Source organism: Bactrocera neohumeralis, chromosome 3 (assembly GCF_024586455.1).
Source record: "Bactrocera neohumeralis isolate Rockhampton chromosome 3, APGP_CSIRO_Bneo_wtdbg2-racon-allhic-juicebox.fasta_v2, whole genome shotgun sequence".
Classification (NCBI taxonomy): domain Eukaryota; kingdom Metazoa; phylum Arthropoda; class Insecta; order Diptera; family Tephritidae; genus Bactrocera; species Bactrocera neohumeralis.
The window spans coordinates 45,643,946-45,788,124 of NC_065920.1; the positions used below are offsets into that span (position 1 = coordinate 45,643,946).

The 144,179-nt window shown below is 36.7% G+C and overlaps 1 protein-coding gene across 2 annotated transcripts; it reads right to left on the bottom strand.

Moving 5' to 3' along the window:
- Positions 1–67,913: 67,913 nt before the first annotated feature.
- On the bottom strand, positions 67,914–114,647 carry LOC126752521 (cell adhesion molecule Dscam2-like). 2 transcript variants are annotated; one of them, XM_050463384.1, is made up of 12 exons: positions 114,516–114,647; positions 99,995–100,399; positions 84,613–84,732; positions 82,263–82,454; positions 81,746–82,210; positions 80,332–81,684; positions 79,069–79,347; positions 77,660–77,838; positions 77,348–77,606; positions 76,684–77,268; positions 74,383–74,470; positions 67,914–70,316 (listed from the first exon to the last, which is right to left on the bottom strand). In XM_050463384.1, the coding sequence occupies exons 2-12, from the start codon at positions 100,347–100,349 to the stop codon at positions 69,335–69,337; spliced, it is 4,857 nt and encodes a 1,618-aa protein (XP_050319341.1). In that variant the 5' UTR covers positions 100,350–100,399; positions 114,516–114,647; the 3' UTR covers positions 67,914–69,334. The 2 variants fall into 2 exon arrangements, with proteins under 2 accessions (XP_050319341.1, XP_050319340.1); XM_050463383.1 differs by lacking the exon at positions 99,995–100,399 and adding an exon at positions 104,697–105,281.
- Positions 114,648–144,179: the final 29,532 nt, after the last annotated feature.

Consider the following 144,179-nt stretch of genomic DNA (forward strand, 5'->3'; position numbering starts at 1 on the left):
TCATACTAATTACCAAAGTTAAACCAAGTTAAATTAATAAGATAAAACTTAATATTTATAGAACAGCATATATACTATTAAATATAATATGTATCACAATATATTTACTACTTATGATATTTTTCTATTAGGTTTGATGATAAATTAGAAAGAGTTAAAGGAAATGGAGTCTGATAATTTTTAATTTAAAATTCATTGTGCGAAGTCATCAACTCTAAACACATAACCTAGTTACCATACTCTAATGTCCATAGTTACAATAAATCAATTTATATAAAAACAAACAAGAGAATTTAAAGACTGAAATAATTGTATCAAAAAAGTTTTAATAAAAAAATAATTTGTATTAGTATTAAAAAAAATATTTAAAAAATTATAACTTTACGCTAAATTTTGAGATCTTTGACTATCTAATTTGTATATTTGACCAATGGCGGCAGCAGGACCTATTTATCAGATTACCGGTGAGTTGAAATGTATTCATTTTATTTATTTATTTTATTTATTTATTAATTTATATGAAGTTCAATTGAATAATCATTAACAAGTTAGTAAATAAAAGTAATATCACCCTGGAAATGTCATATCAATAATTTTAAATCATAAATCAATGTTCATTATTTCTAGTATTTAAAACAGAGTTGCTGGCGTAATTTCAAACATCATTGGCTTGAGAACATATGAAAGTACAAAATATTTTATGTTTACTGTCGAACGAGATCATGTTGACAATTTGATGATGTTGAGAGATTACTCTGAATTGTTCATTTTAAAATTTCATGAACATCAGGTCATTATAATTATTCCTTATTTGTAATTAACATTAATAGTTTAAAAATACCTATTGTTTCATAAGTATTTATTAATGTCCTTAATTCACAGATAATTAACATTTACCATGCCCAAGCCATGCGTCGTACTTTTAATTCTGGCATTAGCTTGAGCCCGATATGCTTCTGTATCAATGATAAGAAGGATATTCTATTTACTAACATGTATATGGGTGTAGGCAATAATCTTCACCCGCTTGAAAAGAGAATAGAAGAAAATGAATATGAAGATAATTGAATAATTTAATATAATTAAGAGATAAATTAAATATTTAATGTTGTAATTTTATTGTAAAATAAAGCAAAATCTAGTTTTGAATAAAATTAATTGATTTTGCCGAAAAACCCATTTGTTCCGCTTCTTTTTAAGTCCATTTTACTTTGGAAAGCATCTTCTGTGTAAAATATGTGTTTTTGTTAAAAAATTACGGTTTGGTGCGGTTTATCAGCCGACGGGGTCATTGGGCCGTACTTCTTCTGTGATGATCAAGACAAGCACGTTACTGTGCCAGAGTTTTATACATAAAGGCATCGAATGTACTCGCACAGGAATAAAGAATTTCATAGATATCCCAAACCGGTTTTGTTTCATTAAAAAAAATGTGTAGCGGTGTTATTGGAAATCCTGTTATTCAACCCGAATTGCAATGCCAGACCTCAAAGATTAACCGATATGTTTGGTAAAAGAGTAGACAAATGCATATATTTGGTATGTGGGTCCATGAAAAATTAGAGTGCGATGTCGCCAATTTTTGGACGTGAGATGATATACCTTAAGGGCTATTTTTGTGTAAATATTTATTCTGATAACTTCACTGATGTTTAATTTGTATACTTTAAATGTAAAGAATCTGCTGGAATTTAAAGTTGTGTTATAATGAGAGTAGGCCTTGTCGCCCAGTTTGATAGTGTTTATTGTAAATGGTAAAAATTTGGTTGGAACTGATCGCATAGTTCCTGAAAAATAGAGGCGGTGCCGTGGACATTGTTTGATTTTCTCACCAGCTCTTATATATTATAGCATTTCTCCTCCATTTTCATTGTGAAATTTATTCAGTGACTTATCGCACTTTTACCAATTTTCAACTTAACCGTTATAAGGGAAGAGAGTGGGCGTGGTTATTATCTGATCTTATCGCTTCTTTTCAGTAAGTTCGGTTAATTCAGCTTCTGAGTTTTGATCGATATGTACATAAAACCATTTAGGGACGGCCACGCCTACTTTTGAACGGCTTTTATCCCAAAATGTTGCTACTGCAATCCCCTGTAGCAAAGTATAACTTTGTATCTGAACTTAATGCTTAATTTTTACACTTTATAGGTTATCGATTAATGACGTTTTGTGGTCGTGGCAATGGTCGGATATCGCATATCTGCAATACCAACCATACTTTGGTGCCAATAACCACCTGCGCGCAGTTTTATCCAGATATCTCAATTTGAACTCAAGTTATCGTTTGCAACTCGTCTCGTTATTCTGATAAATTCCTGTATAAAACCATATATATATCTATCTCGCTTAGTTTTAGGTGTTTCAAACAATCATTAGGTGAATGATTTTACTCTGTAGCAACATGCTGCAAGAGTGTAGAAATTAAAAACGCGAAAGTCGAAAGTTTTTGCGTATTTCAGGTGCTTGGGGAGAAAAGGAAGTATGCAAAATATCAGATCAATATCACAAAAATTCGGCGACAAGTCACATATAGTCTCATATATTCAGATGAACCGAGCGTAGCTAAGTCGCCTCACGTCGTCACGCTGTTCATTTATATACACTAGTAATAACCCCCGATAATCGGGGGACTCCGTTATTTAAAATGAAAAAAGTAAAAAAAAATTTTTATAAAAACTCAATTTATTCAAGTACTTCATGGAAAACTACATTCGTAGTGGTAACTTTGATATCTTGAGAAATTAAATGTCATTTTCCTTGAAAAACACCAACTCTTGAAATTTGTTTATTGTTACAAAAATTCATTTTGTGTTGATTATCATTTATTTGAGATTTTTTTCCCTTGTCATTCACCGGTTTTTTCCAAACAATTACAATGTAACTATCAAGCAGTCCCATTGACCAACCCTTCATATGTATTAAGATTGCGGATTAACATCACAACTGTTCCAACCTTGGAAACTCATGAAAACTGAAATGGTTTAGAAATTCAGGGAATCCGACATGCTCTTGAGGATCTTCAGAAACGACAGTATCCACGCTATAATATACCCTTTCTTCACCGGGCTACATATTTACTATTTCGCTATTTATTATCGTACAGTGATCATTTTTTGGACACAAAATTGCCCGATCCTTCAAATGGTTTTGACTAATAACACCAGACTGAGACTGAAATACCCAATCCACTAAATTTTCATTTAGCAAAATTATCTCTTCTGGTATATTGATTTTCGACTCTGGAGAGAGCTCTCGACCTTCTCCAACACGCAAAAGAAAACTGTTGTATAAGGATTCGATTTCGTCATTTGAGACACAAAAAATTTCAAAGTGAGCACCGTTTCAAACAATTACCAACTAAAGCGGAATAGTTTGAACTGGAAAACTGCAAAATCACCACATAATAAAATAACCTCAAAAAGGTATTTCATTTTGGTGAATATCAGAACTAATTCGCATTGCGATTTTCTTCTCTGCCCCTCTGCCCCTCTGTTCCTTATGCTTATCCTCATTTGCCAAAGGGTTAATATTTGAAAGCATTTCTAAAAATGATTTGAACTGAAATGGCAAATCGTTAGAACTCAAAAGAAATCCGTAGAATCAAGCATTCTGCCCCATGTACATATTTGATAGGTGCGTACCAATCATATTTCGAAACATAATAACAAAAGATCCAACTTTGAGACGCAAATGATGCGTTGGCATACCAAGCCTCTCCAAAGAATTTATTTAGAAATACCACTGGATAATTCACGGTGTTGTCTTCATTGTCAAGACGATCGATCGATTTGTATGACCGCAAGTCTCCCGGAATTTGACTTTGAATCTTCCAGTTTAAGTCAACAACATCGGTATTTTTGCCAGCTAACATTGCGCATGCATTTAAGGAATCGTACTAACGATAATTTGTCCAATGTTCGTATAAACATTCCTGATGAGTCCATCTTTCGTGAATTGATAAACGGCATATGGAATTGATATCAAACCACCGGAAGTATCAACCGGTATTGACCCATTTCCAATTCTTAGCGTATACGATGTAAAATGTCTTCGGCAATGTAATTTTTGGTCGTATCCCATAACTGACGCGAATTTGAAGGCTGATCATCGCGAAAAGTGTGCGAACTTCATTCCAGTGATTATCATGTTCCAGCAATTGTAATTGTAATTGCATGAATAATATCAAGGTATTTCCGAATAGAGCAAGTTCTCGCAAACGGTCCACTGACGAAAGTTGAGAAAAAACTTGTAAATGTTAATTTTGTTCCTGGGGTGTTTCTCCTGCAGTGGCGTAGCTAGGGGGGCGAAGGGGCCGTCGCCCCGGGCGCAACGTCTTGGGGGCGGCAAAACGATCTTCGCTGTTTTTTAATATTCAGAAAAATACTTCAACAATTTTTTTTACAAAATTTATTATAAAAGATAAAGAGTTGTACACTCACAATGTAATAATCTGAATAACAATGAAAAATATTAATTTTTACTCGAATACTCTTCAGTCTTTGAATTTGTCTTATATTTGTTGGCTTATATCGTTCTTAAAAATAGTGATAGAACTTAAAAATGCACTTTTCTAGCTTTGATCGCTGCAAAATCACATATCATATCATTGTAATTTAAAGTTGAAGCAGTTTCACATTCTATTGAGAGATTCGCAAGATTGGACAGTCTACTCTGACTCACTATGCTTTGAATGTAACAAATACTTTTATTTCTCCAAATTTTCAAACATGGTATTTAAAAACTCCAATTCGGGCAAAAATTCCTGCAAATTGTGTCAAAAGTGTACAAATATAGGGCGAAAATGGTTTTTTTCTATGACTTTTAATAAGATGTCTTGTAAATTTTCTATCAATTTCTCAAAAACCGTATTGTGAGAATTTTTTAACTTCAGAATTTGCGTGGCTTCTAGTTCCTAAATTTTATATACTTAACATCGAAGATATTTTGTAAAAATTAACTTTTGTTCGAACCACCTCATGAAACTTGTTGGTAGGTAGATAAAAGGGGGCGGCAGAACATCATTGGCCCCGGGCGCCCGAAGTTGTAGCTACGCCACTGTTCCCCTGTCTGTACTGTATTCTCTGTGTTGAAATAGACTATTTGGTCATTCTCCAAATTAACTGCGAGACGAACAACAGTCGGAAAACGTTCATGAATCGCAAAAGTAAATATCATACAAAGCGCTTTATTGCAGTTCACGTATCGACCGTATCGTTCAAGACCAGTAACCATCATGTTGCTTCCTTTGGTGACGTATTTACAAACGTATTTTATCGATTACACCAAACTGCAATACGCAACATTGACGCTACTTTTGAATGTGAATTAGACAACAGTGGCGAATATGGTACGATCCATATGTTGTCGACTTCGATGTGTTGTTAACTTCAATATTCACGCCTCTAAATTGAATGCTAAAATGTTCTGCCATTGTCATCTGGTGAGCGACGCTGATACATTGGATATCCACCATTTCTAGTTTGTGTTTCCGAATGAAAAGCACGTGGATAGTGTTTCGTGCATTTATTGCCAGACATACAAACCGAAATGGGATTGTGGAGTCCGCAAGGTCCATGTACCATATTGATTTTTATCACTTCTTATAATACTGAATCTTTCTCTGCGTCAGGAATTTCCGCAGAAATGATTTCTTCAATTTGATCTGGTGTAACCACCATCCACCGTCCAAAGAAGAATGTGTACGTGCGACAAACCTCTCTGTTGTCACAAAACATAGTACATCTAGCATCTAACAGCACCACATATACCTACATTACTCCAAGATAAAGTCCATGAAACATCGCAACTGTTGTTTGAAAAGTCGTGCTGTGATATCGTGACGATCGCTTGCTGAATGACCGCGATCCATAATTCCGCACGTATGTCATCGCATTTTGGGAGTACTTCTTGCCTTGCCTTGCTTGGGCTGCCATACGTTGATGGCAAAAAGAACGCCGACCGATATTACGGCGACCTCTTCGTGGCTTCGTAACAAATTTCAATCTGCAACACACATAAAGTTTTCACTGAATAATTTTCAAAAGTTTTTCTTTTAAATAGCCGGAATAAAAAAGCAAGCGACCGAAATTGAAAGATTCAAATAATTTAAAAATCAAAATATTAAAAAAAAAAAAACAAAAATTGAAAAAAATTTGTATGAAAAAGCAAGCGACCGAAATCGAAAGATTCAAATAATTTAAAAATCAAAATATTAAAGAACAAAAGAAACAAAAATTGAAAAAAAAATTTGTATGAAAAATAGTATATACATACATACATATAAGAGGATTAAGTATTGATAACACATATCGAGTTTTCATTGTTTTTAATATGTATTCTGCTATTCGGGGCGGAGACAAATCCAACGAATCAATAACCATGAAAATTGGTTGAGCAGATCTCGAGTTATAAGTGTCCGAACAAACCCGTCCTTGCACACTTTATATGTTTTCTTCAGTAATCGAAAACTGATAAGTCTTAAACGTTTTAAAACGAACCCAAGCGTTTGGTTTAATAGTATGATTTCAAGGTCGAAGTCACAGTGCCTGATTTGGTAATAAATGTATTAAATGTGATCAGTGTTAATAAATTTTTTTTTTGTAAAATTTAATTAAACAAGGCTGCTTAGGAATATTTAAATTGCCAGTAGCTTTCATTTTACATTTTACTTGGCATTTTTTCCCATAAAACTTTTTTTGCATGCAATCAGTTCACCATGAATTACATAAAAATTACATATACCGTACATAAATACATTCGCAGTTAAACTCATAAATTTTATGTTATCACAAATGGCATTCCTGTTGTTGATGCTGCGTTGCATGCAACATTCGATACTCAACAAAAACCCTGAGCCATACACCCCGGAATAAACATATGTACATATGTATATATATTTATTGTATATGTAATACACCTACGCAAACCCTGTACCGCATATTCGAAGTTTAAGGTGATGCCAGAAACGAAAATATACTAATATATTGCTTTTATAAAAATTACAGATATACGCTGCACACAACTAGAATGCAGAAGTGAGTGATGAATAAAATCTATTGAAATGGAAGGTGACTTACAGTTTTTTGGATATTAGGTTAGGTTATTTTCACAACTAAAAACTATTTTAAGAACAGATAGTTTCGATCCCATTTCTATTAGATAAGGTTTTTGTAACCTTCAACTGTAATTTGCAGTTAAGAAGGTACTTTCCTGGTGTCAGGGCCTTTTTCAACCGAGAGAAATTATACAGCTAAATTCGTAAGGTCGTGTTCTTCCTTTGATCAGATGAAATTTTCTTGTGAACTAAGTTGGTACAGTTACCGACTGAGCAGTTGCAGACCACATCAAAAGTTTTTGTTCGTAGCTGTTCAAAAAATATGATCCAAATAATGGGTTGTCAAAAAAGTCTTGCGGTATTTTTTTGTTGAATTTTTTTTTATTGAAATTGAAATGAATTTTTGATGACTCAATAAACTGCACAAATTTTATTGGCGTCTTGAGATGCATTTTTGCCTTTATCGTAGTAGTACTGTAAAATATGCCGTATTTTCTCTTATTTTGCTCCATGTTTGCGACGCTATAACTCACGAACGACTTAAAAGAAACGCGCGTGAAATGAGCTTTCCAAAAAGGTATAGCATGACCCGATGCGACGAATAAAACTAGAACTACGCGCATTCAGCGCCAACTAGCGAAAATACCGCAAGACTTTTTTGACAACCTATTATTATTAAGGATGCTGGCGACTTGATATCATTTACTGAATAAAAATCCGGGGTCACTCCGTGTAAGTAAACCCCACTTCTCTAATGACCTCAAAAGACTTCATATACCAAGTGATATATCATTTATTGTTATACTATTAGCAGTGTTAATTTTGCTAAGAGGCATTGACTATGTCTCAAAATCGATGCGAACTGGCAATAAATTTTTTTTAACTTTTCATCATTAGCTTAATAAGAGCTACATTCGTTTAGTCTAGCTGTAGTTGATTTTTTAACATTGCTAAAAACATGATTAGCTCACATGTCAAATTGGGCTAATGGATAGCATTTTGAAAATTTAGGCTTTTAAATCTATTGATACTGGTATCAAAACAGGTTTTACATAGGGTTCTTCAATTCAAAGAAATCTTATATTTATTTAGTATAGTTGCTACTCTAAAGCTAATGAGTTCGCAAGAGAGCGCACTCTTACCCAAATCCCATTGGGTTGGGAACGAACAGGTTTTCCCCTGCGTTAGCCTTCTGGCTGGAGTGGAACATAAAAGGTCTATGAAACTACTAGTTTTTAGCAAAGTTCACATGACCTGAATGATATACATAGTATGTTCTAACTGGACACAGTTCCCTTGGCACTCACGAAGTGCAGGAAGGAGAATGAGGTGGAATCATATAGACACTTTCACCTCCTCTGTCCACTTTTCGACTGACTAAGGTTGAAGCACCTTGGTTGCCATACTATATACGAAATGGCTGGTATAGATATAAGCCAGCACACTAAATATGTACATATGTGATGGTCTTTTTGAACAAATCTGAGCAGGCTGATTTTTCGTGAGATCTAACCTAAACCATAGAATGTTTTTACTAAAAGAAGTGCTGTGTGTTATTGAGTGGGAGCGTTAAGTAAAATGTAAATTCAACTTATTGAAAGTAGCTGTGATCTTTTGCAGACATTTCTACAAAAAAAATTAAATGTCGCGAATTTTTTTTTTCAAATAGTTGTAATCGAAAAAAAATACTTCGTCCAAGTCTTTGTATCTCAAAGGCCTGTATAAATTTTGATGAAGTTCGGTTGCGTAAATCTTGAGAAATCTTGCCAACCGACTTAAAAAACACAGTTTCAAGAAAATGGTGTTTAAAGATGGCGCACTTAGCCTAGCTAGCCTCGAGCGCACAAGTTCTCAAAGCTGTATGTCCAAAACTATTACTCGGACCAACATGAAAATTTATAACAATGTTGTAGAGATGTAGAAGTATTTAATAAGACAATAAAAATATTCGATTTTTTGAAACCCGTCACCCCTTAAGTCGTAGTATTTAACCTCGCACCAAAGGTAACACAGGATACCGGTTGATGAGCTGTGATGGCTGGTTGTTTATAATACTCAAGACTCCTAGATATGGACACGAGAATAAGACAAATTACTTAATTGATTCTTACTAGGCCTTTACTGCCTTTGTTTATAGTAAGTAAGCAGGTTATTGAGAGTCCTTTAAGTATATACATACAAACAACAGTCACAAAATACATATATAGTGTGTATTATTATATGTATGTATATACATACATATTTATATGCCAAACGTAAGCTTACTATTAATTGCATAATTTTTTGCTGCTGCAATTCCATATTTTAATAAACATATGTGTATATATATCTCTAGGTATGTATTATATATCAACATACATACATACATATACATCAGAACAGAAGTGTTAATGAATATATGTAATTTTGCGCGTGTTCTTTGCTGTTTCCTGGAAGCGATGAACGCATTACAAAGTATTGGAAATTTTAATTTACATACCTACACTCACATTTGTTGGGTATATGTGTGCAATTTCATATAAGGATCGCCATGGCTCGTTGCTTGTTTGTGCCTTCACGGTCGATTTCACATTGTCGTTTCTTGTTTTTTCGCTGCCAACATCATTACACTGAAGGCAACAGCTGCTGCTTGTGAATTAAAAAGCATATTGCCTGCAATTATATACATTTTGTTACCGTTAGTATGTATTTCTGAATAAATATTATATATGCAACTTTTGTGTATGTGTGTGCTGGATATTACATATTTAAATGCAAAAATAGTATTTATTTTAATTTAATTTAGATTTAAACTATTTCAATTGAAATTGTGAAAATAATTTGGAAATTATAAGTTGATAACTGCTGCACAGTGGGTCTAATGGCAAATGAATGAAAGTATATCCCAAATTCATTTATTTTAGATAGCAGGATACACGGTTGATACAGTGATTATTTCGGTAAAAAAGAGATTATTTCTGAATTTCAGGGTTTTTATAAATTGACCGTTAGATGGGGTACAAAATCAGCCGGAAATTCGAAAATATTTAAATTAGTTTCATTTTTGGCACAAGTGCATGCTGTCATCATAAAAATATTACACCCGAATTTCAATTCGACAACTCACAACCGATATATTCGGTAAAAGGTCAGCGACATGGATTGGTGTCCAATTATTTAGTAGCTGTGTCCTTGAAAAGATATTTCGATTTCGATAATTTTTGGGCAAAGATGTAATACCTTGAAGGTATTTTTTGTGTAAGGATTTATTTTGTTAACTTCATCAAAGTTTGATTTGTATACTGAAAGAATCTGATGGGCTTTAAATATTGCCATTTTCACAGTGTTTGATTTGAAGGTTTGGGCTACCTTACACACAAAATTGCGTTGAAATTCTTTAAGTAATTCCTGAGAAAAAGGATTTTACCTAAGGGTGGTTGGTGTTATGCCCATTGTCCGATGTTTACACCTGCTTTTAAAAAACTTGACTTTTGTCATTCATTTACTCAGTGAATTATTGCACTTTTAGGTGTATTCAACATAACCTTTATATGGGGAGTGGGACTTGAAAAAACATATTTTAAAGATTACATTAATTTGTTAATCGCATTCACACTAGTTGAACGTTATATTTCTCTCTTCTCTTTTCAATGAACACCAAAAATTAGTGGATAGCCAAGGTTAAAGGACTGACAATGTCGTAAGGGTAAAACTGGAGCTTCTAGAGCTTGATGAAACCAAAAATGAGGGACGCTATCTAAAACTATTCATCGAGCCGCACTTCGCGACTAGGCACGATTCAATAATTTTCCACAACGGCGTCATGTTGCAAAATCGGTTAAATTTATTTGGAAAACAGCGCCTTGAAATTATTACTTCGACCATCTTTTAGTTCAGATATTGTCTATAATGACTACCATTTGTTCGGTCGATGCAGAATGCCCTTGCTGGTATACGGTTCATATCAAAGGGGTATCAATAATTGTATATATTTGTTCTTGATCTCCAAGTCGGAGCAAAATGTATATCTTCAGATGGGCAATACTATGAATAATACTACATAATATTTTCTCGTTGAGGTTTGAAAAATTATATGCTATAAGAACTTCTACCAACAGAGTGAAAATGCATGAAATCCTATTGCAACTTCGCTCACTCTCCATATAACGATAAACGCGCGAAAAATCAATAACTATGTAAATATCAGATATCAGATTTTACCCCCAGATGGTATGACAGGGCTCTAATAATGTCGTGAACAATATTACACGACGGGCGTGGCATCGCCCACTTTTAGGTGAAAACGTACATATGTATATCTCGAGATCTGTCTGACCGATTTCAACCAAATTCAGTATATGACATTCTATTGACGCTCCCATGTCACAATTTGAAAATGAAAATAAATGAAAGTGAAATCGGAAAATAGCTACGACTACTAGCCATATAAAAAAAGATTTATATTTGAATATTTCACTTTCCTTTGTAGAAATCAAGAAGCACTAAATAAAACTGGATAAATGTTTGCACGATTAGTGCCTTTTTAAAATACCACTTTATGACTTAAAATTGGATAATTGGAACCAAAACTGTTCAAGCCTCTGGGCACCGAATATGTATACCCCAGAACCTTTTGTTGACTTTTCACCAAAAATATCGGTCACTGTGTGAGATATATTATTGAGATTTAGAGAAAATCCTGTCCTGGTAATAGTATCGTGGACAGGGATCACATCATATCAATCGCGCCCGGCAACCCCTGGAATTTTTCAGAGTACTGGATCTTTGTCACCATATTTGATAGAGACGAGAGCATAACAGACCATAGGTCGCAGTGCAAAAACATCTATTCATTTCTATCTGTCTATTTACGTATTATCTCTGTGTTTTAAAAATGGTTTGAAGCGAATTGCAGGTGACTTTATATCGCATATATCGGCCAATATGGGAGTTATCGTAATAGAATTGAGCGAACGTATTTTTGTAATAACGGTGCATAGAATAATAATAATAGAATAAATAAAATCGATTGAAAACTTGCCCTAGTACCCATAAAAGTAACTAACAAGCCTTATGTACCTGAAAGTATTACACCGGCTTTAATTCTTGCAAGCTGCAAGAGTATGAAATGTTCGATTATAACCGACTAGCTCATCTTTATTAGTTAAATTTAAATTTTTACAAATTTTCAATTTGATATTTAATAAAATGAATTGAAATTTAAATATAAGTACATATTTTTTAAGTTGGGAAAAACCCCGTAATTGCCGCCAGATGACCAGAAACAGTGTAAAAAATTTCATTTTCTTTTTAATGAACAAATAATAATTTTTCATTCTTCACTTATTTACACTATTTAATTACTTGTCTACTATTTACTGTTGTTTATGTAAATAACGCATATCGAGTAAAAATCATAAACGAGCGCTGGTTCTAAAACCGTTACTGTGAAAAGTTAATGGACTTTCACATAAGGTTTGTTTAACTGTATGCTATATATATATACATATATATATATATATATAATATGTATCTATATAAACATACATATATATGTAGATATACAAAAATATTAATTTTATGCACACATACTTATTTAAATGTACAGCAATTCACACGAAAAACATTCCGGACCTTCGTCCAAAAAAAATTCTGCCAAATGGAAATGAATACTTTTGAGTAGGTTGGTATGCCGGCAAATGAACACGACCGTAAAATTGCTTAAATAAATTGTCAATTTGAATTTAAACGATTGTTTGCCTATCACTTTCGAATTATCGCCATGTGCGAACCGCTGCCGCTGCCGACCATTTGCCATATCGAAACACATACAAACAAAAAGAAATTAACTTGAACAAAAACAAAAGATATCAATGGACAAAAATCGCACGCAATAATACAACGCTATACATACGTACATAGTGCACTATAAAAAAAAGGTGAAGTGTGCAAAACAAATGCAGCGGCGCATGAAAAATCGCTATACTGGCAGCAAAATCATTGAATAACATCAAGGCCACACGAATATTCAAGCATGAGCACGACTATATCGCTCCGATGCAGCAGTTGTCCACCACCAAAGTGGTTAGGGGTTTGGCGCGCAGCTCAGATGAACTGTGTAAGCTGCAAATTTAAACGGTTACTCGTCTGACATTGCCAGGCAAAATCATTGTGACAGCAAAAATCCTAAAAACTCACTGGACCCAACAAGTCATCAGTCGGCTAACTGGACAACTAGCGTAACATGCATATTTGCCGGTAGGCTCCTCGTACACACTTGGCCAACTTTGTAGGGCGGCAACAAGCACATACGCTTAGTGGAGAGTCAAGAGATCAACCGTGAAATGTTGCATGTGTTGGCGTTTTGCCTTTTTATGGTCACTTTTCGTTTGGCGCATTTCTGTGGTGCTTTTGATTTGGTTTTATATATATTTTTCTGTTTCTGTTTTGTAGCTTGTAGAGAAATTTATGGTTTTCAAGAGGGGCAATGGTTTATTAGATTATTTAACACTTTTGCTAACTAGACCAGAGAAAGTTTACGTTTATTAATGCAAATATGGTATCTTTTTCTACCTTTCAGATATTTTCACTGAATGGTCTCTGTTGATCTTATCGCCTCAACTATAGCTTCCGCTTAGTGAGTTTAGAGCCGTCATTTTACTAAACAGTCGTTATTTTTTTAACTATAAAGTTCGAGCTTTTTAGAAGAAGGTACAATTTTGTCTGATTACTATTGCACCGGTAACGGGCAGCGGATGCCTTATCCTTGCAGATACTATATGACAACGGAAGTTCACGTGAGCTCGTAAGATGTCTTTGGTCGTTCGAAGATTCTCGATACCAATATATTAGGTTGTCAAATATCTCCCTTCCGCCTTTTTATTTTTTGAATTTCGCGGCTATGTATGCAGAGTTCGTATATAGCAATACTATACATCTTTGAGAGGATTTGACATAACCTACAAAACGACGCTATGCATGATTAGTTTGGATATTGCGTTCAACAGTTATAGACGTGTAAACATGGAGTTCACTAATGCCGAAATTAGCGCTATTTTAAAGTTTTCCTTCGTTTCAAGCAAATCCGCTAGAGAAACTTTCCGTGAGATTAATGATGTTTTGGGGGATGGTACTCTATGATTTCGAACTGCGCAGGAATGGCTTCGACGATTAAGAGCGAGTCAAAACGACACCATGGATAAGCCACCCGGCGGAAGACCTGTGACGACGAATACCGATCAAATCATGTAAAACATCGAGTTAGACCGGCATGTGGCATCTCGTGACATCTCCCAGAAGACGGGAATTAGTCACCAAACCATTTTAAACTATCTACAGAGGTTGGATACACAAAAAGGCTTGATGTCTGGGTGCCGTATGATTTGACGGAAAAAACCTCTTGGACCGAATAAACGCCTGCGATACGCTGCTGAAACGAAACGAACTCGACCCATTTTTGAAGCGGATGGTGACAGACGACGAAAAATTGATCATAAGACAATATCAAGCGAAAACGGTCGTGGTCGAAGGCCGGTGAATCGTTTCAAACAATGGTCAAGTCGGGATTGACGGGCAGGAAGGTTTTGCTGTGTGTTTGATGGAATTGGAAGAAAATCATCCACTATGAGCTGCTCCCATTTGGTCAGACGCTTAATTCAACCAGAATTGGTTAACAAGAAGGGTGTAGTGTTCCACCAGGACAACGCCAGACCACACACGTCGTTAATGACTCGTCAGAAGCTACGGGAACTCGGATGGGAGGGTTTATCGCATCCACCGTATAGCCCGGACATAGCGCTAAGCCTGCTCCTGCCCATGGCGAACGCCCTTTTTGGGGTAAAGTTGAACTCAAAAGAGACAAGGCTGATGAATTTATTCCAACATAAAAACATGAAATGGTATCAACGGCTGATTTTAACCTTTAATTAAATGATTTTTACTAACTTCGACGTCTCTCATTTTACGACCTCAGTTGTTTTAAAGTATTTTATTGTGCGAGCCAGAAATCAAATTTGATGAACAGGATTTTTGCTTATAGGCAACAGTTCAGGTCCGTAGCTCTTTAGATGCAAATGCTTGCTGCTTTTCTTATGTGACTTAAATGATTCTCTGAGATTATAAGTTGGCTAAACAATTGTCTAGCTTACCAAACCTTTAGCCTGTTGACGATAACTGACCGGAATTTCGTAAAATGAAAATTTTTCCTCATAAATTAAAGTACCCTCTTCAACGCAATTAATTTTGACTTGTCCGGCTGTCTGCATATAAGCGAACTAAATCCGGACAAATATCTCCACAAAATTTGGTATGGATTTCAACATAAGATAGCGATACAATATCCGAAGAAGTTGTTTAAATTGGACTTCTATAGCATATAACTGCCTTACAAACTGAACAATCAAAATCAAGTTCTTATGTAGAACGATTTTTGATTTGACGAAATATCTTCACGAAATTTGCTATCAATTATTTTGCATGATACGAAATTTTGAAAAATTTTTCTAGATTAGACCATTATATCATATGGCTATTTACTATACAAACTGAATGAACAAAATTTAGTTCTTTGGGAACTTCTTTATTGTGAAGCTTTGGTGAAACCGGTGCTAATTTTTTACTTATCTCTGGTTTCCTTCACACTATGTATCTCATCTATGAAGTAAGCTAACGATACAATTTACTGCTTTCTTCTTCCTACTGGGTTTTCGTATTTACCCATATGTGTGTGCATTTTCAAACATTCGCACACATTTAATATGGTGGTAAACATACGAATGAACAGTTGAAATGGACTTTGAACTTGCCAGTGGATAAAAACCATGGGCATAAAATAAAAATGTGTCTCTTCATATATACATACACATATACACGTTAACACATATGAATGTCGGTATGTAGACACATACACATGTATGTGTGCACTTGTATGAACTAGTTAGCACGCTGGCATATGGAAAATAGCGCTACCATCTGTTACGCCTAGTTAGAAAATGCTAAAACCAGTTTTCCAACTGTTCACAGGCACATGACATATGCAGATGAACGAGATCCTACTCAGTCACCCACTAAAATTTAGGTTAATATTTTTTACACACATCGCTAGAAGAATATTTATTTATTGATTTGTGCTTACGTATGCAAGTATTTTGCTTCTTCAGTTAGTTTACAGTATCGAACTTGATTGAAATTAATCGGGAATTTTTTGCGTAAGTAACAAAATTTCTTCAAGTGAGTTTTAATGATAAAGTTTGCTATATACTTAGATACAGAGAGATAATTACAAAAACTTATAATGGTATTCACAATGGGTTGGATTTTCTAAAGCTGTTTTAGTAGAAAAGTTTTGGAACTTTTCAATACTCACAAAAGCCATTATGAGTGAGTATAATAACAAGAATTCGAAAATTTTTGCTGCACCGAAGTTATAAGACAACAAGTAAGGAAGGGCTAAGTACGGGTGTCACCGAACATTTTATACTCTCGCATGATAAACTGATAATCGAGATTTCATTATCCGTCATTAACATATTTTTCAAATACCGTATTTGTGTAAAGTTTTATACCGCTATCATCATTAGTTCCTAATGTATACATTATACAGAGAAGGCATCAGATGGAATTCAAAATAGCTAATATAAGAAGGCGTGGTTGTGAACCGATTTCAGATACAGTTAGAGATTTCATTGATCGGTGTAGTAGTTCAAAATATGGCTTTTGGTCCACTTACACCCATTTTCAAGTTTTAAAAAAAGCCTGGGTGCAGCTTCCTTCTGCCATTTCTTCCGTAAAATTTTTACGCACTTTTAGTGATTTTCAACATAACCTTTGTATGGGAGGTGGGCGTGGTTACTTCCGATTTCTTCCATTTTTGAACTGTATATGGAAATGGCTGTTTTTTGGTTGACATAGCTATAGTAGTTTCCGAGATTGTACAAAAAACTTAGTAGGGGGCGGGGCCAACTTTTCCAAAAACATTACGTCCAAGTATGCCACTCTCTAATGCGATCCTTTGTGCCAAATTTCACTTTAATATCTTTATTTATGGTTTAGTTATGACACTTTATAGGTTTTCGATTTTCGCCATTTTGTGGGCGTGGCAGTGGCCGATTTTGCCCATCTTCGAACTTAACTTTCTTATGGAGCCAAGAAATATGTGTACCAAGTTTCATCATGATATCTCAATTTTTACTCAAGTTACAGCTTGCACGGACGGACGACGGACGGACGGACGGACGGACAGACATCCGGATTTCAACTCTGCTCACTTGGTATCTATAACCCTATATCTGACTCTTTTAGTTTTAGGACTTACAAACAACCGTTATGTGAACAAAACTATAATACTCTCCTTAGCAACTTTGTTGCGAAGTATAAAAATTCACTGGTGCATTTCGTTTAGCTACTATATAGTATGTATAAATAAATCTAGAAACCTAATCTGCCATCGACTCATATGCGATGGAAAACGTTAACTACTTAGTTCTTTCTAACCGGATTGTTTGACATAAATAATCTGTAAGTTGATTTAAGGTTCTTAATAAGGAAAGAATATCTTTTATAAATATCCTCATTTTGATTTAGATTAGTCGGTTTGCAAGTAAGCTACATCCTTTACTGGTCCGATATCGGCGGTTTTGGGGTGGCGTTCAGCTCCTGTTGCGAATTTTGTTTTACCTCTTCGATCGACTGAAAACTGGCTCCACAGTGCGGGAATTTCAGTTTGAGAAACAAGAAAAAATCACACGGAGCCAAATCTGGTGAATACGGTGGTTGATCAATGGTATTCATTGGGTTTTGGGTTTTAAATTCGGACAGAATCGTGGCCCGATGTGATAGTGTATTCTCATACAAATGTCTCAATACAGCCAAATTGAACTCCATATTGGTCGTCTGTCCTTCTGAAAGAATTCAGGAAGACTTTGTACCACTCCTAGGTTTGTGTATTTGATAAAACTGAATCACCGTAACGATCTTTGGACGATATTTTTATCCATTTTAAAAAGCTTTAAGCACTACTGACGTGTACCGACCTAAACACCTGCTGTAAACCGACTGGTTAACAGATCGCGCTCATATTAGGTATAGTAATTAGGGACAGTCCTACCAACTTAGCAAATTACATTTTTTTAAATATCATTTACCCGAAAAATTTAGTTACAATTTCCGGGTGATTGTTTGTCATAATGGGTATTTAAGCTATTATTGGATGTGTTAAACTACAACATTTTAGTATCTTACAACAATAAAACTAATGTGAACTTCTTAAAAGCTACAATAAAGCTAATATTTATAGTATTTACTTCAATATGATTTAAGATTTTTTACCAAGTCGATTGCTATGTACCAGAAGAATTTTTTGTATGTATATGACGCAAGAAATTTAATGTTATATTAGAAGTTTTATTAGCCTCAAAAAGTGTTTGTTTATTCAAATTGAGGTTATGGGCTGTGAATTCAACAGGGCGTATACGTAACTTTTGCCTTTTTTTGTCTCAACTTTATATTAATACTACTAATGCTAGAAACATGTAAGGCCAAAAGATAACGGGTTTTTTATGGAGGGTTGTTTTTAATGAGACATACTTTTACAGAGGTGATCCTTTCGACAGCTGTTACTACTTCATACTCAGTTTGGCTTGCCATTTCAGAACGAAAAGACTTACTCCGGAACAATATTCGGAAATCTGCAAATTTAATACAAAAACAATGGGTATTAATGGACTATATGCTATCAAATTACTAACATGACTTTGTTGTTCTTATAAAATTTCCTAAATTTCTAGTTTTACTTTAAAAATATATTTTTTTTATATCGAACGGTTCCTTTCCAAGTCTTTTCTAAGTTGGGAAAAAACATAACTCCCCCTTCGTCTAATATTCGGCCGATATAATTACAGAGCAGAGTCGGTAGTTCGAGCCATTGATAGCTTTTTCACCACTCTCATACTAGTGGATATTGTGCCGCACACTCCGCTATGCTAAGAGCTCAACCGACATTGCACGTAATAATTGGAAGTTTGTTCATCCACTTTATGGAATATTTTTGGAAAGATCTTGGTTCTTACAAAATAAAAATCAAGCAAGAATTGAAGCAGAATAAAATCACTGGGTCATATTACTATAAAAATGACCCCGGCCTTAATGTAACAGTCAATGCGTAACGCTATAGAACCATAATTAATCGTGCCTGAATTGGTGGATGTTGACTTCGATGACCTTTGGTTCCTACAAGACCGCGCTACATATCGTACAGTCAACGATTCAATCAATTTATTGAGGGAAACTTATGGTGAGTACATTATCTCGTGTGGTAGGCCTCTGGCGCGGTCTTCAAGATGGTGCAATTTAACCTCGCTAGGCTATTTTTTGGGTTTTGACGCCTTGAAAAAGAATATTTAGCAAGTTATCGCTGACATACGGCTCCAATTTCTACAAAAGTGGTCTAAAATTGAGCTTTTCGTCTAGAATTTATTTAAGTCAGACGCGGCGGTCACTCGCTCAAAATCCTTTTTAAAACATAATGGCATACCCCCATCTTAAAAACCGCATTAGAGAAGAATTATTACAGCAAAACCAAATATTTTTAATTATGTACTTCCATTACATAATATGTACTTTAATTTATTTTAGTTCCTGATTTCAATTTAGATTCTTTATTACAACTTTTTTGTTTATAGTGGTTTCTGTAACAGTGCACAGCAAATACTTTTCACTTTCGGAACTCGACATTCTCTAAATTATTATTATTGTACAAAAAAAATATATTCCCAAGCTCTCTTAAAAGCAGAATAAACGATTGCTTAAAAAATTTCTGGTCTCAGATACCTAAAGGTCGTTGAATAGCTTCCTAATTAATTTGTCGGCTCATTGTCGGCTTTGTCACTTAATCAAAGTCCCAAGATTGGGTCATAACCGGTTTCAAAGAAAGATGCTGTTGATCCTCTTTAAGCGCTCATGGTTCAAAAGTTAAGTGAAGTCGTAAGAAGTGGCCTATCCGACTGTAGCTTGGTATTATAATTTCTTTATTTTTATAGCTCATATTTATTGCAGACCTCACTGCTGAAAAATGTTAATAAAGCTAACCGATGGAGTTTTATTTTTTCACGTGGACTAACTGTGGGGTCTTCCAAACTGATTGAATATCAAAAGTAATTACATCATTTTACCTCTCCATATTCTGCGTCTCTTCTTCTATTTCTACCTTTTCTCACGATCATCTAATTATGTCTAAGTGCCGCAGATTGTTAGTGTAGTGCACCAAATCTAAAATAACGTCAAATTACAATACAACACCAAAAATGTTAGTTAATACATTCTCAAACTCTCATTAATCCTTCTTCAAACCTTGCCACGTGCGTCTAATGCACTAAAATCTCTTATCGTGTAATAAAAAGCAGCTGAATTAGAGACAGAAAAATATTTTTTCGTTCGAAAGTAATTTTCTAAACGCCTAAAGCCACATTTACTACTAAACCACTTAAATTTGAACAAATGAATTTTCAACAAAATTTCATACAAAGCACATCCCTGGCAAATTACTTTATTGCGTAAACAATTAAACTTTCAAAACTTTGACGATAATAAAATTTCTGCACGTTTTGATATCCCGTCATGCTATTGTTTGATATGCTCAATCTAGCAATCGACTCCGTAGTACTAACACAAACAAACTCTCACTCATACACACACACATACGAATGCACTGGTTTTCAAACACTAGAAGCCATAAATGGTAATTGACAAAATTGTTGCAGGCAATTATCAAATTTGCGAAATTGATATTCAACCAACAGTTTTTTTGTTGGTTTTGTTGGCAAATCAAAAGGAGAGTAAATTCTCTTCTGTGTAAACGGCATAAGGGGTTAAGCGAACGAGAAGGTCGGAAATATACGTAGTGGTGAAAGTGGTCAGTTTGTCAATATTCAGCTGGCGAAGAGCAAATAATAGCAAAGTAAATGGAAATTATAAAATATATATGCATGTATGGGTGGATGAGTGTAGTTTAGACTGTAATCTGTTTGGAGAGCCCTCTTGGCGTTAACGCGCTGAGTGTTACTTTCGTCTAAAATTTGGTTAAATCGTATAAATTAAAATATATAAACTTTATGGAAATTAAATCATAAAATTGCTACTGGAGTGTAGGTACAGATATCTGAGCATTTGTTACATATCTTGAGGATAGTGCGTTAATTAAGAAATCTGGAAAAAATTCTATTTGACTACGTACTTATATATTCTATGCACTTTGCGAGGCGTAATATATATTTTCTGATCAGTTAAAAAAAATAAATATTTATCTGCATACTATATGTGAATATGCATTCCTGCATATTATGGAGAGGAAACTTTGATTGGGCTACTGTGGTTATGAACTCTCTAGGAATTTTAGTTATAGATTTTCACATCACTGGTAGTATCAAATAAAAAAGTGTTTTGAAGTAAGTAATAATAATAACAATACCCAACGATTACCCTCCTCTCGCCCAAACGATGCGAGGGGCGCAATACGCAAAATCAAAAATTTCAACAGCCAAAATTAGGAATTAGATTTAAAAGTGAAGGTCTAAACTGCCTGGTAGAGCAAGCGGAACGTTAAAGTTAATATCAGATAAGAAAGATGAACTGCAGACTGACTCAATCCTGAGTTTTACAAGAAATATTATACCATGCATTTCCTTACGACTAGCAAGTGTAGGGAGATTTATAAGTTTTAAACGGTTAGTGTAAGGGGGAAGACTTAACCTGGAATCCCAAGGCAAATGATTTACGGCAAAAAGTAAAAATTGTTTATGAACCGACTCTAACTACTCCAAATGGACTTGATAACTAAGGTTTCAAACCACAGAAGCATCCTATTCCCGAGAGGTAAGTATTCGTTTAATAGATTTCCATCGATATTGGTCCAGAGAGTACTAACCGCTTAATCTCACTATAGATTTCATCGAGTTATTTATTAATTACACGATGTAGGGCTAATGGTTTTTATCTGGAAAAGGGGATACATTGTCAGCCTTAAAATCTTCGAAACTTTAAGTTTTGATAAAGTTTTGTAAGATTGAAAATATTTTCATCGGTTGTTCTCGACAGCTTTATAATATTAGGAAGTTCTTCAAACTTCCTTATTTTTTCTCGATGATGTCAGGGAAGTAAGAATTGGCTCACATGTTACAACGGGTGATCCAAGTAGATGAAGTTTTTTTATCAGCCTTTTTTTGAGAGATCACGTGTGGGCCGCGTCAAGTTGTCATGCCATTTTTTTGTTCGGTATTGTTTGGTTTTTCATCATGTAACGACTTACCGCTGAACAAAGCTTACGCTCGCAACGCTCAACTTATGGTCAATATAATCGGCTTACTGAGCGTACTATTCGCAACACCGTCAACCATCTGGAGACCCGGCATTAATTATAATATCAAATTCTACCGAAAAGATCACGTCCAGCGGTTCGTAGCAACTCAGACTGATGACTTTACGCATTTTACGTCAAGAAGAATTGAGAGTGTACAAGATATAGCTAGTGCAAAAGCTGAAAAGTTCCAAGAAGATCCGACGTTTTCGAGTTAATCGCTATGAGGCCTATTTCTGGCTCAATGAGTATGTAAAAAAGAAAAATTGTCGGAAATGGGGCGAAGAGCAAACTGGAGAGATTCAAGAGCTGCCATTTCATCTAGAAAAAGCAATGGTTTGGTCTTGGTTTGGAACTGGGACTCTCTGGGATTTTTTAGACATTGCTTACCTAACCCAAATTGAAAGGAAAAATGGATTTTAGTCGGGTTTTCGCTCTAAAAAAGGTGCATATGAAAATCTCTCAAACAACATTCCTTTGTTTTACAGAAGACACTTGTCCAAAGGCAGATTTTTTTTTCCGAATCAAAATATCTGTCACCAAAATCAAATGAGATCATTTTGAATACAGCCCTGAAATCCCCTCTTTTCGTGAAAATTTTGTATATTTGACTTCTAAAATCAATTAAAAATCAACGGGCCAACATAAAAATAAGCTTTATGTGTTTTTACTTTTACTTGGAATGTCTGTGACAAAATTGCATCATTAAGAACACTAAAGAAAATTATCGGAGAAAAGTTACTTTTCCACTAGCCGCAACACAGTGGGCCGATGGAACCATCTGTCCAAATTTCATCAAAAATGATGACACTGCGAACGTAACCGTCAATCGCGACCGTTATCGCATCATGATAACTATGTTGCCACTTCCAACACAGCGCATCAATAGATTTATTGAGAGAACACTTGTGCAGATGATTTCAAGTCTTGGGTCGGTCGATTATGCCAAGTGTAAAGCCTATGCCTTCGAAAAGAACAATCCCAATTCGATATCTATACCTTTATACAGTCATCGAAAATTGTGACTCATCGGATGGACCATCCGCCTTCAAAAGATTATTCTTTCGAATGATAAGAGAAATACACAGTTCCAGATAACGAACGCCGATATAACGAATGTTCAATATAACGAACGCTTTTTTCATCATTGATCAAATTTTAATATTACGAATGTATGGGGTTTGTTTCTATATTTTTCTAGCATTTTTTACTCGTTTTATAAGAAATTTATATTTGTTTGAAGAGAGTGTTGTGCTATCAATATTTTATTTTTCTTGCTGAAAGCTGTTACGAAAACTGACAGAAAATGACCACAGACTAAATCACAATACTTGAAGTTGAAACTTTAGCGTTGTAGTGATTTATAAGCCATAGAGGAAATTATCCTGTAAGATATAGATCACCAATATTTTTCGAATGATATTACGTTACAAATTTTATAAATTCGCTATATGCCAACCAAAATTTTTCATTTACCACCTGACCATTCATATGGAAATAAATGTTTATAAACAATGTAATATTTATTTTATTTTCATTTGTGGTTTTGCGCGCCAATAACACTCAATGGGTTAAAAATTCAACTTTTATTAATTTTGTTGAGAAACACATTATTTCAATAAATAGTTATTTTTAAACGTATACATATGTACCAATATTAATTTAATTTTCGTTTCCGATATAACGAATATCATTCGTTATATTGGAGTACCACTGTATTTCAATTCTGAAAGTCTTTACAACAATATAAGATATGCCTAGTAAATATATACACTCGACCCTTCATATGCATATGTAGCTATTTAAGAACAGTTATATACAGATATGTTTAAATAACTGTATACACATGAGAAATCTATATATGTGCATATATATATATATATTAAGTATATAGTGTAATCATACGTATGCCGATTTCGGAATCATTTCATATTCATGTGCGTATTTATCTGAAATTCACTTGTTGATTGGAATGTTTTAATCGCAAAGAAGTTCCCTCTGCCCGAAAATATGCAGCAATTTGTTAATTGAAATCAATAACTGTTGGTCCATCGAATTCACCAATTGCAAGCCGCAAACTAGGCAATAGCTTAATAATTTAATTCCAATGTTCTTATGAAATGCCAACAATGTCAGCCTGCTATTCAATTTAACGAAATTAGTATTGCCTTTATGAGTACAAATGATGATATATTTAAATTAAATAAGTGATTACGAGAGTAGGCTGAATGAATAAGAATACTGATTACAATTTTGCCGGTAATTAGTTGAGAAAATTATTATGTGAGTTCCTCTGCTAAGGGGTATATTCAGAACTACCAAAGTATTACTGTTCTCGTGGAGTTAAGGTTTCGAGCTTAAATGTGAAAACAGGTTAGATGCCACAACGACGTCACAGAGATCGCTTGAGAACGACGTGTGAGTTACTGATTTGGGCTCTTTCTCAATTGATGCGCTAGCGGTAGCAATATTCTCGACACTACGGGCACTTCTTTGCCTCCCTGGCATGGGAACATTTTGTACTGGACCTGTGTATAAAAATTTTTCCACTAGACGCTCAATTGTTGATCTGACAGGACGATTAAGACGACCATAAATTGGACGTAGCGCTTTTGAAGTTGAGGCCACTGTCTACGAATTTCGGTAGTAAATTTTAGTAATTTCAAGTCTTTTTGGATCGTATATCTTTTTGTGATGGAAAAATATGGCTTCGTTTGCTGTGTTCATCGGTCTACTATTGTAGCGCCCCTATTGAAAACCCGTTAGAAATAATATACAGAACCTTGGTATCCACGTAAGATATACTTTGATTATTTTGGTGAAAGGATAACTCAATGCGACCTGAGGAAATAGAGATGCAACGCAAAATATCTGGTGCGAGTCATAGAATAGCGATGAGATGAGGTACCTTCGATATTTAAACTAAACTCTAAAATGCTGTTTGGTAAAAACTTAGCCACAAGTTAAAAAAATGGTATCGAACAAAACTAACTGGTCATATCGTAACGCAAGATTGTTTATGTAATTAACGTATGGATCCAAAGCGGCGGTACAATAGTTTACTTAGCATTGACAATGGGCATATTTACTTTTTTCTGAACTTGTCCACCCGCTTTGATTTCAATACGGACTCTATTTTGCTGCAATATTAGGTAAATAAGTTCATTGAAATCCTTATACAGAGTAATATTCAACTTGTTAGTTGATAAAGGTCTAACGGGTTATTGTCTAATAGACATCGATGCGATGAAGCTAGAATTTCTACTAGACGCTTATTTTAATTAGATAATTATCTGACTTATCAAGAGGAAAGAAATGTACAATTATATCGGAAATTTCTTCTGCAATGGCCTTTGCAAGACTAAATTTTAAATGCCTTAGATCTCATGACTTCAGTAATTTGGGGAAGAAAGTGGAATAAGCCGCATTAACAAGTTTTTAAAGAGATTAAGACACATCTTTAAGCGTCGAGGTTTTGGCGTTCGGCATACTAGTAACAACTATACTTCGATTTTGTATGGAAGTGTGACTTTTAGCTATTATCAACAATTTTAAAGGAAATAATATCTCCTTTGTTAATTGAATTCAATCATTAGTATCTCACAAAATCAAGACGCTCTTATTTCTTATAGAGAAAGTTTGCAAAACCAAATTGAAAATAAATTTAATATAACAGCTAAATCAAGAAATACAATGGCATTTTTATTACATTTATATCGTATGGACTGCGGGACAATGTTGAGCACTCACAGCGAAAAAGTGGTGTAATATATTTAATAATACTCTTGGTTAGGTATAATACGACTATAAACAGATACGTACATATATAGGTGTCTTTACTTTCATAGCATGTTATGTACATACATATATGGATAAAGCTGAATGCGAATGCAAAGAATACAAACACTGGCGGGTTTTAAGGCCTTTAAAGGGGGATTGTATTTATAGCAATTAATAATTAGATTAACATTTAAAGGGATAAAAAAATTTGCAACGCAAGTAGAAGAAGGCTACAAAAGGAGAAGTTCAAGTAAAGGTTGATTATGACACTTGTGACAGAAGTTTAGCCGAGCTATATTTTGTCTTAGGAGATGTCAATATCCAAAAGAGTCAGATAACAAAGCTTATCAAAACTGGAAGGAATGATGTTTTAAAACAAATATTGAGTTTTCTTGAAGAAACCTCAGTATTTTAGGAGTTCAATTTTCACTAATATGGTTACCATAGCCAGAGGTGTTGAAAATTTGCGACTAAGTTGAACTTAGAGATATTCCAATATTGTGGATTTCGTTCCAACGAGCGTTGGGTCAGCGTAATGAGAACGAAACTGTATATTTATACGGCTATTATTTTTTTTGAGGATGTTTACATCCTTTTAAGTCGCAATAATTTTTAAGGCAGTTTTTTCAAATCTTCTTCACAAGACCCTCTAATCTTGAAAGCTCCACCGTCCTTGTAAAATGTATGTATTCAAGCAGCACATACACCCTTAAACACGGACGTACTCATATGGTAGCGCTGGTAGGATTCGAGTAAATGTGCTAAAATGCTAAAATAAACCCACATTACACTCAAATTGAATTTACGGTCACTATATGTGGCTTGAATAACATTATTTCGAGAGTGCAGATGTAAGCAAAAGCAAGTTGGCTGGGAAAGCAGTACTGCTTGCTTGTCCACCGTCAAGTGAGTCACTAGCACGTCTGAGGTAGTTATTGTTTTTATCGCCTCATTTTAGCTGCATTGTTCCATTCGTTTCTTTTTTTCGCATCGGGTGTATGCACTAGTTGGCACTTGCAAGTCGATTATGCCAACACTTTGCCGGCAAGGGTAGACTGCATTAATGCACTAAGCACTCAGGCCACATATTTTTGCTTGCCTATGTGTGCTTCCTGCGTCTTGTCCACCGAATGCTGAGTATACTTGCGTTGCGTGTAAATCAAATTGACTCAGACAGCCATCGAACGCCTCCTTTACGGTAATAGTTAGGATCTACGTGTGTTGTTGTTGTAAATCTTTCTGTGGCTTGCTTGCTACTGGATTTTGGTTATGCAGGCTCTTGGAAGCCTCTGTAGGTTGCTCCATTTAATTGACGTGCCACTAGAGGCAAGTAATTTAATTTGGATTTAAACTTCGAATGGATTCTCTTCATTCCTCTTTCATTAATTAGCATTATAAATTAATTTTATGTTAAATATTTTTTATAATATATGTATGTCAGAGTTTTTCGAATCTTTGTTAATATTTAATTTTCTTAAGTTTATTTTAGTACAAACGGGGAGAGGGAAACTCTTGTTCCATTTACCTCCCATTAGGAACGAGCTGAGTTTCCGTCTTGCTCTTGCATTCGAGCGCCGAACTTATCGCGTGCGAGTGCTAGATTGTTTTGACTTAGTTTAGGACGCCGGATATACACTGGACTAATTGCTCTTAGCAGGGTTCATCTTGTCGCAATCGTAGGAGTTCTTATTGGACATCTTCCAATAAGCGGTCATGCGGTAAGACCAATATCAAAGTTATATGAAGGAAAATAGGTGCTAATATTCAGGATCAAAGCCTTTTGTCATAAGATAAATGATGATCTTTTAAGCATGGCTATTAATTATTTGTAACATGTCGGGAGATGCATTTGCGAAACGAGACGGTTAGTTTTGGCCATATTCTCTACATAACCTAAGCCTTATCATCCAAACAAAGAACTTAGGGTGTATCTGCAAAAATTTGGAATTATGACTATTTGAAAGTTATCCTTGGAACTTATTAACTTCAAACACAATCTACCCTTTCCGATCGTTAGATATCCTTTTCCGCTGTGTTTGTTTACCTTTAGGTGAAAGAAAGAAAGAAAAACATAAAACTATCGTGATATTCCCATGTTACACTGTGAAAAAAAGCGCAAATGGGCTACAACCAAGCCTACTTCCCAAATTCAAATTCCATCTGACTATTTCACTTTTCAGCAGACTAATCAAATCAATGTGAAGAGATCGGACGAAAACTGTTCAAGCCCCCAAATGCCGATTGGTCATTTTATGAGATGTACTACATATTGAAATTCAGGGAGATTGTTTCTTTGATAATAACTTCTGTCAAAAATGGGTTGAATCGTGCCAATGCTTTCTACCTCTCGACTTTATACCACCAATATGTGAGTTATTTAAAAAAAATTGAGAGAGTGTGTTTTTCTAATAATATTTTATCTTTCCGCCTAAAATTAATAATATCGGAGAAAACTTGCCCTAGCCAACTGATAACTGCCTTTAATATATATATAAATATGTTAGTGATAAAAGTACCTTAATGAAACTCAGAAAGCATTTTATGTATATTATTAGTGTACAGCATTGCCAAAACTTGATAAGATCAAGTCAATACTGATCTTATTTCCCATATACCTAATGAAATATGTTTAAGTTTCCGTTGCCTTTATACCGCATATATCAGTAAATAGTATATAAGATATCTACAAAATTAACTGGCCATATTGGATATACTATCGTCTCATGCCGAAATTGTGTGAAATTCATCTACGAATTACCGGGTCTGCAATATATGTGCATATGTACTATTCGACATACTATAACGATGTTCCTTATTCTAACAAACTATTTATAAGCCGAATAGGTCGGTCAGTGTATGTAACACAGTATATCTATAAATTACCTGAAAATGTATTCATGAGTACACCTGAGAAATGTAAAACCTTTGTGCAATTAGTTCCGATCTTTCTGATCCTAACAAAATATATATAGTGATTTCCCACTTTCTGCCTAACTTTAAACCATTCACGTAGGCCAAATATGTGCTAATTTACTGAAATTAAGTGGAAAAGTTTTATTCTTCAAATCTACTCAAGAGCGGTAAAATATAGTTATAAAACTAATAAGTCTATGACCAATAGTGCAAGTTATTAGATAAAAATTTGATTGTAAAAAATTCACGATTTCGTTGAACAATGAATGTTGAACTCTTTCGGAACATTTTGATACTCTTGCAACATGTTGCTACAGAGTGAAATCTAACGACTGTTCGTAATCCCTAAAACTAAGCGAGGTGGATATAGACTTATATAATATATACCTTAATGATCATGATGAAGAAACGGGCTCAAATTAGGGTGACTGTCTGTCTGTTGGTCCGTCCGTCTATTGAGTAAAAATTAAGATTTATGAAACTTGGTACACTTGTTCGTTGGCAAGATACGCAGTTCATAGTTGGCCGTAACCGGATCAACACCGATTTATCGCATTTTGACCGAAAATTTGGGCTTACGAAAGGTGTGTGCACGGTTTGTTCCGCACAAATTGACTGACAACCAAAAATTGCTCAGAATCCATCGACGCTTGTGACCGATTATTTGACAAAAAATGGCATTTTAACCATTTACCACTCGCCGTATTCACCTGATATGGCACCGTGCGACTTCTTTCTCTTCGGAAAAATGCATTTGCCCATGAAAGGAAAGCATTATGCAGACGTAGAGGCCTTTCAAAAGGCTTGCACCAGCATACTGGCGGCCATACCGGCCTACGAGCTAAAACACTCGTTCGACATGCTTTTGAACCGTGCAAATTGTTGTATTGAAGCAGACGGAGACTATTTTGAAAAAAAATAAATTGATTTTGCCGAAAAAACCATTTGTTCTGTTTTTTTTACAAAGTCTTGTTTACTTTGGAAAGCACCTTGTAAGTTGGCTCTGAATTTTCATTAGATTCTGTTGGATTTCATAATTTCTCAGTTCTTCTCGGAAGTGGGGTTTGAAAACTCAAAGTCAAAAGGACTTTTAGTCCACCTCATATAGCGCGGAAATACAGACAAGCAGTCATATGTAGGTAATTGATACCTTTATCAGTTTCTGAAAAATTTTCCTGTTTTTATCCTTTGAAAAGTCGTCTTGGTATTAGCTTAATTTCATTGTAAATTTATGAAGCCGTTCCGTCTGATTCTTGGTCTACAACGCTGTTTACTGCGGTTCAAAGAAATCCTTTGGTTTCGTTTTCAATGCAGTTCGGCGTACATATGTATATCACTTACTATATGATCAAAAGGGCTTTCTCTGCTTTTGTATTCACTTTGTGACATTGAAGAATATCCATGCCGCACATTCTCTTTTAGGAAAGCGCAAGTTCAGCCGAACTTCCGCCGCTTGTTATGGGGAAATCATACAAACTAAATTGAGTAAGTTCACTTCGAGTTGCGGCAAAGTGATTGAGTGAGCGACATCAACAGCAGAAATAGCTGCTCTACCAATCAACTCGGATAGACAATACACTGCTACCAACTTCAAATACACTCTTGAAAACGGTGGCGATGTGGTGCTTTAAATATGTCACAATGACATTCAAACAATTTCTTCGGAACACGCCTTTCATTACCAGCTCTTCGTGCTGGTTGCAGGCGAAGGGACTTTCTCCTCAAGCAGTGTTGCAACATTCTTGCAGCCATTGAAGCCACTAATGTTGGCGCTGCACTGAAGTGTGTGGGCGAAATGAAAACGCTTGTATAGCGTGTATTTTTCAAGTGTTCTACTAAGTTCGAAGAGTAGAAACGACGTGTTGTTGTTGTTTATTTTAACCATTGCAAGTATCTTGGTGTGCGACAATTGTCGGAGTAAATAGAAAATGTTGCAGCTAACAAAACTTTCCATGCACATGTGGGTGTGTGCGTGTCTGGTTGATAGCGAGTGTCGCCATGTCTTTGGTCCTTTGACCTACCCGCCAAAATAGTGTACACTCTAAGAAGTTTGTAAAACAATCCAAATTACATTTTAATTTGATTCACTTTAATGGAACTACAACTTCCACTGTCGCAGGCAATAAACAAAAACGGGCAACAATACTGCATATAAGTACATATGCGTGACTGTGTATGTGTGTGCATAGTAAATAGAAATAAGCAGGAAACGGAAGAGAAAACAAGCAAAGATACTAGCTCGTCCGAAAGCAGTGCCATAAGGATGTTCGTATGCGTTTGTATGTGTCCTATTTGTGACTCGTTGCATACTCTTATTTCGGAATTTTAGTTGCTCAGAATTAGAAATACTTGCAGAGATTTACATGTTGTTGCTCACAAGTTTACACAATAACCATTTCATTAAAGGACATAGCGTAAAGCCCGCAGTAACGATTTGGTTTTTAAGCTCTACCAACCTTCTGTAAATGTGATATTTATGCGATTAGCGCAATAAAATTTTATTTCCAAGTTTTAATTAGTTTAAATCTTAATAGATACATAAATATTCAGATTTGAAAAAGTGCTAATGCTTACACAAAAGGTCCTTAGGACTTCAATTAATCTTCGGCCTTAAGGGTTTATTGAGAACACAAGAAATCGGTGGCACCAGGCTATTTTGGACGGCCGGGAAGAGGTCGCTTATGAATTGGCAAATCCAAAGTGAAAACGATGCTCATTGTCTTTTTTGACATCAAAGGCATCGTCCACCATGAATTTGTTCATCCTGATAAACCGTCAACGCCAAGTTTTACGTGGAAGTCCTCAAGAGACTCAAACGAAGAGTCAATCGGGTCCGACAAGACATCACAGCCGATTGGAAGATGCACCACGACAACGCTCCGGCTCACACCGCCTTTCTTGTGAAGAGCTACCTAACCAAGGCCGGCATTCCAAAGCTTTCGCAGCCGCCCTACAAGCCCATATGTGGCCCTAGGGGCTTTTTTGTTTCCTTGCCTGAAAAGGCCTATGAAAGGGAATCGATCCAAGCAGCATGAACCTCGGCCCTTAAGGCTATCTCGGAGAATGCCTTCCGTTACGCCTTCAATGCTTGGAAATCCCGCTGACAGCGCTGCATCGACGCAGAAGGAGTCTATTTTGAAATTTTTTAAAGAATTGTAATGATTGGTTCAATAAATTATTTTAAATCGACTCAGTCCTATTACTTTCCGGATAAACTCTGTAATTGTCCAAGAACTTTTGCCACTCAGATTGAGGTATCTCCATAACATGCGGTCTAAATGCATCAACCGACTCTTGCGATGTCGAAAAACGATGACCTCTAAGTTTATTTCTTACAAACGGGAATTAAATGGGCGCCTGTATGCTGGTGTAAGCCTTTTGAATGGCCCCTACGCCTGCATATCGCTTCTCTTTCATGGCCAAATGCATTTTTCCGAAGAGGAAGAAGTCGCATGGTGCCATATCAGGTGAATAGGGGGAGTGGTTAATGGTTAAAATGTGATTTGAGGTCAAATAATCGGTCACAAGCGTCGATGGATTCTGAGCAATTTTTGGTCGTCAGTCAATTTGTGTGCAATAAACCGTGCACACACCTTTCGTAAGCCCAAATGTTCGGTTAAATTGCGATAAATCGATGTTTTGGAGATGTTCAATTCCAGTTCCATGAATTTCAATAATGATTTCGGCTGATTTTTTATGAATTCACGCACTGTTTCGATGGAATTTTCGGTGATCGCGGATTTTGATTGGCACACATGTTGATCGTCATTTATGTCCTCACGTCCACTTTGAAAACGTTGAAACCACTTGTGCACTCTGCTACGGGATAGGCAATCATCGCCATAAATTTGTTACATCAATTGAAATGTTTTGGAAAAAGTTTACCAATTTGAAAAAAAAAAATTTAATGCTAGCTCTTCGTTTGAAGCTCATTTTCGCACCGATAACAGAAACATACTGACACTTTAAACGCAATAAATTCACTTCAAATCAATGAAATGTCATGAAATTCTCACTGGACAATCGATAAGAATAGCTGGTTCAAACGCACAAGTCGACATATGGATGGCGTTGTAAACCGTCGACTACTGTCTTTTTCGGGCACATATGTAAAAATTCACAATTCATCATCTGTCACATTGTCATAGGCATGTCTTCAAACACCGTCATTGTATTTTTTAACATTTCTCTCCCCCAATCGACACGAGCTTTGTGTGAGCGATGGAGAAATTGTGTGGGATCCAACGAGAAGAATTTTTTTCGAAAATCAAATATTTATGCAATATTGTTTGTATGATCTTGCAATATAAGTTTGAGGACAACATTAATAGCTTCCAAAACAATAACTGATTATGGACGACCTGCACGCAATAAGTCTTGAAATGATCTAGAACCTCGACTAAATTCACCATACCTTTATCACATAAAACATTAATTATATAAAGAATATGCAGACCAAATATCTTTGAAGTCGGATCATTTGTCTTCGAAGAATCACTGCTGCAAATGCTGTTTCGAGATATATGCTTTTAAGGATAAACATTTAAGATTTTAGTATTTTTAAAGGAAAAACAAAATACGCAAGAAACAATTTTTTTCAAAAATTCCCACTAGTCGCGCACATAAAAAATGTGAAACGAAAATTTAGTGTTAATAACCATTTTTCCCCATTTTCAGTAAGTAATTACTCACATATGTATGTATATTCATTCAACTGAGGGCGCAGTTCGCAGCCACTTTACGGAGGCGCAACTTATTCGCCTCATTACATTACCAACTAAAACGTTTCTCTATGTACATACTTTTTGAAAATGTATTTACTTAAGTAAACTTGTGTTTAAGTAGTGCGTTGGCACAAATTTTTGAAGCCCTTCGTAAGCTCGTAGTTACGTACTTATAGGGCATTTAGAAAATTGTTGTTGATGCGACACGAAAAAGTTGTTTGCAAGCTTGTAACTATGAAATGAGAAATTAGCATCTGCCATTTCCGTATTATAATGAATTATGTAATTATTTCCGCAGTTTTCGGCGCCTTTCTGTGTTTTTTATACCATTACTGGAAGTAGCCTCTACATTTTTTAACCATTAGATTTGTTTGTCGGTCTTTTTCTATTTAGAATGTAATTAGCTTAACACATTGCAATGTATTATATTACAAGGGAGCTTTAAGGGTTTATTTGTGCATATTTGGAAGATAATTTACTTAACATGCTTTATTAGTCCATACTACAACAATAAAACAACAACTCAGTTGATAAGATCACAATAAGGTTTCGGTCCGATGTAATCGAACACATATAAAACAGAAGTTAATTCGTATATCGACAAAGTTCCTATAGCCTACAAAAAAAATTTTTTATTAGGTGGCTAATATCAAGTCCAACCAATTCACCGAGTTCATAGAAAGTATGACAACCGAATTTTTTCATCCTTAGTCTGGCTAATGTTGGACAGTGGGGAAAATGTATAGATGTTTCAAGCTCATCTTCTTCCTTGGAATTTTGACAAATTGCATCTTCCAAAATCTGTAGCTTCACAGCCTGAGTGCCAATGTCACTGTGTCCAGTGAGGACGGCGATGTGAACCCTACTTAGAACCAACAGTTATGCATTTTTAACGTTCGTTACTGCACAAGTTCTGGTAGCTGTCCAACGCTTGCTGACCCACGAAAACAGGGAAAAATTTTACGCGTTCCAATCTGGTTGGTATTTAGGTAGGGTCATCCTTACCCTTATTAAAAACTCATCGGCTTTACAATTTCGACGATTCCGCTGTTGTCGTCAGATAATGATATGTCGAAATGACCTACTCATTTTTGTTCTCAAATGATTAAAAATAATAAATAAATGATTTTAGTCAAAAAACGAATAATTTAAAAAAAATGTTTAAAATAAGATACTTAATTTCGACGCATCGTTATCTTTCCAATGGTATACAGTATCGTTGTCTTTTTACTGTTAATATGGAAGCTTGATGCTATTGCTAGTGAGATTAAGAGTTGATTAAGAGCTTCCGGCAGAAAATTCTCTTCAATCTTCTCATTGTGATTCGATACAATATCCCCCAGATGTACGCGGAGAAGATGGTACTAGGAGTAGGCTCCGCGACGCAGTGCTCCAAGTTGTCAGGGATGCAATAGAAGTGGGTGAGGATTACGGAATGTCCCCCTTTGAGATTCTGAGATCTGCTCGTTGAATACATTTTAGACGGTTAGCGAACGTACTCCACAAAACAAATATACAATAGAACAATATTGGCTTGACAACGGATCCGTAAAGCCAAACACAACTTCTGGTTAGAAACCTCACCCAATAGCTCCTTTACAACAATATAAGGCAACCAATACCTTCCTCACTCTTTTTAACATTAAGCTTCCATAATAGGTGTCTATTAAGGACGAGGCTCAAGTACTTAACCTTTTCGACATTGTGAAGTCGTGAGTCACCAAGTGAGGAAAGAAGTACATCCGGGATTTTATTCCGCTTGGTAAATATCTGATACCTCAGCATTATATGGATTGACAGCAAAGCTGCTTCTCTCTGATCAGCTTGGGTTAACTCGTTAAGGGTAACTAGGAATTTTCTTTAATTATGACAGAAACTTCATCTTCTTAGGCTATCACCCGACAGGCTCGTCCTCCGTGTTATTTTAATAGGTCATTTACCACCAAGATACGGAGTTAGAATCTAAAGGTCTCTCGAATGAACTCCAAACCCCTTCAGAACACTAATGCGGCCGAAAGCGGCACATTGTTGAATGCGCCGTCATTATCGGAAAAAGTCCTACCCCATATATCTTGTGGCATAAGGAAGTTTAAAACCGATATTATCCATTCCTTGATCTTATCTTCATTCATATTGATTATAATAGTGATATATATATTATATATATATATATATTTATATATACATCTCACTTACCGATGTACCGCAAGACAAGAAATATGAGTTTTTATTTTGTTATCACTTGGTTATATGGACACTTGGACGAACAGAGCAATATCAGCTCACCACCCGAGTTTGCTTATATGTATTAATATATGTAACCAATATCTATATCGATTTGTTTAACTTGTTCTACATAGGTTGTTAGGTAAAAAAAGTATTAGTCTCTACATAACATTTTGCATTTAAAAAAGCAACAGTAGTTGCATTAACGAGAAGCTTACGTTTTAGGAACAGGGCCGTGAACGCAAGAATACCGTGTATATCTTCTACCGCAATATTAAGGGAATCTAAGAAATCTTTACCTCAAATCACCCTATTTGAAAGCAAAATTTTGGCTCTCATAGAGATTCAAAATCTAAAAGTCGTAAAGACTTTACACAAACTGAAGAATTACAATGAAATTTCGACGGCAAACTTTATTTTGAATGCAACTCTGAAAAATACTGATAGAAACGCTTAAAAGAGTGTTTGTCAATGGGTTCGCTTTCTTATCTCACTCTCCTCAAAATAAATGAAACTCTGACAGTTACTTAAAATTTATGTCTAAATGAAAATCTATTCAGACGCTTATTCCTTACACTTTTCAAAATTACTTACATCTGAAAAGTAAGAAGTTACAATATGTAAGTTTGGAGAACTCGTCAGTTTTTTCCCATATTTCCACAATCTCTGTTCTTTATCAATGTTCAGTTCCTCTTTCTTTGGGAGTTAGCAGGGCTCAAACAATCAAAGGAACCCGCATCCAATAAATTTGAAAGACGCGAAAGAACGTAATTGAAGTCCAACGCAGTACCACTTCACTAAATTTATGTGTATCGAAATATGACCGCCACCAATCACTTGTACAAGTATGAATGTTACCAGACCTTTTTGAACCGAAATCCGTAAATGAACTTAAGTTTTGATTCAGTTAGATTGGGCGAATGGCGTTCATATGCTTCACTGAAGTTGCATTTTTATGGCAGAAAAATTAACGATTTGATTTCAGTGGCTTGCAAATGGTAGCTGTTAGTATTTGCATATAGCCAGAGGCTTTCATCTCTCGCGCCATTTCTTTATCATTTCCCTTTAGCTGTTGTAACGAAGTTGAAACCGTGTTAATAAATTTGTGTATACGTCTGTAGTCAACGCAGTGCCAGTGACAGACATTGGAATGAAACTTATAGTGGACTACAGAAATTCTCACTAGGAGCATTAGTCTAAAATTGTGTTCAATGCAGCAAACGAAGTAATTGTTCCAGTAAGTAATTCCCAATATTGCGAACGTTCAAATGTATTTCAGTGGCAAGGTTAAAATACTAGTTTCCCCGAATAACTGACGTAACCGTCGTCAACACATGCCAAGAACAGAGCTCTTAGAGAAGAAGAATAGCGATTCGGTTTGATTTCAAGTTCAAAGAAGATCGGAGTATTAAATGCATCCAACAAGTTACAATAGCAAGGACCTTGTCGTACCAGATGAGCTGTTTGTAGTAAGACACAAATACAATATACAAGGAAGTTCACGACAGCAAAAATTTAAGTTTCTATAAGGTCTATGTTTGTGGCCATTCAATGAGTTAAGTTATCTAATTCACTTCGTAATAAAACTCATTAGAATTTAAATAGTACAGCACCAGATTCATCAATGACGAAGGCGCAGGACTCTCGGAAGCTAAAGAAATGCAGATGCATATATAGTAAACAATGTATGTATATATGTGGGTGAGTTTGAGTTTTAATGTACAGGTTTATGACGACCTGATCAGTTCTCATCCGCGTGTCGACTGACTGTCGTTTTAAAAGTATTAGTTACTCGTTGTCTCTTCGCCGCTACTCGCTGTCTATTTGCAGTCAGTATTGCATGTCACTGTCCGTACGTGTGCCCACTTCTAGTGTGTTCTTTCTTCGTTCCCACATGTATACTTTCAATGTGTTCCATGATATACCAGTACTTTATATATAATATATACCATATGTCGGTATACGAGTATCCAAGTAGATCCAAGTAGAGGTACGTTTTTCAATAGCCTTTTTTGACAGATCCCGCATGAGTCGTGTCAAGCGGTTATGTTATTTTTGCACAGTATGTTAGACAATTCATTATGGAAAGACTTACGCCTGAACAACACGTACAAATCGTTCAACTTTATTACGAAAATTCACGTTGTGTTTCGCGCACTTAACTCAACTTATGGTAAACAAAATCGACCTACTGAGCATGCTATTCGTAACACCATCACCCATCTTGAACCCCAGCAATAATTATTAAATAACACTCGACCGAATAGATCACGTCCGTCCGCAGTGAAGAAACTATAGCAGCCGAAGCTGAGACTCGAAGTCCGTGGAGAGTCGACTCGCCGCCGTTCGTGGCAACTCGAACTCACGTATGGAACGACTTGTCGCACAAAGTACAGCTTGTACAAAAACTGAAGCCGCTCCACGTTCCTAAGCGACATCGCTTCACTCTATGAGCTCTTGAAAAGTTTCAAGAAGTTCCATCGTTCTAGAGTTTTGTAAACAAGCAAAGCTTCCGCATTTGGGACGAGGAGTAACCTGAAGAAATTCAAAAGCTGTCATTTCATTTGAAAAAAAAAAAACAAAGTTTGGTGTGGTTTTGTGGGCCGGTAGAATCATCAGTCCATATTTCTGCAAAAATGATGCCGGTGAGAACATAACCATCAATGGCGACCGTTATCGCGCCATTATAACCGCCATTATAATCGACTGAAGCCTGAAATTGATGCTCCTGATTTCGGCAACATTTGGTTTTAACAAGAAGCCGCCATTCCCACATATTGCATCAATCAATGGATTTATTACGAGAACAATTCGCTGTGCAGATAATTTCACGTTTTGAGCCGGTCGATTGGCTACCAAGATCGTGTGATATCACACCGTTATTTTTTTTCTTGTGAGAACATGTAAAGTCTAAAGTCTGTACGGACAACCCCGCTTCGATTCCGTCCTTTAAGCAAAATATAACGCGTGTCCTTTGCCAGTTACCAGTCGAAATGCTAGAACGAGTAATCGAAAATTGGACTCAACGGATGGATCATCTGAGACATAGTCGCGGCCAAAATTTTAAAGAGATAATCTTCAAAAAATGAATGCGAAAGAATGTTCTTTCGAATGATAATAATTATTCCCCATTAAGTTAGAAATTTTTGTACTTTTTCTTTAAACGAGTATGTAAAGTTTCTTAAAACATTCGAACAATGGTACTAAACCGATTTTACATTATGTAGAGGCCGAATAGCACAAGTGGAATCACTAATATCTCGCGGTAGAAGGTAGTATGGATATTTGACAATCTCCTAACAGATCTACTGGTGAACATTGTCCCCATATTTTTAACAGACCAGTTATATACCAATTTTATTTCCCAAACAGCCCCATAATTTCTGACCAAAATCTTCAGATCGGACTATAGCTGGATGCTCCAATAAAAACTGGCCGATTCAAATAAAGATAAAGATCCGTTTATGTCTTTTTAAGTTATAAGAAATGCACCTGCGGAGGGTATTATACCATCGATACAGCCGAAGTTAACGTTTTTTTTTTTTTGTATTGCTTGGTTTTTTGGCTCCCACCGAAACACTTTGTTTCCTGATCTAATCCAATTTTAATCGGTTCCACCACTGCGCTCTTTAGAAATTATTTATTATCACAAGCAAATTTTTGCTACACAAACATACACATGTATGTATTTGCAGTTAGCAACCCACACACGCGCCGGCTGGCAAGTGAATCTGTGCCACAGCTGAGGTTATGCCGATTTATAACTAGATTGAAACTAATTACCACAGATTTATCAAAATTGTTATCCAGTGTCAGTGGCAGGCTATCGGCACTGCCAGCCAACACGACTGTCTGAAATGCCGCACGCCAACGCTGTGTGGCTATTTGTGCGGCTTCGCCAACGAGACACGAGCGGAATTTTGTGATTGTATGCGCTTTGCGGTCGCTAATGCTCTCTAAATTGGCGAAATTTCGTTAGTTTATGCGCTGCTAAGCTTCTGGGCAGCAGCGTTCTGAATGTTGGTATGTCTTTGTTTGTCGGAATATTTATTGGCGTGAATGGAGGCTACAACTTTGTAGTCTACACCGATATGAGTGCGTATATATAACCAATTATATACTTGCACGTATGTAAATATGTATACAAAGATTTGTGCTTATGATTATGCTTATATTCCACTTTCGCGTGTTTTCGTGTATTACAATTCGTTGGCTCCAATATCGTGCGCCTTAAGATGTATAGCTCGGTTGACCACGATGGCCATTGAAGGCGGCTGCAGTCAATGTCATTCATTAAATGGGATTATGCTTCATTTGAGTGTGTTCGGTAGCTGTATATACTACATGTAATTGTTTAAGGGCACTTAGCTATGAACCACTATGCTTTGATACATATATACTACTAGACTAATATGTATTAATGCTTGTGTAGTATACTTACATTATGAACTTAACCGGAAGTCGATTAAACCTCCAGCTGCACTAACTACAACATACATAATTATTAACAATGAAGCCATACTCATATTAAAATTAAATTATGTGTCTAAGATATATAATATAAATAGTGAATACATATTTTATAACCAAAATAAGTTTTTTATTATAACGGTATTATTGTGACATCCTTTGGTTTGGCAGCACAAATATGCTGCCTTTGTCAAAGAAAGTTTTATTACAAACGCAAGACAAGAAGCTTTCAAAGTAGCAAACAATATTAGGGTGACACTTAAGTTTAAAAATTGCGACTAGCAAATATAAGCGGGAATTAGTGGTTGCCAAACCTTTTAAATACGCTTGCTTTATAAAGATAGGCTTGAACAAAAACTTATCTAAAGTTTGAATTACAAGAGATCACCGTATTCTTCTTCTTTACTGTCATAGAAACCATTTACGCAGTTGTAGCCGAGTTAACAAAAAGCGCCCCAGTTGTTTTTCCTTTTCGTAAGGAGTTATTTCGACTTGCCCTCGTTCACTACTGAACCCATTTGCTTTGCTTCCTTCTGCTTCTGGAGAAAGCAGAATTAACGACGTGGTTGTTAAGGCCAATGATGTCAATATTATCGGCGTACGCCAGATCCCGTATTGGTTTCGTTTGAGTACTTCAGAATAATATTTAAAATCTTTTATTTAATATTTACGTTTTTCCTAGGTGCTTAGTCTAAAATTTCAGTTCATATTTTATTTTATGTTACAAACAGAGAACAAAGGTCATTACTAGCTTAAAATGACCTCTAAACTTTAAATATATCTCTATGTAGATTTGTGATCGTATGGAAGCAGAAACTAGGTTGCTATTACATACATACATTGTAGTTCAAATCATCATAACGTTCCTTAATTCTACCATAATTTTAAACATTTTCGCGAACTCGGAGATTATTCTTGGTCTACATCAATATTTGATAAAAGCGATAGAGTCTACCAGTTTAATTAATTAATTCAATCTCTAGCACATGAAGTTAGCTACAGTTTTTAATGAACTTATCGCAAACGTAAAGGTAATCTTGCTCTCTCCTGACATCACAACATTTACAATTTAATTTCGTCCAAACTGACCTATTTTTATTTCAAACAATATCTGGCTACTTGTTCTTTATTGGAAGTACTTGCATATGTATTTTACTCAGTTCGGCATAGGTTCATTCTTCTATTATTTCAATATTACCAACAGCAAGATATGTCACAAAGCGAAACTAACATTCTTTCCACACGCATTTATATCAGAAAACCAGAAACGTTCATTTCCGTTGACCCCAAGCTATTACACCCTTCATAGGTCTGTGCTACGTTACCTTAGATAATAAACTAAGCCAAACTATCGTGAGCATATATTGTCAAATAAAAGAGTTTTCCATACAAGGACCAGATTGAGTGAACGCAAACTCTAAAACTTCAAGTCGGGCCAAATGTACCGACCTCTGTTCAAGCATCGTACTGCGGAAATTCAGTGAACTCCAAAAGGATAACAAATATTTCATTCATATGATGATCTAATACTTAGAATCTCATACCATACAGAATGTAACTATTCGACACAAAACATTCTTTCGGTATAAGAGATTGCACATATACATATGTACATAGGATCCCACGTGTGTACAGATATCTAATACTTATAGGCTAATACTAATACTAACATACATATTGTGCGGATATGTGGTGGATGGCGCTATCGAAAAATTGCCACATTAAACCCCTAGAACAGGTGCAACGGGCCTGCTTGCTAGGGAGTACACGCGAAATTAAAATCCATTAATCAAATGTCTGTACGTTATCTTCGATATCTGGCTAATAAATATTCAAGTCAGGTATGATACAATACTTACGGGCAGTCTGCTCACGAGTTTAAGCCACTGGAGCCAAACTCGGCGTTACCACGGATATGGTATTACAGTCGGCTTTGTTAAGAAACTTGGCATAAATTTGGAATTCGACGAAGAAAATGATATTCACAAGAAAATAACTTGAAACCAAATGACTATAATTCGGTCTTTCAGGTTGAAATTGTTGCCATTTTAGAGCAGCAAGCAAGTCCATAACCCTTCTGGTGAACTGCACAATTACCCTCAGCTGCTCCATATTAACCAGCTCCTTTAAGGATGGTTTTAAGCAGTGGGCTTTTGAAGAACTCCTCAGGTCTTGGAACACTAGCAGCACAGGACATACCACAAAGTACAAAATTTGTCATCACAGGGTATCTACCGTTATGATTCCGCCTGAAAAATTTGATAAAGAGGATTCGTTGGAATGCACAGCATTTAGGGAGGATAATGGCCGCTGCAACATTATTCTTGCGAATGCTCAGCCCTCAGTCAGATGAGACATGGCGAAAAAAGTTAGCTATTTTTACACATCTTTCGTTTTAAAATATTTTATCTAAAACTTACCTATAATTAGAACCACCATAATGTAAATGCATGATGTTTGCTGATCCTTGTCTCAACTTGTTTGCATATTCAAACTCAGCAAATACTTGTAAGGACAAGTAAATAAAATTGTTTCAATAGTTTCAACTCGTTCAAAGGACATTCATTGTCACACACGCACAACACATCAAATCTTACTTTGCGGCCATGATTGCTCGTCATTGAATTCATTCGTGTTTTAACACTGATGTACTTATAGAATAGTTTCTAGCATTCTTTTTCTGTTCTGTGAAGCTTTGTGCTGCACATCGACTAGTATAAACAAAAGTTCAAAAGCCATATTTCAAAGGAGCTGCTAAACAAATACGCCTGCGCTCGATGGTATGAGAACTCAAACACATTTCGTAGAAAACAACAGATTTGTTTCAGCAACAACAAATAGAATACAACGTAAGCCACTTAAATATGCCTGGTTAGATGCATATTGGCATAATAATGATAGCAATTACCAGTCTGAAGAACAACAAACACTGCGTCGAAGAACTGATAAAGAGCATGCCTGAGCTTCTTTGTAAAATGTGGTCGGACGTAAGCATGCCCAACGATTGGAATTTAAGTGTGCTCTGCCCAATCCACAAAAAGGGATATCCCACAATCATGCGCAAACTACTGTGGGATAAGGCTCCTCAACATCGCATATAAAGTTTTTTCGAGCGTAGTTTGGAAAGATTAAAGCCCGCCGTCAACAAACTGTTTGGATCTTATCAGTGTTGCTTTAGGTGTGGAAAGTCAAACAACTGACCAAATATTGACTATGCGGAAAATCTGGAAATAGACCCGTGAAAAAAGGATCGACACCCACCACCTATTCGTCGATTTCAAAGCTGCTTTTGACAGAACGAAAAGGAGCTGCTGGCGTACGCCGATGATACTGTTATCATTAGCCTGAACAACTGCGCCGTTAGTTCTGCTAATATCTGTTGGCATCAAATAAGTAGTCGTCGCACTAGCGACTTGGCTTCTTCGTCACTGTTGATAGTCATAGTTTCGAAGTCATAGACAATTTCTTGTATCGTGGAACCAGCATTAACACCAGCAACAAGGTCATCCTCGAAATATAAGGCAGAAAACTTCGGATTGAATCGGCATTCGTGGACTCGTTATTGTGCACAGTAAAATTATCGACTTGTTTTGACAAAACTTTGTCTACTGAGACCAGTCAGCTTAGATTAATTTCTATTTATTGTCTATTAAATTATATCATAATTGATTGCGTGATCAAAATTGTATGATAAAAAGTGAGCTGAATGCCATGGTGAGATTAGATATGTTCTCCGAGACATCATTTCCTTACTACCGCAAGCCTATTATGTTGACTTTTGAAAGTTCAAGGCCGGCTTATATACCGATTTGTCTCTAGCAAGACTTATCGGTTTATCGGACTAATGAAAAAAACGTATTATTTCATAAGTTGGGTAGCCCGCAGTCAGTAGAGAGATACTGACCATATCCAAGATATAACGACGTTGGCTTTAGGGAGCAAAATAATGTGAGATCCAATATTAGGCACTTAAATCAGAGATTGGACTTGTGAAAAAGTAACTACGGCTTACCTTCACTAATTCAAAACAAAAGTTCAAATTAATACTTCACAAATTAACTGGACTGTGAATGCTGAAGAAAGAGAGCTTGAAAAATATTGCATGCCAAAACTAAATACATTTGGGCGGTTTTACAAGACATGCTATATTTGCATGTTTGCTATTCCATTTTCCAATATACCAAACATGCGTTGAAAAGTTTCAGTATATTTCGTTCATTTAAAGCGATAACAACAATAACATTTTTTACTTGAACGAACGCGCTGAAAGTGTGGACGGCTTAAATTCCGTGATTTTGGCTAGAAAAGCAAAGAACATCCTGAACGACCAAACAAGTATGAAAATGAGGAACTAAAATCATTTATCGATAAATATTATTATAAAACACAGCAACAGTTCTTTGGAAGTCACTTAAGCGGCCATTTTAATAGCTTGAAAGTGATGATAAAGCAGATATATTCAAAAAAAAAGGAAATTGTGTACCTTATGAATTAAAGCTAAGAGACGTTGAAGAACGATTTTGCATATCAGAAATGGAGCTTGAACGCTACAAAACAATGGCCTTGCATCATGGCATTATGACTGGTGATGAAAATGCATACATTACGATAACCTTAAATGCAGAAATCTAGTCAATCAGCCAAATTAATGGCAACGCCAAATATTTATAACGGCAAGGTAATGGTAGGACAGAATTATTAGATTCCAAAGCCAAGTGAAACCATTCAATGAATTATAAATACATGAAAAAAAATTATGTCGAATTTCGGCGGGTAAAATCTTAATTAAAACCAAATTAAACCAGAAATTTCGGCAAAAAGTAAGCAAAACTTTTTTTTTAATTCTTTTTCAGATTGGATATTGTCTTTTTATGAAATTAGAATTTAGTTGCGTGACCTTTATTTTTTGGTATTGGGGCACGGCGTCGTTTCATTGAGTCAATGAGTTTTTGGCATCTTTCGATGGAAATAGACTTCGATAGATAGATTCGTTTGTGGGATGTCCACAATAATTTTAGATTTATTAAAATATAAAATACTGATACAAAGTTGATGATTGAAAATGAAAGCAGTCGGGATGATGCGCCAAGAAGAAGGAAAAATGGCGGTCGTCAAGTTGACAGCTTATCTAGTTTTTGGGTTGCCTTTTGCAGAGTTGCATTTGGGGTTGCCACATTACTTTGAGGCTGCCACATCACTCCCTCCCATCGGGAAGACGAAAGCGTACTCGACGACTAGATTTTGTTTGGTACTCTTTGTGTTGAACCGTTTGATTCGACGGGGTTTTGCAATCTTCGGCGACGAAAGCTGCTTTTAACCGGCCGATGGTAATGTTTACGTCCTTCCCTCGGATTTTGACTTTGAAAAATTTGTCGCCGCGTTCGACTACGGAAAATGGTCCCTCGTATGGTGGTTGAAGAGGTGGACGAATTGAGTCATTTCGCACGAATACTGATGGTGTTGAGTGTAAGTTCTTTTCTACGAATGGTACGTGCGCTGAGCTGTTTGTAGTTGGTGACGGCTTTAGTGACTGCATGCGTATGCGTAAACTTTCGACGAATTCACCTTCGTTGGCATTGTGCGTATGTTTTTCGGCAAAGAACTGGCCAGGTAATCGAAGTGTATTTCCATAAACCATCTCTGCTGGTGTCGCCTTTAAATCATCTCTCCATGAGGAACGAAAACCTAGGAGGATGAGTGGGAGAACTTCGACCCAGTTGTCTGTCATGTAGCATTTTATCGCTGCTTTTAATGATCTGTGCCATCTGTCGTTTGACGCGGGGATGCCTTTTCAAGCTTTTGCTGGAACACGTACTGCAATGGCTTGTGGTCGGTGAGGATGAAAAATTCTCTTCCTTCTAGCATATGTTGAAAATATTTGACTGTTTTGTATGCCGCTAATAGTTCACGATCAGATAGTTCAGATGCATCAACCGTCAAATTGAGTTGCGCCCTGTGTTTTGGTTAAGCGAGTAAAGTTGCTTTGCAGAAGTCGTTTTTGCATTGCTGAAATGCCTCCTCTACTTCAACTGTCCAATCAACTGGCGATGTGTCGTTTTTCTTGTTCCCTTTTATGAGGTTGAATAGTGTCATCTGCCTTTCTGCGGCGCAAGGCAAGAATCTGCGAAAAAAGTTTACCATACCGAGAAAGCGTCGCAAATCGCATACTCTCGAAGGTAGGTTGAAATTTTGAATTGCCCGTACTCGTTCTTCTGGGGGTGAAATTCCACTGCTGTTTATTTTGAAACCTAAAAATTTAACTTGCGGCTGACCGGGCGTACTCGCGCAGCTTTTCAAATACTTACTGTAGATGATGACGATGTTGATTCATATCCTTCGATGATATCAAAATATCAGGCGAAGTCGTATTCACGGAAGATGTGATCCATGAACCTTTGGAACGTTTGACTGGCATTCCTCAAACCAAAACACATGAACGGAAATTCAAACATGCCGAATGGCGTTGTAATTGCAGTCTTTGGTATGTCGTTCGGCTCCACAGGAATCTGTAATGAATGAGTGTAATCGTGCAGGTGTGGCAGGGGGTACCTGTCAGGCTCGGTGACGACGTTTAGTCGCCTGAAATCCCCACAAGGCCTCCACTTGCCGTTTTTCTTCTTTGTCATGTGCAGCTGGCTTGCCCATGGGCTGCGCGATGGACGACAGATGCCTGCGTTCAGCAAGAGTTGTATCTCGGCTGTTGCGGCTTCTAACTTCTCGGGAGATAAGCGTCTCGGTTTAGAGAAGACTGGTGGTAATTTGGTGACGATATGGTGCGTGACAAAGTGTTGTGGTTTTTTGACTGAAGACTTATCCATCGTGCTGTCTTCGAATTCCCTCAATAAATCGTGGAACGGCTGATAATCTTTTGTGTAAGATAAATTGGAACCTTTGGACCTTTTTATTTGTTGATATTGAACACAGATTGCTGGTGTTTGTGACGTCGACGATGAGTTTGCGTTGTCGTAGGTTGACTGCTAAGTTGAAATGCGATAGAAAATCAGCTCCGATGATGGCTTGTGACACATCGGCAATGATGAAATTCCAGGAATATTGGCGGCGTAGACCCAGATTGAGGAACATAGTTTTTTCGCCGTAAGTTTTTATGGTGGACTTGTTTGCTGCGTAGAGGTAGGTATTTTTGTCCGGGCATCTACGTTGTTGTTGCGTCGGTGGAATTACGCTGACTTCTGCTCCCGTGTCGATGAGGAGGTTTATTGCGGATTTTTTGTCTCGGACGATTAAGCGGCGGTTTTTGTCGTTCAGCCTGTCGTCGACCGCCATTGACGACAGACTAGTTAGTTTAACTTTTTTGCGCAAGGGCTACGACATTTTTTGGCATTTGTGATGGTACCAGCACAAACCATTCGAATTGTTGTTTTGCATACCGGAACGTGACGGAGGACGGCTTCTGCTGCGACTTCTAGACCGACGATTTATGTTCGCCTTTATTGATGCTATCTCTTTCGTGATTTCGTCTAGCTGCTGCTCGATGCTGGATTGATTGCGTGTTGCTGTATCTGGAGTTTCGACCACGTGTACGCGTGGGGTGTCACTAACCTCACATATTTTGTCCGCGAGCAGGGCAATTTTGTCGAGCGGTTCGTTGCTAATGGAAATTATTAGTCGCATGTTGGAAGGTAACCGACGTTGCTTTCGATCGCGGCCACGACGTTGTGGTACTTTGTTTTGTCGCTCGTTATACCTGCAGCGATGAATTGTGACTCGACCTGCGCCATCCACAGTTCTGGCTTTCCGTGCCAGAATGGTGGGACCTTATGGAAACTTTGGCCACATCCACGTTGCGGGTTTGGATGTCCTCTGCCAATTGGCCCCAATGCTGCAAATTTTGTATTACCTGGTTTACCGCTTCTTCTTCCGTCATTTTTCGATCACGTCGGGGTCACCAATATGTGGAATGTCCACAATAATTTTAGATTTATTAAAATATAAAATACTGATACAAAGTTGATGATTGAAAATGAAAATGAAATGGAGAGCGAAAATGATGAAGCGTGCTAGCAGTCGGGATGATGCGCCAAGAAGAAGGAAAAATGGCGGTCGTCAAGCTGACAGCTTATCCAGTTTTTGGGTTGCCTTTTGCAGAGTTGCATTTGGGGTTGCCACACATTCTTTACAGCCCCCGTTAGTTGCGTGATCGATGTCGACTTACATCGGGCTACTGACATCAGTTCACAAATTTTCTATAAGGTTGATGTCAGTGGACTGTGACGGCCATTATATTACCTTGTTATTCCTCGAATCACCTTTTAGCAACTTTACTTGTGTGTTTGGGATCGTTATTCTGCTGGAACGTCCAAACAAGCGGAATTTCTTCACTGACATACGGCAGCATGTTTTTCGGGAGTATTTCCACATACGGATCATCAGTCATGATCTAATAAATGGGTCCTACACCTTGCCAAAAAAAAGCATGCCCAAACCATAATACTCGAATCTCTATTTTGTACCGTTTTTGTGGTATATTTCGGCTGGTATTCGGTAGTGGGTGGAAGTCCTACATATTGACACTATCCTTTTCAGCCATACTTAACAATCTTCGACCCAACCATAAAATGTTCCGCCATATTGTCGAAGACCAATTAGAATTTCCTTTAGCGAATCAAAGTCTTTGTTCAACATGTGTTTTAGGCAATAAGGGCACCTTATTGATCGTGGGCGCCCAAGTCATGATCATGCAAACGCCGGCATATAATTTCAATACTTCTAGTTACGTTAAAGGCGTATTTTACCTCTGAAGCAGGCGCTAATGGAACCTGCCTTCGGTATCTGACAATGGAAATGACTTCTGCTACTGACATTCCTGGCTTGCTCTCACGTTTTACTTGATTGGTACCTGATAGCAATACGTACCATTGTGGGTGACCAACTAAGAATATTTTGAATACTTCAATTAAATAGATGAATTTCACCATTATTTTCAAATTTTCACAAAAAAATTTCAGATAATTTCAAACACTTTTTTCATGCACTACTAAGATTTTGACTGACCGAAAACGCTTTGCAAATAAAAAGTACCGCAATTGTAACAAAAACAACAAGTCAAACGAAACAAGTTGTTGCATTGTCAACATCTGAATCTAACAGATTTTGGAGTGCATCCCAACAAAGAAGTTGTAATAGAAAAGTATGATTACATACATACACATACATATATACATTTGACCGCATCTGTATGTATCCTAAGTTACGTATAGTATACATTTTCCTTAAACCTTTTAAATACTTATTACTTCATAATGATAATATGTCTATTAAACTCTCGGCCTTAATTTCGAACATTTAAATCAAAATTTCCGTTACATTATCTTTTGAACTCGATAGAGAACAGTTAACAGTTAAGTTTAAATGACTCAGCGATTCATACTCTCAAAGCATTCAACAGCACGTGGTGGAAACCATTTATTTGAAAATCCGAAGTTATTGTGAGTACACAACTGTTCCCAATATGTACCGAATATGCTCTCACAAATGTCATACTCTCATAGTATGTACGCTCGAAACAAAAACACAACGCATTTGCCGACAGTGTAAGTTTTTACAGTTATTACAACCACTAGGAAAATGCTGTACATTTCTTTACCGCTTTATGGAAGAGAAGAGAGCAATGAGCGAAAAAGCGTTATCAATGATTTCAGTTTCTAATGTGAAGAACAAGGTGGTAGTAAATACAATTGATTACACACATGAATAGAAGGTTAGCTAATAAAATACATATTCATATACATACATATGTATACAATATTTAATATGTAAACATTATACAAAATTAATGACGTGAAGGACGCGTAGCAAGGATGCGTGTATTTCATGGTCTATCAACATTGTTTTTGTTACTCTATGGAATTCAACATTTGCATTTATAATATCAAGATAATTGTAGTCATAACAGTCGGTGGCGTTGAGAGTACAATTTCATTGTCTTTACTTATTGTAGGTTTAAAATTAGTTATATACATATGTACGTAATGATACATCGGGTCTTTCAATGCGTTCTCAAATCTGATAATAAGAAAGGCCTCTGATTTTTATGCTCTTGCAACATGTTGCTATATAGTATTACAGTTTTGTTCACATAACGACAGAAATAGGGTTATACAATGTACATATGTATATGTATACATATAAAATGATCAGGATCAGGACGTCGAGACGAGTTGGAATACGGGTCTGCCTGCCCATCCGTCCGTTCGTGCAAGCTGTAGCTTGAGTAAAATTGAGATTGTCACGCCCCAAATCGCCATCAACCAAAAACCTATAAAACGCCATAACTAAATTCAGCTATATCTCTAATTTGGCACAGGGGATCGCAGTAGGGGGCAAGTGGGAAAAAATTTTTTAAAAAATAAGTTTAATGTATACGTATATCTCCTAAACCACTAAAGCTACAATAACTAAATTTGCCTACCACGAATATTACAAGAACTCCTACCGAAAGTGTGAAAGTGGATGAAAACCCCGTTCACTCCCCATTTAACGGTACTGTTCAAAACTACTAAAAGGGAAATAAATCAATAACTAAATGCGCCAGAGACGTAAAAGTTTGCCTCGGAGATGGTATGATAAGGGTTTATAGAGATCGGAGTAGAAATCTCGCTATGGGCGTGACACTACCCACATTTGGGTGAAATCCCATATCTCGGAACATCACTTTAGCTTTCGTTAGTACGTGGCATTATTTTCATATTCCTATATCACCTTGTGAAAATGAGCAAAATCAGACAATAACCACACTTACTTACTTCCCATACAGCACAATTTTAAATTCCACTTAATATAAACATAATTGAACTTTGTTCCGCATATATCGGACAATATGTGAGTTATGCCAATGAAAATGAGCTAGCGTGTTTTACTCATAACAGTGTATCTTTGTGCCAAAAATAGATAAATTTGAGCGAAAACTTGACTTACCCCCATATAACTAATATCAGGATTTTCGATCATGACTTTACTCTATATAATTAGTTTTTTAGTATGTGACATGTTAATAGTATGTGGTATTGGGAAAAATAGATAAAATCTGGTCGGTACTACCCCAAATGCCATACTATACTACATATAAGGTTTTCGTTTTTCTAACAAACCTTATGAGTCCGTCAGTATAGGATTTATATAGTATATGTATATATAACTTATTATCTGTTATTAAGTATTTAAGAGTTTTATTATATGCTGACGGTGTAAAATTTTTTAAATCATATACTTTAAATAGAAAAGGATGTCAGTTGCAAACAAACTTAAACAACCTAGTTTCTTGGTGTGTTAGAAATGATACGCTATTGAACCTTAAAACATGTAAAACAATGTGCTTTTTACGTAGATTTGCAGACCCTACTTCATACGTATTACAAAACTTAAGGTTGGAACAAGTGAACAAGTATCAAGTCCATTCGGAGAAGTTAGAGTCCGTTCAAAAACAATTTTTACTTTTTGCCTTAAATCATTTGCATTGGGATTCCAGGTTAAATCTTCCCCCTTACACCAACTGTTTAACACTTATAAATCTCCATACACTCGCTAGTCGTAGGCAGATGCTTGGTATAATATTTCTTGTAAAACTCATGAATGTGTCAGTCTGTAGTTCATTTCTCTTATCTGATATTAATTTTAACGTTCCCGCTCGCTCAACCAGGCAGTTTAGATTCTTAATTTTAAAATTTTCTAGAACAAAGTTTTGAGTTAAATGAACCATTCCGCCGTATATGTCACGATTTCAATTCTCATTCCAGCACATTTGATTTAACAGATTCATTCTTTACCATTAAAAAAATTATTTTATCTACTCTTAACAAGTAACATTTAAAAATTATAAACTTTAATCTAATTCTTAATTTCGGCTGTTGAAATTTTTGTTTCTGTACCTGAGCAGCTTAAGATCACAACGCTTAAAACTCTCTTGCCTTTTATGACTCGGCTAATTCTTCTCGTTTGCGGATTGCGCCCCTCTCGTCGGTTAGACGGGAGGAGGGTAATCGTTGGATATTATTATTATTATAAGAATGCTTAGATTTAGATCCTTGTTTTGACGTTTTACATCATAAAGTATTTCCCTGGCTTTGATTATTGTAAGTTGCAAAAGTCTAATATATTCGGTTGCACCCAAACTTAGCGTTTCCTTATTTTTTTCAACTAAAATTAAATTAAAAATATTTGTTTTTTGTAATCCAAAGTTTTGTACTTTGCAAAGGCTTAAATATACTTTATTATTTCGAAGAACATGTTATTTTTAGGCATAACTTTAGTGAATTCAACTTTTTTAAAATAGATGAAGCTCCATGTCGGCGTACTTTTAGCTAAGACAGGCTGTTTTAATTTAGGTTTTAGGGGAAGGGTCTATTATATCCGCGGAGCCTCTCATTCATTTCTTTCCACTTCGTTCACTTGTTGATAATTTTGCTTATTTTTGAATTCGTACGTATGTAAATCCAAAATCGTGCCAAATTTTTCCCTATTTGTTGATTTTGAGGAAAACCTATTTTGAGTATACAAAAACTTGGCAGAGACCTACTAAAAATCCAATTACCTTAATACATACATATTTACTGAAATACTTGTATAATATTCACATACATATATATATGTACATATCTCATAGTTATTGCATGTCCGTGCAGTTGAGTGCCCACAGACATAACGCTGTTGCACACAAACGTGAATTATGACTACACAGAAGAAGAAATTCATTTTTGTGTGCAACACTAAAGTTTATCCGCAATATTTGATCTCATTCATCCTATGCAACGAAGACCCCTTCCACCGCTACTTGCACTTTATACCTGCCAAATTGACGAAAAGACACACATACTGGCATACACCTTATCCTCTTAGTCGTGGTAGAGCCAAAATTTTGCTTTGTTTGCATTGTTTATCACTTCTACACATGATATTTCAGTTGCCTACTTTCGCCAGTAACAACTAATAAAAGATAATAAATAAAGTAAATAAGGATGGTTGTTCGGTGTTTGACATTGAGATTATCGTTGAATTGAAATATTTTTTAAAGTTAAAGACAATCGTTAGGAATGCTAAAGTTTAGATGATTTATATCAGCCACCTCTTCAAAACTTCTGGACTTGTATATGTATCTCCATAAATTCGTCACTAAAAATGTAGTTTATCTAGAACATAATATACCTGCAGTCTTTCACAGTGATATGAACGAACACTTGATTCGTTATCTTCAAAGCAAATCATTAGGCAATTGAAAGCAATTAGAACCATCATTGACAAATCTACAAATCTAGAAGGAAAGTGGAGAGAGTTAAAATGAACCTATCTATCAATGATATAGAGTCGCTTTGTGATAAGCGCATAACTGCAAAGCTTACGAGCTAATAAGAAAAAGCGCTGGGTGTCTACTTCGCTCTCTTCGTGCGTTCTACTGCTGGATAGCTTAACCAGCGTAAGCTTGACAAGCGCCGGGTTACCATAAATTCTTGCTCTATCGCAAGATCCGTTTGGCCCTAGGAGAATCCACTGAGGTGTAGTGAGCTTTTCCCCCCACCTGGTATAAATAAAACGCTTATGTAGATATGACCTTAAAGCACTTTGTCGACTTAAAAGGTCCGATTCTTCTTTCTTCTTCTTTACTGGCTTACGCGATTATAGCCAAGTTAACAACAGCGCGCCAGTCGTTCCTTCTTTTCGCTACTTCGCGCCAATTGGATATTCCAAGCGAAGCCAGGTCCTTCTCCACTTGGTCCTTCCAACGGAGTGGAGGTTTTCCTCTTCCTCTGCTTCCCCCGGCGGGTACGGCGTCGAATATTTTCAGAGCTGGAGTGTTTTCGTCCATCCGGACAACATGACCTAGCCAGCGTAGCCGCTGTCTTTTAATTCGCTGAACTATGTCAATGTCTTCGTATATCTCGTACAGTTCCTCGTTCCATCGAATGCGATATTCGCCGTGGCCAATGCGAAAAGACCATAAATCTTTCGCAGAACATTTCTCCCGAAAACTCTCAACGCCGACTCATCAGTTGATGCCATCGTCCAAGCCTCTCCACCATATAGCAGGACGGGAATTATGAGTGACTTATAGAATTTGGCTTTGGTTCGTCGACTTTACGTTTCAATTGCCTACTCAGTCCGAAGTACCTCCTGTTGGCAAGAGTTATCCTGCGTTGGATTTCCAGGCCGACATTGTTAGTGGTCTTTAAGCAGGTTCCCAAATATACGAAACTATCTACAACTTTAAAATTACGCCCGAATAGGGAGTCTCCTTGTCTGAAACCTCGTTTGGTATCAAACAGCTCGGAGAGGTCCTTTCCGATCCTGTCAGAGCTTTTGGTGTTGCTCAACGTCAGTTTACACAGCCGTATTAGTTTTGCGGGGATACCAAATTCAGACATCGCGGCATAGAGGCTGCTCCTTTTCGTGCTGCCGAAAGCAGCTTTGAAATCGACGAAGTGGTGGTGTCTGTCGATTCTCCTTTCACGGGTCTTTCCAAGATTTGGCGGATGGTGAATATCTGGTCGTTTGTTAAATTGCCAGGTCTAAAGCCAAACTGATAAGGTCCAATCAGTTTGTTGACGGTGGGCTTTAATATTTCACACAATACGATCGATAGAACCTTATACGCGATGTTGAGTAGGCTTATCCCACGGTAGTTGGCGCAGACTTTGTAGTCTCCCATATTGTGGATTGGGCAGAGCACGCTTAAATTCCAATCGCTAAGTATGCTTTCGTCCGTGCTTTCTTCGCCGCCTTGTTTGAATAGCTCGGTCGACAATCCATCGGCCTCCGCCGCTTTGTTGTTCTTCAGGCGGGTAATTGCTATTCGAACTTCTTCATGGTCGGGGAATTGAACGTCTGCTCCATCGTCATCGATTGGGGGATCGGGTTCGCCTTATCCTGGTGTTGTACGTTCACTGCCATTCAGCAGGCTGGAGAAGTGTTCCCTCCATAATTTAAGTATGCTCTGGGCATCGCTGACTAGATCACCATTTGGGGTTCTACAAGAGTAAGTTCCGGTCTTGAAACCTTGTGTAAGCCGTCGCATTTTTTTGTAGAATTTTCGAGCATTATCCCTGCCGGCCAGCTTATCGAGCTCTTCGTACTCACGCATTTCGGCCTCTTTCTTTTTCTGTCTGGAAATGCGTCTCGCTTCCCTCTTCAATTCTCGGTATCTATCCCATCCCACACGTGTTGTGGTCGATCGTAACGTTGCGAGGTAGGCAGTCTGTTTTCTCTCCGCTGCGACACGGCACTCCTCGTCGTACCAGCTCTTCTTTTGCACTTTCCGAAAACCAATGGTTTCGGTTGCAGCGTAAGGAGTTTGAAATGCCGTCCCACAGTTCACTTATACCGAGTTGTTGACGAGAGCTCTCAGGGAGCAGGAGTGCAAGCCAGTAGAAAATCGTTCGGCTGTCTTTTGTGAGCTGCTTGAGCCATGTGTAAAAGAATCGTTTCTGGCCACTTCCAAGTGAATGGCGATTAGAGAACTTTCCTCACTTGCGTGAACTTCTACACATGACTCCATCCTCCCGGTCCGATTACATTAACTATATTATGTAGTTTCACAGAGGACTGAATATAGTAGTCCACGAGCTATCCAAATTTTAAAGATCGGTCATTAAACTTATCTTAACCTAAATCTGGAGGTGGATATGTTTTGTGTCATGTATTGAAGAATCCCTGGTGGTACGACCGGTGTTAGGTTAGGTATGTAAATGATCGGCACACATTCCATGAAACATACTGTATGTGCCTTTGTAGAAAATAACTATAGTGGCCAATGATTTAAATTGTCTCTATGACTGAAAAGGCTGTGAGCTCACAAATCAGCTCGGACAAAATCGAACATTTAATGGAAAAGGAATTTAAGCTGGCGCTTATCTTTCGTCTGGTAATGTTAACCCGTCGAGTCTATATCTGGATGGAAAAAATGTTTTTATAAAATAAAATATATTATTAATATTTTAATATATTAACGTTTCTTGAAAAATATTTCCTAATAAAAACTGACAGTAATATTGTCTGAAAAACACTCACATATTTGGTTTAAATTAGTCGTGTACTCCGTGTGACATATGATTTCACCTAAAATTGGGCGGCGCCACGACCAGTGTCCAATATAAAACCTGTAACTATAAAGCTCTTTCCCACCATCTTGTTTGTGAAGTTTAATGCTTGTGGCGTATTTAGTCAGTGAGTTGTCGCCTTTGCAGTAGTTTTCAACATAATCGTTATATGGGTAGTGGGCGTGGTTATTATCTGATTTTACCCATTTTCATAGTGTATGAAAAACTGCTAAAAGGACTCCCTCCCAGCAAATTTAGTTCGGTTAGAAGATATTTATGTTAAACCATTTTTAGGGCGGAGCTACTCAAACTTAAAAACAAATTCAGTGCTTAACTTTAATTATGGTACTTTACAGAGAACTGCAACGAGTAATACATTTTTGTTCATAATCGAGTGTTGATCCGTTTTCTGTCTGATTGTGTCAGCTTGATTCATGTACACAAATCGAACCGTTTGTCTTCAAATTATCAATAGAGAACAACTTTGAAGCACTAGCAATCAGCTTATACATGATTTGTTTATGAACATTTTCATTAGCAGAAAATACGTATGATTCATACCCATACTTCAATGATTGAAATGTCCGATAGAGTTCGGGTTGTATATCATCCCCTATACACTGATTTACTCGTGCATGTATATGCATAGGTACATATGTATGTATTTGAAATAGAATAGATCATATGCTGACAGAAGTTTTACCCATCGAAAATTTGCTCATATATGTATGTATGTTTTGCCACACATGATTCAAATCAATCCAGCAGAAAATTTGCTGTACCCGTAGCTTACCCATAGTTACATATTCGTTCAATTCAAGCAATCGTAGCAACGCTATGAACTGCTACTGATACGATTTGAACCGAAGACAGCCATTCGGTTTACGTGATCGTGATTGCCGTAGATAAGATTGTTCATGTCGCATCATATCAGTTGACGCTGGTTGGTACTCAAATTGATCAACAATGTTGTCTATGATGAACTGAATTGATTTGCTTGTTTTTTTGGCACCTCTGTGTGTTCTGATTTTATCATATTCATTGCAGCTCTCTGGTACTTTACAGGTTTTTGTTTAATGGCGTTTGTGGGCACACCAGATGTCCGCTTACGCTCGTCTGCAATATCGAGTTTCATCAAGATATCTCAATTTTTACTTAAGTTACAGACGGACTAGAAAAAGTTACAAACATATTTGCATACATACATACAAATGGTATACTGCCCGGTTGGGATTGCCCAAATGGTCACGGTGTCTGTTCCAGTGTTGGAGATCACGTTTTTTGTGCAGACCAACGGTAGTATATTTAAAAATATAGCTGATCCGCTGAAGCTCATGTGATTATGGCGAGTCGAAACCGCCTAATGGAAATACTATACATATCCCCCTCACCATTCATGGTCCCTGGTCAAGGAATGTGCATTGGACGCGAGAGTAGCAGTCCGTGTTTTTCGAAAATGATAAAGCGAAGGACAGATCTCAGGAGTAGGGGCAATGTTCACGAGGTTACAAGCATTCCTGTCTATTTCGGCCCACTCCCCTGCACATGAAGCGTTGCTTGAAAATCAACACATGGTGAAAAGTACAAAAAATAAAACCAATAACAACAACAGCAGCAACGTCAAAACGCCAATTGCGAAAACAGACCTCTTTAAAAAGATCCCGAAACTGGGTACATCCTCGACCAAAAACCTTGGTGTCGACAAACCTTTGAGAACGAGGTAGTCAACATCAGCGTTTGGCGACATCACATCCCTATTGAAGGCGATATAACCAAGTGGAGACTGTATGGTTGAATTAAGGGATATCATTAAGAAGTTGACCCAAACAATGCGGCACCACAGCGGTTCATCAATATCACCATGCGAAATATCCTTGGTGTGATATCAAAGCTATGCGTCAGTGTTCAGGAAGAATAAGGAAGTAGGACTTTTCTCGTAATTCCAACTTCTGCAAAGAATACACCAAATATCGCGATGAAGTAAAGTCAAAGAGAAGACACTGCTCAAGAAGAATACATTATACATAAAGAAGGGCCGAATAAAACTGAAGCCCTCCAAAACACGGAAATAAAGTGCGATAACGACGTTAAAGATAAAAAGAAAGAAATGGGAAAACAAGATGGTCAGATTGCGATCAAATGTAAGCCACCAAATAGCCGCCACCGCAACGCGATGATATAATCATAAAAAACCGGTGACATGTCATATACCGACATCCTAAGGAATGCGAGGAAAATTAAGTTTTACAGAAGTAAAGGAAAAATGTATCAAAGATCAGAAATACGGCCAAAGGTCATAATCTGTTAGAGCTGAAAAGGAACAAATGTAGAGCACGGGTGAATTCAAGACATAGGTGAAGTGTTGGCAAACAAAGCGTAGATAAAGCCCTTACCTCGTGGTGATGATGGAAATACTTGATATCGTTCAAATCACAACTAAAGATAACATTGCTGAGGCTGTTCGCTCTATTAATAAAAACTCGATTAAGAGGATCAGAGCGGCGTACTAATGAACCCAAACTGCCATGGCAAGGATATGCATAAGATCAAACTAGGTTGAGTGCAGAGTAAAGGCAAAGCAAAATCTCAAGCGGTGTTTCGGCAAGAATCCAGATGAAAGGATCAGCAAGGCTGCTTCAAGTATGGAGAAACTTGAACTTTGTGAATTTGTGCAATAAAAACTCGTCGTAAAGTGCTTTTAAAAAATGGGCACGGAAACACCGACCACCACATTGGTAGTAAAAAATGTTCCCACTGTAAACACGCAAAAGCACCAAAAACAAGAAAAACGTTAACTTCGGTTGCACCGAAGCTAAATACCCTTCACAGGTGCATTTCTGTTAGTAACTATGTGTTCAGTTTGTATGGAAGCTATATGCTATAGTAATCCGTTCTAAACAAGTTTTTCAGAGATTACTTGTGACCTTAAAAAATAACATATACCAAATTTCGTGAATATATCTTGTCAAATGTGAAAGTTGTCCATACAAGAACTTGATTCCGATCGTTCAGTTTGTATGGCAGCTATATGCTATAGTTAACCGATCTGAACAATTTCTTCGGAGATTATATTGTTGCCTTAGAAAATAACACATATCAAATTTCGTGAATATATCTTGTCAAATGTGAAAGTTTTCCATACAAGAATTTGATTCCGATCGTTCAGTTTGTATGGCAGCTATATAGTTATAGTGGTCCTTTCATATTACATTGTTGCCTTAGAAAACAATATATTCCAAATTTCGTGAATATATCTTGTCAAATGCGAAAGTTTTCCATACAAGAACTTGATTCCGATCGTTCAGTTTGTATGGCAGCTAAATGTTATAGTTGTCCGATATCGGCAGTTCCGAGCTTCTTGAAGAGAAAATGACGTTTGCTAAATTTCAAAACGATATCTTAAAAACTGAGACTAGTTCGTAGACTAGTTCGTATATATACAGACAGACGGACAGACAGACAGACGGACATGGCTAAATCGACTCAGCTCGACATACTGATCATTTATATATGTATATACTTTATAGGGTCTCCGACGATTCCTTCTGGGTGTTGCAAACTTCGTGACAAACTTAATATACCCTGTTCAGGGTATAAAAATAGAGTCATGCAACTCAACCCGAACCACAGTGAGGCTGCACAGGAGCTTGTAAAGCGGTTTATGAAAAAAAGCTATATGCAGTGAGCAATATAAATGAGATAGAATTACATATTTCCATAAGCAGATGTACACAAGCCGAAGAAGAATTACACTAGCCGACAATGGATTTTGCTCTGAAATAAAAATTATATATTTTGGTTCCTGTTAGTATGTATATCATTAGAAAAATAATAAAAAAAAATCCTTAGGTCCAATTACGATAATATTATTGAAGTTATACTTCATATACAAGTTCGGAAAAGGTTGGTCCAACGACCTCAACTTCTAACGAACCGTCAACTTCTCGTGGTAGTTGTGGCTTAGAAAGTAGTGTTGATGTTTATGCTTCCGACCACACCGATTTTGACGACGATGACTACGAGCCACCACCAACAAGGTCAACAACAGAGCCACATCTGATAACTCAAAGCGAACTTAATGATCTGATTCGTGACCTTGATTTACCAAAAGAGAAATCAGAACTTTTAGCTTCTAGACTAAAACAATGGAATTTATTGCATCCAGAGACAAGAATCATAATTATAGGAACTGGAGTAAAGTTTATGGTATATAAAGAGTACTATATATAAAATAAAGTTTCCTCTATACGTATAGGGGAGTCACGACGGAGATCGGCAGAACCTGCACAACAACGCTTAACATTTATAATAATTTCTGAGTAGAAAGCAGTCAGCCGGGATACTGAGCTTTAGCTAATAAAATTGAGGTTCACTCCCGATATTTGAACTAAATAGAAGCTCTAACATGCCAATTTTAAATATTAAGAGACTTTCTTTAATTTTTCTCTCTTATATATAATGTTTCGTAGTTTTCATAACTTGCAATAGGTTGTTTAATATTATTTGCTCCTGTGAACTTGACTTTTGTGTATCAACCGAAGAATTTTTGAAACTTAACGTTGGTAGTTTTTCCTACAAAACAATTTGCGCTTTCTACCAGGCATACTTTATTGCTTCTTCAGACTAGTCGTGGTGAGAGTGTTTATGAAATTTTCTACGCAAAATACCAGAAAATATCAAAGAGAAAGCGAATAAGTTTAAGGTTGTAGTTATGTTTTATTTGGACTGACGTCTGTTTTTTGGGGCACATATGTAGGTATACCACATAAAAATAGAATTCAATGCTGGTAAGCCTTTATTAAGAAGTGTATGAATACAAATTTTAAAGACGCAAATGTCTCTGTTTTCAGCTCCAAGTTCAAGCAGTTCAGCTAATGTTATACCTTTCAACTATTTAAGAAGATATAATATCGATTTGAATCCCAATATTGTGGTAGTCAGCATTGGTATATTAAGATTTATTGATTAAATCGTCTAAAATACTCCAATTCACTCCTCAGTAATCAGTTTGCACTCCGAGAGAGTAGTCCCAGTAGGACTACTGGCGATATAACGACGCTAGAAATAATACATGGTCACAAGTGGTTCACAAGTTATTTGCAGATAATATTGCACGTGGATGGCATAGCGGGCTAGATATGTTTCTTAAGGACGTTTGAAGCGTTTAACGAATAAAAGCGTGATTATGCATGCAAACTTTTAAGTTATGTTATTATAGTATTAAGTCCTAGCTGTAAGAGAGCACAAGAAAGCCATTAGCCATATTGATATGACTAAATAAAGAATGACTTGGCGTTTCGAAATAGCTTTCGAAACTAAGAAGCAACTGGCGCCATTTCGGACTTGTTGAAAGTCATCATTGGAGAGTGAAATGGTGTTAAATAAAGACTTGTAAATTTTCCTCAAAAGTTCTTAAAATAGAACACTTTTATAAAGAAGTCTCTAATTCAGCCACACGTCATGGAATCTTATACAAACGCTGCAAAAGTTATTAAAATCTCAATACATTTATTCGATTCTAAAATATGTTTTTGATAAAAACATTCACCTACTCACCAATAATACTCAGGTTAGAAAGTTCTTCTTTTATCTACGAAAGTATAAATATAGCATTGGTAATGATTTCTAAAGGTGTCGTTTCTGTTTGCCAAGTGAGTTTCACTGCTGATTGTCCTAATGAACTTTTTATAGTCATGGAAAGCCACGAAGTTTCAACAGCTCTGACAAAGTTATTTACCTATGCCGCCGATATTCCCTAAGTTACGAAGTTTATTTTATTATTGGTCATAACAATCTCAAGCAGTAGTTTCAACTGCCGGTTAAATGGTTGTTTTCGCTACCATGCCTAAGTCGTTACTTAGTGCCCTACAGATCTTCTCCCTCTTGGATGATATAAAACTTACTGAATTTGATACGCAAAGAAAAATAAAGAGGTCTTGAGTTCTCTTGGAAAATACCTTGGCATCAAGATATGAGTTCACATTGATCCCATTAGAATAGCTTGAGATTCTCCTTCAGAGTCACTTTCATGAAAATAAAAAGGTAGGTTCTTAAGAGCATGCCAATTTGAGTATGATATGTTCACACGTATGCGGCAGCTTTTTGAATAATTTCGAATTCAACAAAATAATAAAGGTTTTGGGAAAACAACAGAGTACATATTTTTCCAAACTCTTTCCTCAGGCTTGTTAGTATCCTTATAATAAGTAGTGAATATAAAATGTCACATGACAACTCCATCTTCAAGTTCACAGCGAATACAACACATGTTTGAAAGATCAAACATCTACTTATTTCTAACTGATTTAGACAGCATACCTCATTTATACCAGTCATTCGATTCTAGCTAAATTCCGATTTCTCCAACTAAAGTCAAATAATACATGTACATCCGTTAGAAGCATGTCGCCGTTTCGATAGCACTGAATGTTCGAACAAATATTTGGAAAGCTTTGTTTAAATAAAAGTCACCGGAAATTTGAGAGCTTCATGCGCAAAAGCTTTATGCACTTCGAGGGAAATGTATATACTGAACTTATTCACGATAACAAAAGCTGTATAACAGTATAACACGATGTTTTAGCTTGAACCCTTGAGCATGAAGATAGTTAGGTATACTATACATTTATGTATGTAGAATCGAAACTTTGTGGGCAATAAGAATATATGTAGTTAAATTAATATACATACATACATAATATGAATAACACAATACAAATATTCACATACATACATATGTAAGTACACAAATGAAAATATTCCAATCTGACCTTGAGCATTCAAACTTTAAATCATGGTTCTTTATACTCGCAAAACAAAAATCCGAATCTTTTATCAGCATATGTACATATGTATGTATGTGGTACGAAAAAATTGTACATGCATAATATTTAATTTAAAAATTTGGAGGGAATTTTAACGAATATGCTTAATTGTTCACTTGGAGCGATGCGAGTGTGAATTACGGGTGTCTTTTTATGCTAATGGGTTTCAATGTTTTTTGATACTTGGACTTTTGACAGCTGTTACCTGACATACATACATATATTCAGCTTCGTTTGCTATTTCATAATAAATATACTTACACCCACAAATCACAGTTCAGGCTTAACCTTGATAACTGAAAATGTCAATGCACGAAAACTACCATAAATTACAGCATAAACAATAATTGTTGTTGCTTATTGTTTTAATATCGTTTATGCTTAGTGTTGTTTACTTTTATTATTTTTTGAGTATTGTCAATAATTCTAAATTTTAAGTAAGGCAGTCTTAAAACCAACTTGAACGAACAAAAAGTGTTTTTTTAGTCAAAATTAAAAATCTTAGTTTTTATTCAAAATGCATATCTTTAATAACTATAGCTCGCACAACAGTTGGAGCTGAGCCCATCCCTTTTATGGAATATTTTTTGTGAAGGATCATGTTTTTCGGGCTTACAAACTGCGTCGCGCGTGGGGTGAATGGGATCAAAACGAGATGGCCACCGATACCCTATTTGTAAACTCTTGCAACATGCCGCCACAGATGAACACCGATACCTTATTTTACAAAAAAAATTTATTCAGCGGCGATGCTAATTCTTGTTCGAATAAGTACGCTATAGACACAATTGTAGGCGCTTCATTGCTAATATACGGCCTCAATTCCTACAAAAAGTGGTCGAAAATTGTGCCTCCAGATTAAAATTTATTCGAGCCGGCCGGGGTGGTAACTTACTCAGAATTATTTTAATAACATAATGACAAACCCTTATATTTATAAATCTCTTGAAGTTTATAAAGATCAAAGCCGGAAAAATACCTTCAGGTCTGGGCAAATCCTTACATTCCAAAATGTTGCGAAAGAATACAACATTCAGTGTTCGACGTAATTTTGGATGAATTACAATCAAATTTAGTATTTTATTAAGTTAAATTTCAGGTAATGGACTCAATTGTTTTCAAAACCATATGTTACTTCCTATCAGAGAAAATTATATTAAAGTCATTCTCCGAGATATATTGAGCTGATTTGCAAAACGTTGAACAGAAAACCGGAAAAATATTAAAATTGATTCATGTTCAGCGCTAAATCATTAATAAAGAGTGATCCAATATTGGCCGCTTCTCATATGGTCCATTCGTTGAGTCCAATTTTCGGTGAGCCGTTCGACTGGTATCTGGCGAATGACACTAGTGATGTTTGTTTCAAGACTTGAATCGAAGCGGGATTGTACGCATAGATTTTAAATTTTACATTACCCTACAAGAAAAAGTCTAACGGTGTGATATCATACGATCTTGGTGGCCGATCGACGATCCCAAAACTTCACTGCTTCAGCTTTTGTAATGTAAGTTGTATTATGTATGCTTTCAATTTAAGATCTCGAAGCAAAATGTGCCAAGTCCGAGTTGCTGCGAACGGCGCGGAATCCACTATCCACGGTCTTAGTGTACACTTTCTGCTGCGGCTGCTATATTTCCTTTATTTTGAACGATTTGTAAACGTTATTCAGGTGTAAGTCTTTCCATGATGAAATGCCAAACAAAACTGAACAAAATTAGCATAACAGCTTGAAACGACTATATTTCGCGTGTTTTTCGAATCGGTCAATTTTTTTCTGTAAATTGGTAGTACTGTTAGTGACATCTATGCTAAATTTCACGTCAAGAAATTCATTAGTATTTGATATACGCGTCGTTTTGTAAGGCTCTAAAGGTGAATTCTTCGATTTTTATGATTTTTACTGTGTCTGAATTTATAGAACAAAAATGTGCGATAATGCACCATCTCATACTGCATCACTCGCTAAAATTTTAAATGAAATTTAATGCCTCTGGCGCATTTATTTATTGATTTATCACAGTTTTAGTAGTTGAAAAAATCTTTATGTGTGGATAGGGTGTGGTTATCATCCGATTTCACCTATTTTCACGCTATTGCAAGAGGAGAACTCGCAAGAGACAAGTTTTCGATGATTTTACGACTCAAGCCAACACATTCTTCAAGTTTTGTTCAAAAACCAACGGGTGCCACACACAATAACTGACATAAGCAGAACAAACTTCACACGAACATAATATAGATAGTTTAGATGGACCAGTCCGGACCAAATTTCATCAGATCAATGAATGGCGTGTTAACAGTTTTAGCAATTATATCCTGTATGGCAGTTGTCCACAAAGTATTAACAAAAAACGCTAATTTCTACCGCCGACAAATTCATCTTTTTAAGAAATTTTTCTTCTTCGGCGTTGTTATAGTATTAGGTTATAGAAAAGTAACCCATATATCGGTTTTGGTCTTTTAACAACCAGTGGTATGGGCCAATAATAGTCGGTAGACCGCTTCAACATATACGTCGATCTTTAATATTACCCCAGATAATAGATACGACGAGGAAGTCCTAAATGTTGTTAGAAAGTCGAAAAATTATTATTTGAACAGTCATAATATTAGCGCTTCATTCCTTATTTATATAGAGCAAGCGCAAGAAACGTCATTCCCCTCTATTTCAGCAGCAATATTTGACGTCGTAAACTTCTCTTCACTCCCTTTGCTCAGCGAGAGCATTTCACCGCCTCAAATATATCTTAGTATAACCTAGCTTACCGTTATGTGGCCTCTGTGCTGCCTTTATCACTACAATAAAAATAATTTTTGGTGAGGATTAATTACTTTTAAAAGTATCCAAACCGGAACTTTATCAATATTTATTGAATTCTTATCATTATTTTTTTTTTTTTTTTGTTTTTGAATTTTCAATTAGTTCATGTATTAGATACTACAACTATGCGCTTTTTATTTTATATTTATTGTTACAGCTTGTTGTTTTTTGTGGCATGTTGGACTTATGGTCTAGAAATGCTTACTGTTTTGGTTTTTGGAAATACACACGACGAACAAATGCCAAAATAACTGAGCTTCCTTTAAAAAAGACCTTATGTAATTGGTATAAGTGCTTATTTTTTGGTTTTCGCAGTTTTAGGGCTAAATTGTATGTGTGTATATATATGTATATATGTCATATGATTTTTGGTTAATTTTATGTAAATCTAAATATTTTTGGAAATATAAGTGACGCACAATTTCATTAAATTTATTTTATTCAAGTAATTTTTGTAATTTGCGGTTTTCCTTTTTAATTTTTTATTTATTAATTCTTTCTTGCTGATTTTATCTTATTTTCTAACCTTCGTTTAATTGATAACATTTAATTAATTTTTTGTTTCAAACTTATAATTTCACTTAAATACAGCATATGCGCGTTGTAATAATTTCTTAAAATTCTTTTATTTTCAAATTTGTTCTAAAATTTGTGTCGCCTAAATTTTTAATTTCTGCTTAAATATATAGTTAGTTCAAAAGTTTGCAAATTTTTGTAAAAAAATTGACGCTTTAAAATTGATATCGAGGGTTAATCGCAAATTGACGGTTTCTGCTGCCACCAAACTGTCTAATTTTGTTGTCTATGGGCTTGCAGGGGCTTATACCGTTATAATTATTAATAATAATTGTTAATGATTTATTGACTTCGTTACCTTATTGATTAAAATAAACGATTATAATGTTTATTTCTATATATGTACACACATACAGTCGTTAAGATAACTATGTAACTTGTCAGTATGTTCAGTTTCTAATATTGATATTTGGTTTCGTGTTCGATATTTGAGCTTTAAATGCATATATTTAAATGCTTTTAAATACTTGATTTTGTTATAGTATATATGTACACAATATTAAAAAAAGGGTGTTTCGTTCGTTTATATTTATGATAATTAATTCTTCATTTGTAGATTTAACTAATTAACAGTGTGTTGCTTATGCTTATAAATATGTATGGTATATGTAATAATCAACTTATCTAATGCAATGTCTTTTGCTCTTTTTCTACACAATTCTGTTCTTATTTTTAATCGTTCCTCGCCACGAATCGCTGAAATTGAAGTCAATTCCATAAACTAACTAAAAACTTAGTCAATTGGGGTAGAATTTATATAGAATTAATTAATCATATAAAAAAATTAATTTTAAATAAACTAGCTTTTCATACAAGATTTCAGTATGTTCGCAAAGAAGGATCTGTAGTACTAGTTTGCCCTCAAAGACACCTGTTTAATTAATAATATAACGTCCTATTTGGTTATATCATTTTTCTTTTTGTTAAAAACATCCAGCTAATATATTTCACTAAAAAATAACTAATAAATTCTGATATTCCCAGCATAGCATAGAGCTTAAAAGTGGCAACATTTGTATTTTTTTGCAGTTGGACTAGAAATATTATCAAAATATTTTTCTCCAGAGCAAAGCATTTTAGTGGAAACTTTCCAAAGAAATCAATACTCAAAACTTTATTCCACTTAGATATATGTGTGGAAAGCATAAATTGAAATAGTATTTAAAGGATATTTGATCGAATTTATACTTATACGTTTACTAAATTTGTAAAGTATTTGACCAACAGATCTACAAATCACCCATAACTACCTCCTACACTATTCCGATTATGAAGCGGCAATGTTGAAAAAGACATCGTTATATATATAGCATTATTTCTTGGAATTGCCACAAAAACTCGATTTCATTCGCTTTATTATGAAAGAGATCAAGCACAACCGATTCTATGCTGAATGCAGAGATGTTTTAATGTTCCCGATTCTTCTATTTACCATACAAGAAGAAAGGCGGTCTTAGCGACTTCAAACGAAAAAGATGTTCTACATTCTAGAAAAGACAGTATGGTTGGGAAAAGACCCGAAAATTAAGTTCTACATTATACTTCAGGAAAAGTGTACCATAGCTGCAGAAGTCCGGGAACTTTGTCGAAATAATTGAAAATATTACTTCATAACAAGACAAAAGCGAGGTTTCGGTCCTGTTCTATCTCTAACGTCATGGTACACTTCGAATAATTGAATATAGTTTCAGCTTATTGGGAAGCAAAATGACGGACTAAAATCATCTTCTAAACAGTTTAAGAAAAGTAAAATAAAAGTCAAATTCCTCTCTTAGACAAAACAAGCTAATATTATCATACAAGTATTTCCTGCAAATGTTGTGCGATGACAAAATCTTTTGAGACGGCTCTGCTCTACTGATACTAATTCTGAAAATAGGTTATGGATGGGTCTTATGAAAAAGTGTCGATGAAATGGATCTGATCGTTAGCGCTTGCGATTATCTGTAGAAATCATACGTTTGTCATTCACTCATTTCTAAGTTCATGTTAACGGTTTCGAGCACTCAAGTGTGTGAACGAAATGAAAGTTTCTACCTCTAATTCATTTAACTAGGCGTCATTCGCCATAAAAACTGCAATTTTATAAATTTACATAGATTAGCATATAGTCTAGTACATACAAACGTAACACATATCTAAACGTATGCTATTTTTTGGAGATGTGTAGAGCTTTGTGTCTTGTGGCTTTTGCGATATACAAAAGCGATACTTTTTGGAAGATTTGCTTTTTGTGAATTTCGGTGAACTTAAGAACACACCACTCCTTTAATTCTAAATATACATATTTACTTTATATTTGTCGCTTGTGATTAAATGCTGCAGTAAAGTCTTCGGTTGCGTCTTCGTTTCGATCGTTTGTTACCCTTAAACCAATAATAATAATCCTTTTTATGTTTTATCCGCTGTTTCGTTTTCTCATGAATATGTGTGAAGTAATTCTAGTATAACCGTTAGAGAGATTCGCGTACTTGATATGCAGAATTCTTCAGTTCTTTTAGGTTAATTATGTCGTAAAATCCACAATTTTGATATGATCTTCCTTGATGTCCTACTACCAGACTTTAAAGTTTAGACCTTACCCTTTGGCAGACAGCTGTTGTTGTCGCTGAAGGCCGAGGGTGGGCTGAGATTCTTCTCGCTAATTATATTATGGAACTCATCAGGTATGCCTGAATTGCTATTGCTCTGTGGTGATTCACCATAATTGTTTGCATTCAAGCAAGTGGTACTCGTGTCGTATGCTTTGTTGCTTTTACTGTTGTGTGCATGTCCAGAGAGACTGCTGCCGATTGCGAGCGTATCGCTATTGCTGAGCGTCTCCATGGCGCGATAATCAAAGAATGTAGACATATTGTCATTGGGTATGCCAAGTAGATGTAATGGTTCGATGCTGGTGGGCAAATGATGGCGATAATTGTCTTGGTTATTGCCATCCAAGGCGCCAACACCACCACTACCAGCGCCACCGTGTTTATCACCATAGCCAGAAGAAAGCAGTTTGCCTTTGCGGCGTGGTGTAATTGTTAGAAAGTCACCATAGCTTTTGTTGTGACAAGCCAATGCTGCACCGCTGACAACACTATTACTACCGCTGTTTGCGCCACCGCCAGCGCCAACGCCGCTTGGACGTTTTGCATTTGGCGCTTGCATGATTGTTTGTTGGTTGTTTGTTTGGTTGTTGGGGGGTTGCGGTGCGGCATGCTTCAGAATTTCGACATATGAACCCGACTGGACAATATGCGGGGCGGGGATGCTGTTAGTTGTGCATTGGAACTCGCCGGCGAGGAGGAAGTTACTGCCGCTGTTGGAATTAGTATCGGTAGCTTTTGATCGTACTTTGCCACCGGATAGACTGCTGGGCATATTTGTATTGTTGGTTGAATTTTGGGCAGATGTGGATGTGGATGCTGATGTGGATGTTGATGTGGATGATGTTTGTCGCTGGTGATGGTGATGCGATTGTGACTGTGCACCACAGGCAATTGTTGGTTTCGGTTGTTTTGGTGGCGGGTCAAAGAGCCGGTAGTCGAAGGGCACGGGGTCCATGCTGCTGTTGAAGATAATGTACAAATTCGATTAGCTGCATCAATATGAGTTATCGGCAGGCATTAGAACAATTAGGAACTAAAGCTTTGGTGATTATTAGAAGTGTGCTGATTAGTATTTAGTAAAACATGCAAATGAATGCGGGACAGCATGCAAATAGTAAGTGAGTTTAAATAACATAAACTGTATGGATTAATTTCATAACATTTAACCGAAATTTGGGCAATACAATATTTTATTGATGATGTGCGCATTTTGGCAAAAAATTTCTTGATGGTTCACGAATGCTTGAGTATTAAATGAAAGACCTGCAGGACTATGAGCTCGGGTTCATATGTAGGCCGGGAAGGAAGAAGTTACAGTTTTTGTGAGGGGAAATCTATAACAGTCGTAAGAAATCTTCTTAATTAAGATTTGTGGATTTTCGGGTCGTGAACGATAGGTGGTAGATACTATGACAAGAGTTCGTGAGAACTCTATTGAAGTAAGATCTGCGTACCATCGGAACCTGAACCATAGAATGGTAGCCAACAACTATCCGTAATAATTAAAAAATAATATTAACCTTTAATTGCTTTTATTTCGAACTGTCAAACTTTCGCAGTATTGCCTTCCTCTTCTTTCTTTCTAACATTCCTTGGTAAATTTTTCGATTACTTTGCCTAAGAAACTAGCCTTATAAAAAAGAAAACGAACGGGTTTATTATATAAATTGACGCTTTTGAAATCTCATACCTTGTACATTTGTTCTCTTTGTGTAGTGTGAGATTACTCAAAGAGGACATAATTTATTATTTATTGAAAAGTATTTATCTACCACGGTCACAACTTAATTATAGAAGCCTTCAGTGCATGTAATATATTATATTTGATTTTGCGAAAGCCTTAAGTTGAAAGGAATTGAACTTTAAATTTCAACCTATGTTATTCTCGAAAGGAATCGGCTCGTTACATGTCCGAGTCGCGGATTGTGTAAAAAGTAGAATTTCTTTTTTATTACAAATATTAATGAGATCATTTTTGACTCAACTTCAGTCAAACACGCCACTTATTTCGGGAATACACTCATTTTAAATATTTCGGTTTTAAGAAGCCTTACGTTGAACATACTACTATGAGCAAAAAATAGTAAGACTTTGTTCATTATACTAATTTATTCTCCAAAATCTATGTCGTCCCCTCAAAGTTATCCCTCTTGGCCCCAATACACTTACGCTACCGCTTTTTCCAATCCTCCAAACAGTTATTAAAGTCAATTTCTGGAAATTAAATGTCTTCAATTGATTCAAAACGGTTTCCCCAGAGCGGTCGTTTGAGTTTGCTGAATAGTCAGAAATTACACAGAGCTAAGTCAGGCGACTACGGTGATTGCGATACGATATTGGTTTAAAAATGCGAAGAACTTACGAAAAATCAATGCAGTTAGCGACGGTGCATTATCGTGGTGCAAAAGCCAAGAGTTGCCGGTCCATAATTCTGACATATTTTTACGAATAGCTTAGCGCAAATGACCCATAACACTCAAATAGTACTCCTTATAGATAGATTGGCCGGTCGGAGGGAATTCGGAACACCTCGAAAATCGAAGAAAACTGTAAACAAAAGCTTGACTTTTGACCTGCTTTGACATGATTTTTCGGCACGGCTAACCTTCGCTACGATATTCAGCCGATTGACATAGGTTTAAAATTTATCGCCAGTAATAATACGTTTAATGACATCCTGGTAGTCGGAAAGAATGATTTCACGGACATTAACGCGATGCTGTTTTTCGAAAAAATCTGGTGATTTTGGATCCAATCGTGCTTTCAGTTTCCTTAGCCCCAAATGTTCTTTTAAAATGGTTTTCACTGATCTTTCCGATATTCCTAGGGTGCAGGTAAGATCTCTGACTATTAATCGTCGATCTTCAAGCACCGATTCCTTTATTTTATTGACGTGTTGATTATCAGTTGGTGTTGATGGCCGTTTTGGACGTGGTTTGTCGTTAACAATGTCTCGACCCTCTTTGAATAATTTGTATCTATCAAAATACTTGCTCGCGACGAACAATTATCATCGAAGGCCTTTTGCAACATTCTGAACGTTTCTGCACCAGAAATTTTATTCCGCACACAAAATTTAATGGAACTTTTCTGTTTAATAAATTTACTCATCCTGCTGAATACACTTTATGTACTTTAGAAAGATAAGCTATATTAAACACGAATGATTATTTTGATATGACCTTGGCGCAGATGTCACAGACAGTCATATCAACCTTGAAAAAAATATTTTGACGAATGGGTTTCACGCGAAATTTAAATTAAAAAGTCGTACTATTTTTTGCCCAAAGTGTACGTAGCTTCCAAGGGCTACAGCTCTAAATAGACATTATTTTGGTACCAAGCGACTTTCCAAACTAGCGATTCTATTAGACTGTAATTGAATTTTCCTTATGAAGTTGTGGAGAGAGCGAAAAACAGTAAAAGCAGATATTACCTTTTATTAAAAAACAATTACGTTGGTCTTTTTTCTAATTGTTATGGTAACGTGATTCGACCTCAGCCAAAAACGTTAGGAAATAAGATAATATCGTTATGTGGAATATTGGCAACATTGTGCATTCGTATTGCATATTGAACTTCAAGAGAAGCGCTCAGCACACAGTGTATGAAGAGTTAGGGGATCGAACTCAAATGTTTGAATGGATTCTCTAACTTTCACGGAATACTTTCACATTTCAATATGAACTGAACATTAAAATGAATAAAATATTAGAACTGATTGATTAACATTCATGAATATATGCTGTATATATGTTTGCGTGTAGGCGAGTGCATATTAGAGTTTAAAAGTATTCAGTGTTGGAAAACACATCGACTACAACACTAATGGCTTGCCTATTGGAAAGCGAGCGCTTGTGATATCCGATGCTATCGCTACTACTACTGCCGCTACGCGAATTCGACGGTTTTGCGCAGTTGTTGATGACATGGGTGGTTGTTGGGGTATTATTGGATATGTTATTGGTGGTGGTGTTGGTGATGGTGCTAACCAATGCTTGGGGACTTGTACGTGATGATGGATTGCTGCAAATGATTGTCTCGTGGTTGTTGCTCAAAATGTTGGTGATTGGGGGGGTTGTTGTTGTCGTTATGTTGGTATTGATGTTGGCGACACGCTCATGTTTGGATGAAGTCGATGTTGATGATGTGGACGAAGCGAAACGATATGGCGGTGATGGTGATAATGGCCGTGCGGCCGGCGTGGCGCTGATCAGCTGTGCATTGCTACGTGCTTGCGGTTGACGTTGTTGTTGATGTTGCTGCTGCTGTAGTTGCAGCTGTGCGGGTGACGTGACTGATGGACGTTGTGGCAACATTTGCTGCAGCTGATGGGGTTGTGCGGCCTGACTATGCAACTTCGACTTTTTATTGCCCGCTTTGGCTGCGGCTGCTGCTGCTGCTGCGGCTGCCATTGAACTGCACTGCTTGGCTGTGATGGGTGTTTGCACGTACTGAGAGTGGGCGGAAGGGTTTGGGGGAGGTGCTTGACGTTCGGGTGCATGCAGGGCGCTGGATATGATGCGTGTGGGTATTATGGCTTGGAAAAAGGTGCGTGTGGATTTGAGTGCAGTTGGCGTTGCAGTTGTTGTTTTAGTTGCTGTGTTGGTTGAAGTTTTCGGTGATTTAGAAGTGCGTGAGTTCTCTTTCTTGGAGTCTTTCTTGTGAATCGGCAAAATATTTTCTGAACATACATATATATATATATACATATACGTAGGTATATTTATGCAAAATTACTTAAAGAAAATACTGTAAGACACAAAATTGTCGAACGGTTGTTGTGTCTTAACTTTTGGCTTGCGAGTTAGTAAATGTTAGGGTGTGCTGTGTTTGGTGTTTGACGTGTTTAATGCGCGTAAAAGTGGTTAGTAATTAAGATGGGTTGTGGTGGTGGTTTGATGATTTTGCTGACGTTGGGCCATGGTGGTTGTAGGTACTACAGGTCGGTGAGGGGGTTAGTACGAGTGTTTGTAATGCTTGCAAAATCTCAAAATGTGTTAATTAGTTAAAATAGGTACTAACTTACTATGAAGTTGAGGCCTACTGAATACTGAAAGACGCTCCTTGTTGCCTCCGGCATTGCCACCACTGCAAGGACTATGACCGTGAGCTGTAAGTATTAAGGAAAGTATTTCAATTTATAATTAGTTAATTGTTCTAAACTTATATTTTAGGTTCTATAAAAAAAATATATAATATTTCCAATAGACAGCAGAAGTAACTTTATTTCGCGTTGTATAATTGCGATCGGGTTGCGCTATTAAGCGTTCGAAATCTAAGATTTTGTACCAAAAAAACTATTTAGACAGTTTATGATGATTTGACTCAGATGAACCCCAGAAAAGAGAAATTACGTTACCGAATTTTTATCAGTAAATCGATGCTGAGTCGCAGAAAATCGATCCGTTTCTGAAGCAGAAGGTTACTGGCGATAAAAAGTGGTCACTTACGACAACGTCATATCAAATTTGTCGTGGGTGCGACAATCCATGATTGAGACTCAGAAAGGTTTTCGGTTCGGTGGTATTGGCAGTGAGTGATGTAGTAACTCACACACATCGATAGAAGCTTGCCATTAACGCCAGGAGCTTGGTTTGAAGATTGTTATAAATACACATATAGTGCCGACCTGGCATTTGGTTTATTCTAACAGTGCAAGCTAAAACCTTCAATTTAATACAAAAAAAAGAGTTTTCTTTTTCGTTTTAATTGAGAGCGTATTTTACATGACTGTTCCTAAACCCAGCGCACAACCTTAAGCAGTAATGGTTCGCCTTCTTACTATAGCTCGCTTTCAAATGGATGTTCTTTGGCTACCCAGAGGATACTTATTAAGGCCGGAAGTTGTGAACTGCTTGAGCCATATGTTATAGAATTGCTTCTAGCCACTAACAAGTGAATGGCACTCCCAAGTGAATGGCAATCAGAGAGCTTTCCTCACTTGTGTGAACTTCTACACTAAACTCCATCCTCGTTGTAGATAATTTCGTTTATTTTGAAACCAGCATTAACATCAACAACAACGTCAACCTCGTAATGATAGGTGCTACTTCGGACTGAGTAGGAAATTGAGAAGAAAGTCATCTCTCGACGAACAAAAACCAAACTCTGTAAGCCACTCATTATTCCCGTTCTGCTATATGGTGCAGAGGCATGGACGATGACAACATCTGATAAGTTGACGTTACAATTTTTCGAGATAAAAGTTCTGCGAAAGATTTAAGGTCCTTCACGCGTTGGCCACGGCGAATATCGCATTCGATGGAACGATGAGCTGTATGAGATATTCGACGACATTGACATTGTTCAGCAAATTAAAAGACAGCGGTTACGCTGGCTAGGTCATGTCGTCCGAATGGATGAAAACACACCAGATCTGAAAGTATTCGATGCCGCGGGAAGCAGAGGAAGAGGAGGACTTCCATTCTGTTGGAAAGATCAGGTGGAAAAAAACCTGGTTTTGCTTGAAATCTCCAGTTGGCGCCACCTTGCGAAAAGAACGACTACACTTTATATAAACCAAATAATATTTTATAGAACTATTTTAAGACTATTTCCTCTAAGGGGGCCAAAAAAAGAGCTTTAACATCGGCTTGAAATAAAGCGGGAAACCACCGATAAGATAAGTTTATATAATGCAGTTGCTTTGAAACCATTCTAACTAAAACAGTAATTATATTTTATGCTTACACAGTCTAGAAACTCATTGGTTCGTTAGCGACATGTGTGGGGTTCCACTTTCAAGGTGTAGTCGTATGTTATATGTGATGACGTTCATAAAAGTCTTTCCTGATTAAGAACTCCTCGAGTAATTTAAAACTTGCAGATCGCCCAAAGGCCAACAAATGTCTCTTGTGGTATCGTAAAAGTCAGCACCACTGAGACTAAGAGATACTGCTGAGTTTAAGTTGGGAAACCTAGTTTCCAAGAGAATGATCTTTTAAAAATGCTACAAATCTATTCGGTATATCCGGCTTAAAAAATTCAAGAGAAGCAAATATTGGCGCGGATAATTATTGCACTCGGTCAAAATGGTAATTTCAAATTTACTTTCTTTCAGTCAGAGAGTAAAAAAGTTTAATTGTCTACGAAAAAAGCAAGAACCGTGGGGAGTTTGGAGAATCCCTCCATAGATATTGTCAAACAGCTTGATTTAATTCCTACAGGAAATTAAGTTTCAAGCATTAAAATCCTAGGTACACGTCATAAATATTTTGTATTATATCTAAGATACAAATGAATGTAAAATTTGAAAGTAAGCCATCTTTAGATAATATTAAATAAGTAATTTTGGAGTACTCGCTTTACAATTAATATACTTACGATTATAGCCGCTATCGTCTAGATGTGAAGAGGACTCACGTCCGCTGCGACTTTCTTCACGTTCACGCATACGTTCACCACTCAAATCGCTATCGCTATTCAAGCTATCGTATTCCTCCGACTCCGATTTGATTGCTTTCGAACGTCGCTTATGTCGTTTTTCAGTATTCGTGTGACTACATTCGCCCGACGCCGGGCCAGGTCCACCGCCTAAATTTGCATTTGAAGCGCTGCTGCCAATGCCCGCCGAGACCGAACGCTTCACCTTGGCACCCGTGCTGGAGAGGGTATTGTCGTCTGCAACACCACCGCCACGCGGATCGTACATTGCCGGCAGGCCTCCCTTGCGGCTGAGCGGTATGTTAGCCGATTGATTTTCATGTTCTGGTAAATGGAATGTAGCGTAAGGATAGATATCTTCAGAGTATTCAGGTATGCGTTCAAGCCCAGCAACCGATTCACGTGGTGATTGCTGGCATGATTTGCGTACCGTACCGTAGTATTGTTCACGATGTTGTATATCCTTGCCATCAGCACCATGCGGCCGCATCGAGTCGACATTCCGTGCAAATAGTTGACGTGGATCTACAGCAAATATACAAAATATGACATTCACATAATTAATGCAAGTGTTTTTGCTATATATATTTTACATTATACTAACAGTTCTTGAAGCATATGCAAGCGCCGATTATAGCCAAGATCGTGCCAAACACCGATGTGATAATCACCGCTATGAGATGTACATCGCGAAAGAGTGTCCGCACCTCGGGTAAGTCGCCGTGGTCCAACTCAGCTGAAAGTCCGTTAAAATGCAATGTCTCAAAGTAGTACTCCTTAATTGTGGATCCAGCATTGTTGTGCGCCGCCACACGCAAATTATATGCAGTTCCAGGCTCCAAATCGCCAATTGTATAGCGTGTCTGCAAGTAGAGATAGTGATATCTAAGATTTATTCCACAAAAAAGATACATACGTGTGTCTCTATACGGCTAGAGACGATAATCCAGTCACTTGAAATACCATAGCGTCTGAACTCAATGCTGAAGTATTGTACTGGACAGCCGCCATCTTGCCATGACGATAACTCCAACAAAGCGGAAGTGATATTCGAGCGTATCAAGCTTTGTTTATGCGGCGCAATCGGTTTATTGCCTACAAAAAACACTCGGTTACAATATAATAAAAAACGTTTGTTTTTGTTAACCGTGTCTGTTATTGTGTTATCTGGTTCAAATTTTAGATCCCCGTAAGGCTTTTATACCTTGAGTCATAAACTCGACTTTAGAGTTTGGTGTTTATGACCTATTATTAAGCTATATGGTATACAAGAAATCCGAATCAGTTAGCAAATGTAAAAAAGGGCGATTCATTAAGTGATTATCCACTGCAAAGTAGGCCTCTATGGCGACAATAACGTCCTCTTTACCCTAAAGATATCGTCTCGAATAATGAGTTTTTCAAATCAAAAAGGAACCCTTTGGATAATACAGAATATGGTTCAGCAGTTCGTAATGAAATTCGACCATCATTAAGCCTATAGTTTTCTTATACAATATTAAATTAGGCTTATAATCCATAAGGTCTTTTGAGATACAGTGGTAGGCCCTTATCGGGGTATCTGGAAATGGCGTGGAAACTTTTCAAACCTATTTTCGACGGTTATAAACTAAGCGAAAAAACGTCAAGATAAGGAAAAAATTTAAAAGGTCATAAAAAAAACTGACACATACGAACGCCAAACCCTTTGAGGTCTTTATATACTGACCTAGTACCATCACCCTGACTTGGAATTTCTCACCCCCCAGATTAGCTGTTGTACTGTGTTACAGACGGTCATAACTGCGGATTCTCTTGCGATAGTGACAACATTGGATGGTGAAACTAAGCATTGTGAAGTGTAAAAGTGGTTTTAAGGCTTGTTAAAGTGAAATACTTGAATAGAAAACTCAATGTCTCAGTGTTTAATGATAAATACCACAACGAACGATAAACTCGAGTTAACTAAGAAACATATGTATATCTACGTTATATCCCTCAAATTGATGTATTCATAAACTTTGAAATGGAACTCACGACCAAACTCTCAACCATTCGGTTAGCGCGGTCACAAATAATCCCACTGGAAATATGCTGAGGCTCTGATGATTCAGCTATTTTACTAACTAATTTCTAAATTGGTTCGAAGAAGGAGGACAAGAGGATCAATTAAGTACGATGATTTCAAATTGTGTCCCTATAGTGGTCGGCTACCAGTTGTCTTAAAAGCTATTCACATTTTAAAGACTTAATTTCTCAATTGCTAAGCTGCTTCAAAATTGTTAACTGCAGTGGAACCACACCTATTTCTTCTTATCATTAAGTAATGAAATTTTACGTTCCCACCTTTCGTTTTGGCTGTTTCGATGGCACTTGTTTCACTCGTTCCAATTTTATTAAAAGTCACCATATTAAACTGGTATCGCGTGCCGCAATCCAAATTCTCTATTAAATGAGAGTTAACACGTCGATCCAATTCAATTTCTTCCCAGTCGCCGAATTCCTTACGGAAGGTCATTGTAAATCCACGCAGCGGTGCACCACCAATGTCGTCTACTCGCCACTGCAGCGACACGGAGTTAGTGGTACTGCCGATGACGGAAAGCACTGGAGCAGATGGTGGTACTAAAATGAGATGACATGAAATCAAATTTGAGTATGGAATACAAGTAATAAAGGTAGCTACAATAAAAGTTTTCGAAAATACCAAAAAAAATATTCCCGTGAGGTAAAAACTAATTAGGGGCTCTAGGTAGTGAAATATTTACAAAACACAAACCCAGCTAAGGTCAAGGGATTATTCCTTTTAATGATTCTAATTCGTTCTACCAGAAATCTATTGTTTGACATTAGAGTGGATATAGTTTAGCTCTGAAAGCTCCAGTAAAAACGTAGCGAGTTGCGGCGTATAATAATTAACGACTTCATAAATTAAGATGATAAATGACACAAACGAAGGCCCAAGGCATTGTAAGAAACATGGCTGTAATATTCTGAAGGTGATCTTACTGAGTTTTACGGTCCTTTGGGCGTTGGCCACGGCGAATATCGCATTCGATGGAATGATGAGCTGTACTCGTATGAGATATATGACAACATTGACATAGTTCAGCGAATTAAAAGACAGCGGCTACGCTGGCTAGGTCATGTTGTCTGAATGGACGAAAACACTCCAGCTCTGAAAGTATTCGACGCTCTACCCGCCGGGGGAAGCAGAATAAGAGGAAAACCTCTAGTCTGTCGGAAGGACCAGGTGGAGAAGGACCTGACTACGCTTGGAATATCCAATTGGCGCCATGTGGCGAAAAAAGAAACGACTGACGCGCTGTTGTTAACTCGGCTATAATCGCGTAAGCGGTGTCTACGCTAATTAAGAAGAAGAAGAAGATCTTACTGAGTTGACTCAGAGCAGTATCTGCAAAACACGCTCCGTCTAGTTTATATTCGAGGTCTCTTAAACAAAATTAAGAAACAGTCTCACACAATATTTTAAATAAGTTATTTTGACTTTTAATAGTGAAGATGCCTTGAAGCCGAGTGTTCGCAGCTCCTCAATTACCTTACCAAAACATATCACAATCTCTACAACTAATTTAAGTTTCCACTCACCTTGTACGTATACCTGATAGACAATGTGATCGGAACCAATCGAATTTCGTACCACACACGAATAGTTTCCTTCGTGAGTACGCTGTATATTGCGCAATGTCAGCGTATTATCATTGCTCACCTCCAAGCGAAAATGTTTCTTAGAACGTGCATTTAACACTTTCCATTCCGAGTTCGGTTTCGGGTTACCAACGAAGACGCATGCCAGTTTGAGATCAACTCGCCAGCTGACACTTAAAGTTTGGCTAAATGATATGATGGCTGCGGGCACAGAGGGGCTTGGTATTAATTTGATCACCGGTGTGCTCGGTCCCTGTCCCACACGTGTCGAAGCCGTTACCCAAGCCTCATAAGTTTCGCGCACCATTAAGTCCTTAGCTTCAAAATGACGATTGTTTGCGGGCAACACTTCTTTGAGAATTTTCAACTCTTGCCCTTTGTCTAGTATACGGATGTAGACATTGTATTTGGTAACAATACCATTGGGACGGCGCGGTGGTAACCAGCTAATGATAACTGAAGATTCACTACTTACAACAGACTTAACACGCTCCGGTGCATCTGGCACCGCCTCTTCAGTGGTACACGATACTGTCGGGCTGAGCACACCCTCGCCAGCACGTGTAAATGCCAAAACCTGAACGCTGTAGTTCGTAAAAGGCTGCAGACCATGTAACACTGTACTCAACGCTGAAGTGATCTTTGTTTCACGCGTGCCGTACTCTGATTCGATATTGCCGGGCTCGTATAATAGTTTATAGCCTTGTATGATTCCATGGTTGGATTCTTTTGGTGGCGCCTGCCAAGAGATCTGTATATTTTGTGCAGTCAGCGCAATGCAAGTGACGCCCTGTGGCGGCGCAGAGGGTACATCTTCCAAAGTATGACCCATGGTGACCTCGCTTGGTGGTCCATCACCTTTCACATTGAATGCAGACACAGATATGGCATACTGTGTGTATTTCTCCAGCCCAGTAAGACGAAAATCATTAAGACCTTCACCACCTAGGCTGCTAACTTTAGTGAAGTTTTGTACGCTATCTGGCGCACCGTGTTTTTGGTATGCGATTGTGTAACCCAAAAGTTCGCCATTCCATGTGTCACGTTCTGGTGGACGCCAAGTGATGAGTAATTGTTGTGGCCCTAGTGGCTCCGCTGAAACATCTTGCGGACGACCACTTGGCACCTCAGCATCGGTTTGCACGAGCAATATATCGCTGGGGGCACTGGTACCCAGATGATTTTCGGCGTAAAGGCGGAAGTGATATGCTTGCGCCGGACGTAGTGAACCAATTTGTGCGGTGGTCTTATCACCGGGCAATAATTTTTGGTTGTTGTGCTCATGCCAGACATCTGAAAGATAAATAATGTTTAATACGACTCGGTTCGCTTGAGAAAATATATATGTAAATACCGCCTGCTTTCTTATATTGCAAAATGTAATTCGATATCGGTTGCGAATCGCGATTGTTACCACCGTTATTCATGAAAATCGAATCTTGATCATTTGGCGACCAAGCCAGCGTAACAGAACGGCTACCCAAATCGGTGACATGCAAATTTACGGGAAAGTTCGGTGGCTCCTGCACTTGCAGATGAATTACAGCGCGATCATGTCCATAGTTATTAGTGGCAATGCACGTGTATTCACCACGATCGTTAAGTATGGTCTGTAGTATGGTCATTTCTGAGACTGTGCCACGACTTAACGGTGAATCTTTGATATGATAACGTATATCATAAGATGGATCAATGTGATTTGCCTTGGCGCGCCATGTTATATTCAGCGGTTGATCGCCATCAGCTTCGCAGCGCAATGTGACACGGTCACCACGGCGGACGGAAACTTGTTTCTTCGAAACCGTTACAGAGGGGCCAACTGCAAAAACAGTGATTAGTAAATATCATAAATACAGGAAAATTACACCCACCATGCACAGTTAATTTGATTAGTGTACTCAGTCCCGCGCCGATGCCGTTACTTGCTTGGCACAAATAACTGCCTTCATGCTCTCGCCCAACTTTTGGTATGATCAGTGACCCGTTGTTATACGTTTCGATAACGGATTGTGAGTTACCGTTACCAATGCCATAACTGAGCTCACGATATTCGCCTGAGTCACCTGGGGTTGAAAAAGAGAGTTAATCATAACAAAATTTAAATATTGGAAAAGTTTTGAATGATAATACTTTACTTTATACGAATACATTTTTTCTGCCTCAATAAACCTCAATTATATAAACATATGTATGTACATATACATATACTTGTTTATATCGCTTTTTATTATCCGGAAATAAAGCCTCGTATTCGATTTTTAAACAAAACGAGATAAAAAGGGTACAGGAACTAAATAGAAATATTGAAGTTCAAGTTTTTATAAATTGAGGTAAGCGTTAGCTCTGACGTTATACCGTGTTCAGACCGAAAATTTAAAGGAATTAGGTTACATTTAAGCCCTTTCACTAATCAGCCCGTTCTCACTGCCGTTGAAAAGATGAAAAAACAACTGTTTTTGCCATTCAAGAATTCACATCGTTTAACATTTATATTAACATTTATTCGTCTGCACCGAAGCTAAAATACCCTTCACAGGTGCACTTCTTTTAGTAACTATGTGTCCAGTTTGTATGGAAGCTATATGCTATAGTAATCCGATCTAAACAATTTTTTCGGAGATTATGTTATTGTCTTAAGCAGTAATCCATTTAAAATTTCGCGAAAGATACCACCTCAAATACAAAGTTTTCCATAAAAGCCCTTGATTCCGATCGTTCGGTATGTATGACAACTAAATGCTATAGTTAACCGATCTGAACAATTTCTTAAACTATAACTCTTGGAGATTACATTATTTGATTCCGATCATTCAGTTTGTAAAAATAACTCTGATGCAATTTCTTCGTAAATTTGGTGAAGATATGTCTTGTCAAATGCAAAGTTTTCCATACAAGAACTTGACAGTTCCGACAAATGAGAAGCTTCTTGAAGAGAAAATGACGTTTGCAAAATTTCTAAGCGATATCTTAAAAACTCAGGGACTAGTTCGTATATATGCAGACAGACAGACAGACGGACATGGCTAAATCGACTCAGCTCAACATACTGATGATTTATATGTACACTTTATAGGGTCTTCGACGCTTCCTTCTGGGTGTTACAAACTTCGTGGCATACTTAATATACAGTGTTCAGGGTATAAAAAAACCATGTCATATAGTATTTTGTAATAAAAGCCGTCTTCTTTTAAATATTTTTCATATGATGGAAATAATGGACGCATTTTTTCATTTGTTAAGTCGATTTTCGGGTGAAAATAGATTCATTGCTTTAAAAAAATATATATTGTTTACATTTTTTTCTCTTTGTAGTGTCTAAATCAGCTGTCATAATGTAATAGATTTCCAATGCTGACGAATAGATGGCGCAAAATCAGAGTCGCACCGAGAGATTTAGCGTGGATCAGTTTCAAATCACTTCGATGAAGTGATTTTGAACTGTCATTTTTGTATGGCGAAATCTTGATAAATTTATAGGATTAGTAGGATAAACCACTCAACAGCCGAAATCGTGTGATTAAGTGTCGGTTTGAACATGGTATGACATTACCCCTCTAACAGACAGTCCGATAATTGAAGTTTAATATGCAATAAAACCAATAGAGTCGGACTAATAGAGGACTGGAAATGGTTAAACGTCAACTCTCTTGTAGAATTGGTCAGATAAAAGCATGCTGACTGAAATTGAAATCTTCCCTGACTTATTCTTGAACAATTTTTTCTCATTACAGTGAATCCAACTTTAACAATATGGTATCTGTTTTATTGACCATTATTTACAGAAAAAGGAATAACCTAGTGAGGCATCTAAAACTAAACAACTAGAGATGAAAACATTTGTAACATTCTGAAGAAAATTTAAACAACAAAAATCGGTATCTTCGTAGATTGTACCTATAGCCAATTTCGTGAAGATCAATTGTCAACTAGTTTTCCATATACCGATATTGGTTTTGAGCGATCAATTTGTATCACCGCTATGTGCTACAGTAGTCCGATATCGGCGGTTTCGACAAATGAGCAGATTCTTCGGGAGAAAAGTGTGTGTGAAATATTTCAGAACGATATCAAAAAAATTGAGGGATTACTTCGCGTTCATACATACAGGCAATATGCAGACGACTGATTTCGTCACGCTAATCATTTATATCTATAAATTATTATGTCTCCGACTTAATATAAAACAAATAAAAATATAATAATCGCCTCACAGTAATTTACCAATCGACTGCTTCCATTGTACGGTGGGTATTGGAAATCCATCGGCTTTGCAGGTAATGGCCACTGGATTACCGAGTATGGCATCCTGATCGGTGGGCTTTAGTATCCAACGTGGTGGAACTGCACATTTCAGGTTTAATTAAAATAATATTTGTCAGTTTTAGTATTATATTTTGAATCAGGAGTTTTGAATGACTCAAGTGAAGTGAAACTGAAACCAGGTGAGGTTTGGTGCTAAAGACGTGCAAACTAACTAAATCCAGGTGTCATGCATGATTCGGCTTACAGACTAACCACTATGAATAGGTATGTGTTTATATATGTTGTGTAGCTTCGTGTGGTAATATAAAAATGGATATATATAAGAAATTTAGTACTCACCTGGAATTTCTAAAAATAAACATGTGCAATATGTTTTACCTTTTAAAATTATGAAAAAAACTTATAGCAAAGAATTGTAATGTTAAATATTTTTTGTCTGAAAGATGGGAAAAATTATAAAATTGTTGCCAGAATACAGCTTCGCTAGACTTTAATTATTACGCATAACGTAATTAAATATGGAAATTGTAAATTTTTCATTTGCATTTTTTCCAAAACAAAAATATAGCAAATAAAAATATTAAATCTAAGTATAATTTAATTAAAAGTATTTTCTCTTTGTCCGGAAAATATTCCGATATTCTAATATAAAGATTAGTCCTTGTTCGTAGCGGTACTTCAAATCTGTGAAGGCAGATCAATAGTTTTATTCGAGGTCATTATAAGTAACGTGGAAATACGGATAGTATTAAAAATGGATTAAATTTAAGTCTAAATATTAACTGAGGACCCAAGTCATATGGGATAGATAGATAGAAATAAATTAAGGTATGTAATGCGACCTTAGGTCTATTGTGCTCAGTCCCAACGAATCACATAAGCCGAGCACACTGACGATTTCAGTATACTTTTGGGTAATGCACAAAATGCAATAGTCATTTTAAATATTAACATTTAGAGCGCCGTGTATGCCAATATGCCAGTAGATAAGAGACAATTTTACACGAACTTGTATTTGTATTTTTGTATTAGAAACATATCTATAAAAAAAAAAGAAAAAGTAGAGAAAATATTAACAAAAGCTTGCCAGCGTTTATTTGAGGAAGCAAATACACCAAAGGAGACAATTCAAAAATGACGAAATATTCCTTAATTTTACCCTACCTATGTTATTACATTAGGCCAATAAAAACGTCTGTACTCTAAACATTTTATGAAAATTTGCTAAAAACCTTCGGCATATCGAGATCTTCAGCGGCCCAGTGTGCCGGCAGATTGAACGAGGCTAAAAATATACATCTCGTCTTAGTGAATAAACAGTGAATAACACCCTAGGTTAGGTTAGGTTACATAAATAGTCCGATTTTTCGTAAGGCTACAAATACTCTACGAACTCCTAGGTATGGTTCAAAAGACCGTCGCATATCTAAAAAGCGCTTAGAGCAAGCAAACAAATTTCTTTAGCCGGCCAATACCTACTTACTAGTACTTCAGCCAAATTGCTGGGTTTGTAGAGAGTAAGGCAACCAAGGTGTTTCAACCTTAGTCTGACCACAGCTCATCTTCCTTCTTGCAATTTGGGGAAAGTGTGTCCTCCAAAACATTCAATCTCACCGCGTGAGGGCCATTGGGATAGAGAACACTTATCCTTGCGGTCATTTTAACTTTGTTTAAAGCTAGTAGTTCCACAGGACTTTTATGTTTCACTGTGGGTCAGATGATTTTTGCAATCCTGCAAATGCTGGTTACTGACCAAAGTTTACTGAGCTCGCGCCAGGTTCAAAGTTCCAGCGCTTGCACAAAGACGGGGAACACTTGCTACTTCTTACCCTAATGGAATTTTAAGCCCTGTTTTGGAAGCTCATGTGCTTTAGAGGTTCCAACGATTCCTCTGAGGTCAGCCTCTTAATAGGGAAGTAGTTAAATGCTACAGATAGTAAGATCTTGTAACGCACCCTATATTAATATTAAAGCATAGGTAAAAAACCAAATTTGACTGGAAGCGTAACGCAAAATCTCTCACGAGTTTTTGGAGAAGTTTACTTGAGAATTGCGGACGGTTTGAGAGTAAATTGTGATAGTGGACAAAGTATGATTCTACAAATGTGCACAAGAAACCAAGTAACTTCCAAATTAATGGATTTTTTCCGATTGACCATATTCTAATCTAGGCGTTGGTTAAATGGCTAGTTGTTTTTAAGATATTCGGTTTTTTGCGCTTTTGAGGGAAAACTTCGGAGAACAATTCATCTCAAGCCAAACGCCATCGAATTTTAATTTTAAATGGGAGTAAATACTTTATTCGCGTTACATTTCCGAAAAATTCGGGCTATTCCGGCCGAAATTTACTGAATTTTATTGCCCAAAATTGAAATTTCATTAATTTTTCAAAAATAATTAAATTTATTTTAAAGTTTTTTTATATTAAAAAAGTCATTAGAAAAAAATCACCCATAAAAAGTTTCATTAATTCGTTTTTTATAGAGGCTGTTCGGAGTTGTAGATAAAGGTTGAACTGACATCACCTCTGAGGTACAAAGTCTTGAATACCGCCAATAAACATTAGCTTTATGACAAAATCGAACTGCATGCTTGTAAAAATGTTTTTGCGTGGATTTCTACTTTATTACTTCAATATTTAAGAAACCCTCAACCGAAAGACATCGTATTTATTGTTATATATTTAGGCATTGGTTTGCTGTGAAGACGAGTTTGCATGTCAGAAATGCTGTATAAACGTTACAAAAAGAAGTAATTTTTGCATCGGATTGTGGCTGGTGATGAAAAGGGGACAACCTAAACTCAAAAACTCATTTATGATACTTGGCCAAAAACTCAGATTAGCGGCAAAGCCCAATGTAAATATTAAAATACTTTAAATTTGGTGCGATCAGAAAGGCGTGCTGAATATAAGCTTCTTAAACCAGCGAACGCTAGCACAAGCTCATCAAATTGAAGTGAGCGATTACCGAAAGACACCCATTTTTGCGAATAGATACAGGGTACTAACTTTTCTTACTGACTGCAATCGGTCTCATGTGGCAAAAACGGTTAAAAACTATTTGGATAATAAAAAGTAAAGTATTTTTTTGTTGTCAATCAGTCTCTTGATATTTGTTTAGCTTATCAAACCCGTACATAATTCAAGCATTAACACAATTTTGTGGATGGATGCTGTTGAGCAAAGTTAATTTTGTCTAATTTTCTTCTGAGCGTGAAAGTCTTCTTTTTGCAGGAGAAATGGAACGCTAATCCATGTGAAAAATATTTTCAAGTAAGATGTACCATACTTGGTTGGTTGTTGAAGTAAAAGTTATTCTTATACAACTTTTTCGTAACATTTACCTTTGTGGTTAGCTATAAAGAATTCAGTTTCGTGATCTACCTGAATCGCTGCATCGCTTTAGAATAAACTTTGTCTCTTGAAATATCTTCACCACTTCGATACAGAGTTCAAAATTTAAATGATTCCTTACACTACCAGGATAAATCTACGAAATGTTAAAAAAATGTGAACATAATGTATTATAAAATTCATATCTGAAATTGTCCAACACAATGGTGTCACCACTGACTGGTACTGTACACCGCTTATATTAATATAAATTGCTGTCACTTCGAAGTTTTCTTTAATAAAATTATATTGAGTGCAATTTGGTAGCCACAGGAATGCTGCATATAAAATAGTTGCAACCATTTTTCATTTTCAACACACACACTTACGTGCGAGACGTACGTAAGCGAAGCCCTACATGACTGCACACTATGAGTGTGTCATTGTGAAGGGATGTGCTGGTGTGCGCGCCTTTGCTGACGTAGAGTGCATGCATGAGAAAGCAAGTAAAAAGATCGTTCATCAGAAAATTGCCTTATGCCAGAGAAATGTAAATGACATAAATTCCGAATATACCACCAACGGTATTTGAGGCGAACAGCGTCCCTGCTGTTGCAATTTGCACGCTACAATAGCATCACACGCGCACATGACGCAAGCACTGCAGTACCAGCCCTGGTCATCGACCACTGACTTGCTTGCGCAGCGAAGAGCAGGTGTTGCAGCCATCATTCACCAGCTTGCGGGCTGATGCAGGAAATTCGACTGATAAGGTGCAACACGAGCATTATACATAGAAACATATGCGCCAGCGCACACACTTGCAAACAGTTAAAAATTCAAGCATGCACCTGCCAGTGTAAGTAATTCATTGCCATTTGCCAGTTGCCCTGTTACCGGTTGCCAAACGTTGGACTCAACGCCCGTACGTTCGACCAGCAACGCATACAATGCACTTCTTTGTCGTCCTAACTTCCCTCCCGCTCTACACAACTTCCTTCATCAACTGGCTTTTTTACATTCATAATTCGCCTGTCGACGCTGTCCGACAAGTGCTGACATGGTAATTTAAAAATGTCACCTGACCCCTTACAATTTTCATTCGCCAAATATTTCTTTCGGCTCTGCACGTCGTTTCCCTCGTCAACCGCAATATGTTTGCTGTCCAGTGCTCTTTGCTTGGACAAGGTGTTATTTTTGGTTTTTGCCTCTGCAATTTTCAGATCCAGTCAGCCGTAGGCAAGTGCCGTACATTCACTTGCTCTCACTTCTGCTTGCCGCCTCACTCCTGCTGCTGTGACGCACATTCCCTGTAACCATTCCAGGTAAAAGCACAAAGTTTGCTTTTACAATATACCACCACTATGCTATGTGATGCTATGTTATGCTGTGCTCTGCTATGTACACACGTTTATTACACACACTTCATTTATTGGCCCACGTTGCCGATTTGTAATTTGCATGGAAATTTTTTCACGCAATTATCGTTTTCGACGCCTTTCATTGAGCACGTAATTTGTAAGGTTTCATTTTTATTGTATTGCCTCTGCTGTAGTAGGTGTTTTTGTGATTGTCCATATTGATGGAATTAATGCTTATAACGACGGCACAGTGAATACGAATATTTTTTGGACAAACTTTGATAAGAAATATCTGCAAAATGTTTCGTTTTAAACCTCGATGACAGAGACCAAAATTTTGACGAATAAAGTGTGCAAAAATGCAATAAGATTATCCATTAAAAATTTATAGATAATATCGTTATACTTTCCAGACTTCTCAACACAAAGAGCAAAAAAATCGACTTGGTATTTGTTAATGAACTCTTTCATTTTTTTCAAAGTAGTTATCATTGGGAATGTCTCTAAAATTTCCGTCTTTACGAGAATTTCAGCAGATCTCTTTGGATCTATGTACCTTCTGAAAACTCAGGACCGCCATTTTTCCAAATTACAACTTAACCCCCAGAAATATTTCTCTAAAGAAGTCAAACGGTAAAGTTTAAAGCTGATTGAGAGCTAATTTAGGTAAAATTTGATATGTAAGTACGTCTCGCTAAGCCATTACTCTCAATCCTGTAAATATGTGGAAATATTTAACTGAATACAGATCACATAAAAAATTTCTGCCAATTCCAATTTATGCGACCCTCATGCCTCCTAAATCACATATATATAATTGTATATTGACGAGTGAAACTAATAGTTAATATTTGTCGTAAAAGCTAAGTTTCTAAGTTCCGTGGTACTCTGATTACTGGAGAGTTCATATACGTGCGAGATTTCTTCAAAGATCTTAAAACCTGAGAGTATATTTATTAAATAATGTCATTAGTTCCAATAATTACAGCAAGATTCACTGAAACTTTGTCTTAATTACATAAGCAATTTCTTAATTTTGTGTGGCAGAAAATACTATATATATATCTTATATCATATTCATTCGCTGCTTTCCTTGGAATAGGCTTTATATTTATCGAATTTTTTGTTCCAGTTTATAGCAAAGAGTCCGTTTATTTTTGGCACTCACTGTTCCTGCATACGTAATACCGTTATTTTTCCCAATGCGCAAGTGGAATTTTTTATTGTTGTTTTCCATACGACAAATTTCATTTCGATTTAATCAAATTGCAACAAATTTGTTGATATCTGTCATTCCTTTTGGGAATGTATGTACGCATAGCTGTACATGAGGAACATATGTATATAAATATGTAATATATGTTTATTTTTTTGGCTTCGCTATAAAGTGTGTGATGAAAACATTCGTAGAGCTTGCGAATAGTATATTTTTAGATAAACCAATAGTTGAACGTTCTGGAGGTTAGTACAAAGTATGTCGGTTTAATGATTTTCGGAGATTTAATAACGGTTTTTTTTAATAAGGACGAAACAAAAGTAGACCGATAGGGACAGCAAACGACGCCATATTATTCCCGCTTTTTTGACATTTCTCTTCAGTAAAGTTTGTCATTTCATTATGGAAAAACATGCGATCCAAAAACGTCGAGAGTTAAGAGTGCTACGTCCAGTTTATGGATCCTGTCAGATCAACAATTGAACACATAGTTGAAAAATTTAAATCCGCAGGCACAGTACAAAATGTTCCCGCGAAAGTGAGACAAAGAAGTGTCCGAAGTGACGAGAATATTGCTGCCGCCAGCGCATCAATTAAGGAAGACGCAAGTCAGTCTCCCACACGTCGTTCTCAAGCGTTGAGCGTCTCTGTGTCGTTGTTGTGGAGAATTTTGTGAAAAGATCTTGGCCTACATCCTTACAAGATGAAATTGACGCAAGAACTGAAGCCGCTAGACAAGCAGATGTAAGGACTGTCCCGTAAAAAATTTACCCTTTTATTCCTTAAGATTATGACGTAACTGTTTATGGCATTAGTTTCAATGGGGACTTGTTTTTTTCTCTATAATCTGACGATTAACAAAATATATAACATTTGGTGTCAACACTTCAAACTATTAAGATGTCTAGCAATCAAGAAAAAGTGCGCGAATTGGTTTTGTCCATTTACCTGGAAAATCCAGAATTAAAATATTCAGTTATAGCTAAAAAAACTGGAGCATCAGAAAGTACTGTTAAAAGGGTTGTTTCGAATTACAAAAAGGGTGTACTTACTATACGAAAAAAAGGTTCAGGTAGAAAAGCAGGTGCAGAAGGAAATTTGGCAAAAAGAGTGAAAAAAAACTTCCTTAAGCAGAATCCCAACACTTCAGTACGAGATGCTGCTGTTAAAGCAGGTACCTATAAAAGTACTGTACAAAGGATAAAGAGTGATAGTAAGCTAAAGACATATAGAGTTCAAAGAGTGCCAGATCGTTCCGATGAAAAGCAATTGGTTGCTCAAAAACGAGCTCGAAATTTGTATGAAGGATACCTAACAAAATTTGACTGTTGCGTGATGGACGACGAAACCTACGTTAAGGCAGATTTCAAACAGTTACCGGGGCAAGAATATTATACCTGTATGAAGAAGGGGCAAGTACAGAGAAAATTTAAGGAAAAGAAAATTACCAAATTTCCCAAGCAGTATATGGTTTGGCAAGCGATATGTACTTGCGGTTTGAGAAGCAGTTTTTTTGTAACACAGGGCACAATCAATTCAAAAATTTATATTAGCGAGTGCCTTCAAAAACGTCTTTTGCCATTTATTCGCGAACATGAGGGTACTGTAATGTTCTGGCCTGATTTAGCAACCTCTCACTATTCTACAGCTACCATGGAGTGGTATGAAAGCAATGATGTCAATATTGTTCCAAGAAAAGCGAATCCACCTAATTGCCCAGAGCTTCGAACTATTGAGAGATATTGGGCTCTAATGAAATCGAATCTCCGGAAGAGTAAAGGTACTGCAAAAAATTTACAAGATTTTAGAAATAAGTGGCGAAGGTCGTACGGTACTATCGATGAAAACACTGTACAAAACATAACGAAGGGCCTTAAGAAAAAAGTAAGAAATTTTTACAGAAAATAAAAATTTGTTAAATGTAATTTATAATTTGTAATCTCTATAGTACTCATTAATAAGAAATAAAACAAGACTTTGAAAAAATTCTTTGCTTTTCTTGTTATTAATGAAAAACGAAGGGTCAATTTTTTACGGGACAGTCCTTATGTTAGTAAATTGGGCTGAGCAAAAACTTGAAAAAGATCCGTATTTTCATGGAAAAATTGTCTTCAGCGATGAATAAAGAAAAATATCCTAAACTTTTGTAACACTCTTATTGAAAACCTTATTATAAGTCTTTTGTAATCTCGAAACCAGGCTAAGTCCTTACTTATGCTACCGAAGTTTTAGTTAATATTTTACCAAGTCTTATAGTCGAAATAGCTATATGGGTACTTGCCCTGCGATAAATACCTTCTTTCTTAGCCTTAGCATATATCTGGTTTCGACAAGAATTATGTAGTGTTCTGGAGAGTAAAATAAGTAAAGTTGTTATGACGCTTCCCAGCAGGGAACATTAAATTGTACTTCACAAATAAATACTGTGCAAGCACAACGATCACTTTTTCTCTTTAGAACAATCTACTTATGTAGCTTAATTGAAAAAGAGTAGCGGCTTGACATATTATGCCTTGGTGAATTTGCTCGGAAACTACAAAAAGTATATTCGGTCAGTCCATAACTGAATATCTAATTTACAACTAAATGACCTAACCGATTTCTAAAATGTTAAAGAAATTTAAATAACAATTGCAAAGTCAAGAACTTCTTTACTAAACTCCATTTTGCCTCTAAAGTAAAATTTTTCATTAAACTCTTTTCAAAGAACAATCCATTCTCCTATAGATTAATTAATGAACCTAAAAAAAATCAATAAACGACAACAACAACTACAATCCATAACTTCATTATTATCTTAATAAAATCATTTTGTCGAGTCTTCTAACAAAGAAGGAAATGTGGATGACTATAAAAAGTAATTTTCAGCATCGTTTGTTTCTCTTCTAAAGGTTAATTTCGATCTGAAGACTACAGCTAAACCCTCTCATATATAATAGAGATAATTTTCAGAAACAATTTATGTTCAGGCAGATATAAGTACTGCTTTGGGCAAAAATAGTAGGGCGTAATAATTTTAATTTCGCGCGAAAACCCGTTTGTCAAAATATTTTTTTTCTAAGTTGGTATGACTGTCAGTAACATCTGTGCCAAATGTCACATCAAAATAATCATTAGTGTTTAGTATTCGCATGCCTTTCTGAAGTACATAAAGTGCATTCGGCGATTTTTACGATGAGTGAAATTTTTCAACAAAAAAGTTCCTTTAAATTTTGTGTGTGGAATCAAATTTTAGATGCCGAAACGTTCACAATGTTAGAAAAGGCCTTCGTTAATAATTGTTTGTCGCGAGTAAGTGGTTTTGATTGATCAATGATAGCCGAGAGCGCGTTGACGATGAACCACGTCCAGGACGGTCATTGACATCAACTGATGACCAAGACGTCAATAAAATAAAGGAATTGGTGCTTGAGAATTATCAGACGGATCAGTAAAATCATTTTGAAAAATCATTTGGGTCTAAAAAAATAAGCACACGTTTGTTTCCAAAATCACTCAATATTTTCGAAAAAACAACGTCTCGTTAACGTTAATGTCTGTCAAATTATGCTTTCCGACAACCATGATATCATAAAACGCATTATTAGTGGCATTAAGTCTTGAACTCATGGTTACGACCCGGAAACAATTGATTAATCGGCCGAATATCATGGCAAAGATGAGCTGAATCCGAAAAAACCAGCAGGTCATAAATCAAGGTTATGTTGTTAGTTTTCTTTCATTATTGGCGCGTTCTGCACTCCGAATTCCGGAATTATGGGTCGACAGATCTTAGTTTTTGCACCATGATAATGCACCATCAGAAATTGCATTGCTTCTCCGTAAGTTTTTCTCTAAATTTTCAACCAATATCGTGCCGTAGCCACAGTAAACTCAAAGTACCGCTTCAGAAAAACCATTTTGAGTCAATTGAAGATATTAAATTGCTACGCACATTGAACTGGCTTTATTTAATAACTGTACCGAGGATTGAAGAAAACGATGGCACAGGTGTATTGGGGCCCAGGAGGATTACTATGAGCAGGACGATATAGATTTTGAAGAATAAATTAAGAATTTTAAAATTATTAACAAAGTTTTAATATTTTTTGCTCAGTATTTATATAAATTAACATAACATATAGAAATTAATATACCTAACTATTTTCGTGTCTATTAAGGGGTAGTCTAATTTGAAAAAATCTAACTTTTTTCATAATACTCCCTAAAAGGATTTTTCAAAACTCAAGTAATTTCTGTAGTTATAGCCGTTTTAGTGGCTTGTTAGTTGGACTGGTTTATCGAACCAATGCAACAATAGACTACTGGATACCTACGCTGCCTGAAACTTAAACGTAAACCTTTAAAGGCGTTTTTCTCAAAACTACTTTTGTTGATTCAGTTGATGTAACATGACTATTCTATAAATACCGCTCTATCATATGAAGCAACACAAATTGGATTTTGTAATATTTTAAAAAGATTCTTGTTATTCGACAAAGTTAAGAAATTGCACTAAACATAGATCCTTATTTTTGAGTAGCCGGCATTCTTTGAAAAATTTTTTCAGCTTTGTTACTTCGTTCCTCTAATTCAAGGATTCTTAACTTAATGAAACAATTTTTTAGTTAATTTTGTGTAATCTTCAAATATAAATAAGCAAATAATAAAAAAGTTAATACTAAAAATACCAAATGTTTTTTGTTTCAATTTCCAAAAATACTTAAAATTCGGGTCTCTTAAGGTCGCTTAGAGCCTGTTCAGAGCTATAACAAATAACGGCGTGGAAATTTATTAAAGCTCTTGCGACACTCTAGTCCTCACATCTTTGCATTTTATGAAGATTATAAGTCACGGAATTGTTGAAATTGGAAGTTGATTATAAGTCTTCACCCATGTCTTTTGTTATGCCTGTTAAGCTATCGGTTTCAATAAAGTTTCTTCAGGCTCTTAGCCATGAAGCGCAATAAATTATAATGTCATATAGGAATGTTTCGAAGATACAAATTGAACTATAAAACATAACCTCTGGCATCATTTCTAGTTTGCGACTTGAAGAAGGCATGATATTTGTGACAACATTCAGCGTTTCTACTATTTCTAGTTATGGAAAATAGAAGTTGACAGAAGAGAGGGTGTTGAAAAGAAAGCTGTTTTTTATAGATAGTAGATACTCGTTTATAAAGCCAGTAAACTTGATTTAGTTAGCAAATGTTAGGCTTCCAATAACGCATCATATAATATTAATAGTCAATAAAAATCAAAAAAATAGTCAGTTTGTATTATATCAACTCTGAAAGTATACTTTTCAAAATTACATAAAATTAATTGAAGCTGTTAAAAACAATATCTCTTTGAGAGAAACATTTTTAAAATCCAACGGTGGCAATAAATATACATTAAATAAAGACTACAAAAAACAAAAAAGTGTGAATGGACCACCCTATTATGTAAATAATAAATATCATCCTACATGGATTGTGGTGAGAACCAATCCGCTTCGCTAATGCCGCTTTGTATCGGGTGATTTTTTAAGAGCTTGATAACTTTTTGAAAAAAAAAACGCATAAAATTTGCAAAATCTCATCGGTTCTTTATTTGAAACGTTAGATTGGTTCATGACATTTACTTTTTGAAGATAATTTCATTTAAATGTTGACCGCGGCTGCGTCTTAGGTGGTCCATTCGGAAAGTCCAATTTTGGGCAACTTTTTCGAGCATTAATAGCCCGAATTTCTTCGGAAATGTTGTCTTCCAAAGCTGGAATAGTTGCTGGCTTATTTCTGTAGACTTTAGACTTGACGTAGCCCCACAAAAAATAGTCTAAAGGCGTTAAATCGCATGATCTTGGTGGCCAACTTACGGGTCCATTTCTTGAGATGAATTGTTCTCCGAAGTTTTCCCTCAAAATGGCCATAGAATCGCGAGCTGTGTGGCATGTAGCGCCATCTTGTTGAAACCACATGAGTCAACATTTAAATGAAATTATCTTCAAAAAGTAAATGTCATGAACCAATCTAACGTTTCAAATAAAGAACCGATGAGATTTTGCAAATTTTATGCGTTTTTTTTTAAAAAAAAGTTATCAAGCTCTTAAAAAATCACCCGATACAAGTACCAATGTTGATAAAAGCTTTGTAATAAAGTAAATAAATAAAGTAAGTACACAAAGCTAATAATTGGATAAATGCGCGAAAATATTTGGAAAATCGCCGTTAAAGGTATGCAAATTAATGTGAAAATGGAAAATAAATTAAAATTGAAATTAACATTACAATATATAGTACATGTGTGTGTGCGGGTATTAGAAATAATGATTGTGTCAAGCTTTGTGAGTCTGGTCGTTGGACCAGACCAGGGTGCTCGTAACTGATCTGATATGGGTGCGCTTGCTGGTGTTAGTAGTGATGCAAAATGCAACTTTTTTTAAATTTTTATTATCTTATGTTTTGTTAGTTGGTGCGTAACAGTGCCACTTCAGCTATTGAATTGTGGCGTTGTAAATATTTTTGTTATCTCAGTCATCAATTTATTTTACTTGCTTGATTGCTTTGTGAATTTTATTGCGCAGTTTTGCTTTGGTAATACCATTTTATGTTTCTTTATACATTTTGGAATTTCGTTTTATGTTATTTTTTTGGTGCCATATTTATTGCTTGAAAAAGAGGCTTGATGCGTTGCATTCTGAGTGCCGTTATTGCCATGCGTTTCATGTGCTGCGAAGCTCCACAAAGTTACCGTTGTAGTTGTGCGCCATTTGATTTTCTTTCTTTTGGGTTTTTTCTTTGTATTTACGTACTTACTTGCGTACTTTGTACTTGTCAATTGTTGATTTTATGGTTAGCTTTTGTGGTTGCTACTGAATACATTTTATGTGCCACACACAGTAAGCATATACTATGTATTTACTTATGTACATTGTTACACATGACCACCCCCACCCCGTTTACCCCTTCTACGCGTGCTTTCGTTGTGCCCATACAGTGCTATATTTGTGCTGTGTTGTACTTTGATACGAATTGCAATAAATTAAAAAATGAAATTTAGTACGAGTATTCTCGGAAAATATTGAATTATCTTTGAACAATGTATCATTGCGCACAGTTGGTTGAAATGACGGTAAAAAGAGAAGTTTCATAAAGCTTAATCTCATATAAAAAGGAAGAAGTTTTGTGAACTTATTTAAAACTAATTTTTAGACATTTACACATTTTATAAATATACATATATATTTTTAAAAATAATTAAACAAAATATTCTGTTGAAAAATCTTTAGACCAATGATGAAATATTGGCATTTAACAAATATAATAATAATAAATAAAATAATAAAATAAATAAATATAATAATTTTGGAATATGGTAACCACCTTTTTGGAATTCAGAAAAATTTGTTTTCGAAACCAAAAAGCTTGAAATTCGATTGCACCAAACAAATAACTTCTTCATTTCCATATAAAAATTAAATTTTAATCATTCAGTGTGCATTTCATCAAAAATCCTACAAAGTGATCCGATGTGGAAATTTTTCAGATTTCGTACCTTTTACAAATAAATCACGCCAAATTTTGTGAAATTAAATTGTCAAATCAGAAAGCTTTTCATACAAGAACACAATTTTTATCGTTGGTTTGTTTATTAGCTACTGCACTATGGCATATTCTGATATAGACAAATCCGAAAAAAAGACATGTTCAAGAGATAATTATCATAAATCTGACGGACATATTCGTGTATATGCAGACAGACGGACGTGCAGACAAACGGACATGGCTGAAGCCATTCAGTTCCTCATGCTTAATGGGTCTCCGAAGTTTCTTCTGAGCGATTTCAACATTATGTTCGGAGACTGTAGAATAGTGTTAAACAATAAGCCGTGCTAAATTTTGTCAAGACAATTTGCGATATAAAAAAGCTTTCTATACAAAGGCTTAGTTTTGACCGATATATCTTACAGTGGTCCGCTATCAGTAGTTCCCATAAAAGAGCAGCTTTTTAGGAGAAAAGAACGTCAATAAAATTTCCGATTGCTAACTAAATAGCTGATGCGCTTGTTCGCATATAAACAGATAGACCAATGGACAGTCAGACATGCTAAAATCGAATATAACATACTTTATAGGGTGTCTTAAGTTTCTTTTTATCTATCATAAACTTTGTGGCAAAATTAATTCACTCTATTCAGATTATAAAAATCGATATGGTTGCCACTAAAAAAAGAGAATTTAATGAAATGTAATATTGATTTCGTTGGCAAATTTTTCAAACAAATGAAATAAGAGAAATCTCAACGATTCTCGAACTCCCACTTCAGTCCTATCCGTAATCTCAGGAATCCATAGCGCCTAACTCACTTTGTAGGATTTTTGATGCGATAAATTGCTTAAAACTCAGTTCAGATTTGTTTAGTAAAATAATATTTTTGCTTTAGTATTTGATAGGATCTCATGACGTAGTACGTAGCCTGTGCAATACCGAGTAATCAGAGAAAAGAGCAACCAATTTCTTCAAGTACTAATACTAAATTAGATGAATGTAGATCAATCTCTCAGTCTTTTTTGTGTCATGTGCCGTTTGTGGTTATGCCGGATCTATTATTGGAAACAGTTTGACAAGCAATCAAACCCACTTAAGAGGCAAAATTCTATGAAATTCAAGCCAAAGATTATATACAGTACTTCGGTGTGGTCCAACTTTATGGAAAACACATGAATTGATGGTAGTAGACTGGGACTTAATGTTATTCATAATTAGTCCATCTATGTTCTATTCATGTAGAAGAACAAACAGTTTAAGGAGGTAAGGCTTCCCTGGGAATATCATTGATCACGAAGCTGAGATGTCGGTTGAAATGAAAATTATTTTTTAAAATAGAAAGAATTAGAATTCAAAGGATTAATATAATAGATTACTCCTTTTTAAAATATAAAAAGGATTTCAATTTTTTTAATTTATAAAAAACTAAAATTTTTTGTCCAATTTATTGAACTTTTTTCCAAATTCTACATTCAATTTTATTTTTTAAAATATAAAAAGGATTTAAATTTTTTTAATTTATAAAAAACTAAAAGTTTTTGTACAAGTTATTGAACTTTTTTCCAAATTCTACATTCAATTTTGTCCTTCACTTCATCGTATTAAAGTACAGCACAAACACAAATAATTTTCAATAAAATTGTTTTCAAATATTTTTGTGCCAAACTACTTATTATATTCAGTGCTGCAACATATATGTAGATATGCATGTATGTAGTAGTTAGTAAGTACTTGCAGTGCCAGATACGATATATTATTGTTGTAAAGTGCATGACTAGCTTGAAGCAAGTGCTTGATTTGATTTAATTTTCTTTTTTGTTTTTTTTTGTAAATTTTCGTGATTTGCATACAATTGGTGTTGCGCTCTTGCAATTGGTGCGATTAACAGTATTTTGAACACATTCACAAATTTACCCGAAACGGACAGTACCGCCGTATACTCAACGGATCCCGCGCGATTGCTGACACGACACGTGTAATTGCCGTTATGACGTGACGTCACATTGTGTATGGAAATAATGCTGGAAAACGGTGTGTACTCGTTAATGGTGAGCGAGCTATCCATTGGACTATAACTCTTCCCAACGGCGCCACCACCAAGCGATCCACCGCCATTTTGTAAGCGACCACCCGATAAATCGCTGGGTAAATTAGCAACGGGTATTTGTTGTTGTGCGGTATTACCCAAAATCGATGTGCCATCCTTTAGCCAGGTGATATTGAACGGCTGATCACCCTGACTACTTGAACACATTAGTTGCGTGCGCATACCCTCGGTGATTTCCTCTTCGAAGTTGAACGGCGAAATGCGTGGAGGAACTAAATGTGTAGATTTAAATTGAATTTTTTTTTTATAAATATAGGTAAGTTTTGAAATTAAATAGATAGCTGAAATGTGTAGAGAGATTAAAGCGAGGAGTGACAAATGAAAACCTGTATCTTAAAAATATAGTATATGCTAGTGGTTGTCTGAAATTTTGTGTAAATTACAAATATTTATATGTATTGTATATAGACAAAATTGTTTTATACTCTTCTTCCTAAAAAAAAAATTTCGAATATTTTTCATAAATAATAAAATCTAAATACTATTATATATTTATGTGTGTGTATATTTTCACAGAAGAAAATATCATTTTGATTTTTATAAAAAAAAAATAAAACTCAATATTTTAAGCTATTAATGTGTTATTAAGTACAACTTATAAATTAACTTTTCAACCCATTTTACCCACATCTTAGCCATATAACTGTAGTTAATTGCTCACATATGTACATTCATAGCGAACTGGCGAATATTTAAATTTACTTTTAATTATTATATTTGGCACATTTCAATTTTCAAATTTTACGGGGCTTAGAGCGCTAATTTTCCAGCCAGTGGCTTGTGTTGCAGCATAAGCGAATAGTATCATATGTATGTACTTGTATGTTTAGGAATCTGCCTTCAATAGTAGATACGAGTATAATATTTTACTTATATGTACATATGTGTTAATAAGCTGACGGGCATTCACCGACGATATTAAACGTCTAATTAATTTTACTGATATGTTGATAGAGGCATTACTACAAACATACTTGAATTGAAACATATTTGTGGCTCATTTTGTGGAAAAATATAACAATAGATATGTTGCGGTTTCTACCTGTATGCTTAATATATTGACCCCAAAAGTGGGTAGTAGTCAGCGCTAGTATGCATAACGGGAGTTTTTAGAACAACTCTAACGGCGGCTCTTAAACTTGTAATAAATCTGCCAACTATAGGCCTCTTCGCTGAAAACTGCGCAGAAAAATCGGCGGAACGAATACTGGCTGCAGGAGGATTGACATACGGAAGCTTCGGGCATAGTTCGATGGGTAATGGCGTTTGGGCAAACACCGACTATATGACCGTACTTTTCAACTGGGAAGGAAGGTTTAATGTAATAATAGGAACATATGCCTGACGTAAAGGTATGATAGCTACGCGCAACTCTCTAAACATCTATACGGATGCCTCAAAATTGGACGAAGGAGTTGGTGCGGTAATTTACTGTCCAGAATATGCTTAACTCTTTTTAAGTTGCCGGACCTCTACATTATATTCCAGGCTGTGGAGGAGTGGGGTAGTAGATCATCATTTTGCATAAAAACCTATAATTTATTTATGCCATTCACAAAGGGAAAACTGGTCTAAAATTTTTAAAATAAAATTTGGTTGCATTGAAGATAGAAGTTATACCACCTTATGAAGGTATGCTCATATTCTCGAGTTGCATTAAACTTAATAGCTTTGTTGGTGCTTTTATATGAAAATTATTTGACAAAAGATCAGCACTCAAAGGTAAAGGGGAGAGATATTGGGAATCGAAGACATCTTTCTTCGTAGATATTTACTCACTATCCCTAATAAAAATGCCTACAAAAAACATACACTCGTATTAACTTTTTGTCTATTTTTTAGTGGCGGTCGGATGTTGTTCTTTCATATACATAGCTTAATGTGAAAACCGGAGTCACTATCCCTGAGCGACCCTAATGACTGATTCACATACTTTTGCTTCGCTTTGATTTGATAGAAAAGTTGGATGTATGCTTTCGTTATGAGTTCGCTCACATCGAGGCAACGCAAAGTGAAGCAAAAATATTGTGCAACAGTCGCCATTTTTTTAGAGATAAGTACAGAAAGCAAAGCTTTTATTTTTACCTATCCTTGGCTCTCTTGTTAAAGTACAACTTGTCAAGCAAAGCTGTATGTATGTAAATCGGTCACAATGACTATAAAAAGCCATCAACTTGTGAGAACAAACCTTCTTTGAGTGAAATTTCGCTATGCGAGAACTGGGCTTGTGAGAGGAGAGTTGATTTTAATATGAGACCTGGTCTACGAAAAGGGAGCTAACGTGCGAAAACTAGTTTTCTGGGAAACAGCTGTTAAAAATAAACAACTCGTTTCGTCAGTTTCTCGTTATCTCATAATTGTTCTCCTTTCCAGAGGCTTCAAGGACGTCCAGTAAGTGTTGTTTTTGGTCGGAATGTTATTATAGTTCATCGTGTAAGTTGCTAGTGTGGAACATTTAAAAAAGTAACACTGAAGAAGTGACGTTTTCTCTAATACCGCGCAGCTGCTGTTGTCTTGTTTTCATTAGTCTCTTTTTCTGGATGTTCTGTTATCACATTTGTGTAAGTGTTTCTGTTGATTATCGTCTTTGCATTTCGCATGAAATGAAACATGAGTGTTGATGAGGAGTTCAATGCCGTATACGGACAATATTTCCATGAAAAGGATGATGAAAACAATGAAGAGAGCGATTATGATGAAGACGAAGTATGTGTTTCTCAGGCAGAAGATGATGCCGAACAAACTTTTGTTAAGATTAACCTGTCTGTTGTTGAAGTAAAGGAGGAGGAGCTAGTAACAAAATTTCTGTCAAAAGATTTTTGTAATAAGAAATGTCATACACTGATACCACGGGAAATGATCGAGAGTACACGGAACAATTGTTTAGAGATGTCTTCTTTCTTTTTAGGGAACTTTCAAACAAGTTATGACTTTTTGGATTCTATCACGTGAAAAAGCATCTCATCTTCCATCCGAATACACTAAAAAGTGAAAATTGATTTTTTGACACCTAAGTCCCCTTTCCGTAGACCAGGTGACATATATGCCTCATATTGTCCCAACTAAAATTCGGTCACAAAAAGAAAGTTACAAATTGTCGATCAAGCTGAAGAGACTTAGGAATGTTTATCAATGAAATTTTTTTTATAAAGCTTGCCATCTGTTAATATCACGCATTTATAGTTATACATAGTTATTATAAAATTGGTATCACACTGATTAGAATACTCAATTAATCTGAAGGAAAAACTTTGAGACTGATGTTCTAAGAGCTCGGTGGGGTATTTGAGGTGTCCTGATCACGAATTTGAATTAAAAAGTTTTTCATCACGTACTGCTATTTTTGTTATTTTTGTAAATGGTGGTGTTTTAACCCCTACACCCCTTGACTTAATTGATAGCAACATATCTCTGCGTGATAGGAAATTTTTAGTCTTATGGTCGTTCTTATTCATAAAATTTATAAAAGAAAAGAATGATTGCCATTGGAGGTTTAGAAATTTTAAAATAAAAACTGTTATTGAAGGAAACATAGGTTAGTTTCTGTATCGGGCTCGTGGTAGACTCATTAGGATGAATAATCCTTGACTTATCTTGCGTAAATTGTTTTCAGAATATAGAGAAATTGTTCGGAAGGTAGTATATTACTACTATGCCAAACAAAAAGCAGTCAATGTGTTAATATGTGAGAAAGTTGCAATCTGCATATTGGCTAATTGATATATGTCGATGTACGTATGGCCGCCGTAGTACCAAATATAAATATACACACGTATATACCTTTACGAGCTCTGCGCTTATGCCTGCCCATTTATTTTCATTTGTAACGTTCGCTCTGAATGTACAAGTATTTGTGGCAAAAATCGATTATATGTATAGTTATATACGCTAGTCTACAGCTGAAATTGAGAACAAAAACAACAGAACCTAACGAATTTACCAAAAATAATGTGTGCAACAACTGTTGGCAAATAACATTCTTGTGCGCCTTTGTGTGTATGTGTGGAGAAAAATAACCATTTTATATTGACACTTAGCATATATTCGCATCAATTAGATGTGCGCCAATAAATCCATTAACAAGCAACAACAATACGTGAGATACATACTATATGATTGTGCTGATAAAAAGTTACATAAATAAATGTGTATACTTATATAACTAAGGGTATACATATATGTGTGCGTTCATGTGCTTTTGTGTGCAATAACATGCATTTGGCAGCGGAGTTTGCCAAAAATTCGCAAAAAAATGCCAACAACAACACAAAAAATTTATTTGTAATAAAATTGTAAAGTAAACATGCTGAAACAAACATGCAAATGCAACCATGCAAGGCGACATGAACGTTAGGCAACCGTGACAGCAGGCGTCAGCTTATTAGAAACAAGCGAAATAAAAAAGGAAAATAAATGCAAATATTTCAACGAAGTAGCATGCAACAACTACAAAGACAAACATAATAATATTTATAATGTTGACAACAACAACACGCATAATAATAATACCATTGACTCTTAGCTGTGCAGAGTGCGATACAGTGGCGGCATCGTTTTGTACGCGACACGTATAGGTGCCGCTCTGTGCTCGCGTCACACTTGTGATGCTGAGGGCGCTGGTGAAATCATCATTTTGGCGAATTGTCACTTGGCCAGCGCCACCATCTACACCACCGCTACTACCATCCGCATTCGTTGACATTGATGCTGCCGCAGCCGATGTGGCGGCTGAATCGTCGTGATTTGTATGACCTGATGGACCTGATGCAGCAACGCCACCGGTACCGCTATGATGCCCACCGCTAACACCGCCGCCGCCGCCAACGCTGCCACCACCACCAGCACCACCACCATCGCGCAATACATAATTCACACCGACACCAACACCAACGCCGCCCATAAGTAGGCGATTATGCCCAGAGGCGGCCGCTGCTGAGGTTGTGATGGATGTGGCCATTTGCTGCAGCGGCTGTCCGTCCTTAAGCCAGGTGAATGTGAGCGGTAGGTCACCGGTGCCAATGACACATTGTATGCTCGTGCGGTCGCCGACATTCAGATCGCGTGCGAATGAGAATGGTGTAATCTTGGGTGGAACTTTTGGTATCGTAAGTGATTAGTGGAACGCATGAAATTGAACGCGTTAGCTTTGTTTATTTAGTGTTACGTTTAAGCAAGTTAAATAAAATGTCTATTTATTGTTGTTTGTAAAGAAATATTCGGTGTATTTGAATTGTTTAAAAAGTCAATTAAAGCGGTAGTAAAAGAAGAAGAAGCTTTCAATTAACATCAATGCACTTTGGGAAATTCAACCTATACTTTTCTTATTTTATTTACTTGAGATCGCCATGTATTTGGGAACTAATGAAGCAGAAAGAAAGTTTTTAAATTGTATTCGATAAATAATACTAGCGTGTGTTCGGTAGTGGTTGAGCGAGAGAATACAGCCATGAGCTCTCTAGACTCTGCTGGTAGATATAAGAAAGAAAGATGACTTGGTACTTTTAGTTGAGGAAAACAACGATTTTTTTCACTGAGAATTTCAAATGGGCGTTTAGGAATCTCAGTACGCGAAATTATGAGCTAAAGCGAAAATATAGTTCGCTAAAGGTAGATTCATAAAAGGAAGGTCTCGAGTACCGGTGAACAAACGGTTCAATAGACTTTAGAATACTTGATTTTCATTTAATTTTAAACTCCATTACCCATATCGAAGAAATAGGTACATATATTTTACTGCGAACCACATTCCTGGCGACTGGCGGGAATACCCAAAGGTTCCTTGTCCCACCTTAAAAGAGAAAGCTTCTTAAAAGCGCAAAATATCACTTTAGGCGATAATTATATAAAATAACTTTACTAATATAAGCTCATAAAGCTTTTGGAGAAAGAAATAACGTGTATCAAGTTTCAGGCAATTTCGATGGGGCTATATCCAAGGAAGCTAATGCTCCCTTTAAAATTTTTCCCGTTTCCTTCTCTGAGAAATTTATGCAGTTTCACCACAGATCCACCTGTGTTCTATTTTGATTTATTTACTTAGGTATGATTAAATAGAACAATATTTATTCGGCTTTTACATATATATTTAGACTAGAATCTTTGTTACTTTCAGGAAAGGATCAAGTCAGCATTTTAACTTAAGCTGAAACGTATTTTCATTTTTGTTAAAACTATTTGGTTAATGTTTTCTATCGCATCGCTGTTCTAAAGTATCGTATCTGCTTCTCTACATAACGAGGAAACGACCGGCAATGCATTATCCCTTCGTTTAGTTTAACGCCTAACCAATTGAAGTTTCCCATAGTCATTGATGTATTCATATATACAGTTATACAGTCTGCGGCAGATTGCTAAATCAATAGGCTTATGCAAAGCTCAATTCTATTTGTTTCTATTGTTTTTGTTTTCCATCTGTGTATGTATTTCCTAGCAGTTGCGCCAAATGCCCACACATTTAGATGGTTAGGGGGCGTGGCACTTTCAATTTTCCTTCGCAGTGAACGTGTGTGAGCCCGATGCGGTCTTCCCTCACGCACATACATATATACATATACATTTTTGTATGTGTGTCTGTGCGATATTTTTTCTAATTTGGCCATTTTGATTTGAGTTGCGGTTTCGTGGTTTGCATTAATTAACAATAGTTTTGTTTGAAATGTGGTTGAGTTCCATTTTGTGTGTTTTTCAAATTCAAGAACGCAAAGTTTGCCTCTAACTAAAAGTAAACATAGCTGTATGTATGTACTTAGCTCTGTTTTGCCGCTATGTCATTCAACAAATTCCCATTCTTGATAGATCTGAAGCTATTTGTTCTTACTTATTCATGCAAATACATATGTATGTATGTACGGTATGCGCGTAAGTATAGGAAGCTATGTAAACATTTATGTGTGTCGGCGTATTGTTACATTAATTTGACCTAAATCAAAGGGTTTACAGCATGTTTCGTAATAATTAAGAATGTGCGGCTATGCGGCTAAACATTCCATAATTAAGGGAGTACTTGTAGATATATATATGCAGGGTGGCGAAACTTTAAATCGATTTTGAACCTTAGAAAATTGTACTGTATTAAAAAATATTTAAAAACTTTTCTATGAGAAAAGACTACCGTCTGCAATTTCCAATAATGTTAGGTCTACGTAACCACAGCCGGTCGTCAATTCGACCATGAATGGCTTCGACATTTCGCAAACACTATTTGAGGAATATTTGGATAACAAGAGCCTTCAATACTGAAGTCGCACAGATTTCTACTCTCAATTATTTACAAAAATAGTTTAAATTTCATTTCTCTTCAAAGGGTCTAAGTTTAAGATTGTAAGAGATTATAAATTGGTGTTATTTAAAGTCATTTGACCCTTACTGAAATCTGTAAATAGCTGAAGTATTGATTATTATCAAAAGAAGTTGTATTATACTCCCTATATAAAACTCCGTAATTTCTAACAATTTCATACTGATTCGATTTTAAAAGTGTTCAGAAAAAGCCAACATATACATATGTACATACCTCTACAATGTGAGTAAGTTTGGAAATGAGTCACATTAATTATTTGGAATTTAGATAGTTCGCTGTCATTATCTATTCGTCAGATCTGACAAATAAGCTTTATAAAACCTAGATAATTACGAGCTAATAGAATTATAGCTAGAAGCTTTTTGATTTCGAGGTAATTGGCTACAAACAGGAACAGAGGTGCAATATCTGACTTTTCAAAGCGGATTTCGTTAAGCCTACGGAAATATGCTCGAAATGAAATACCATTTCGTAGCAATGAATAATGTAAAATCTCGTTCCAATTACGAATGTAATACAGATCATGGTAGAACCAAATTTATTCTTTTTTTTCAATTTCCCTTCGGAAGTTGAAGTTCTAAGCTGTAATGTATGTATTTATGTATGTATGTGATTTTTGGAAAGATTGATAATTAGAAAAATGGACCATAATAGATATGAAATAGACTAACTAAGTTGTGAACTAGATTTCACTTACGTTTTGGAGAAGAACCTTAACAAATTTATGCAACGGTCTGTTCAACTATTATGGTCATTTGGTCACAAAATGCTGTTTGTGATCTTTACTAATCACTTACGAAGACTATAGACATTCATTTTAATGCATGGAAAGGTTCGCAAGAATTACATAACTACTGAGATTTTATGAAGAAAAATATAGTTTTCTCTAGAATTTCAGTTTTATCTGAGCCATGTCAAAGATGTAACGATCTCATGTACTAGTGAATATGCTTTTGGAATTGGGTCCCATGGTACACGTTGAATATAGAATTACAGACATTCCTGATATGACGAATACAAGAATTACTAACGAAATCCATCGACAAAATTCCTTTCAATAACAAGCCTTTGCATGCAATCAAATCTAATTGAAAATATGTTTTTTTTCAAAGACAATACTTCTGATCCAATCTAATTTAATAATCTCTTAACCTTTCTTTCAAATAGAAAACTGTGGGTGTAATTCATATAAATCGAAATATGGTTCCTTTTCAAAGACAGCCTTTCGGTAATATTCTCAACTACATTTTACTTGCACATATACGAGGAAATCGTACTCCTAGGAGTTATTATGGCATTCACCTTCTTCACGGCTCTTTAATATCTCAATGAACCCTGTACTTAGATAAAGTATTTGTATGGAACTTTCACCGCTGGCAGAAACCATCATTCGGCCGAGCACACCTTTGTATAACCGATATTAATATGCATACATATGTACGATGTAAACTCCGGTATAAATCATTTGACCGCAAACCACTTAACCATTACCCATAAACATTGTTTAGCCAAGGACGACCGCATGCCACACAACACAATGCCCCATAATGAGGATTCTGTCTTGCTCGTACACCCAAACGTCCAGCGCACGCAGTCAACCGAGAACAGCGAGCAGACACAACAAAATCAAATATATATACATTTGTATGTATATATATATATATATATATATATATATATATATATGTATGTATCTATAGGTACTTATGGTTGAGGTATTAATGGCTGACTGCTGACTGTCGACGGCTATCGGCGCGCGGATCGGACGTTCAGGCGTTGGATGTTGACAAAACACACAACTGTGTGGTGAGCGCCATTTGAGCGCCGCACCATGACGTCGCGTCGCGAATGCGCAATGCTGATGCAGATGCAAATGCAGGTTCAGATGCAGAAGTGCAGAAATTCAGAAATGCAAAATGGTGCAAAATGCAAATCGTGATGTGCACACAACATAAATGGTGAAGACCAAAAAAAGGACGAAGAAGAGGACGAACAGAAAAAAGTAAAAAATAGTACTAGATTTCAAAGAAAGTGTAACCAAAAAGAGAGCGCTGGAGTATAGCAGTGAAAAAGGTTTAAAAAAATCAAAAAAATGTGCGTAATAAATCGGTGCATTTCAACGGACGTGATTTTAATAGTTATTTGAGAGAGCGGGCGCATATGCTTTGCTGAAATTCAAACAATAAATATTTAGATAAAAAGTGGATGCAGTAGAAGTGAGAGCTTAAAGTGCGCTGGGTATGTATGGTGAACGTCTGCGGTGCTTGTTGGTGAGTTATAAGGTGCTTAATGTTGTGCAAAATTCGTGGTGCGTGTGCTGCATGCTCATCATTCGCATAAATTTTCATTGCAAGCAAGCAGGCGTGTTGATCAAGTGCCAAATACACTGAGGAAGTATAAAAGGAAAGGGAGGTTGAAGTGGAGGACGGGTTTTGGAAAATGTTATTACTTGCGATTTCGAGTATTTTATTAACATTTCTGTTATTAATGTATTGTAAGTATGTATGTAAGTGAAACAAATGTTTAACGTAATCACTTGGATGAACTTGCAATGAATTTTAATTTGGAACACTTTTCGGAGAAATTTTTGTTTTTGGTTGGGAACAATCCATTTTGAAAATATTGTTATTAATTACAGTGTAGTATGAGCTCATAAAAAAAACATGAATACACTATTCCAGTTTTTCACAATATTCTATAATATAATATCATAGATTTTGTTGGGTTTCAAAACTCGGATTGGTATTGTTGTAATACAACATAAAAGTTTTTTTAAGTTATCCTTATCATCATCGCTCATCAGTTAGTTTAGTGTACTAAGTAGCACGGTATCCATGGTACTTAATATCGTTTTGTACGTAGCACCCCTCGACATAACAAAAAGGAGTTTGGCTGAAAATATTGCTATTAGCTTCATTGAAGCTGGGTATCGAAATGAAAATGTCTCTGAACACTTCGAAATCCTCGCACGCTTTGTTTTCGTAGCAGTTCATTTGTATCATAGGCATCATTGTTGAACCAATCTCTGGTAGTCTTTTCTCCTTTTTTTGCCATCAAACCTACGAGGAAGGTGTGGTTAGGAAGAAGGCACTAGAGGAGAGTGGCAGTGTGACTCTAAGCACCTCTTCGCATGCTCAACAAATTCAACTCAAAACACTCGTCGAAACAGCAATATTCCACCTAAATAACGCCTTGTCACTTAAACAGGGATTAAATAACCGATAATAGCAACAACTAAAGCAACCGTAATAATGTTTCTGATCTGTTGTGCTGATGGTAGAATACATACGTAATGTCGGAATATTTAACGAAAATGCAGATGATTGCGATATCAGGTGGTTTCACGATTAGAGTTCCAATCTGGAACTGTGTGTACTAGTATTTTTAGGAATGAAAAACCTGAATTTCGTTGACTAAACTATGAACTATTAAGAAACACTGAGGAAGGAATAATACTGAAAACGTTATGAGTTTCCGAAATAATTTCTGATTGGAGCCCAAAACATAGTGATAGTATGGTATCCAAAACAGGGAAAGATCACACTACAATCAACATTTTTTCGTGTCCCGCTTTTGCAAACTTATGACAAATACAACGTTGACCTCATGTCTTCAAACATGACCTACTTATTTCCCATAAACGGATAGGCTGAGTTCAAGAGGCTTTGTGATGCTTGAGTTACAACCAAAGAAATTTTTCTTCACAAAAACTGCTTTCGGAAATCCATCTGCGATCTTAACTCAGGGATTAACCATGAAACCTTTTCTATAATGACCTAATATTTAAGTATTACCGGACCTAAAACTGATCTAATTTTTATTACTGGCGAAGTGATAATATTCTCTTAGTGATCTTAAGCTAAAAAAATTTAGGGAAGAAACTTATTCAGCAACCCGCGTAAAATACGAAGCTACGTGGGAGTTTTAACGATCAAGGAACCTAAAACAAAGAAACTTGGATTGAATGAAGCGATGATGTGAAGGTGTAGATTTTTTTGCCTATTTAGGTTTTTCGGAATCAAAACATAAAGCTGTGGGTGCAGCTGACATAAGAAATAATAACTTCGACCGGAATTGGATACGAATGCAAAGCTGCAATATCGAATGCATGTATTTGTTCATCCAAGTGCAAATATGTATGTGCGTATGTATAAGTAGCGCGTGTAAGCATTTAAGCAATCGTTACCGGCTGACGATAGGAATTTTATTGCGTTTTGATGTGCGGTAAAATTGCGGTGTTTTTATAGCTTCATTTTGATGTGAGCTTTTTGAACTTAATTTATTTGCCCAGAAGGTTTTTGTTTGTTGTTATTTTATTTATGAATATCATAGTTGCGTGAATGTGTGTGAGTATGCGTAAAAATTCTTAATTAACATTTCGCATTTCATCAATGTCTCTCCAGAGCGATATGTCAAAGCGAACGCAACATTGTTCGAAAATATTGTGCTGTCTGTATGTTTGTGTGCGTATCTTTGTGTGTGTATAGTGAATGCAAAAAGATTTCGTATGCAGGCCAATAAAGGGAAAATTTAAGCAACAACAACAACAAAATGCGCACCAAATGCAAACACACAGAGGTAGGACAAAGAGATAACGGTAAAAAATACAGGTATAGCATAAAAACAGCAGCAGTGAAAATTATGAATAAAGTGGAAAAAGGTAAAGAAGAAGAAGAGTAGTAGCAGAGCAAAGTATGGAAAAACGCAGGTGAACAATTAAAATAGTTTTAGTGTGTGAGTGCAGTATGAGTGTGTGTGTGTAGTGCTTGAGCTGTGTTGTTCTTCTTTCATTTCAACACCGCTAAACTGCATCATATTTTCGTGTATTCATTTCATTTTAGTGGGCGAAAGCGGAAATGCCAGCATGTGCATGTGCTTTTGTAAAACTGTTTGTGTGTGTGCATGTATGTGTTAGTTTAGTGCATTTTATTTTTTAGCAGGCTTGAAAAAAATGCATTTTAATAGGTAATTGAAATAGCGTGAAGTTTAAATGCGAAAATATTTTTTACGAGTTGCGAATTACTCAGTGCAAATTAAAATATTTTGTTATTGTGAGTAGCGTGCAAATTCACTTTTATATTATTATTTGTATTACACCTTTTTTAAATATTTGTTTTATTTTATTTTCTTAATTTTCATAGTTTTGGCATGTGCAATTACTATCGGCTTTTATTGTGTATCGTTTGCTGAAAATTTTTCAAATTAATTGTTATTAAAATGTGCATATGATACATTGGCGCTTAAATGTGGTGTTCAAAAATAGTCAATACCTTTTAAAATATTTTCAAATTATTTGTTTATTTTTAAATACCACTTCATGTAATAGAGATGCTGTTTCTAAAAGCATTTAGAACCGCTTTGTGTGGCTTTAGTGGAGAGAGTGTGGCCAAAGTTATATAAATGACGCTTAAGAATAATCAGTTCTGCGCAACTTACAGGGTTTGTCCGGAAAGTAATAGGACTGAGTCGATTTAAGGGGTCCCGGTTGATAGTTCGAAAGTATAGTGCTTGAAGAATATACTGTATAATTTTTGGAAGGAGACTCACATTATTTTAGCTTCTACAGTCGTTTTTGCAGGTAGCGGCTATATACATATATATATAGGCACTCTAAACTTTAAATTCATTTCTCTCAAAACTACTTTTTTTGGTGTGCCGTTGATGAAAAAAAAACTATTCATCCGAATCACTTGAAATTTTAATATGGTGTTTATAAGATCAATATCTATCGCTGGGACTACGATCAAATTTTAATTTTAAGAACTTCAATTTTTTTTCGATCTAAAACTGGTCCAAAAATTCGTTTTCAGAATCTAAACTTCAAAAGTTCGAAATTATTTTAATTTTAAATTTTTTTGGTTGTCGTTCCAGCAATAGCTGTACTCCGACTGATTAAAAATTTATTTGGTTTTTATGTTTCAGATGTTCAGAAGAGTCAAAATCAACAAAGGTACCGGGAGTCATCTTTTAAGTTAGCTTTTTTTGTTCGCCATTTTTAATATTGTTAAAATTTTTTTTATTTAACAAAAAAATATTTTTGTACTTTTCGTAAGTGTATAAATAAACTGTAAAAATTTTAAATTGATTGCTCTTTTTTTAAACATTAAACAAAAAATCCATTAATTTTACCACCGGGACCCCTTAAAAAAAACTATTAAACTAGTAGTAACAATTGCTGCTTGATTATATCTTTGTCGCAGATTTACCGAGTTTCACACAGAATCTAATCGCGTACCTCTGCTCTAACGAACGCTGCCTTTTCGGCTTGCTCCACTCACAGAAACACGTCGCGCGAAAATGTTTGTTCTGACTCTCTAGATCCTCGGAGACAACTCACCAGCCGCTCGCTCGTTAGTTAGGAACGGCCTCCACCGAATCCAGTCGGTGCGCGCACGCTCCGAAGTACAGTCGCGGCAGAAGAAAATCAGTCCTATTAATTTCCGGACAAACCCTGTAGATATACGATTCTTTTCTTTTCAGTGTCTCCGACGTTGTTTGGCTTTTACAAACTTCGTGGCAAGCTTAATATTGCCCATTCAGGAAATACTTATTTATTTTTTTAGAAAACTTTTTCTTTTGTAAATGATATAATAAAATTAAAAACGCTTTCTAAGTTTCTAAACCTCTGGCCACTACTCTCCGAATATATGCTCAAATTTAGTTATGCTAAACATAAGTTATTTTGCAATAACTTTTCCGAATACGTAAAACCAACAACAATAAAATTCGGCGATTTATAATGAGTTCACCACTTGCGGGTTTTATTGTATTTTTTTTTTTTCGTAGCTATTTTCGTATTGTTTCAAATACAAATTTCAATATTTACCAAAACTCATATGGAGCTAGGCGCAAACATTTCATCATTTTGCGGTTTTTCATTAACTACTCCAGACAAATTAAAATTGGTCTGGTAAAATTTCCAAATTTGCAGCCACCCAACATGGGCAGCACATCGGAGCACCACTACCAATGTTATCAACGAAAATTTCGCCGCATCAACTGCAACCTCAACTTCAACTTTAACTCACCCAAAACTTTCACCTCCACCGTCCGTTGCGCCGTGTAGTTGTGCTTGTTGCGGGCGATGCAAGTGTAGGTTCCCTGATCGGCGGTGCGTTGCACATTCTCGATGAGTAGGGTGCCGTTCTGAACACGCTGTCATATATTCGTTGGCAATCTGACGCCATCTACAATGGAAATATGCACGTACATGTGTGAGTGAGTAGCGGAAAACAAAACAATTACGTGAATTTTTTGATTTTAAAGAAGCATTAGGGTAGTTTGTTTTATAAAAAATTTCCTATAATTGTTTAGTGACGTTAATCATAAAAGTTAACCTAGTTTTATAAAATATTACTAGTCAATTCGTCTCTGGGCGAATAAAGCACCTTAAAATGCTCTAGTTCGAATATTTTTAACAACTTCCGACGGTCTGAGAGACTTAAAGAGAGAGTTTTAAAGCATGTTTTTTTAGCTATTTAGTTTTCAAGAGGAAATATAACGCTTATATTTTAATATTGTGGTCAAATTATTTTCTTTGTTAGAAATAACGTTTTTAAGTAAGAGCTCTAAAACAGTTTTTTAAATAAAACAAAAACGGTTTGCAATATTAATGAAATTCTTTATTTCTGCCATTATTATGGAACTCGATTTCTTTTGCCCGGCCACCGCGGCTTGGCTTGTTGACATATACCATAGACTTGACGTAGCCCTACAGAAAATAGTCTAACGGCGTCAAATCGCACGACCGAGGCGGCCAATTGACTGGGCCATTTCGTGAGAGAAAACGTTCACCAAACTTGGTTTTCAATAAATTGATTGTGCCATTCGACTTATGCCGCCTTCTTGTTAGAACCATATATTGTCTAAGTTCATATCAACCAATTCTGCCCAAAATATTCGTTTATCATTGAGCGGTAGCGATTCCCATTCAGAGTAACGTGCCGGTCTTGATCATCACAGAAGACGTACGGCCGAATGACGCCGCCGGCCCAAATACTTTCACAGGAATAAAGAATTACATTGATATCTCTGACCGGATTTGTTTTATTAAAAAAAAGGTAGTAACGCTCTTATTGAAAAGCCCACTTTTAAATTTGTGGCCGCTGACTCCGAATTTCGGTAGTAAATTTTGATAATTTCGACTTGTTGTTTCATCGTATGCCTTTCCGTGATAAAATGGTAAACCTTACTGAAGAGAAATGTCAAAAGAGCGGGAAAATATATAGCTTTGTTTGCTGTCCCTATCGGTCTATTTTTGTAGTGCCCTATTGAAACCCCTATATATGTATGAGTTTGTCACAATTTTTTTAAAATGATTTCGGGTAAGAGACGGCCGCGGCTGGCTCTGATAAATTTAAGGCGAGATGCCCTATTTTCGACCACTTTTTGCAGCAATAAGGGCCGTATGTCAGCAATAACGTGACGAATATTCTCTTCCAAGGCATTAATCGTCTCGGACTTATCTGCGTGCACAAACGACTGTATGGCATGTACCACCATCTTGTTGGTACCAAAGGACATCTACATCAACATCCTCTAATCCATTGACTGTAACATTATGACTGGATTCATTTTTGAAGAAATGTGAACCAATGATTTTCTCTGCCTATAGAGCACACCATACCGGGGTTTTTGAAGATGTGATGGCGTCTCAACAATAGCTTTTAGAATGTCATTATTCCAAATGCGACAATTTTGTTTATTTTCGTTGTCACTCAACCAAAGTGAGCTCAATGCCTAAGGTAAATTTTATTTTGAAAATCACTATCCGTGGCTTTATCGTTTAAGATCTATTCACCGAACGTGCGAATATTTGCACAATTAGCCTTTTTGCCGGAGTAAGTCTGTTTACTTTGAAATGTCAAACGAAACTGGGTATAAATTAATAAACAGCTGTCAAAAACCAAAAGTATTGCCACACGTCTAAAACTACAGCATCCTGATTGAACAAAAAAATATATATAATATTTTCGCTGAAGTCCTGGCGATCAACAGTTAAAATTTAGTATAAAAAATATGGTTGTCCCGTCTTAAGGCAAGTCAGAAATATTTTCTCTATATTTATAAGAGCAATTAACTTTTTTAAATTTCTGCAACAGATGGCATAACACTAGCGCAACTGCGGCGAGCTGTTGAGATTTCAAAAAATTGATGTGTGAACGATTTTAGATTGGGAGGCAGGTTAGGGTTTCTTCATGCCGAAAGCCGGCAAGAGAGTCTATATCCTCGCCAAGGAGATCAGATCCATCATTGTATCCTCTATAGAAAGCGTTAGAGAGACTAATTGATCTATTTTTAACAGGTAGTATACCAAGAAACGGCCTTCCAAGGGTATTTCAATCATATTACAAATGCAGTTTGCAGTGAGAATCTTTCTCGATATTAGCTTAATTTAACCACAGTTTATGTTATCATTTTTGAACTGCATTGTGAAAATTAATCGGTGGGGAATGGGGCAATGCGTGCAATATGGGTAGAGGCACCTCAAACTTTATATTATTGTTGTCAGTGATATTCGGGAAAAGTTTAAGCCGGCTACCGAGTGATTATATATGCAGAAGACGAAGCTCTCATGGTTGAGAGAAAATTCTTGGTTAAATCAAGGATACCTCAACATAATAAACATTAGCGAGAACTAGTTTTAATATACTCTGCACTTCCTACTCGAATGTTACACAATTGCCAGATCAATGCTAAAACGCCGCGTATCTCATATATTCAGATATGAGACAAGTTCAAGACACTTTATTGATAGCTGATATCCAATTAAATGAGTTTTTCATCTGGATTAAGGAGGTATTCTCATGTAGTCACTTCGAAAAATCGATTTTTTTTTTTTATATTTTGACAGTAAAACCTATTTAAAACATGCTGTGAAAAATTCAGACCGAAATTCCTAGTGTTTGATAAGTTGCAGCTCATAGTCGCCGACGTGTCGTAAGCGACTGTCTACCAGGCGCCATAACAACTCTGCAGCTGCTACGTTTCTAAACACATTTTCTGAAACTGTCATGGTCCTAGGGACGATTGCCGCAGAACTACTGAATAATAATCCATTCGATTTTTTTATTTCAGACAACATGAACAGCCGCTATCACCATGACCAGTGAACTACTTTTTTTGTTGGGGACTACTTTGATTTTAAAAAAATATATATTAAAAATGTAAAAAACGAAAAACAAAACCTTTTTGTACATTTCAAAATACAAACAAAAATATATTAAAAAATTAAAATAATTGAATTTTCTTGTCGTATAAAAAAAAATTCCTAAAAAGTTGTAAAATGTATGCGTTCACATGAGAGTACCCAGCTAACCTAGTCAAACTTATAAGAACCACAGGACAGCACTGTAAAAGCAAATATCCGCGGCAATAGAACAGGTCTGATTAAGCTTGAAGATGGCTTCCGCACGTACTGCTGATTTTCGATGTATGCTCGAGTGAATATTTGTTTTAATTGTATTTAAGGATCACCCCAATGTGAGCAGATGCGTTCCAACTAAACATGCAAAGCCCCAAAAGCATCACTTGCCACATGCTGCATGCTACATTCGTACTCTGTACAATATGCAATAAACTCGTTGAGCGGAAGTGCTCGCAGAAGAAGAATTTCGTTCGCAAGGTATTCTTAACATTGAAACCGACCGACGATACAAACGCTGAGCTGTCAGCAAAGTTCGTATGAATGTTATGTGCATATTTGTATGTGCGCTTGCAAATTAATAAATATGAACTCGTACATGCACGCTTACCTTTCTCTATGATAATGCTGTCGATTGGATATCCTGCCACAGGGCATTTAAGAAAAAGGGTCTTTCCCGCCGCTGCAGATAGTTTCGGCATCATGCGCCCACGTGGCATACCTGTGAGTGAGAAAAATAATATATATTTGAGTAACCTTGTAAGGTATGTAAAAAAGCTAAGCAAACAAATGAAATATATGAACTTCAGCGAAAAGTGCGATGTTCATTTCCACAAAATTTCCAAGTACATTAGAGCATCCTGTCAATCGGTCTGGGGGTGTCATATGTGTTTTATTAATATTTCTATGTGTGAATATTTATATTTATATTAGCTCCACTCACCGTAGATGTTTAAGCGTGCCGAATGCGATGCTTCACCTGCCCGTGATATTGCTTTGCACTCGTATTCGCCACCATCTTCTGACTTTACTGCAGATATGTTGACATGGCTTATAACATCACCAAACATTGTGACATATTGTCCAATCATGAGACGGTCGTTCTATGGGGAAATGCCAAGTATGGTGTTAAAGATTTTAAAATTTGCTATCGAGTATAAAAAAAAGTGTTGACTCAAAGGTAAATATTAAATTATTATTTGCGCAGTGAATAAGGTAACCAGAAAAAGACAAAAAATATCCTAAATTAATATTTACAGTATTCTATATTATAATATAGAAAATGATTTGATTGAAAGAAATTATTTTAATTTTTAAGGTTAATCCTTTCCTAATAAGTGTAAGCTAGAAGGTTACAGGTATATAACAGGTGATCCAAGTAGAGGTACTTTTTTGAATAGCCTTGTTTTGATAGATCACGCGTATTTTATTTTTGTTCAGTATTTCTTGCCATTTCATCATGGAAAGACTGAACAACGTTTACAAATCGTTCAACCTTATTTGAAAATTCAAGTTCTGTAGAGAATGTGTTTCGTGTACTTCACTCAACTTATGGTCAACATAATCAGTATACTGAGCGTACTATTCGCAACAGTATCACACATGCAGAACCTGCATTCATTATTGGATAATAACCGACCGACCGCTGAAGTTCCACAAGGTGGAAGGACCGACAGACTACGTCCAGCACGCAGTGAAGAATATATCTATAATATAAAAACGCATTACTCAACAATGCCTGGACCATTTCGGTTAATTCTTTTCTTTAAATATTTGTTGAAGCTCAAAAATGGTTTTTACGGCGAGAAAAATTCAAATAATAGCCGGAAAACTTTGTACACAGCCCTTTTCTTGAATGTTTGTTTTGTTCGTTGTGGATCGGGAAAGGTTTCAAAATAAAAAACCCTTATACTTGGCAGCACAAAACACATGATCGAGTACTCCCAGGATGCGATGACATATGTGTGGAATTATGAATCGCGGTCAATCAGTAAGCGATCGTCACGATGTTACAGCACGACTTTTCAAACAACAGCTACGATGTTTGATCGACTTTATCTTGAAGCAACGTATGGTATATATGTAAGGTGCTGTTAGATGCTGGATGTACTCTGTTGTGGGGCAGAAAAGAGGTTTGCCGCACGCACACATTCTTCTTTGGAGGGTGGATGGTGATTACACCGGACCAAAGTGATGAAATCATTTCTGCGGAAATTCAATATGGTTCATGGATCTTGCGGACTCCACATTCCCACTTCGGTTTTTATGTCTGACATAAATACCAATGTCTGCCGTGTTTTTTGATGTTGCAAAAACTTCGATAAACTTTGTCATAAAGTACTGCTATCGAAACTGAAACTGATTTTACCGAAACAGCATTATGTCATCATAAAATCGTATTTATCAGATCGCTACTTCCGCGTTAAACAAGGAGACGAATATTCTATTCTTAGGAAAATAAAAGCAGGAGTTCCACAAGGTAGTGTGTTGGTCCCTCTTCTTAATATTCTATTCACGCACGACCTGCCAGTAGACGGCAATTATACGACAGCCACATTTGCAGATGATACCGTGTTGCTTGCTGTTGGTAGTAGTGAACACGAGTCCACTACAAAGCTCCAAAAAGCTGTAAATAAAGTCTTACAATGGGCAAAGAAATGGCAGATAATACCGAATGAAGCTAAGTATGTTCATTATGTTTTCACATACGAAAGGATACAGCACTTACCAATTTTCATAGACGGTGCACGAATACCGTACTTTAATTTGAATCAGTACAAATCAGTGTTATCCATCGAAAATAAGTTAATTATCTATAAACAAATACTCCGACCGATATGGAGCTATGGCGCACAACTCTGGGTATGTACTAACGCAAACAATAAGAAAGTCATCCAACAATTTCAAAACAAAGTACGAAGATTAATTGTCAAAGCACCTTGGTATTGTAGATGTGCTGATATAGAGCATGATCTAGGCGTAAACTCGGTTAATGCAGAAATATTAAAAATTGCATTGTAACGAAGAAGTAGCTATGTGAACTTCCAGAGATGGACCACCAAGACGACTCAAACGCCTCAAACCCAGCGATCTTTCAAATTAGCCTATACTCTCATAGTAGTTTTGTAATTTTGTAATTATATGTTTAAATCATATTCAAGTTGCTTGTTAGTCCTTTCTTTTATTTGAAACAAAAAAAAAAAAAACACGGCCAGTTATACGTGTCGTGTTGATTGGCGAGTTGGAAAACCATCTTATCTGTAAGTAAGTTGTGTGTAGTAAGCTATTAAGCAAACACTTTTTTTTTTAATTAGCAGAATATTAGCCTAAGTGATTTTGCCAAAGTTCATGTTTTTCTTAATTTTCTTGTAAGCAGGAGAGGACTACGTTTTACTTTCTTATTCTCATATATCCTTTATATATACTTTACATATACCGTTTTCAATATACTATGATACTCAATCTGATTTCTTTTTTCGGAAACTGTTTCGGTTTTGACTATCAACTGATACTTGTGAGTACATCACTATTATGCCTTAACTTGTTAATTTGAAGAGAAGAAGACGAAGTTTTATTTCCCATACATTTACTTGCCTATTTTAATTTTTATATGACAATCTGACCTTTAACTGTCGGATTCTTACAGCGTTTAATTATAAGAAAAGTCTGACTGAGGTATCCATTTTGGAAAATTCTTGTTTTCTTTTCTAGTTTTTACATCAACATAATCTTCATACTCAAAATCGGTGAAATCGGCACAAGTTCAATATTACACAAAGTAGCTTCTTCCTGACAATATTTTGCAAGAATTTAAATTCTGATATGTTTAAGTTGATTTTTATTCTCAAAGTAATAGAGCGTATTTTTCAAAGCCAAAGTTAGGATTTAATTTTTTTGCGTTGTGTTGATGGCATACATACATATATCGGAACGTACATATGCAATATGACTAAAACTACAATGGAACCATCAACTGCAACCACAAAAACAGCAGGATCGATTGAACTTTCCAGTTGCAGTTTTCAAGCTGTCAACCACTTTTGCCGCTGCAACGAGTACCAAAAGAGTATGGACGCAAAGCACCAAAGCAACATACCAGCACAACAATCGCAACCGGCAAGAGAAGGCCAGACGGCCAAACATATGTATGTCTTAATACTCTAACAGACTAAAAGGTTGTGGGGCGTACATTTTAAGACGGATGCATTGGAGACTTCAAATGCGCAGAACTCTGACGATGACTTTAATTTGCGTATCCTCTCGTGCATAACATCAAAATGCGATTTATGCAAAATACGCGCTCGCCGCTTGGCCCAGCAGCCATCAGCAACTACTGCAACAACGAAACTGTCAACAACAATAATCTATAGCATTAACAAGTAAGGAAGAGCCAGTTCTGATGCAACCGAACATCTTATACTCTTGCAACTTACAAGGATCAAAGCAAGGGACCTTAAGGTGCAAAACGTCAAAGTCATCCGGATGTTATATATTTGTTTGTTATATGTGAGCCAGGTCAAGTTTTCTGCCATATTTATTCATTTTAGGTATAAAGATATACAGTTATAAGTAAAACACGCTCAGTAATTTTCACTGATTTATCAAATTTTGGCCGATATATGCAGTATAAAGTCGCCCGGAAGTTCGAAAATCTTTATATTAGGTATATGGAGGCTGATGGAAATATTGATCCGATTCAACTCATTTTTAACACTTTAACTATTACCATTAAAATATCTCTATTAATTTCAATTGTATATCTTATACATTGACCATTATTTTCGGTCAAAAGTCAGCTTTCGGTACGGGGGTCCAAATATTCGGTACCTAGGGGCTAGAATAGTTTTTGTTAGATTCGAACAATTTATAGTAATAAGATGGCATTCGTGCAAAGTTTTATCCCGTTATATTAAGTTCTTCTTGTTTTTTTGTACACAGGATAGCAAAGTGACAGATGGAATTAAAAATTGTGTTATATGGGTAGTGGGTTTCGCTCAGTTCCGCAGTATAAAATAAGAATGTTTGAAAACTGTTAAGTATAGAAGTTAGTTCGAATCTGTGGGGGTTTCCGGTTAAATTTACTTAAAAGTGAGCGGTGCCACGCCAGCGTCCATTTTTAACTTGAATTGTATAAAGCCAAACCATGATAATTGTATAATCATCAAACCATTAACAGTACCGTTATATGGGCGGGGTTATCATCCGATTTCATTCATTTACACACTAGTGGTAACAGTTCCCATAAGAATTGTCCTGAGCAAATTTTGCTATTGTTGTATAAAGCCAAACCATCTCGCTTTGGTGCAGTTCGTGCTTCATTTTCACACAAATGGTAACAGTTCTTATAAGAATTGTCAGCATTCCTCTGTGTGAAGTTACAGTTCCATATCTTGTTTTATTGCTTTATTATTGCGTCCTGATCATTTATATATATACAGTGGCTTCATAGGGGGAAATCGGAGACATCTTATAATCAAGAAATTTGCCATTTTATTTCAGAAACTAAATTAATGATTGTCTCTATTTTTGAATATAATAAACAATGCTAAGATACCACTGAAGTTACGAAGTGTAGCAACGTATGCAGATTAAATTGTTAATAAATCCAATCAGTTCCGTAACTCAAATTGCTGAATTTGAAGCGACGCGGCTTGATAGAGAAATAGATGCCGGATTCAGCTCCATCTGTGATCTGTTCGATTGATACATTCTCATCGGTTTATGTTCCAAGTTTTTCAACATAGAAAAGCCAACTGCTGACAGCTAAACCATTCTGCATTTTTACGGCGTGTTTTTATGCTGCAGTTATGCTAATGTCACAAACTGTACAGCAGTATTTTCAAATCTATTAAGATATGTTTAATAGAGATGGTATGCAGTACCAAAAGAGGGGACAAATTTTTCAAGAGCATCCCAAGCGTTCGACCGCCTTGGGAAAAATACTTCACGAACAACTTATACAGTTATGTGAAACAAAATGGGTTCAACGGCATGATGCAGTTATTCAATATGCAGCAAAGGCATCAAATATGATAGATACGCTGCTTCTAACGTACCGAAATCGAAGAAAAATAGCTGAGGAACATTTTCGATCCATTTATTCAGACACGAAAAAAATGGCGGCAAAACTAAAATGTGGCGTAGGGTCAACAAAACTATTATAATCTGTAGTAAAATGTTGCAAGAGCATAAAAAAGACGCTAATACGCAAGTGAGGCATGGAGAAAAAGCGATGAGGACAAAACTGTCACTACCGCATGGATGGCAAATACCAAAGACGATGTGTGATCTCTAGGAATGTCAATACTGAATTATTTTGCAAATTTGGTTTTATTGTTAGTTCAAAACCAGAAAAACTTTTAACTACGGCGACAGCGACGCTACTGCTATGAGCAAAAAATAGTAAGACTTTTTTATAGTCTTAAAATTCTTAATTTATTCTTCAAAATCTATGTCGTTCCCCTAGGCCTCAATCCTCTAATAGCAATGGTTTTTGAAATCTTCGAAAGAGTTGTTAAAGTCAATTTCCGAAATTTCGGTCAATACGCGTAGCGATTCACGTTTAATGCCTTGACTCAAAAGTTTTTCCATTTAGCGATAGTTTGAGTTTGACAGAAGTCACACGCTGCTATATCAGGCGAATACGGTGGTTGCGGCACGATATTGATTGAAAATTTGGCAAAAACATCACGAGGAATAAATGCAAACGCGCAAACGACACATAAAGATAGTACTCCTTGTTAACAGTTTGTCCGGAAGGAATTCGGAGTACAGCACACCTGATGTGACAAGTGGCAGAGATGTCGCACACAGTCATACTAACTTACAAAATAAATATTTCGACGAATTGGTTTTCGCGCGAAATTTAAATTAAAAAGCCTTACTATGTTTGGCCTACAGAAGTATAATACCGTTCTTAGGTGCATCTCCTATAGCTTATAAGGGTATAAAAAGGTCTTTATCTTGATTTTGATAGTTCAGCTATATTTTTCAATTCCTTTAGAAACCACATTCTTCTCTAAAAATTAACCCTTGCTTAATTCCGCGAAGATATCTCGTCGAATGAAAATGATTTCCATACAAACAGTTGATTCCGACCGTTTAGTTTGTATGACAGCTAAACGTTGTAGTGATCCGATCTGAACAATTTCTTCGGAAATTTGCTATAGAAAAGAGCCCTTGTTAAATTTCTTCCTTCTAGGTGTTACCAACTTCATAAAAACCTAAGATAACTACTCAGGGTATAAAAAATAGAAAAGTGACTAACGAATAAAACCAAAATCGTAACCAGTAATACTATGTTCGGACCGACATTGAAAACATTTTGAAAACACATTTGTATGTTGTGGAATCTAAGTCGTTCGGACCGACAATGTGTGTTTTCGATGAGTTTTCACTGACAGCTATCAAAAGCGGCATTCTTTTGCTCTTGCAAGATTGCACGATGACACAAAATGCAAAAATCCTATACCGAAATATGCAAGGCCAAGAGAGCACCCATTGCAGAATCTAGTGATATATGACGGCACGAAAATAAACAAGGGTTTTGGTCTGACATATTTTACAGCCATTGCAAATAATTCTCTGCGTGTGTTTGTTGTTGTGCCGTTGCACCAAGAGGAAAATTCTGCAATTTCTGCACCGTGCAAAGTCTTGCAAGAGCAATAGAATCCCCCTAATATGAGAATATCAAGTGAAAGCTGTATTTGTATATGGAATGTAAACAAATATCAAGTGACAATTTAGGGCCGGCAAAATATGTCTTCCAAACACATCGATTAAACTAGAGCAGGCACCGTGTGGAGTGTAAGTTTTCAAGTAGTTTTCAGCGAAAACTGTGTTTTCGTTTGACAGATTTTACATGGACGAAAACACAAGTTTTCTTGCGAAAACCAGTTTTTTCCACGAAAACATGTTTTCGTTGTCGGTCCGAACATAGTATAACAGATATTTTTAACTTCATAGTCTTCCTTTTTGAGTAACCTATGCGGTAGCCCTACAGGACATCTATCAGTACTGGGATAAACAGCTTAGATGGCTTACATTTTGTTGTTCTCTGAGAAATTCCAGTCAAAACACCGTCTTTTGAGACTATACAATGAAATTCGAAATAAAACATTTCATGCATTTCCATGTTGCAATACATCACCACAAGTGTGTGGAACATACCAACGGTGGTTTCTATTGCTTTTAACATAACACTTGTCCGTCACGAGGAGAGAAAAGCTCACTTTACCATAAATTGTGTGTGTATGTAAGTGCTAGTGTGTTGGTGCAACACCAGTAAGTCCTCTCCAATATGTCATACTCAAAGTGGCTGGTGACAGCAATCACGCGTTAATGCTTCACTATGCACTTACTTCTTTAAACATACTATAAGTAAAGGGTGTGTTTTTAGACATGTGGCTTCCTGTTATTTCAGCTTTAGTTTTTAAAAATGAGTTTGGAAAGTTACCTCCGCGGCTGATTCGAATAAATTGCTATCGAGAGACCCAATTTTAGCAGAAGTGGAGTCATATGTCAGCAACAACGCCCCAAGTATTATCTTCCCAGGGGTCAATCGTCACGCACTTACCTGCGTAGACAGGTGACCGCACATATCTTCACAAAAAATATTTCAATGGTGTACGAGATAATGCACTCACCAAAAGTTTCCTTCCATAAATTGATTATTTCCGTTTCCCATTAAATGCAATTTTTTAAGAAATGTGAACTAATGATTCTCTCTAACCATAGAGTACATCAAACAGAGACTTTTTGAGAATGTGCTCCACTCCACTCACGACAAATGCGACAAGTTTGTTTTTAATGTACCCATTCAAAATCGGTGGCCAGTTTGTTTTGGATCTATTCACCGAATTTGCGACATTGTTGATGGTGGTTCGACTTCAATTCTTGCAGCAGATGGATTTTGTAAGTCCAACATCCTTTAGAAAAATTTTTCATAGATTGGGTGGGCAAAGGTCAACTGTTGGGTATGGACTTATTTGGGTCTTCTTCGATTCGATACTCCAGCAACTATTCCAGCTGAAACGGAACTAAAAAACACCCATCCGAATGGACCACCTAAGACGCAGCCGCGGTCAACATCTAAATGAAACCATCTTCAAAAAGTAAATGTCACAGCAACAAAAGCATTATGCAGTTTCCGCAAATGGAAAAATTGAATTTGAAATATGAAGACATTTGCAGTGGCAACAAAATGTGCAGATACATCGGCTTCATAGTGCAAGCTAATTGTACACTCGAGTAAACGACTAAAAACACCCGTTAAGGACATAACTACATATGTATGAATTCATATATGCGGATCCGCAAATGGAAAAATTGAATTTGAAATATGAAGACATTTGCAGTGGCAACAAAATGTGCAGATACCTCGGCTTCAGTGGTGCAAGCTAATTGTCAGGTGAGCAATCGAGTTAGTAATGTTTCTGAAACGGAAACTTAACTGCTTACTTTTTTCTTAAGTTGAGTCAACATTTGCTATTTATAGTACGTTAAATATGCATTTATTAGCTATATATAATATTAAAAATAAGTACTGTTGCCATACTCACATTTGGTAGCAGAAATCCATCCAAGTGCCAGACAATTCTCGGTGTTGGATCGCCACTGGCACTGCACTTCAGCGAAACAGACGGTCCGGGTTGAATGCTCTGTTCGATAAATTTGTAGATTAGTTTTTTTTTTAATATATCGGTGTGCTTGGAATATAATGTAGAGTATGCACCGAAGCTTTTTCCAAAGAGCGCGAAATCTCCTCAAACATTTTCTACTATACTAGGTAGGCTTCAAAAAAATGCATGTTTTTCGGTTGAAAGAGAATTTTGAATTAATAAACTACGTGAGATACTAGGAAAGCAGAAATGTAGAAGCATAATTACGGAGAACGGCGTAAATGTGGGAGACATGTGTGATTTTCGTAAAATCAACAACCTCAGACACCAATGTCGTCTAATATTCGGAAAAATGAGAAAGCTGATGAACTTTGGGAATTTTTAGCTCAGCTGAGAGAAGAACATAAATCCTTGCTTCTTTGGGAATATCTGGTTCTGCAATCTTTTTTTATACCTACTTGGTATTAATTTAATGCAAGTAGTCAGTCAAGAAGGAGGATGGAGTCATGTGTAGAAGTTCACGCAAGTGAGGAAAGTTCTGATCGCCATTCACTTGGGAGTGGCCAGAAACGATTCTTTTACACATGGCTCAAGCAGCTCACTACTTCCGGTCTTTGACCAAGTATCCTCCGGGTAGCCTAAGAACATCCGTTCGAAGGCGAGCTAATGTGAGAAGGCGAAACATCCCCCCTCCTGCATAGGGTTGTGCGCTGGGTTTGGGACCCGCCACGTAAAAAAACACCCCCAATGAAAAGGAAAACACAGCCTCGGATGAGAGACCCCCCTTTTGATGACGACCATGGCAAAATGGGTCTGGCAGTGAACGAGGGCAAAACGAAATATCTCCTGTCATCAAACAAACAGTCGTCGCACTCCCGACTTGGCTCTCACGTCACTGTTGACAGTCATAACTTTGAAGTTGTAAATAATTTCGTCTATTTAGGAACCAGCATTAACACCACCAACAATGTCAACCTGGAAATCCAACGCAGGATTGCTCTTGCCAACAGGTGCTACTTCGGACTGAGTAGGCAATTGAAAAGAAAAGTCCTCTCTCGACGAACAAAAGCTAAACTCTATAAGTCGCTCATAATTCCCGTCCTGCTATATGCTACAGAATCTTGGGCGATAACAGCAACCGATGAGTCGACGTTACGAGTTTTCAAGAGAAAAATTCTGCGAAAGATTGTATATGGTCCTTTGCGCATTTGCAACGGCGAATATCGCATTCGATGGAACGATTTTTATAGCTACATTGACATAGTTCAGCGAATTAAACCAAGGCAGCGGCTACGCTGGCTAAGTCATGTTGTCCGGATGGATGAAAACACTCCAGCTCTGAAAGTATTCGACGCAGTACCCGCCGGGGAAGCAGAGGAAGAGGAAGACCTCCACACCGTTGGAAGGACCAAGTGCAGAGGGACCTGGCTTCGCTTGGAATATCCAACTGGCGCCACTTAGCGAAAAGAAGAAACGACTGGCGCGCGGTTGTTAACTCGGCTATAATCGCGTAAGCGGTGTCTACGCCAATTAAGAAGAAGAAGAAGTCAGTCAAGAATAGAGGCGGTGAAGTTCTTTACCGTTAGCTACAACTCATAATAATAATAATATATATAATATGATCGGGATTACGCATTATTATATTTGATGACCAGCATTTAGATCAACTAAGAAAGTTTGAGTTGGTGATTTAGATATCTACAAGTAATGAACGATATCCATCGAAACTTTCTAAAAGAAATATGCTGGTGCTAAGGTTTTTCAAAGTTTTCCTATTTATCCTTTTTTATATTTGTGTCTCACACCTCACACTTTAAAAAAAATCTTAATTAGAGTTATGAAATAAAATCAAGTGATTGCCATAATTAGCATTCCACTCACCTCCTAATCGCAATTCTGCTGTGTCATTAGGCTAATTGTGCGAAATTGAAGTGATTTTTTGTGTGTTTCAAAAAAATTTCGTGAATAATCAATTGAATTTTCGCCTTCTGGCTATGGAACTCGCCAAGTTTGCCGTTTTGCCCAGATTCACTGTTTGCACGGTGGGTTGGATGCTGGCAGTGAGCGGTGATGTAACAGCAATTTGTACTTCCAAAGTTTCGCTGCCCTCTGAGTTGGTGGCAGTGCAGAAGAAGGCTCCACTGTCGGACCGATCGACTGCGGTTATAATTAGCGTGCCTTCCTTGATTTTTCACGACATGTCGCCAGCAAATGCTGTATGGACTCCTCATTGTTTGGTCGTTTCGTATGCCAGCTGGAAGTAATTTGCAGTATGTTGAAATATGTGGAATTTTATTTCTCATATTCAGCAAATGTAGAGGCTATAGAAACTTTCAGTTTTTTCCCTAAACATTTAGTTCAATTTCTTGAGAATATTTATTTGGCAGCGAAGTTTTGTATTCGCGAAGAACTTCGCAAGTTGTTTAAGGTTCTGGATAATTACTTAGCTTAATGAGCCGTTGAGTGGGTACGCAATATGCCACTAAAGCAATTTTTGTAGCCCCAAATTAGATATAAAGGCTCCAGACACATTTTGAAATCATATAGTACTGCTATGAACAAAAATAGTAAGAATTTATTCGAAATTTTAAAATTCTTAATTACTTCCTCCAAATCTAAGTCGTCCTCTTCAAAGTAACTGCTTGACCCCAACACACTAGTGGTAACGTTTTTTCTAATGCTCGAAACATATGTCAAATAGCCTTCAGTGCGCGTAGCGATTCACGTTTACTGTCTTCAATTGACACAAAAGTGTTTCCCGGAGCGGTCGTTTGAGTTTGCTGAATAACCACAATTCGGAAGAATCAATGCAATATGTGGCGCTGCGTTATCGTTGTGCGAAAACCAAGAGTTGTCGGCCCATAATTCCGGACTATTTTTACTAATACCTTCGGGCAAACCACGCACAACCCTCAAATAGTATTATTTGTATACAGAAATTCGAAGTGCACCACACCTCGATAATCGAAGAAAACTGTCAACATAACTGAGTTATATCGATGACATAGTTTTTTTTTCAATCACAGTGAGTTCGGCCGAAACTGGTCGTCTATGTTCCAACACCTAACTCTCATGCATCTAATCGCCAGAAATAATACGTGTCGTGACATTTTGATAGTAGAAAAGCATTGTTTCACAGACGTCAACGCGACGCTTTTTTTCAAAATAAATTTCGTGCTTTCACTTTCCAAAGTCCCAAATGATCTCCTAAAGTGGTACTCACTGTTCATTCCGATATTCGAACAATGATAGTAAGATGCCTGATTCGACGTAAGTAAGAGTTGACATAGAACGTTAGGAGGCGTGTTTTTTGGTAATGTTGCGCCTAACTATTAAAAATGGATAAAATCGAGCAGTTATTCCCATAACCCGCATAGGCCTAATGTAAATATTTTCAAACTTCCGGTTGACTATACCGCATATATCGATGAAAAGTTTTTTTCTAATAACAGTAAATTCTCGTGCCTAAACTGGATCAAAGTGGATGTGTGCATCGCCTAACGCCCATGCATCTAATATAGGAATTTTGGAATCCGTTCGACTTTTAAAACGCAGATACTTATATATTCATTGGCCAATTTTTAGGTTATTTGAATGACATTCAGAGATATATTTTTCTGGTAATGTTATTATAAAAGTATGTTCCAATGTCGAAATTGGAAAAATCGGGACAACTTTACGTTTTGACTCCGTAAACCTAATATATGAATTTCAAAATTTTGAGTTGCTTCATACTGCAGATATCGGATGACGGAGCTTTAGCGTGTCGATTGAAAGATAACAGAAAAAGATATGGTTGGTTTCGTTTGAGAAAGGAACCTTAATCTAAGGTCCACAGGATGAAATCTCATTCACAAAGCAATTATATCAAATTGGGCGCCTTCCTGTTATGATATACTTGTACATAAGCAGTTATTTCACGTATCTACATCTGACCACTATTCGGTATGAAGTGAAAAAATCCCGTGGCGTTGCTAATGCCACTGTTTGTGGCGGTCGCTATTGTAGACGTATATTGTTGCTGGCATCCTGCTTTCCGAGGCATATTAAAATACTGCATGTCAATGTACTCAAGCGTATCAACTGTAATATGAGCAATGGGCATGTATGTGGACAAGGCGAAAATTGTCTCAACACATATTTAGCGCAAATAATGAATGTAGCATACAAACAGGGGCGTACTCCACGTAGCTCTCATTTGACGTGGTATCCCAGACCAATAGTTACGCTTAAGTATTTCCAAAAAATGTTCAGCTCGGTTTCATTCCGGTTTTATACCACACAAACTACCAAAAGAAATCCATATGAAGGGTATATTAGCTTCGGTGCAGCCGTAGTTAGCGCTTTTTCTTGTTTTGTTTATTTTTTACTTTGCATGGGTCGCTTTTTCTTCTTCTTTTGTTGTTATTTTGTTTATGTCGGCTTTTAGGTTTTCTGCTCCTTAATTTTCTGCTTTTTACAACTTCCCTTTGTGTTTCGCCTGGCACAGTCGGTTTCCACGGTTCCAGCGAGCTACGGGACAGTTGCAGCAGTCATGTGTGTTAAATTATTTCCCTGCTTGCTCCTGACATGTTTGCCCTTACTCTTCGCCAGCTGCTGCTGTTGCTGGTCGGTTCGTTTTGTCTTAGCTTGACTTGGTGCGCCGTCAAGCCTGTACGCAAATATGCACGACATTCCCTAGCAAACATTTCGTCACATACATACACTGCCGTAAGTGAGCAGAAGTGGCGGTATTTGAGTCCGTAGTGCTTATGAGGGCACCCTCATATATTCTGCTTCGATTTTCATCTTAAACTTTTAACTCTCCACATTCGTTTAAATTTTGTCAATTGTAATTGTCCGCAATTATTTCTTTAGTTTAAAGAGCCTTTCTTTTCTCAAAAAGGAAAGGGTTATTTTAAATATAATAGTCATTTTGCAGGGCTCTGAAGAATACTGTCGTGTCTTTTTATCGTTTACATTTTATTGCATGTCGTGTCTTTTTTAGCATGAACTTCTATATTAGTACCACAAAGTTTCCCTGAACTCAGAGTTTTGTAAATACCTTCACACAAAATTTTACACTGCACTCTTTGCTTATTAAAAAGTTTGAAAATTCATACTAAACTCTAAATTCTTTAATAGTTTCAGCATCAAAGTGCAGCATTAAAATTATAATTTTTTATGGTATGTTGGCTGGAGATTTCTACTATAGTGATAAGTTAAGCTCTCCGAAGAGACAGTTACATGGTCTACCATCTCTGTGGTCTTAACTTCAAGCAGCAAGCTCAGCAAATACCTTACGTTTTAATATTAAAACGAAATTATTGAAACTAAGGTCATTGCATTCTTGTTTTTCTGTGTCATTTAATACGCTGCAGAAGTTTTTCCTGCTTTCTTCTTCGTCGCAGTTTATTAGTTTTCGGTATCCGTTATGATTTTAAGCGACTTGTATATTTCAAAATACCATTTCAAAAAGCTCTTCACAACCAAAGACCAAGTTTCTTATTGCTCACATATCACCGTCTGCACGGCTGGAACTACATTTTTCGCATAAGGTATCTTTACATAGGTATTTCCTTGCAGTTTCTGATATGATAATAAATGACTGTCAGCTCCGGTTTTATGTTTCTTGACCACTGCAAGGTGTCCACAAAGGTAACAGTAGTTCTATTGCTGCTGAGTACAGCCTCCTTCAGAGCGATATTAGCATTTAGCTCGCTGATAGTATGCTCATATCTCTAGCGTCGAGTTCCTATACGGCCAACTATTAGCAGCAGTGCAGTCGCAGGTCTGGCTCAGGGTAATTCATAAGAGGTCTGGTGAACGCTTTTCACACAGAAAAGTCTTCTTCTTTATCTTCGCTGGCGTAGAGAACGCCGCTTACGCGGTTATACGTATAACCGAGTTAATACCAGCGTGCCAGTCGTTTCCTCTTTTCGCTATTTGGCAGGCGGGTCCTTCGCCACCTGATCGCTTCAACGGAGTGGAGGCCTTCCTCTTCCTCTGCTTCCACCGGCGGGTATTGACTCGAATACCTTCGAAGCTGGATTTTTATCCTCCATCCTTACAACACGACCCAGCCAAAGCAGCCGCTGTCTCTTGAGTCCTAAGGTGAACTCATCAGAAGATGTCATTGTCTTGCTCGAACCATATAGTAGGGACGGAATAATGAGGGACTTGTAGAGTTTGGTCTTTGTTCGTCGAGAGAATATGTTACTTTTCAATTGATTACGTAGTCCTAAGTAGCACATGTTGACAAGAGATCTTCTTCGCTGGATTTCGAGGCTGAAATTGTTGTTACCGTTTACATTGATTCCAAGATTAACGAAATTACCTACGACTTTGAAGTTTGGGCTGTTAACAGTGACATGGGAGTCAAGTCGCAAATGCGATGACAGTCTATACGCTTCGCACACAGAAAAGTTCACATTTTGGTAATTGTTGAAGTTCTAACTGAACACTGTCCGATCGGCATTAATGCGGTAAGATTAAAAATTTTAGCAGATGCCAGTTGCAACAGCTATTTGGAAGAAGATGAAATAGTATTACCTCAATACTTTTTCCTCGAATGTCCCGAAATTGCCAAAACAAGACAACAATATCTCGAAACTCATATTTTTAGAATTCCAGTGAAATAGCGGAAATGGAAATAAAGCACCTGTGCAGATTTGTTCTAGTTTCAGGCGCTTAGATGTTCAATTAAGGGAGTTTTTAATCTGGCTTCAGAAAGAACTATTCATAACGCTCTAAGTGTGCTATTTCCACCATGTAGAGGATCAGTCATATAATCTAATCTTACCTACTTGTTCTGTTCGCAGTTGGAGTTCCATTAGCTATGATCGGAGGATGAATGAAAAATATTTGAATTGGATAGATATTTATGAAAGAAGATTCCATACAAATTTGAAATCTTTTGAAGGAGTGGATTAGGGATATCGATGATGACTGACCCCGAATAACTAACTCATTTCGGAAGTTCACGGCAGTAATGGTGAAACTTATTATTCTTTATTGAGATCGAAAAGTTTGAATTGACTCAACAAGGAAGAACCACTAAATCACTGAGTTTCTAACGGTTTCACGTGTGGACATATATATTGGGGGTCGCTTGGCGAATTGTTTTTACTTTTAATGAAACATTCTGACTAAAGCATAATGTATGTATTTTAATTTTATTTCAGCTCTGTAGAAGCTTATATATTATATTTTCATTTCACATAATCCAGTTGCAAATTGTAATCCTGTGTGTCACATTAAGCGTTGTAGGTAAAATTTAAATGACAAGCGTTAAAAGAAAATATGCAATAATTACCGATAGACCGGTTTCGGGTTGGCGTATGCCACGCATGGTACCACAACGGGATCGCCCAAACGTGCCACCACGCTTGTGGCCTTCACGTTCATTATGGGCGGTACTAGTTCACGCATTTCTGTGGAGTAGAAAAAGACAAAGAAAAAGATGGGGAGTGTTAAAATATTTTACAAATGTATTATAACGGCATATCAGGAATTCACTTGCCTATAGAAAGCCAACAATAAGAACAATAACAAAAATACCTGCAAAAACTCAATTCAAATGAAACAGAAATTAATGGAAATTACAAAAACATGTACATTCCACACATTAAATAGTTCTGTTTATTTGTTTGTTTATTTGGCCTCAAACGCTATACTTATTGCAAGGGCCTCAAGTCTAGGTTGGGTTTGGCCTTTCGCTTCGAAGCTATCGCTAATTAATTTGACGATGTAATTAACACACCGCAACATTAAAAAACCCACATGCGATTGGCGAAGCTTGGAGTCACCACGGTACAGTATGTGCAAGTCATTAGCAATGCATTCACAATGGTTTGCGACGGAAAATTCGTAACATGTTATTCATGTGCTTTCAATAGTCAGGTTCCATTCCCAAAGTGAATATTCTTCATTCCTCACCTCGGCTTTCCTCACAGACCAATTTTACAAATATGAAAAAAACCCAAAACAAAAAGACTCGAAAGATCTCAGTCAAATGGGATTTGAAGATCCAAAGCCCGACGAAAGTTTTTCGACGTCAAAAAAGCTAAGAAAAAAAAATAAAAAAATAATTTACTTGAATATAGAATCGATAATCCCAAAAAAAACGATATACCAACACTTTTTTGTCAATTTTTGATAGCCGCCTTGACAGCATTGACAAAGCATCCTATTCAAGCTGAATAAGTCTCTCCTGTAAAGAAACCATACAGTTTCCAAATGACGTTAGCTACAACTATCATCTTCTCTTTTATTGGCGTAGACACCGTTTACGTGGTTATAGCTGAGTTTACAACTGTTTGCCGCCAACTGGAAATTTCAAGCGAAGCTAGGTCCTTCTCCACCTGGTCTTTATAACTGAGTGGAGGTCTTCCTCTCCCTCTGATTTCACCTGCGGGTATTGCGTTGAATACTTTCAGCGCTGGAGTGTTTTCTTTTTTTTCGCACTTGCGTCTCGCATGTCTAAAGCACTGGCCATGTATCTTCCGTCTATCACAACATGATCGATCTGCTTGGTGGCTTTTCGAGTCGGAGACAGCCAGGTAGTTTGATGAATTTTTCTAGCTGCAATCTCGTATTACAGATGACCTATTTTTGAAGTCGATCAGCCCAAACCTTTTTAAGAATGTTTCCCACTTTCGCCAGCATGACAAAAGTGCCTTAATTCCACTCCGTTGTGCCAAAGATTAGCATACTTTGCCCACCATGGCGTTAAAGTGCTAAACGATTTTGACATCGAGCGGGTAACACTCAGAAAGATGCGCTCCAAGTGTCATAGAAGACATCTTTGGTCACATCGTCCTCCTCTTCCGTCAGGGCGTGGACGCAAATCAGTTATAGGCCAAATAATTTTGCTCTGATGTAGTTTGTGGCTGGGAACTCATCCACTGGAGTGAATGGCAGGGCTCTGTGACGGAGTTTTCCACACCAAATTTGCGTTCCTATATATGTCAGCTGTATTAAATGCCACAGGGACCTTCTTGTCTCAGTTCTTGTTCAGTCCATCGTACTTCTTGGACGACGAAGATTTCAATCTTTATGTTTACGAGGATATAAACCAGCTGGGCAGCGGCACTTTCCCAATTAAGGGACCGAACATTCCAAGTGCATATCCTTAATGCGTTTGCAGACTTTCCTAGCCAAGAAAGAGAAGCGAACGAAGTTGATGTTGTGGTGAACGTGGGTAAGATGAAATATTTGGAGACCTCTGTGGTCTTTCTTGGGAACAACGTCGCTGTTGACAACCATTAATTTGAATTGAGGGACTTTGTATCTCTCGGAACGAACATAAATTCAACAAACAATCTAATCTGGAATATTAAACGCAGAATAACTGTCACAAACATGCGCTACTTTAGGATTGCCAGGCAATTAAGGAGCACATGCTTATTTCAATGAATAACAGTTACGCTTTATACATCTCTTATAATTCCAGTCCTATTATACGGAGCAGAAACATGAACGAGAACGCAGCGAGATGGCAAGCACTTGTATCAGTCGAGAGAACTGTTCTCGGAGATCCTTGGCATCGCCTACGTACAACCTGAGTGACCTCGCAAATGATAGAAACAACTGGCGCAGTTTAGCGTTCTGGGCTTAAACGGATTCACTGAACGGATATACTGAACCGATTATATGTTTAAAAGAGCTAGCAATACGATATCGTAAATGCCCAAAAGTAACTGGCGTTTAAGACAAATACAAACCTGTAAAGCCTTTTAAAGCAGAGAAAATAGGAAGGGATTACACACTTAAGCTACCTCTAGATTGACAAAGATATCTATCAAATGTCTGTTGGTAACTAACAACGTACCAAATTGACCTAACTCTATTCAATTTACAAGGAAACACTATCGATACACAACAACAACACTGCATAGAGGTGAAATAATACTTGAATCGGTGGTAAAACCAAATGATTATTGGTAAGAAATTATAGAATTTCGACTTCTTTCGTTAGCTAAATTCAAAATATTGTTGATACAATTTACGAATATTATATGTCATCTTGATTTGGTATAACAAAAAATGTATATTTCTGCTCGTGAGTTACGTGGTTCTTGTCGCAAACACTTAATACGTAGAACACGCAACTAAAATGAACATGCTTGGCTATCAGCAAACTAAATGCCGAGAAGTGAGGTCAAGCGTGTATCGCTTTTGCAATGCTAGGTAGCCAACTCGGCTATAATCGCGTAAGCGGTGTTTACGCCAGTAAAGAAGGTAGCCACTATTTGTTGTTAGCATTGTTGTTGCTGTAGTTAACTTACCAGTCAATTGAATTTTGCCCATATTGCTGCTCACAACGGAGTCTTGCGTCAGCTTGTGATGGGTGCGGCAGCGACAAACTTTGTGTGCATCGGTGCGAGTTATGTTGTACACCAGAAGTTCGCCGGTCGGTAGCATATGATTTTTCCCATCTAAAAATACAGAGGAATAAATGTGAGAAAATTTGTACAAAGAAGCGATAAAAATAAAATTGCAAAAAGGTTACGGTTCAGCGGAAATGTGGTGTGCAATAATGTATTCGTTTGTTTTATTTTAGTCTTGCTTTCATTTGCTGATTCGTTGTCTAACTTTTTCCGCTTAACTTAACTTCAATTGCATACGCTCATCCACGTATGCATTCCTAATAACCCAGGTCAGACACATGTGACTTGGTATTTAAATAGCTTTGGTCGATTGTGGCAAATAATAATAATAAAGTTTTCAACAAGGATATGTGCAACGAGCTGGCTCAATGAAGGATCGTCGATGCCCTAGTAAGCCTTTGGTCGGTGTGGGTGTTTTACACTGAAGCTGCGAACTCTCAAAGCTCGTAGCGCTGGAAACGGAAGCCTGAAAGTGTAGCGCGGAGGGGGAAACCTGCTGTTGACTGCTGATGGCTGGCTGTGCTTCGGCGATAGATGGCGCTCTTGGTTTGGCGTTTTTCAGTGCTCCTTTTTGGAGTTGCAATATTAGAACTTTTGGAACCTCGAGGTCGTTGACCAATGGTGATTATCTTGAACAGTGCATATTTTCACTAACGAGTCATATTATTTGTTTAGATTGGCATTATAAAAATTTTCTTTTTTGCTCTAGGCTTATCAATATAGCAACGATATTGAGGTAAACGAAATTTTTGATCTTTTCACCAGAAGAGCGCTAGTCATTAAGCTGATAGAATAAATAGGAGGGTTCACTCATCATATAAGAAGCTCTCCGTCAGAGAAAAAAAATTTAAAGCAGTTGCGAATACAAAGCTTGTTCAAGTGAACCCCTTTTTTGGAAAGATAAATCTTTACAAGAATTGGATAGGTTATCAACCTCCCTAAAAAAATTATTTAAACTACTTGCCGCGATTTAAACTGTCTCAACGTGGGACATGCAAGAGCCAACATATTTTTCTTCAAACAAACAAACTCATCGAAATTATGTATCCACATAAGAAACACGTCACCTCCGTTAGGTTCCTTTAATTCGCAGGGGTTGGATAAAGTGACAAATATTTAAATCTATATTATTCTGTAACACTCGAAAGGAATTTATGTATTTCCCAAAAAAATATTTTTTATGCGAATTTTTAAGATATCTTATAAGTAACGGTTCTTTATAGTGACGTCGAAAACTCAAACCGCAATTAATTATCATTTTCTTTTTATCGTGACTCCACTGTACTTGTAATTAGCTAAACATATAATTTCTACTCACCTCCTTCTAGCGATGGGTATATATTGAAATTTGGTTCCTGCAGCCATGATGTTACCGTTACATACTCCTTAACAAACGACGGTATATTACATTTAATTAACACATTGCTACCAATAAAACCTCCTGGATTTTGAACTTCCGGTTCGTAACGTTGATTTACAACTGAAAAAAATACATTGCAAATGCATTAATTACTCATATTGCAGCAACAAGAGATGAAACTATCTGTTAGCACATTACTGAAAAAAACATACCGAAAAATACATTCGTGTGTATGTATTTGTGAACTCCTAAGTCGGGCCACATAAATTATTTCTAAACGCTCGTTAATAGCGAAAGCGAAAGTTAAAATAAATATTTACTACAAAGTGCTGACAAGTTTAGTATTAATTACACATTTTTTTATACATATCGTTGGGACTGAATTAATAACAACTCTTTGGAAGCATTAATTCCAAGATACATTAACAATAATGTAGTCCGCGTCCATTATTTTAACTTATTTGCGTAATGCTATTTGATGTTTAACCACCAATAATTCAAATATATCAACTGCATATTGGGTGAACATCTATCTTCAAACTTTTGTAAGCACATATTCATATTATTGAAAGGAGAGGCGCATGAGCCAACCACACATTAGGGCCATTGTACTCCTGGGTGGTAAGCAAATTAAGCCTTATCCAGTAACTAAGTGGATTTGGTTAAAAACCTGATTTCTTCCTCAACCCAGCAGCACAATATCAGTTAAGTTGGAGCATTGGGAGCCGGCTGATCATAAGCATAGAAAAAGTTCCAGCGTCTCACCATTTTCTCCGAATACCTGAAGAAGTTGAATGGTCTGGGCAGCTTGTATGAATGGTCCTCCCAGCTGCCCCAGAGCGGGCCAACTCATCTGCCTTTTCACTTCCTTCTTTTCATATACTCGTATGACGAGGCACTCAGATAATATTAACCCAGTTATCTACTAAGAGTATAGCTATAGCTTGCTTGCATAACCTAACGTTGTGAAAATTACAGATAGCCCTAATTGACTCTTGAACGACTCAATTGTAGCCATTTAGTTTTAAACTATCTTCTGTGTATAAATTACTGCAGAATAGTCCCGGTCCTGTTCCTGCTACACTCTTTGATCCGTTGGTGAACATGTAGATTTCGCAGTTGGAGTTGTCGAATATAGAACCATTGGTTCATTCTTCTCTACAAAATGTTGTGTTTAATTTCTTATGAATATCCTTTTCCCAGTCGCATTACCAATTTAAGCCGAACGTATCCGATCACTTTAACACTTTAATCATACATAGCGTCGTTTTGTAGGTTATGTTAAGACCTTGCAGATGTATAGTATTGCCAGATACGAGCTCTGTAGCGCAAAAGACAAAAAGGCGGAAGAGAGATATTTTTCATCCTAATATCATGGCATGTCTGAGCGTAAGCACTGCTTCAAATTTTACTTGGAACGTATTGCGTGGATATCGAGGATGAACATCAGCGCCTTTTTTGACGTAGTTTTCATTACGCCCGTAATCTCCCGCCAGCACGTCCGTTGCACCTGTTCTGGGATTTCAGCATAGTTTTCGTACACTTGTAATATGTTGCTACAGAGTATAATATTTTCGTTCACCTAACGGTTGTACCTATCACCTAAAACTAATCGAGATAGATAAGGTTATATGCTTATATGGAGGGGTAATAATTAGGAAAACGAGACGAGTTAAAATCCGGGTCTGTTTTCTGCCTGTCCGTCCGTCCGTGCAAGCTGCAACTTGAGTAAAAATTGAGATATATTGATGAAACTTGGTATGCCCGTTCCTCTGAAAAAAAAAAAATTACAACATCGTCTATAAAATGCCATAATCAAGCACTAGATTAAGACACAAAACTGTAATTCGGCTCACAGGAACAGTATGTGTAGCCTCGCCTTCTGACAAGTTTAATGTACATATCTTCTAAACCATTACAGCTACAACAACCAAATTAGCTTAACTCAACTGCTATAAGAACTCCCACCGACAGTGTGAAAATGGATGAAATCGGAAAATAACCCCGAATACTGCCAAAGTATAAAAATTTTCGGTTTGCTAACAAACCTTATGCCGAATATGTCGGTCAGTGTATGAGTTATATAGAATATATGTATGTATATATAAAAATGTTTAGATTCCGATCCTGTAGTTGACTTCTTACATCTTAAGGCATTTTGCTGGCGTTGATTCGTGCAAGAATGAAATGATCGGTTGCATCCCAACTTAGCCTCTTCTTCTTCTTCTTTAATGGCGAAGACACCGCTTACGCGATTATAGCCGATTTAACAACAGCGCGCCAGTCGTTTCTTCTTTTCGCTACGTGGCACCAATTGAATATTCCAAGCGAAGCCAGGTCCTTCTCCACCTGGTCCTTCCAACGGAGTGGAGGTCTTTCTCTTCCTCTGCTTCCCCCAGCGGGTACTGCGTCGGATACTTTCAGAGCTGGAGTGTTTTTGTTCATTCCGACAAATGACATAGCCAGCCTAGTCGCCGTCTTTTAATTTGCTGAACTATGTAACGTCGTCGTATATCGCATACAGCCCATCGTTCCATCGAATGCGATATTCGCCGTTACCAAAGCGCAAAGGAACATAAATCTTTCGCAGAACTTTTCTATCGAAAACTTGCTACGTCGACTCATCAGTTGTTGTCATTGTCCAGGCCTCTTCACCATATAGCAGGACGGAAATTATGAGTGACTTATAGAGTTTGGTTTTTGTTCGTCGAGAGAGGACTTTGCTTCTCAATTGCCTACTTAGTCTGAGTAGCACCTGCAAGCAAAATTTATATAGCTGGCATTGTCTGGAGAAAGCAGAACTAACGGCGCGGGTGTTAGGGCCGATGATATCAATATCATTGGCATACGCCAGCAGCTGTACAATCTTATAAAAGATTGTACCTGCTCGATTAAGTTCTGCAGCTCGAATTATTTTCTCGCACGATAGGAAGTCGCCTTGTCTGAAACCTCGTTTGGTATCGAACGGCTCGGAGAGGTCCTTCCCGATCCTGACGGAGCTTTTCGTGTTGCTCAACGTCAGTTTACACAGCCGTATTAGTTTTGCGGGGATACCAAATTCACACATCGCGGCATAAAGGCTGCTCATTTACATGCTGTCAAAAGCAGCTTTGAAATCGACGAAGAAGTGGTGTGTGTCGATTCTCCTTTCACGGGTCTTTTCCAAGATTTGGCGCATGGTGAATATCTGGTCGGTTGTTGATTTTCCAGGTCTAAAGCCACACTGATAAGATCCAATCAGTTTGTTGACGGTGGGCTTTAATCTTTCACACAATACGCTCGATAGAACCTTATATGCGATGTTGAGGAGGCTAATCCCACGGTAGTTGGCGCAGATTGTGGGGTCTCCTTGTTTATGGATTAGGCAGAGCACACTTAAACTCCAATCGTTGGGCATGCTTTCGTCCGACCATATTTTACAAAGAAGCTGATGCATACTCCTTATCAGATCTTCGCCGCCGTGTTTGAATAGCTTGGCCGGCAATCCATCGGTCCCAGCCCCTTTGTTTTTCTTCAGACGGGTAATTGCTATTCTAACTTATTCCTGGTCAGGCACGTCTGCTCCATAGTCATCGATGGGGAAATCGGGTTCGCCTACTCCCGGCGTTGTACGATCACTGCCATTCAGCAGGCTGGAGAAGTGTTCCCTCCATAATTTAAGTATGCTCTGGGCATCGGTCACTAGATCACTTTGTGGGTTCTACAAGGGTATGCTCCGGTCTTGAAACCTTCTGTTAGTCGCAGCATCTTTTCGTAGAATTTTCGAGCATTACCTCTGTCGGCCAGCTTATTAAGCTCTTCGTACTCACGCATTTCGACCTCTTTCTTTTTCTGTCTGCAAATGCGTCTCGCTTCCCTTTTCAACTCTCGGTATCTATCCCATCCCGCACGTGTAGTGGTCGATCGTAACGTTGCGAGGTAGGCAGCTGTTTTCTCTCCGCTGCGACACGGCACTCCTCGTCGTACCAGCTGTTCTTTTGCATTTTCTGAAAACCAATGGTTTTGTTTGCAGAGTTACGTAAGGAGCTTGAAATGCCGTCCCACAGTTCCCTTATACCGAGTTGCTGATTAGTGCTCTCAGAGAGCAGGAGTATAAACGGAATAGAAAATCGTTCGGCTGTCTTCTGTGATTGCAGCTTTCCAACGTCGGAGCTCAATTGTGTTTATAGACGTGCGTTTTTTGCTGCACAGTGGTCCGAGTTGATGTTAAGACCTCGGAACGTAAGCTCGTCTAAAACACTGGAGACGTCTTTCACATCTTGATCGATCTGGTTGGTGGCTTTTTGAGTCGGAGGCAGCCAGGTAGTTTGATGAATTTTTTTATGCTTGAATTTAGTACTACAGATAACTATGTATATTTTGGGTCCCAATTTACCGACTGTTGTGCCAAAGATACCTTCCTTGCCCACCCTGGTGTTAAAGTCGTCAAGCACGATTTTGATATCGTGGCGAGGGCAGCTCTCATAGGTGCGCTCCAAGCGCTCATAGAAGGCATCTTCGGTCACATCGTCCTTCTCTTCCGTTGGGGCGTGGGCGCAGATCAGCGGTGTTTTGAAAAACTTCTTTTTGATGCGGATTTTGGCTAGATGTTCGTCCACCGGGGTAATGACAATACTCGGCGACGGAGTCTCTTTCCCACTACAAATTCGGTTATGTGGCCACTGTCGTAAATGTCACAATGATATAAAATACATCCGGCATTGTTCCAAATTTACTCCTAATATCATTTATCCATCCTCATGGATTATTTTGGCAGTTTAGAGTCGGTAAAAGATGGCAATTAGGGGGTTAAAATTTATTTTGTGTGGCTGAAGAAACGGCATAATTATAGAATAAACTGTTCCTTCATTTTTTAAGCTGCCTAATTTATATGAAAATATTTTACCATACAAATAATCCATTTACACTTAGCCTCAAATAGTTCACTGAGACCTTCTGACAATCTAAATTCTTGTTTAAAAGAATAAGTTTTCAAACCACACATATTTACATATTTTTCAAAGACTATTCTACTTAACATTTTAAGCCAACACTGACATGCCTGTATATAAAAACTACATCTAACCCATTTCAGCCGTTTTAGAATGCTTGAAATGAACCTTCAACTCGCCAGAGGATGCAAGGGTTTACAGCTAACAACCACTTCTGCAGCTCTGGTTAACTGCTTCTCTTCCGGTTTTTACACGCAAAGTATACGT

What these genes read in the sequence shown, in the direction of transcription:
- LOC126752521 (XM_050463383.1), bottom strand. Translation starts at nt 105,144, where the DNA reads ATGGCCACATCCATCACAACCTCAGCAGCGGCCGCCTCTGGGCATAAT. An exon ending in GCAATATAAGAAAGCAGGCG is followed by an intron (nt 81,685 to 81,745) that starts GTATTTACATAT and finishes TTTATCTTTCAG; the next exon opens with ATGTCTGGCATGAGCACAAC. An exon ending in AGACGATAGCGGCTATAATC is followed by an intron (nt 74,471 to 76,683) that starts GTAAGTATATTA and finishes TAATACTTACAG; the next exon opens with CTCACGGTCATAGTCCTTGC.